The sequence below is a fragment of the Peromyscus eremicus genome, chromosome 4 (genome assembly GCF_949786415.1).
Source record: "Peromyscus eremicus chromosome 4, PerEre_H2_v1, whole genome shotgun sequence".
NCBI lineage: Eukaryota > Metazoa > Chordata > Mammalia > Rodentia > Cricetidae > Peromyscus > Peromyscus eremicus.
In genome coordinates, this window is record NC_081419.1 from 152,269,758 (window position 1) to 152,396,452 (window position 126,695).

General features: G+C 48.8%; 3 protein-coding genes, 1 long non-coding RNA gene and 1 pseudogene across 14 annotated transcripts in view; 3 read left to right on the plus strand and 2 right to left on the minus strand.

Annotated features, from left to right (window-relative positions):
* Positions 1 to 20,849: 20,849 nt before the first annotated feature.
* On the minus strand, positions 20,850 to 79,930 carry Kcnq2 (potassium voltage-gated channel subfamily Q member 2). Of its 10 annotated transcripts, none has more exons than XM_059262128.1 (17): positions 79,635 to 79,930; positions 59,717 to 59,807; positions 58,627 to 58,753; positions 58,122 to 58,297; positions 57,062 to 57,187; positions 54,745 to 54,855; positions 54,068 to 54,163; positions 50,468 to 50,562; positions 46,077 to 46,145; positions 42,107 to 42,136; positions 33,315 to 33,502; positions 32,546 to 32,654; positions 31,952 to 32,083; positions 30,104 to 30,211; positions 27,193 to 27,316; positions 26,383 to 26,703; positions 20,850 to 21,470 (listed from the first exon to the last, which is right to left on the minus strand). In XM_059262128.1, exons 1-17 carry the CDS (start codon positions 79,928 to 79,930, stop codon positions 21,426 to 21,428), a joined length of 2,244 nt encoding a protein of 747 aa, XP_059118111.1. In that variant the 3' UTR covers positions 20,850 to 21,425. The 10 variants fall into 10 exon arrangements, with proteins under 10 accessions (XP_059118111.1, XP_059118110.1, XP_059118112.1 ...); XM_059262127.1 differs by having other exon boundaries at positions 33,315 to 33,538; XM_059262119.1 differs by lacking the exon at positions 20,850 to 21,470 and adding an exon at positions 49,244 to 49,273 and having other exon boundaries at positions 24,513 to 26,703; positions 33,315 to 33,538.
* Positions 29,914 to 39,409, plus strand: LOC131910070 (uncharacterized). Its single transcript, XR_009378977.1, has 3 exons — positions 29,914 to 30,107; positions 33,650 to 33,750; positions 39,072 to 39,409. It is a non-coding gene; the product is annotated as an uncharacterized LOC131910070 (long non-coding RNA).
* A 12,944-nt stretch (positions 79,931 to 92,874) lies between the features above and the next one.
* Eef1a2 (eukaryotic translation elongation factor 1 alpha 2) lies at positions 92,875 to 99,873 on the minus strand. Its single transcript, XM_059259830.1, has 7 exons — positions 99,664 to 99,873; positions 98,085 to 98,264; positions 97,251 to 97,547; positions 95,710 to 95,860; positions 94,531 to 94,787; positions 93,437 to 93,671; positions 92,875 to 93,002 (listed from the first exon to the last, which is right to left on the minus strand). The coding sequence occupies exons 1-7, from the start codon at positions 99,805 to 99,807 to the stop codon at positions 92,875 to 92,877; spliced, it is 1,392 nt and encodes a 463-aa protein (XP_059115813.1). The 5' UTR covers positions 99,808 to 99,873.
* A 23,193-nt stretch (positions 99,874 to 123,066) lies between these two features.
* LOC131910134 (U6 spliceosomal RNA) lies at positions 123,067 to 123,167 on the plus strand (annotated as a pseudogene).
* Positions 123,168 to 126,337: 3,170 nt separating this feature from the next.
* Ppdpf (pancreatic progenitor cell differentiation and proliferation factor) overlaps positions 126,338 to 126,695 on the plus strand; it is a 1,596-nt gene continuing 1,238 nt past the window's right edge. Inside the window, exon 1 of one of the 2 annotated variants that reach the window (XM_059259832.1) lies at positions 126,338 to 126,454. The gene's annotated coding sequence lies outside the window, so the exon portion shown is untranslated. Of the gene's footprint in view, positions 126,455 to 126,491 lie in introns of those variants that run through there. The other variant, XM_059259833.1, reaches the window with a different exon arrangement.

A 126,695-nucleotide genomic window follows, 5' to 3' on the forward strand; every position in this document is an offset into this window, starting at 1 on the left:
AGATAAAGTATCCTTCAAAAACAAAGGCAGGGCTGAGTTTCAACTTACTGTACAGTTTAGAAATCACTCCAACCTCCATAGGGAACCCAAAACACACAGATGATCAACTTTTCTCGACCCCATCACATGTCAGGTCTCAGGGGTCACTCACTTAGAGCTTGCAGTCACACCACTCCCGTTAGGTGTAGGGCCTGAGTGACTCAATACATACTCCTAGGTGCCAAGAACAATATGACCCTAAACTAGCAAACTGCTGATGCCTCAGCATGGGCTAGTCTCACCGTTAAATTGCTTGGGAACAAAGGTTTAGGGTATTCTACACTTTTTACAGCCCACTGGGTGTTTCCAGGGACCTTATGAAGGACCATGACTCTTAGTGTGCCATTGATCAAGCAAGGGGACACCAGCACGTGCTGTGCCCACCTCCATCTCCTGCAGTAGGTGTCTCCTTCCACAGAGAACATTGAAGAAGATATTGCTACAGAAGGAGAACAGGGAAGAGAAGAGGTCCTTGCCCTGAAGAAATGGCAGAGAGTACTTGACCAAAACACAGCTGAGGGCCCTGAGAAGTCAGAGCATTGGGAAAGGCTTAGCCCCAGCACAGCTCCTGCCTAAGATAGGGCTTACTAAACGTGTAACAGTCGCCACCCTGCCACATGACACCGTAAGGGCTAGACCGGAATCAAACTGTAAAAATTCTCTCTAGTACAGCAGGAGGAAAAGGCACAAACTAAGGGGAAGACCTTCAGACCACCTCTAGTGAAAAGCTGCGGCCTGAATAAGGACTGCGAGGGCCAGCCTTAGCACCAGCTTCCACAAGTCAGCCTGCCCCTGGTTTGTTCTCAGACCTCCACATCACCACCTTAAAAGGAAAGCCCCTCATGGCCAAGTGTGAGGATGTCCTCTCAGTGTTCATTGTCCTCCACAAGAGCTAAAATGAGCAGGGAAAACACCTCCAGGAAGCAGAGCAACAATTGAAACCAGAGTGGATGGGGTGTGACAGATGCCAGGACTGCCAGGAAGAGAACTTAAAATAGCTGTAAGTGATCTGTGGAGACAGCAGACAGCCTACAAGATGCTTAGCTATTCCAGCAGAGACAGAGCCTGTAAGGAAGTAAGATCCAGATGGAAATACAACTCGGACAAAACAGTGCCTTCGATGCTCAGGAGACTCACACAGCTGAAGGAAGTCAGAAAAGGCAAAGGCAGACCAAGGGTTGATCTAAACTGGAGCAGAGTCACAAGAGAAAACAAGGACCATCTAGAGCAATAGCGGCCATTTTGCTTTCAAAGTTAACAACAGACTCCAAAACAACAGAGCCAAGAAAAATCCAAGAACACCAGGTAGAATAAATGCCAAAAGAACTATGCATGAGAACATCTACCTCAAAATTCTGAAAACCAAGTCAGCAAGATGCCTTAGTGGAACGTGTGCTTGCTGCCAAGCTTAATGATCTGACTTCAATCCCCAAAACCCACATGCTGGAAAGGGAGAACCAACTCCCACAAGATATCTCCACACTTGTGCTATGACATCCATAAAGCCACATGCACACACACACACACATATGCACTATGTGCACATGCATAAACACATATAAATGTACAATTGTATGTGAATGTACCTACACACATGCATATGAATACACATACCCATGTGTTGTAGGAGAATTGTTCACACTGCCACTCGGCTGTGTCAATAAAGCTACCTTGAATCAAGGATGGAGTCAGCCAGTGGCTGACTAGGATTAGCCATGGAGATTTTGGAGGACTGAGGAAGTTGGATAGAGAGGGACAGGAAGAGAGAAGAAGGGGCTGAGGGAGATTTCCTGGGCTTTTGGATGGGGAAAACATGGAGAGTAGGGTCAGCCAATCATCCCGCCTCTGTTCCTTGGATTTGTCAGGTTTTAAATCCCAATTTCTGACTCCCAAGTTTTTATTAATACTAGAATAATTTAGGTAAGCGCAGTATCTGGTGTACATACAACGTGTAGCCTTAGATCACAGCTAGGCCACAAAGCCACCACAGCTGCTCCGGCCCCTCACCACCAACTGGCTCTGTCATTCAGGCTACCCTTTGCACCAGCACACCATGCCCCCTCAGCTCTGCTGCTGCTGGAGCAGGTGTCTTCAGCCTGGCCACACACTGCCAGCTGTGTGGCATGTGCTCCCTGGGCAGCCACCTGCTGCCACCACCACCACTCACAGCAGGCAGCTTGGTCTTCTCCCAAGTGCATCCTGTGCTTTGACACTCAGGGATGAGGTTTGATCCTCTCCCACACTAGATCGCAGCCACACGGTTCCTCCTACAGCTCCTCTGGTTACCCCACAGGGCGCATGAGCACCATAGTGGCCTCCAGCCCAGATGTGCTATTAGCGCTTGCTGGGGCACCCCTCTGTTCCCACCCCCCTGCTGGGACAGTTGAACATCAACACTGCATCAGCTCTGCCAATACTGTCAGCACCAGCAGATCTGGCGAGATACTTGGGAATTCTTAAATTAGGAAATTAGGTTTTTAAAAAAAGGGAGGGGGGAATCTTTCCCAGGCTGAGAATTAGAAATGTCACAAGGCAGGGAGTTAGACCCTGTTTAGTGCTACTGTGGATGGCTTGCAAATGGAAAAAAAAATGAGGGGATAAACCATTTAGCTGGGATAAACATAATACAAATTTTAATTACTATCAGTTTGGTAATATTTTAATCCTTAAAACATGGTTTGATGACTGTGCCAAATATGAAAATTTGACTGGTAAGATACAAGCCTTAGAAAGACTCACTAATGAAAATGAGAAAAATATCCAGACACAAACAGAGGAATTTAGAGCAGAACCTACCACACCATTGCATGATGAACCTGAAGAGGGGCAGCCCAAGGTTATTAGAAAACCAACTTTAGTTTATCTAGTTGCCATATAAGATCAACTACCAGATGACAGGCATCCTTAAGGCTATGCAGAAGTTGACTGGAACCCTGTAGCAGCTTTAGATTTGAAAAGATTTAAAGGAGCAGTCGTTTCATATGGTATGCATTCACCCATGTGAAGCAGATGTTAAATTCATGGGCAACTCGCCACAGAATTATTCCACAAGACTGGAAAGATTCAGCCACAGCAATATTGGAAGCTGGTCCTCAGTTCAATGAAAAACATGGTGCCAAGAGGAAGCTAGGGTCATAGAACAATGAGGTAGGGCTAGAGGTATGGAAATTTCCCAACATCAGCTTCTCAGTGAACATCAGTATGCTGATTTGCAAAGACAATCTAGATTTGATGGTCACGCCTTGGCACTCTGTCATATAACAGCTTTGAATGCTTGGGACAGGGTTGAAGAATCAGGAAAGAGGACTGAGTTATTTACTAAAATCATACAAGGCCCAAAAGAAGACTTCACTGATTTTTTTTTATAAAGATTGACTTCAACTGTAAATAGAGTGATATCAGATCTAGAAGTTAGACAAATATTAATTGAATCTTTGATTTTTGAAAATGCTAATTCAGAATACAAAAGGGTGATTAGGCCTTTAAAGGCAAGATCGGCACCAATAGATGAATGGATTAGAAATATGGCTGATCTTGAGGCAGGAGGAAGGGCTTGGATTTGCCTCTACTGGATGTGCTTCCCCATGGGAGGCCTTGACTTCTTGTGGAGGGAAGTGGGGGGTGGGTTGGGAGGGGGAGGTTGGGGGGGTGGGAGGAGGGAAGAGGGGGGTCTTTGATAGGTGTCTAAAATGAATGAAAAACTTTTCTTAATAAAAAAATAAAAGAGAAAAAGAAATACGGCTAATATTGGATCTCATGTTATTGATGCTGCTTTGGTAAAAGAAGTAATTTCTAGAAATTTTAGAAAAAATTAAAATGTCAGATGTTTTAATTGTGGTAAACAAGGTCATCTGAAAAGGGATTGTAGGCAAGATGTTCTTAGAAACAATGTTTTTTTCTAGAGATAATCCAAAAGCCCCAGCCTTTTGAAGTATGCAGAAGGTGTGGCAAAGAACGAATTGGACTAATGAATACAGATCAATAAGGGACAGGTAAGGTAACTCTTTGCCATCAGGAAATGCCCTGAGGGGCCTCCCGCAGGCCCTAATATCAAATTGGCTCAATTATTCTCTGTCAGCATCGGAGAAATTCACCCACAGAGCAATTTAAAAAGTTATTATCTGTTGTTAAAAACCACACTGCTCTGGATGTGACTAAAGACAAAACAATTTGTATAGATACAACAAAAAGTTCAGGAGAGACAAGAAAACAACTATTTTGACAAACTGCTATAAATGATCAGATACCAAAGCTAAAAATACATATCAATGGCATTAAAATTGAAGGTTTGGTAGACACAGGGAAAGATGCAACAATAATTTCACCAAAATCTTGGCATCCAGACTGGCCTATTCTGGAGGCAAATACTCAGCTTCTAGGGACTGGAACTTTATCTCAGGGAAAACTAAATGTAAGATGGGTTGAGTGTACAGGGCTAGAGGACAGATAGGAAAATTAAAACCATATGTGGCTAACATAGTAATGAATTTATGGGGGTGTGATTTGTTACAGCAATGGAAATTACATATTATCATTCCTCCAATCTCAGAAACAAACTATAAAATAAAGAACACTTCTGAGAGAAATATTAAAGGTATTATCAAGAAGAGACCATCCAGGTTGCACATAAACAGGGCACAACAGCTGGTGGTCTTTCAAAGGCACCAACAGCCCTTCTTTAAAATGGTTAACTGACAAACCTGTGTGGGTGGAACAATGGCCTTTGACATCAGAAGAATTACAGGCACTAGAACAGCTGGTAGAGGAACAGGTAGATGCTCAACATAGTGAAGAATTGACCAGTCCTTGGAATTCTGTATTTGTCATTAAAAAGAAATCTGGAAAATGGAAAATATCAAAGATTAAAGAGCCATAAATAAGATAATTCAGCCAATGGGCTCCTTACATCCTGGAATTCCCTTGCCTTCTTTATTACCTAAAGGATGGTCTGTTATAGTGATTTAAAAGACTGCTTTTTTACTATACCTTTACAAGAACAGGATAGTGAAAAATTTGCCTTCACAGTGCTTGTAATAATTACTTATAATAATTCTCAGTCTGTTAAAAGGTATCAATGGAAAATTCTTCCACAAAGGATTGACACAACCCCACTTTGTGTCAATACTTTGCACAACAGCCACTGGAGATAATTTGTAAACAGTTTCCTCAATCTATAATTTACCATTATGTGGATGATATCTTACTAGCTGATTCAGACTTGGATATATTAGAGAAAATGTTCAAAGAGGTAAAGAAAATTTTGCCTTGCTGGGGACTTCAAGTTGTTCCTGAAAAAGTACAAAGAGGAGATACTATTAATTATCTAGGATATAAGATATGTTTACAAAAAATTCAACCACGGAAAGTACAAATCAGGAGAGATAAATTACAAACTCTTAATGATTTTCAAAAACTTCCAGGAGACATTAACTGGCTACAGCTTAAGTAGCCAAGAACTAAGTAATTTATTTCAAACTTTACAAGGTGATAAGGGCTTAAATAGTCCAAGAAAATTAACAGTAGAGGCTGAGAGAGAATTGACTTTGGTAGAAAAAAATTACAGGATGCACATGTGGATCACTTAAATACAGAGCTTGATTGTATCCTGGTCATACCACCTTCTATGCATTCTCTTACAGGAATTCTTATGCAGAGAAAATATAATGTATTAGAATGGATATTTTTACTACACAAACAGAGTAAAAAATTTAAAGACCTATGTAGAAAAAGTTTCTGAATTGATTCTGAAAGGAAAATTGAGACTTCATAAATTAACAGAAATAGACCCAGCAGAAATTGTGGTACCTTCTACTAATGCTAAAATTGCCTCTCTATGTGCAGAAAATGAACATTGACAAAGAGCTTGCAGTAATTTTTTGGGAGAGATTAGCAACAAATATCCCCAAAATAAGAGACTTCATTGTATAAAGAGAACTAATTGGGTTCTCCCTCACATTCTATGGGGAACACCAATTTCTTCAGCCCCTACATTACATACTGATGCAAATAAATCAGGAAAAACAGTTTATAAGTCAGGAAAAATAAGTAAAGTGGCTCAAAGCCCTTATGATTCAGTTCAAAAATCAGAATTAATTATATATTATTCTCATAGTATTATTAGATTTTCCAGAACCTCTTAATATAGTTACTGACTCTCAATATGCAGAAAGAGGTTTTTTACATATTGAAACTGAACTTATTCCAAATTATTCAGAATTAACTTTGTTATTTATTTAATTATAAGAAATAATCAGGAGGGGTTGGGGATTTAGCTCAGTGGTAGAGCGCTTGCCTAGCAAGCGCAAGGCCCTGTGTTCGATCCTCAGCTCCAAAAAAAAAAAAAAAAAAAACCCACAGAAATAATCACAAAGAAATAATCAGGAATATAAATCATCCCATACACATACACACACACACACACAGACACACACACACACACATACACACACACATATCAGATCCCATACAGGCCTACCAGGTCCTCTAGCACAAGGTAATGATAAAATTGATCAGCTATTGGTAAGAAATGTGCTAGAAGCCTAAGAATTTTATAAGAAACACTATGTTAATAGCAAAGGTTTAAAGAAAGATTTCTTTATCACTTGGCAACAAGCCAAGGAAATTATAAGGAAATGTCCTACTTGTTCTTTGTATAACCAAACTCCACTACCTGCAGGAAGTAACCCAAAGGGTACTCAAAGAAATAAATTTGGCAAATAGATGTGTTTCATTTTGCAGGATTTGAAAAATTAAAGTATGTGCACAATACCATAAACATTTATTCGGGATTTCAATGGGCAACTGCTTTGAGTTCTGAAAAGGCTGATTCTGTAATTGCACATCTATTAGAAGTCATGGCCATTATGGGAATACCTGTACAACTTAAGACTGACAGTGCTCCAGCATTTGCCTCTAGTAAAATAAAACATTTTTTGCATATTACAATATAAAACATATTACAGGTATACCACACAATCCTACAAGACAAGCAGTTATAGAAAGACCTAATTGCACTTTAAAAGATATACTTAATAAACAGAAAGGGGTAATAAAGGCCCCCAGAGATAGATCGCACAATGCTTTATTAACTTTAAATTTTTTAAATGCTAATGAGAAAAGAATGACAGCTGTGGAGAAACATTAGATAGTAGAAAAAAAAACTGCTGAATTAAATCATCCTGTATACTTCAAAGATGTTTTGACCTCAGAATGGAAACCAGGACATATGTTACATTGGGGAAGAGGTTTTGCTTTTGTTTCCACAGGAGAAGAAAAGCTATGGCTACCATCAAGATTAATAAAGATTGGATTCAAATAGGAGAGAACTCTTGATTAGGAGAGGCAATAGTTCATCAACCACATAGCCATTCCATCTAAATTAACTATAAGACTAATAAATGTCTTTCATTTGTTCAGACATAATCTGCCAAAACAGGAAAACTCCCCCAAATTAGGGTTGGGGCAGGGTTTTGTTTTTATCTTTCCAGTAGAATAAAAGCATCCAACTAAAGAATCTGAAGACTACTGGACAAATAAAACATCTGAAGAAGAAGGACAAATCATCCAGAAAAAAAAAATGTCCCAAGAAAAAGAGTAAATTGGCTTAATGGTATAACACATTTCCAGGAGGAAAAAAATTCATAAATCTTCACAAATGTTTGTTTCTACTGTTCTCTACAGACATACAAGGCAATTGGTCTTTTTGTAGTCAAACTCAACTAAAATTAAAAGCTGACTTTGGAGTTGAAGTGTAACTCTGTTGCATGAATCCTAACTGGTCTTAATAAAAACCCAGAGCCAGATATCAGGCTGAAAATTGAAAGATCAGAGAAGCAGAGCAAGCCACCTCTTAATGCACCAACTCCTCAGCCTGCAGGAGCCTGAAAGATCTGAGTTCCTGTCTCCTCCTGCCTTATATTCCTTTCTCTGCCCAGCCATATCACTTCCCGTCTCAACCTTCCTAGTGCTGGGATTAAAGGTGTGTGCTCCCAAGTGCTGGAGTTAAAGGTGTGTGCCACCACTGTCTGGCTGTTTCTCTTTTAGACTGGGTTAATCTTGTGTAGCCCAGCATGGCCTTGAACTCACCTGGATCCAGATTGATCTCTGCCTCCTGAGTGCTAGGATTAAAGGCATAAGCCACCAGTGCCTGACCTCTGTGGCTAACTCTCTGTGGCTAGCTCTATCCTCTGATCTTCAGGCAAGCTTTTATTTCTTAGATTATAAGCAATATATCACCACATGACTCTCTCCTCTAAACTTTCTCTAAAGTGTGCTCATTAGAGGAAAATCCTAAGTCTCTCTCATGTCAAAAAAGCCACCTGGGATGGAACAGAAGAAAACCAAAATTAAGGGACTATTCTATTGCTACTAATCTCATAATCTTTTGGTTTTATTCTGACTCTTTAAAATTTTTCTTAAGGTATAAATTTTATATATATAGTGTGTATGTGTGTGTATTTAAACTTTCTGTTGGGATATTAATGGTCATATAGAGTACTAATTCTAGTAATAGGCTTCATCTAGCTTTCTGTACATGATTTATGGCTTGAGTCTGAAGCAGGTAACTTGGAATTAAGCTCGTGTACCTCAGATGTATTTAATATATTATGGTTCTATAACCTCTCTGAGATCTACTGCATATGACATTTAAAATGTTTAAGTTTTCAGCAGTGAACCATGACCATTCCTAACAGTGACCTTTGAAGTCTCCAAAAGAATAATGGGGTCCCTCAATGATAAATCCACCTGGATTGTGATAATGCCACTAAGCTGACAAACACCACCCAAAGATCAGCTTTGGACTATGAACTGCTCAGGACAACTTCAAAGTGGTTAGCTAAGATGGTCCAACCTCGTAGACTACTCTAGTCAGGACTTCAGGTAAGCCTTGCACTTCCCCATCACACTGAGACTGGACAACATCTGGGTCTCCCAGAACTTGATCTTCACCTCAGTTTTTACAGGGTAAAGATGCCATCACCCCCTGACAGAAGAAAGTAATTTTAAGAATGCTGCACCTACATCCCAAGAGGTGGGGTGGGTGGTTTTGGTCATTCAATGGATGTTTGTCATTGTTTAGCGGGGTTGGTTACAAGTTTTTAATTGGTCATGGTCAGGGAGAAAATTAGGATAAGAGAATAAGATTCAGACATCTTGTTCTGAAAAGACAAAGGGGATATAGGAATGATATAATAAAAGGGTAGATTATTGAATCTACTTTCAAACTAAAATAGCAACTACTAGTCTCAAATATTTTACATTGGCTAGGATTTTTATATATTGATAAAAATTTAAGGTTATTTTTGTTATACTGTATATATGTTTCTACTCTTGTTTGAGGTATTTTTGTATATTGATACAAATTTAAGGTTATTTTTGTTATGCTGCATATATGTTTCTACTCTTATTTAAGATACTTTTGTATATTGATACAAATTTAAGGTATTTTTTGTTATACTGTATATGTTTCTATTTCTTGTTTAAGGTATTGTACCTACACAGCTCATTTAAAAATGTAATATAAAGTTCCAGTCCTTGAAAGCTATTTAGAATAATAAAGAAATACAGGTTAGTAGTTATCTATAGCAATCAAACTTATAGTCATGTTAGGTATGTTTTCAAGGTCAAACAGAGACATACTTTAAATAGATAGATGGTCTTCAAACACTTCAGAGATCTACAGAATTATAGCATTTAAAATGTTTTAATAAATATAAGGCTTTTCATGACAGTGAGACACATTTGCTCCTGGCAGTACCAATCTACTTCAAAAGAGGACAATGGACATCAAAGAACCTGCAAATGGAGTTTGCTTTCATTTGTGGCAAAATTAGCCACCGAGCAAAGAGACTGCCTGTGCCTTGACTGCTGACAGATGCTGTCCAAATTGGACAAGCAGGACACAAAAGAAGACAACTGTCAAACTTTGCCAAGACAAGGTAGGACAGTCCTTTAAAAATCCTGTTTTACAAAAAAGTCTGTCAGATATTTTAGGCCTGCAGGCCAAAGATGGATGCCCGAATGTTGCAAAGGAACCTTGAGGTGATTGTCCAGGCAGCCAGATGTCTCTGTCATTTCTTAGTTTTGGAAGTTGCTTGCTCTGCATTTCCTGTTAAATTAGGTAATATCATATCCTTCTTGGGTTTCTGATGGGGTTGAAAATTAGATAGTTATAGTTACAGTTTTCCATAATTTTGATAGAAAGTAAATCAGGTACAAAACTTTGGACTCACCAAGATAGAATAGATAATGGAGTATTTTCTTTGAATTTGTCAACTACTAATGGACTAGACATTGTGAATGTATTTCTTACTTGATAATTATTCTTATTGTATATACTTTTATTATGTTAGAGTTAAAATCCTTCCTTTTTTCTTAGACAAAAGGGGGAAATGTTGCAGGAGAATTGTGAACACTGCCACTGCTGTGCTAATAAAGACACTTTGAATCAAGGATGGAGTCAGTGATTGGCTGACTGGGATTAGCCATAAAGATGTTGGAGGACTAAGGAAGTCAGATAGAGAGGGACAGGAAGAGAAGAAGGGGCTGAGGGAGATTTCCTGGGCTTTTGGATGGGGAAAATGTGGAGAGTAGGGTCAGCCAATTGTCCTTCTGCTATTCCTTGGATTTATCAGATTTTTATCGCAATTTCTGACTCCTGACTTTTTATTAATACTAGAACAGTTTAGGTAAACACAATACACATATGAACTACATAAACTTAAAACCATACACACACACATACCTTACATATGTTCACACACACACATAGATAGATAGATACATATACACATGTAGACAATACACATACAGACAGCAAAGAATCAAAAGTATGAAAAACACTCAGCTTGGAGCAAGAGCTCAGTGGAGTGATGCCTTAGCTGAGAAACCATGCTGTCTGCCCAGAATTCAATAGCAGCAAATGACCCTTTATTAAGGAGAAAGTCTTTCTCAGGCACACAAAACCAAAGAATTCATCACCTCAGATCTTCTCCCCTAGACACACTGGGGAACTTCTTCAGGCAGAGGGACTATAGCAACAAGACCTTGGGTGCACACACCAGAAGTGATGGGAACCAGAGTGACTCTGAAATAAAATTTATTTTTTCTCCTTTCTACTTGAGTTTTTTTTTAAAAAAAAAAAAAACAAAAAACTATGGCCATGGCAGGCGTCTTGCTAGCTAGCTCTTATATCTTTTTTTCTTTTTATTAAGAGATTTTCTATTTGTTTTACATATCAACCATGGATTCCCCTGTCCTCTCTCCTCCCACCCCCAGCCTTTCCCCCCAACCCACCCCCCATTCCCACCTCTTCCAAGGCAAGGTCTCCCCTAGGGAGTCAGCAGAGCCTGGTACATTCAGTTAAGGCAGGTTCAATCCCCTCCTCCCTAAAAGATACTCCATTACCCAAAGCAAAAACAGAAGTAACATATTTCATGTTTGTAAGCTATAAATTAAAACTATGTAAAAGACCCACAGGAGATAGAGGAGGAACTGGCCTGTCACAAAGAACTTCACCTACTAACTGACAAGCCTGGGAAGAGGGAACCTCAGTTAAGGAATTGGCTATAGAGGACTGGCTGTGGGCATGTCTGTGAGAGTATTTTCTTAATTGCTAATTGATGTAAGAGGCTGTTGTTGTTTTTCTTTTACTCTAGCCAAAATATTGTTGGTTGTTTTTGCTCTTCTGGGCTCTTTGCTCTTTGGTTTTTTAGGGGTCCTGCTACCCAGCTGCTGTGGGATAATGCTCTTGTACACTGTAAAGATTTGTCACTCGAATTGGTTTAATAAAATGCTGGTTGGTCAGAAGCCAGGCAAGAAGTGTAGGTAGGGCGACCAGACTGGGAGAATTCTGGGAAGAGGAAGGGTGGAGTCAGGAGTCGCCAGCCAGATACAGAGGAAGCAAGATGAGAATGTCGGATTGAGAAAAGTTACCAAACCACATGGCTAAACATAGATAAGAATTATGGGTTAATTTAAGTGTAAAAGCTAGTTAGTAATAAGCCTAAGCTACTGGCTGAGCATCTATAAGTAATATTAAGCCTCTGAGACAATTATTTGGGAAGTGCCTGCTGAGTATTTGGGAACAGGCAGGCAAGGGAAACTTCCATCTACACCCAGCTCCCAAATAAATCACACACTGAGGCTTATTCTCAATTATAAATGCCCGGCCTTATCTTGGCTTGTTTCTTGCCAGCTTTCCTTAACTTTAACTTATCCCATCTACCTTTTGCCTCTGGACTTTTTCCATCTTGCTCTTTACTTTTGTAAATCTTGCTCTTACTCCGTGGCTTGCTGTCTAGCTGGGTGGCTGGCCCCTAGCATCCTCCTCCTCCTCTCGATACTTCTTTTTCTTCCAAATTTCTCTTTCTATTTATCCTCTCAGCCTGCCAGCCCTGCCTACTCTTTCTCCTGCCTTGTTGTTGGCTGTTCAGTTCTTTATTAGGCCATCAGGTGTTTTAGACAGGCACAGTAACACAGTTTCACAGAGTTAAACAAATGCAACATAAATAAAAATAACACACCTTAAAATAATATTCTACAACATTCCCCCTTTTGTCTAAACAAAAAGAAAGGTTTTTAACTTTAACATAGTAAAACTACACACAACAAAAACAATTATCAAATAGGAATTACTTCTACAAAGGAGGCTCCAGCCCACTGTGGGTTGTACCATTTCTAGGTGGGCTGTATAAGATATGTAGCTGAAAAAAGAACACTGAACATATTACTATTCCAGACTTCAAGATATATTATAGAGCTAAAACTAAAATAAGCTCTGTGCAGCTAGGGAAGCAATCAAGTGAAAAAGACTGGGAGAGTCTGTGCCAGCTGCGCATCTGACAGACCCAGTCAAGAAAGTCCATTACAGGTGTGCTCAGCCGCTTGGGTTTTAGTTCATTGCAGATGTCATCAAGTTGACAACCAAGATTAGCCATCATAGTATGTAACAAAAATAATCAAGAAAAAGAGGCTATCAGCTTGAGTGTGGGGGTCGGAGGGTGAGCCTGGGAGGAGCTGGAGGGAGAAAAAAGGAAAAATTATGTAATTCTATTTCAATTAAAATATTTTTAAAATTTGTAGTTGAAACAAATATAAGTTATCACTTTCAAAAAGAAAAGGAAATGTAGCTGAACATGAGCCAGGAAGTGAGCCAGGAAGCAGCATTCCTCCATGGTCTCTGCTTCAGTTCCTGCCTCCAGGTTCCTACCTTGACTTCCCTCGATGATGGACTTGTAACCTGTACACCAAATAAACCCTTCACTCCCTAAGTTGTTTTCAGTCAGTGTTTCCTCACAACAACAGAAAGCAAACTAGAACATGAGGTTACTTTCTATCAGACAGAAAGTGAGAAGAGGGGAAAGAAATCAAGCCATATACAATGAAAGCCTACAGAGATGGTAGATCTTACTTCATCAGTGTCCATTGTCACAAAGAAGGAGAAAGCAGTCACTGAAATGCTGCAGAGAACCCAAACAAGCAACCTGATGCAGCTCCACTCAGAGAGACCCCAACTCATGCCTCCCAATTGCACTCCTAGCTTTCAGCAAGGTAAACTGGATCCTGGGCCATGAAACAGAACCTATAGTAAGTTGAAAGGAACAGAACTCACACAACTGTGGTTCCGGAATATGAAGATGAAGAAATTAAACTAGATTAAATAGGAGCCCCAAGAAATCCCCAGAAGTAAAGCGTAAAGAACATGAGAAAATACTTAGAACTGAAATGAAAATGAGACAAACACATCAGATGTTCAGGAGCCACGTAATGTGCTGAAAGGGAACGGTACAGATAGTATCAAAGGCCTGCATGTAACAGAATAGTTCCAATATGCAAATTGAGCTCTCACCTAAAGAAATTGAAAAGAGAAAATTAAACCCCAAAAGAAGAGGTAGAAAGGAAATAGTAAAGATTAGAATAGAAACTAATAAAATTGACAATAGAAAACAACTGTCAATCAAATTAAACTGTGATGGGGGCAGGTCTGGATCCAGGACCCACAGTGGCTCAGATAATGCCCCAACAGAGAGAGTGGGCTGGTAGGTACGGAATGTACCCTAGTGCCAGGCAAGGAAAGACTGGAGACATTCCTTCCAGGGAGCTGATGGGGGAGGGAAATGAGTGGGGAAGGAGGTGTGCTCGGAGACCTTAACACCACAGCGGGAGCTATGGGCAGGAAAGGGAGCTATGTCCTCTGTCCAGATGAGGGCAGAGGTCAGGATAGGGGCAAAGTTGTCCATGCCCACCAGGCTCCCTTGGCGGACAGCAGTGGGCAGGTGTGAGGTGTCCATCCTGCACGAACCACAGAGGACTGTCTGCCAGCAGCAGCAAAGAAGTTAGCAGGAATCCATTCCAACACAAATGTAAGACCCACGTGTGAGAGAAAAATAGCAGCTCTGAATGTCAAGCACAGCCCCAGATGCAGCTGTCTGGCTCTGTGCAGGATTGGGAGCACAGTCTGCAGCTCCCTGTGAGAGCCAAGCTCCTGTGGGCTGAGAGACTCCAGGGTGTGTGAGCAGAGATGTGGGTCACTTTACATCTGGCAGAGCCCAGCCAGGAAAGAGCTGTCTACTGGGGCCCTTAGCTCTAGCTGTAGCTGATGCTTAACACCCAACACATGGCTATACCTAGAGTGGATGACAAAGTCCAGTAAGACAGAGTAACATCTGATCTAAGGCTGCTCAACCAACCCCTGACTTCATTGTTAAGCCAGAGAGTGGATTCACAAGGAAAAGGTGTATTGAGTCAAACCCTCTAGATGCAGCCCAGTGGCCTTACAAGGACTCTCAAGCCCCTACCTGAATTTGGTGCCCTGGGGCCCTAGGGTCAAACCTGATAGGGGTCCTGTGGGCTACTTAAAAGTAAACAGTGTATGAGGATGAGAACAATGACACCTGAGGGTAGTGGACAGGCCAGGGCAAACTGAGGCCCAGTGACAAGAGTCCTGAAGCCACAGATTGGCCAGACATTGAACAGAGAATACCAGGCAGCACCTGACGCCAGGGGTGAGCACTGCAAGCAGTCATACAGTAGATGCTTTATAGACGCTCCTGGCCACAGTGTTGGCCTGGGCGGCACTTCTGTCTGCTACCAGCTTGCAGGCTTGGCAGGCTCTGCCCAAGGTTCTCACTTCCAACTTTGTATGTTGTGCTGGGAACTGAATCTAGGACTTTTCTTCCTTTTTAAATTAAAAAAAAAAAAAAAAACTTTGCACTGGATGATAGTGGTGCATACATTTCATCCCAGCACCTAGGAGGCAGAAACAGGCAGATCTCTGAGTTCGAGGCCAGCCTGGTCTACAGAACAAGTTCCAGGACAGAGAGGGCTATGCAGAGAAACCCTGTCTCAAAAAACAAAATAACAACACTCTTCCATTTCACCTTGTAACAGAGCAGATGCAACTGTAACTGGGAAGAGAGTATTGAGGACTCAGAGGTATCCAGAATCTACCTAGCAACAAGGCCCCAACCCTGGATGCCAGGACCTGAGCCCAGTTAGAGGGACAGGATCACAGAAAGAGGCCATTTGAGAGGAGGGAGGCCACAAGAGAAGGAGTGTTACATGAGAAAGGCTACCTGTGTGGCACAGTGCCTGAGGGGCAAGAAGTGTGGTGGCTTGGAGGAAGCAGCATGATCTGAGGTAAATTTAGAGGAAAGAGGACCTTGTGAAAGAGGATAGAAAGGAGGGATAGGTTTGGCCCTAAGGAGAAGACGCGAACCCAGTCAGGAACAGGGGCAACCAGGTGACATAGAAATGACATAGAATTTGGTGTAGAAGGTCAGCATCAGCCTGTACAAAACAAATGGGGGTTACAGTGGTGGCTGTGGGGTTTCCAAGCCAGCAGCTGGAGAAGTACACCAGGTGTCCTGTTGACCTTGATGTACCCAGGATTCCTTGCTGCGGGAGCCCATTCAGCACCTCCTCACGTAGCCTGCTGCTCTCTGAAATCTCCTACCTTCCTTGCACAGGGTAGGGGATACACATACCTGAGATGGCTGCTCGAGGCAGTAGGGGCTTCCCTTCAAGGACCCCAGGATCACAGGAACAAACAAGGAGGGGGTTCCTGGGTTTTCTGTTCCCAACAGTTGTTGTCCCTGGACAACATTATTGTTCCGATTCCCTGGCCTCAGTTTCCCGGTCCCTGCGTGAACAGGTCCATGCTTTGGGCCCGATCATTATCGCTCTGGTGTTCTAGGAGGCAGCAGAATCAGGGGTGAGTGTGCGGCCAGCAGCTCTGGTTGAGGTTCAAGCTGATAAGGGAGATATGAACAGGATCATGTGTCTCCAGGCACTTAGGGAGCACCAAGAGATGACTCACAAAACCTCTTAGGCCTCAAGGGACAGAAGCCCTACCCCATCACCCTACTCCCTGTACTCCCCAGTAGCCAGTGCCCTGACTTACTAGGATCTGCATACTAAGCCAGGAACAGCTTTCTTTCCAAAGGTTGGGACACAAGGGAGTCAAGCCAGCTGGCTCTAAGGAGGTTAGGCTACTTTAAGGTCAGGTCCTGTGGAGGTCAAGTCCTGTGGAGTGGGGATCCATGGAGGACAGACCCAGCTGGGTCTTGCGGAGTTTGGGCTCTGTGGAGGACATCAGTACTGGTACGATACCCAGGGTGGAGCATAACAGGCACGGGTGGAGGCCCTCTGGGACAGGCTGAAAGTGTGGGCATCCAAGGTATGCCTGACTCCAGACAATGAGAGAGAACAGAGGGCAGACCCCATGTGATCCCCATCGGGCCTGCCCACCTGTCCCCTCACCTCCAGTTTGGATCTATGAAAGGGGCTGGAGCCAGATCTGAGGGTGACAAGAGAATGTCACTTCCTACAGTGAGACTGCTGTGCCTATGTTGAGAGACCCCCAAGCAAGACCACCACAGAGCTGATACCAGATGACAAACATGCAGGGTTTATGATAACAAGCCACCCCAGGCTTGGTCTGTGTCCAACTCTCCAACACAGCAGGTGGAGGAGGACAGTCCTGAGCTCTCAGAGTGAGGGGTTTTTAAAGGGAAGAAAATGTAAGCAGGGTGGTACAAGCCTTGGTGTCATATGATTGGGTGAGGGTGTGTAACCTTTGAATTTACTGGTTGGGGGTTACAGTTATCCTTTTTGGGCAGGCCTGGACAAGTCCCAGGCTCTGTCCTTGAGCTGCCATGGAGGCTGGCTGGCCTAGCACGTACTAACTGTGGGGGCCAAGTCAGTGCCCCAGGTTCTGTCCTTGACTCATGCACATAGCTCTAAGTTGGTGAGGGGTCCCAGACAGTAAACAACTGGCTGACCCTTGAGCAGGCAGAGTACATGCAGAAAGGGAGGTACTGCAAGGACTATGTCTTTTGCTCATGGCTCTCCCAGAAACTGCTTGCTCAAGTCTCAGGAAACTGAAATTGAGGCCTGATCTCTGAGAGAAGATTGAGCAGCCTGTTATGGCATCTGCTTGGTCCTTTCAAGACCCCCATGGTAGGTGTGGCAACAGCCCCTACCCTGTAGATTTGCCTCCTAAGTCACAGGACAGACTGAGCCTTGGTGCTCTGGGTAGAGTCAGGATGGGGCCTGAGATTGTGTATTGACCAGCTTTGCACAGAGGCCCTTTCTGGGCACTGGACTTTCATTGTCTCAGGTTCACATTGACTTCAAGGGTCTAGGCTCAAGTCCCACAATCCAGGATCTACTATGCTTCTAGACCTTCTGGAGTCTACCACAATTCCATAGCTGGCAACTCCCATGCCCTCCGCTGGCCCTTGGGCCCCTAGTAACTGGTGTGACTAACCAAGCCTTGTCAGCCTGGCTGAGAAAGGCAGTAGTTAGCAGATATGCCTGGCCTGACTTCCTGAGGGGCAGGTTTCAGGAGTCTGGATTTGTCTGTCCAGAGCTCTTCAAGATCATACGTGACTGGTGGCAGGAGTCTTCTCCTGGTGAGCATTGCCACCTGGTGGCCTTTCTGGGCATGGCCTCCACTCCAACATCCTAAGCTATCTGGGACATCTGTCCCTGAGAAGCACTAGCAGCTGGCCTGGCCCATCATAGGCCTAGGGAGTCATTCCCCAGCTGCCTCTAGACAGGTAACCCCCAGTGTCCCTCAAGCCATCCTGGCTGGCAGTTATCCACATGTATCATGTCCCTTCTGGTCTGCAAACACACCCTATTTGGCCCCTTCGAGTGTGCCTCCTCATGAGGGATCCCTCTCTCTCAGGTGATGGCAAGTACTTAGTGGTCTTGGTGGAATTTGAGGTCACAGTGTATTTTGCACAGATATGTTCTTTGTGTACAGAGGTTCACAAACACCCTGTAGGATGTTACTTCAGACCTGTGGGATGCTGATGTTACCAGGGAGAGGCCATCTGAGACAACTGGATGAGGTCCTTCTGCTAAAGGGATAAACTTGATCATGAATGAAAGAAAGGAGAGGGAAGGAGGCATCAGGAGAAAGACTGTCAGGGAAATAGCCTTGGTGCATACATGAGTTGAGAAACACAAAATGCCCTAGGAGATGGTGCGAGGATGCAGTGGCTTCCCAAGGCCAGAGTCTTGGGGCCTTGGGTTCTTCTGTGCCTACACACTGTCCCTGGATGCCCAAGCTCACTGCTTCCCTAAGAAGAGCATCCCTGGGTGTCCACTGCCCATGGGATCCCTCATAATATGTAGCCCCAGGCTCAGTCTAGGGACCTGCTTCTTATTCTTTCCCACCACCAGGCCACTAAACCATAGGTCTTTAGCTATCTAAGGGACCAATAAGACACCACAGTGTGACTGCCTGGTGACGGTGAGAATTGGGGACACCCCCAGAATGTCCACAGCATGGCCATCCTTGAAGGAACTTTTCAGAATGCATCTGCACTTCCATGCTGACCAGAGACTCTTACGCTCCTATACCCCGGTTTCCCTTTCTATGAGATGGAGTGATAGATGATACTGCTACCCTACAAAGATAGGCATACCACAGAATTCTGGGCAGGGCACCATGACCAGAACAGGTTGCAGAGTGCCTGGGGCATGTATGGCTCTAACCTGAGGAAACCATCCTCTATGCTCTACTCTGTCTATGGTCACTGGCTGATTGGCCAATGTCTAACTCAAGGCCATGTGGCTCTGATGTATGGATCAGGTGCACCCAAAGAGGACACACATCTAGTGACCCCCCAGTCATCTTTACCCATTCTCTTAATAATTAACCAGGGTTTTGGTACCTAGGAGAAAGATTCCATTTCCCAATATTCTGACTGCAATGAAGATGTAATGGCCTTATTACAGCAGTCATATTAGGACAGGTGGTACCCTAAAGGAGGAAGTCATGCAAAATGGAGCAACAAGACAGCAGACCCCCATACATTGGGGTGGTCTCTCTGTGAACAAGTGCCATTTGTTATTTGGCCCTCTCCTAATCATCACAGACAACTCTTACCTCCAATTCTAATCCCACAGAGACCTCTAAGCTCAGAGAAATGAGGCAGGCTCCACTGAGAGGAAGGTGATCATGGCCAGAAAGAGGAGCACAGGACACTGGCCATGCCCAGAAAGGTGGAAGCTATCATGTGTCAGGCCACTCAACTGCCCTCAAACTCAGACTGGTCATAACAGCCCAGAAACAGGCTTCACTGGCATCCACAATGTCATGCACACATGACCCCATCAACTCTCTGGATACCATGTTGCAAAGCAGAAGCAGGATGTCTTGTACAGCTGTTCCAAGAGCTCTGGGCATCTGTCTAGGGCCAGCTAGGGCCTTGAGGAATTCCCAAGCCAAGTCCAGCTGCTCCTCGTGTTCAGCTGCCCCTAGAGGCCTAGAGAGGGGCTGTGGGGTGACAATTCCAGAGGTCAGAACAGCAAAGCCCCAAACTTATAGGTCAGAACCCACTACAGCCAGGCTCCACCAACATTCAGGCAGTGGAGAGACAGACGGGATGAGTGTCCACCTATCCTTCACCTCACCCTGCTAGGGTTCAGGGTAGCCAGAGGATAGGCAACCAAGTGTCTATACAGAAGCCAGAGGAGGGGTGAGGTGTAAAAGAAGAGCAGGTGGGCACACAAGGACAGTAAAGTAGCCAGGATGACACCAGAGCCCAGACTATGTGCCAACAACAAATCAAGCTTGGCCAGATAAATCCCTCCTGGCCCAGGTGGTCACAGAATCAGGACATGACATGTGGATGCAAGTGTCAGTATGAAAACCAGCTCGCTGTTGAAGGGCAGGAGATGGGATGGCCCAAACCAGAGGCACCTGTTGTTCCAGGATCCTGCTGTCCTGACAATTGAGCACTACCCTGAGGGTGAGAACTTGTGCTGACTCAGACTGGTTCCCAAGTGGGCAGGGCATGTCTGATGTTTCATGGCTTCATGTTTGTGGCTATTTGAAGGTGCCCCTGTAACTGTTCTAGTAGAATGATGAAAGACTAAAGACTGGGCAGGGCCACACTTTGACCAAAACTGTTTGGTTACATATATACCTCAGGCCTCCTCTTTAAACTTAATCCTAATGGCAAGACCCTGAAGATGGATTTTGTATGTGGGGATGGGGTGGTGTGAGTTGTCTTCTTTACCTTCCCTATGTGGCCTCATTGAATAAGTCTTTTTCTGCTTCTATTCCTTCATGACTGACTGGCCTATTGAGGATGAGTGGCCAAGCCTAGGTTGTTAAGACTGAAAGGACCCAGCCTCTGACCCTAACAACTCAGGTAACAGCCCCAGGAAATACAGAGCCTGGAACTTGAGAGCTCCCAAGTTGAAGTGCTGAGTGGCCTTGCCTCCCCAGCTAGACCCCCAGCCCTTATACCAGCTGCCAGGAGACACATGCAAATGAAGAGGCCAGGCGGTCCAAGTTGAATCACTGTGTTTTACTAAGTGCACAGGTCCACTGGGCATCTGAACTTAGCCCTGTGGCAGCAAAACTTTCCAGAACCATCTGCATGCATCCCTGCTGCGGGATTATGCCCGAAGCTCCCTGCGAGCACACATTGGCCCGCTCACACAGCACAAGTGCCATTCTGTTCATGTTGAGCAAGTTAGCATCTCAGCTCGTCAGTTAGAAAACTAGAGTTCATTCCCTGGGCGTCTATCCCTAGAAGACAGCGTTGTGTGCAGGTGGTGGCACTCTGGCCAAAAGGAGAAGGCCATTCGCTGTGGCCCAATGGCACGTACAAAATGGTCGGGGTGCACATCAGTATGAAGGCATTATGAAATATTCTTTGGAGCATGAACAAAAGTGCAAAGACAGCCAAAGGCAACAGCGCAGATGGGAAGCTGCAGCCGCAGCTGCGGCCAGGGGACAAGACTGCAATGGGCAGGGGTGGGCTGGAAGCGCAGGGTGCGCTGCACTGTGTATGGAACCGTCCCAGGCAGATGGACAATGTCAAGGGGGTCACAGCTTTGAGCCCCTCCACGTGGGACTCCTAGTGGCAGCCCATCATGCCAGCACTCCTCTCCAGTAGCAGGACCTGGAGGTGGAGTCCAGTGTGTCTGTATCAGGCAGAGGCAGGAGTGACCTTGGTGAATTTCCCTCAACACACATTAAGGCAACAACTTTGTAATAGCCAGTCCCAGTTGGATGTGCGGTGTTAGCGATGTGCACTCCTGCCTGAGTCCCAGAACAGCCTGGGGACTATCCCTTCTCTGACAGGGAGTTAGACACCGGGAGAACTTCAGGGTGGGTCATGGGCCAGACCCAGTATCTTCTGTCAGCCAGGACACCAAGGTGAGCATCTATGACAGAGCTCTGAACAAACTTAAAACCCAGGCACTGCTAGGCATTTGGTGGGTCTCCTTCCTAGGGTGTAACCCCTTCTCTCTTCCCTCTGGTGCCCCCCAAGATCTGCTGCTAGAACCACCTCGTAGACAAGCAAAATTCATCAACTGTGGCCCCAATTCATTCACAGGGCCACTGGGCCCCCTAAGCCCTAAGGCCTAAGGCATGTGTTGGGCACATGCTGAAGACTCCTCAGAAAGAAGAGGCACCTGGATCTCTAGAAACCCCCATTTCCATCACAATACCTCCTCTGGGAAGCTCTTGCCTCCTTAGCTCAGCTGGGGCACAGTAAGAGCCTAGGACAGCCAGGTGGACATGCCTGCAGACTCTTCTTGGACCTCTGCATCTTATGCCCTAGGAGGTCTCAGGGGAGTGGAAGGCCAGTCTCTCTGCATCATGGTAGCAGATGACTACATCATTCCAGCCATGTGAGCCTGGACTTCAGGGGTATTCTGTATAGAGTCTCCACTCTAACCCCAGCCCACCCTGCTGGGGTCAAGTTGCCCCAGACATCTGAGTCCCTCTACTGTGGGCCCCACTGTTCAAGTTTTTCATGTTTATTTCAAGAGGTTGTGACTTCAGACCAAGATCCACATGTCCTGTTGGTGTCGGGGTGTGAGCCATGGGCAATTATTAGCCTGTACTCTGTGCACTACTTACACCCAGAAAACTGAAAGACACAAGGTGAGCCTGGATATGTCTCTCCTTGTCTCGGGACTGGGGCTGACTACAGCTGAGAGTCCCCTCCAAAGAGGCCCATTTAGTGTCTAGTGCGGATTTCAAGTGAGGCCCATAAAGGTGAAAGCATACCAGCTAGCTTAGAGGACACTTGGTCTCCCAGACCACACGGAGGACAGCAGATGGGCCCTCACCCCAGGTATTCTGGCCCTGGCAGAAAAGAGTGCACTTCCTGGAGGCCATAATTGAAAAGATCAGAAAGGAAGATGTTAAGCCAGAAAACACTGATCACAGCCTGGCATGATGAAGCAGGCATGTATACAGGAGGGCACTGGGAACTGGCCAATACCAAGACTGACCCAATGCAAAGACTGATCTGGATCTCAGCAGGCACTAGAACTGCCCTCACCCTGACCTAGCCACAGCCTCTCTTGGCACCTACAACTACCAGCTAGTCCAAGGGGAGGGCAGTGTGGGAATTCAATGGGTTCCAGGTGGACCCTCTACCACTGTGGCCCGGAAGCTCTAGATACCGAGAACTCCCACCCCAGTCAGTGCTCAACATTTTAGAACATTCATCATTAATTCTTGTGGCACCCTCCCAAGGTAGCTCCCATCAGGAAGAGCCAAAGAGAAAAAGATTCAAGTGTGTTTGAGGGGGTGAAGCCTACGTGTGTGTGTGTGTGTGTGTGTGTGTGTGTGTGTGTGTGTGTGTACATTATACATCCAGGTTACTCGTGTGTGCACATGTACATATGTGTGAGTATGCAGGTATAAAAGCGGGTCCTGTTGTATGTGCATATGTGGAATTAACATATAGCCTATAAGTTCACGTGTTCATATGTATGTGTACATGTGTGGTCTATTATGTGTGATCTGGCAAACTGTGTGTGAGCTTTTATGTGTATGTGTGTAACAAGGAATACATGTTTGAAAGTACACCTGTTGTATGTACACTTGTGTCTCTGTGTGTATACTTGTGTGTGCATATGAAAGCATGGTCTGTAAGCTTTTGTGTGCACATATATGAATGTATATACATGCCCAGTGTATGGGCATGTGGTGGTAGGCATGTGAGAGAATGTGTTGGGACAAATGTTTTCTGGGGAAAATTTTGCCATGGAGAAGCTGCTGGCCTCCAGCCACGCTTGGTCACATGTGAATACCCAAGAAAGTGCCTCCATCCTGTCCTGTTTCCCTGAGGGTGGGGATGCCAAGGCAGTGGACATTTGTGTTGCTCAGGCCTGGGTCTGGGTCCCCAAAAAGGGGCTTGGTCATCTCTCACATCAGGGTTTCCATGTCACCCCTTGAGATGAACTTCTTCCTTGAGTAGCGGACACTGAAGTCTTGACCACTGCTCCTCATCTGCAGAGCAGACCATGGCCCCCTGTTTCCCTCTTGCTGGACCCTAATAAGGACTTCTGATAAATTCTGTGTGGCTAGGGTTTCTGGGGAGGGCGTGCCTGTTCACCTTCATCCTACAAAACCCTAGGTCAGGCTCTTGTATCTATGGCAGCTTTGGGGACAGGATGTGGGGGTCACATATATGAGGCAGGACATACTGTGTGGAGCATGTAGGACAGACACAAACCTCCTTCCACATTCCCTGGAGCTGAGACAGCTCTGGTCTACCCAGGTCTAGGGGAGGAGTACTCCAGCAGCTGGTCTGTCCAGGGCAGATGTGCTTGTCCCTCTGCCCTGGAGTCTACCTGTGTGTCAGGTGGAGGGTCTGAACCCGGGCTCAACTCTCCAAGAGAAGGCTAGTGAAGGGGTAGCTGCTCTTCCTGCCTACGCTGCCTGCCATGCCCACATAGGAAGAGACATCTCTCCTTCCAAGGAGTTGACTACAGCACTACCCTAGAGAACCAGTGTGCACACACTGTGACATAGTTTCTCAACCAGGAGCCTAGCAGAGGCATCCTGAGGTGCAGTCCTAGCAGCCCTGACATGGAGGACATGGAGGCCACAGCAGACAGCAGACCCAGCTCCCCTGACAGAGACGGGGATAGGGTGCCTCCTGCTGGGCATAGGCCCCCAAGCTGCTTCTACCCCTGCCAGAAAACATTTTTTTTAAGGGTGGGAGAAGTAGGTAGAGCTCTGCCCAGGCTCAAGCTCTACTTGCCCTCAGTGACCAGGAAAACTGTTGCCTCAGAGAGACTGGGGCCCCCACCCCAAAATGCTATCATTCAATGCCAGACACCTCTGGGCCAGATGTTGCAGGACCACAGCTGAGGACTCCACCTTGTCTCCCTCTAAAGCTGGCTGCCATATGGTCCAAGATGCCCACTCACAAGATGGACAGAGTCCTGATAACCGGAGTAGAGGACAAGGTGTTCCCAATTCCCCAAACACTCAGAGGCCACAGCCAAGGAACCTATAGTGGATGAATGACTGTGGACGGCCAGCTTCCATGGGAAGGATCCTTGACCAGGTGCAGAGGCCATGATCTCCTGTAGAAAGAGCTGGCAGTTTGACAATGTCATGTCATTCAGCCCTGCCTGGATCTGTAGAGCCAAGTGGGCAGCAAGCAAGCTGGTGCCCTGGCTAAGGACAGTGCTGGTCTGTTTACCAGGTGGTTCTCTTGAAGTACTGGCCACAGCCTGGAGACCAGCACCACACCAAGAAAAGGTGAGGCCATGAGGTCTCAACCCAGACCTCCTGGGCTACAGTGCCAGGGATGAGGCAGCCAGAACCTCCCAAAGAATCCCTTTCAGGAAAAGGCTGTGAGCTGGGTCCTCCCCTAAGAGGTGGAAGCCAGGAGTGGGGGCATCCAAGGGTCAGTTCTAAGCTCCAGGTTGGTCCCTAAGGACTCACCCCTTCCTCAACTCCAGGAAAAGGGTCCTGATCTAAGGGTGGCTCCCATGGAAGGGTCCACAGAACCTGGAAGAGGGAGGAAGATGCTGGCCGGCAGCTCTCTAGCTAGGTGTCCAGGGATAAGAGGCATTTCCCAGCCACACACAAACAGTGGGCCTGGTAGTGCGTTACTGGGGCAGTCAGGAACTGAGGGATAAGCAGTCAGGTGTGAGAGTGGGCCATATCCAGCAACCTACTATACCTCCTGAGTTTCCAGCCTAAGCTAGGAGACACCTGGGCTTCAGGACTGGCCATCAGCAGTAGACAGGCCTGCTTCACCACTACCTCCCATGTACTTGATCCTAGCCACACCCCCACTCACAGGCACCACCATCACTCGGCTGCTCCTCACTCACAGGGCAATATCTGTCCTCCAAGAAGACTGGGCAGGGCTAGCTTTGCTGCCATAGGTAGCTCCCAGGGCCTCCAGGGCCCAGCCTCAGCCTCTCTCTCCTGGTTGGAAAAGAACTTCTATAAAATGTTACCACGTATGCCAAGGAGCCCTGCCTCACCTCCACTCCACATGAACCCTGAGAGCTAGATCCCATGAGCATCCTCACAACCCACACTACTCTGTGTCATTCTGTCACTTTAGGAAAGGCCCTGGAACTCCAGCTCCAAACCAGGAACCAGAGTGGGTGTGGCCTGGGGCCCAGCAGCCCAGCCCAGTCTCACTTCCTGGGCCCTGCCCAACCCACATCTCCAAAGGGGCCCTCACCAGTGGCAGAGCGTGGGGGAGGCCCACATGGTGTGCAGAGGTCTGAGTCTGTGTCAGACTCCCCCTCTGCGATGTAGGGCCTGACCTTGGCACATGGCGCCACAGCTGCATAACAGCTGCCGAGGGCGTCCAGGTTCTCCTTGGACTGGGAGATACTGAAGCCACTGAAAGAGCGCTCCAGCTCCTCGTGGTCCACAGATGGGATGGAGATGGATGTGTCGCTATCCCGCAGGGCACCCTCAGGGGGCCTGCAGGCTGGGGCGCCTTCCAGCCTCAGGAACTCGGTACTGGCCCGGTTGCCCCCACCGTAGGCAGACAGCGACCGCTCATGTGCGGGGGGTGGTGGGATGCGTACCAGTGAGCCATGGTCTCCTACAGGGGAGGTGCCATGGCGCTGGTGGCTCTGCTGCCATGAGGTGGATGGAGGACACTGGGCAGGGGGCATGGCTGGGGGTGCAGCGTAGTTCCTCTGGCCTGTAGAGCTGGTGGAGCGGACGATCTTAATGATACAGCCATGCTTGTCTGCATGCTCACGGCTGTCCTCTGGGCTGTGGTAGGGTGGTGCCGGCTCAGGCTCCTTGGCCCCAAAATAGGCCTCTGTCTCTGCTGGTGGGATGCCCATTCGCTGCGTGTAGATGCTCACCAGGAAGTCTAGCTTCTTTTCCATGGACAAGACCTGCAAGAGTGGAAGCTGCTGGGCTGGGCTTTTGAGGAGAGGACCCAGGAAGAACGCAGGTGAGAAGGGGCAGAGGAAGGAAGCTGCCCTTCTTCTACCCCAGACTCGAACAGCTCAACCTCTGAGCTTAGTGTGTGCCTGAGCTCAGGCCAGCTCACAGAAGGACTCATGTGGTGGCCCCTAAGGATCCATTTCCAGGAAGGCGAGGAAAGGAGAAGGGGGAAGAAGTAGGTAACTTCTGGCAAGTTCCCCAGTGGTTACCCCTGCCAAAGGACCCTCAAATGAAAATCATGCCTGACAGCTACCCTTCTAGACAGTTCCAAGATACAGATACTGACTATGAGAATGGAAAGTGCCAGATCAGAGGATCTTCACAGGGGATCAGGGGCATCTCACAGAGCTGTGCCCCCTCCTGCTGCATCAGCAGCCACAGGCTAACAAGAGGAGACTGAGAGACAGCAGAGCCATTCCTTCCCAAGCTTCTCCCACCTGTTTCTCCACCTTCCCAAGCCGTCCCATCATGCTGGGGTCTTCCGGCAGCTCCGTCTCTGCTGGGCCTTTGGTGCGGTCCTTGTCCGTTATTGTTGGGCCCCGCCCCACAATCTGGTCCACTCTAGCGGGAATAGAGACCCAGCCCCCAAGTATGAGTTTGGGAGGGTGTGACCAGGCCCCTGCCCCTTCTTCCTGGGCTAACCCACAGCCCCCCAGATCCGAGCTCTGAGCCCTATCCAGAGCTGACCGGGGGGCAGCAGGTGCCAGGCAGATGGACACCGGTGCCTCATGATCTCAGGCTGCCTCCTGACACCTTGGGTCCTGTTTCCTATCTGTTCCATCCCCATGGGATCTGGCACATTAACAAGGAGTAAAGGGAAATGTCTCCCCAGGGTCCCCCTAGTATGGCTCCATCTCCATTGGTCTTGCTTCACAGCTCTTCCCAGGCCTGGGATTCACTGGTCTCACAGCAAACTGAGGCCCAGGGGGTCAGAGGTGGTTGGTGGGCATTCAGCCAAGGGACCAGAGTAGGAGAGGTTGTGCCTTTGCCCAAGTAGCCACCCCCTGCCAGCTTTACTCCCACATTAATGTGCCATGGAGTTCCTTGGACCCCGATGGGTATGACAGGGACAATGTTAAATGTCTGCAGCAAGGACAACAGAAGCAGTGAGTGTCAGCTCCATGCATCAGGACAAGGGAGGAGGTAACAAGGGCCACATAGGACCTGCCAAAGCACAACCAGGGGAGAGATGAGCACTGCCAACCAGGGACTTGTGAGGTGTGGGGGGGATATATGCATACAAGTGTGCTGATGCATGCATGCAAGTGTGATGCATGTGTACTCACATGTGGGGGGTGTATACTCATACCCATGTGAATGAACGTGTGCACTTGTAAGTGTTGGGCGAGATGAGAAATTCAACTGAGCTGATCAGTAATGATACCATAAATCCAACAAGAAGGGAAGAGATTCCTTTGCCCTCAGAGGATGGGGGTTCCTATCTGCCCATTGTGGCACCAGCAGATCCATGGCATGTTTTGGGGGCATGTAGGGCTGTGGCAGGGCTGGTGGGTGTCACAGAGTGAGCATGGGCTGGGAGCTGCAGGTCACTTAAAAATGAAGAGTGTGTGTAGAGCCTATAAGCCCACTGCACCCAGAGTATGGCTGAGCAAGACTTCTCAAGCTGAGCTGTGCAGCCCCATACACAAAGCACACTCCAGCAGGTACATGTCTGTCAGCAGGTTCTCCCTACATGTCAGCAGTTCTTTCTACAAACTGGGATGCCCTGCCTGCTTTTGTGGCAACTCCAGAGGAAAGTTCAGGCTTGCATCAGCCAGGGGCAGCCTCTGCATGCTCCACTGGACTCATGCTGGGCTCATGCAAAGGAGGGTAGGGGGATGGCAGGAGGGACCTTCTGGCTCCAAGCAGATGTCAGTGACAATGGCAAGGGAACAGGTTCCCTGATGTTCCACTGTCCACATGGTCCAGGCACAGATGCACAGCCCCTTCACCCCCGCCACATGACGAGCCATCTGCCTGGTGCATCTCAGGGGTGGGCTTCAAGTTGCTGCAAGGTGGCCAGACAAGGGCCCTCTGGGGACCTTGTGCTACCTCCTGCCCCAGGGTTCAGGCTCGGGCATCAGACTCCAGGTGCTTCTCACCTCTTGGGTGACGAGTGCCAACTGTGCTGTGAGACCTTTTGTGTGTGTATCTGTATATCACCCTGCTGCAACACAGAGGAAGGCTGAGGGGCTCTGAGGCCTGCAGGGCCTTCCCAGCCTACGGCCTGGATGACTAGTGGCCACGACTGGCAGAAAGACCCAGAAGACTAAATGGGCTTCAGTCTCATGGCAGATAGTGTCATGGGCCACTCTGGACGTCAACTGACCAAGAGTTGCTCACTACGTGCTCCCCTAGGGTCCCTCTCTCATGGACTGATATGTGCATCACATTGACCTTTGTCCTCATGAGCAGCAACCCTGATGCTACACCTGCCAGTTCCAATTTCCCAAACTCTCTGAGCTGCCCAGAGCTCTTCTGTCCCCAGCTGACAGATAGGGCAGTGTCTTCCTACCCTCCCTGAGCCTGCTCCTGAGAGCTTTACTTCTCCTGAACAATCAGGCTCACCAGAGGGAGACAGGGAATTATCTGAGTGGTCCCAGGGTACCCAGGTCTTGAAGCCTCTGTTAACCACACCAGAGCTGGCTTTTGCCATCTGACTGTTCCTTGGACTACATCTGCCATCTGTCAATCAGCTGAGGGGCAGGAAAAGGTGGGCTGCCATCTTTCTTATCAATGACATCAATGATGGTGGTGGCAACTTGAAATAATACCAGAACTGACAGAGCCAGCTTGGTGCTGGGTGTACTATGGGGGATTTTCTCATTTATTTCTGCCCCCTGCAATGCTGGGAATTGAACCTAGGGCCTTACACATACCAGACAAGTGTTCTACCACCAAGCTACATCCTCAGCCTTCACTTACTCTTCAGAACAATTTAGGAGGCAGGTTCATCTCACACCTAAGGAAGCAGCCCAGGAAAGCACCTCCATCTGCTTTAAACTACACAGAGCCAAGGTCAGGACCATGTGCATGGTGGTTACCCCAGTAACGGGCAGGTGTGAAGGGCCTGAACTGGTCAAGGTCACAATATCATTGGCCATTGAGGTCCTCTGCTTTACCAGCCTCAGCAGATGTCATAGAGAAGTCCATGGAAAGTCAATCCAGGTGCTACCAAACAGCCCTGGCAAGGAGCAGCCTTTTCCCTAACGTGCCCTTTAGGAAGAGAGAGAACCTGAATGTCCCCTGCCTTGTGGAAAGAAAAGTGCAAGGTGCTGCTATCATGCGGCCCAGAGCAAAGAGGCTGGCCATTCACAGACAGGTTGGGAGGAGGCAGTGCATCCTAACCTAGGTGAGTACTGGGGTGACTCTCTCGAAGGGGCCGTGGGTCCTTTGGTAGGGTACTTCTTGTGCCGGGGAGTTGAAGGGGGTGGGGGGCCCACAATCATATCTATCCTGGCAGCGTAAACAAGAAGAGAGACACCAGCAAAACACATCATAAACAACCCAAGGTGACTTGCTGGACATGCACAGAAACATGGAACAACTTGACAATAGTGATTCTTCTGGAAAACATGCTCAAAACAGAATAGTGGACCCACACTCTGGCCCTCACATCTGTCAGGCTTTTCCCATGTCCCAAGCACTGTCCAGCCTGCCCACTGAACCTCAGGTGGAGCACAGGATGGATTGGTGCTGGGAACTAAGTCCCAGAAAGGGACTCTGCAGAAGCAGAGCAACAGGACTGTCTGCATCAGAGGCCAGAAGTACATGACTCCTCATTGGCAGTCTGTTTCCCAGACAGAAAGAGAAGGAAAAGGGAAGTTTGGAGCGGAAGAGGATACGGAGCAAACAGTTGTGGAGATGGGCATGGCACTAGGCTAGAGGCTGTGAATTTTCACTCACCCACATGCAGCACATGTACAGCTTCTACCTGGGGAAGCCAGTCAGAGGCCTCAGCCTGAGCTGGGGGACACCTGCCTGGCCTCCACGTAGGAGAGTAGCTCATGGCCTAGAAGCCTTACTCCTCTGACATCTGCCATTGATGTAACTTTCTTTGACCATAAGGAGTCCCCAGGCTGTCTTTATTGTCCCAACTCTGTCTCAAAAACTCATGCTCCACTTCCAGGACTGGAAAGCAGGCTGTGCTTCCCCTACTTAGGAGATAGGCTCCTCACAGGTATCACACACACACACACACACACACACACACACACACACACACACACACACATGGGTGAATGATGTATGTGGCTAAGGGTGTGTGCCTAGGAACATGGGGAGTGGGACATGCTGGAACAGTTATAGACATGGTCTGTGCATATACCTGTGTACTCATGCACATGGAGAATGTACACTTCTGTGTGTTGTGCATCTGAGGATGTGTTCCTGTGAATATGTTGGGGGTAGGTTGAAACAACCACGGATATGTATGTGTACACCAGCACATGTTGATTGCATGTGTATGTGTGGGAGGACTCAGGCCTTACTCATGTGTACACAGTGCATGTGTATATAACTTCTAGAGCAAGCAAGCCTATTCTCACATGAAGATAAGCCAGGGGTTGTTTCTGATGTACTTCCTACTCAGAAAGTAGGACCCCACCATGAGGAAGCAGATGGCTGTATCTTGGAGGAACAGCTCCAGGGTCCCCAGCCACTGCCTGACAGGGCTCACAGAAGCCCTGTGTTTCCATCTCATTACAGAAACACTCCCATCTCAGCACATATGTGCATACCACACACATGCATACATATACGCCAACACACATATGCACATACACAGCACAGCATATGGTGCTCATGCATTCATCCACACATCATATGCACGTTTGCACACATATATGCACACATGCATGCACTTGTGCATGCACATGAGTATATCCAGATGCTCACACATATACACATTCACACACATGTGCACACATATGTACACGTGAACACACATACACACACTTGTCACCACAGTGCAAGTGAGTGGGAGAGAAAAGGAAGGGGCAGAAAAAAAAAAAAAAAACAGACAGTGTGAAAACAGCAGACAGCAACGAGAAGCCACACGGTGGGAAGAGACCTCCAATGGTGGCACGGCCCTGTTCTGCACACCTGTCACCCAGCCCTTGGTGCCCCTTGTGCCACGCCTGGTTTTGTCCCGGAGGGCCCTGTTCATGCCCAGACTGGACAGGCAGGGACTCTTGCCTGGACTGCAGGCTCTTGATGCGGGACAACATGTCCAGGTGTCCGGCTGAGTACTGTTCAATGACATCCATCACGTCGTACGGGCGCAGACTCTCTTTGAATTTTCGCTTAGACACCAAGAACCGCATAACACTGCAGAGATGGACAGATCATGAATTCTGGACAGACGCTACACTGCCAGGGGCCAGTTCCCATATCCACCTGTCACCCTCAAACAGCTCCCTGGGAAGTAGTGTCCATTCTCTCCCGGGCCACCCACTCACCCTTCCCCACCAAGGGTCACTCAGTGCTCAGCCTCAGGTCCCACCCTCCTTGGAACCACTCATATGGGGTAGCTGTTGGCTGTCTGAGAAACCTTCCAGCCCTTGGCCTCCATTTCATCCATACAGTAAGGGGCTGGGCTCTCAGGTCCAGACAGCGCCACCAGGGCTCCCCGGCCCTCTGGGAACAAGCTAACAGGTACAGGAGCTAGAATGGGTCCTCCTCAGGACTCCCAGTGACTTCCCAGTAGTTATGGCCTTTGGTGACTCGGCAAGACCCCCGTGAGGTCACTGAACAGGGCCTTCTCATGCAGACTGGATGAAGGTCCCTCACCACACAGCTCTGATGCTGACTTTGAGGCCAGGGGTGAGATCTTCAGTCACAAACTCGCAGTTACAGCTCTTGTTGTCCTCCACGATGTCCTCCCCAGGGAGGCTTGCTTCTGGGTGGAAGGGAGCACAGACCGTGAGCAGACCATCACACCAGGGTTCAGTCCCCACACCGATCATCAGGGGTCACTCAGGCTTCCCCAGGATACCCCTTCGATGCCTTTGCTGCACTGGAGTATACACCCCCGCCTCTCTGCAGCTCTCCGTTCTCGGTCCCTCACCCAAAAGCTATTACCTGAACACCATGAGGGTTTAAAAGGGCATCCCTGACAACAGATGAATGGATGACCACACTGTGGTCACGGTTCAGCCAAGAAATGAAGAAAGTTTGACCACACAGATGATCCTTGGAGACACCATGCTCAGTGTGAAATGGCCACCATGGACCATATAAGGCTCAATACCATGCATGTGGCATGCACGGACTGGAGGCAGAGAGAAGCAGGCATGGAGCCCAGTGCTGGAGAGGGCCGGGGTGACATCTAGAGGGCTTAGGGCTTCTCCATTATCTGCAGAGGTGGCACTGCAAGTAATGGAATTACAAGATGCCGATGAACAATGTGTGCTAAAGTGGTTCGTCTTACATGATGTCACTTAAAAGAATAAGAATGGGGGCTTCCTGCTCCAAGAGACTTCCATTTGTGCACTATAGTCAAGTGCTAATGTCCTTCCCCCAGGAGCCACCAGCCTTGGGGAAGGTGGTGCTGACCCACCTTCTGAGTTCTGCCGGGATGCAGCACCCTTGATTCGGAAAGCCTGGCGTGCACGGCTGCGATCACCAAAGCTCCAGCTCTTGGGCACCTTGCTTGGGCTGTCGTCGAGACTCTGATCAGCACTGGGGGACCGCCGGACCGTCTGGGCCTGGGGAGACCCCTTCCCCTTGGCAGCCACGCCTCGGGGGCTGGAGAAGACACGATCTTTCAAACTGACCTTCTGACTGTTCCCAGGATAACCGACCGGCAGACAGAACAGGCAGACAGACAGACACACACACAGAAAAACAGCAAGAGAAATCACTCTGGAAATAACAAGTCATGTCTCTTTGCAGCTGATGCCCCCACCCACCAAGCTAGGAGGGAGATGCAAGTCCAAAGAATGGCCAACCACGCTGGGAACAGGGAGCAGTGGTTGGCGAAGCACAGGGTAGAGGTGAGGAGCCGCACAGGTGTGGCCAGACCTGGGGAGGCAACGGCGGGGCTCCTAAATCATTCATCTATTACCACAAGGTGCCAGAGCTCTCTCCACACTGTCCTGTCAGCTTCCCCAAATGACTTCTAGACATACCCCCAGACACTTGAGACTAAATCTCTTCCCTGGAGCTTTTTCTGTACTAGCCCAACCAACAGCTTTCCCTCTTGCCCATTCCAACTGCCCCTGGAGTGTCCTCACTATCACTTCCAGGATCATCCGAGATCAGGGTTACAGCTGATATATCTAGATCCACCTTAGCTCCAGCCTTTTCTATGATTCCCAGAAGCTGCCTGGCCTCTATGTGGGGCTGATGCCCAACACTGTCTGGTCTCTGGGCTTCAGACCTCTCCCCTAGGATGTTTCTAGGAGGACATTGGGGATGAGGTTTACTCTGAGACTAGGCTTCTATTCTCATAGGACTGGCTGTCCCAAGCCTTGGCCGGCCCTAGGTGGTGGCTGTAGAAATAGAGAGATGATGGCCAGCCCCTGCCCAAAGCTCTCTCACACTGGGCTGCTGTTTCTAGACTCTAGAAGGTCCTGGGATCTCCCTCACCCTATGTCTCTTCATAATCCCAGAGTTCAGCAGCTCACTGTGATATAGACATGAAGAGACAGAGGGTCTGTGACTAGGTTGCTCCAGACAGAGGTGGCCTCCACCCATTACTCTGGGGGAATCATGCTTCAGTCCAGACCAGTTATTTTTTCTGCTGACGACTCTACCATAACTCCACAGGCAGAAGGCAGCAAGTCTCTTGTGAAGTGGGACTCACTTGTTCAGCCACATAGGAGCCACAAGACTTCCTGGAGTAGCTTCAGACAGGGCCCACGACAATACCTAGCAGTACTAAGGATAACTCCAAGGAAGTTTCAATGCTCAGTATTGTTTATCAATGCCTCAGAACCCAACTTCACACCCAGCCACAGTGCCCCACCATGGGCCACCAGCCAGAGAGACATGTTCAGCAGACAATGCAGAGCTGACTATCACAGAGATGGCCACAGTGCTAAGTCCCTCCACCTTGGACTGTGGATGGGGCTAGTGGCTCTCCCCACCCCACTGGGACAGCAGGATACTTGAGAGACCATCCTTGTCTGCTCAAACTCTCTAAAGAAGGAGAAGGATGACAAGGAAGCCAGGGGCACAAAACCCACACAGGGAAACTGAGGCAGTTTCAAAGTGTCCTGTGTCCTGGGAACATCAGGAGCTAGTGGCCTCTGCTAGCTTTGGAAAACGGCCCTGAGTCTAGACTTCTGTGCTTCACTGAAACACTGGTGGCCACACGCAGGCAGGTAGTGGCCAGGGACACCCAGAATCTACAGGACCTTCTGAGCCCTTTCCTTCCTTTCTTTCTTTCTTCCTTCCTTTCTTTCTTCCTTCCTTCCTTCCTTTCTTTCTTTCTTTCTTTCTTTCTTTCTTTCTTTCTTTCTTTCTTTCTTTCTTTCCTTTCTTTCTTTTTTTTTTCTTCGAGACAGTAACTTTGGCGTCTTTCCTGGAACTCACTCTGTAGACCAGGCTGGCCTCGAACTCACAGAATCCGCTTGCCTCTGCCTCCCGAGAGCTGGGATTAAAGGCGTGTGCCACCACTGCCCAGCTCTGATCCCTTTCTAAACAGATAATTCTAGTTGGGTCTAGGGAAAACTGGATATTCAGAGGTCTGTGGCTTCCAAAATGCTCTTCTCTCCTCCTGTGGGCACCTCTATCACAGGAACTATTAAAGACCCAAGACAATGTGTCTCTCATGGTCCACTCAGGGTAGATAGGATAGGAGCTAGGCTGAGGGAGCTCACACTTCCCAGTATCACTCAAGGGCTCTTCCTCTGCTCCCCACCCCCAACTCCAGCTCACACACTGAAGGAAGGGAAATGAGTCACCACTAAACAGCCTGGCATTGATCAATCAAGGTGCAGAGCTACCTTCCTGCTGGGGTCCCAGGAGCCACTCAATGTTGCAACAATTTATAATCAGTGTGCATTTAACTCTGGCTGTCAGGCAGACTGAGCTGCTATAGCTGGTGATGTCGAGTCAGGTTCTCACTGCCTCCCCACCCCCAACCTCTGTTACATCAAGAGGGACTGAAACAGGTCCCTCCCAGGAGGACCTGTTACCCAAAGTCAGCCACTTTTCCTTCCTAGTAGTGATTTCTTCCACAGCTACCAAGAGAAGTTATCAACCACACAAACGCAGGCCTGGTAGACTTTAGCCCTACACAGGGCTGCAGCCCACAGAAGAGGTGCAGCTGCCAGGGAAGAGATCCCCCCCCCCCCCGACCCTTAGTCTTGGTTCTTCAGTCTCCAACTCTTCACACTGTCCCTTCCTTAGAAGGAGGCCCTGACAGAGAAAGGGACAAAGTGGATTGCCGTTGCCAGGACATTCAGTCCCTACACAGCCTTCCACATCTCTAGGGCCTGGATAGAGGCATGGAGTCTAAGGGACTCCCTCTTGCCTCCCAAGCCACCAAGCCAAGATCAAAGCAAACATCGGGTAGGAAAACTCTCCAGAGCGTGTGACGAGCATGACATCAGCCAGGAGTCAGCTCAGGAAGACCCTGGGGAAGCAAGCAAACCCCAGCCTCTCTCTTCCTGTCACCCTCTGCAGAGTGAAATTCAAAAGGAAACCAGCCTTTAGATGGCCCTCGCCCTAGTCAGTGCATGGGGACTCAGACTCAGCAATGCAGGGAGCTAGCATCCATAGAGAACTGCCCAGCCTGTGCCTGGACCGAGGATGCCCAAGGGACAGTCCACAAGAACACGTAGAGCAAGGTAGACTTCAGCCAGGCTCTTGCAGGCCCGTCCTTCCCAGTCCTTCTGGTCTTCGAGAAGCCTGACCTTAGCCTCTGCCCTGAAGGTCCAACGTGTGGCCAGAAGCACCTGGATACAAATGCCATGGGCAAGCAAGGCAGCTTCAGCCAGGACCTGAGCAGGCTGCCTCCCAGGGCAGTCCAGACATCCATCTCCCTGTCTGCAGCTGCAACGTTCTCCCCACAAGCACCCACCTCCAGTGCACAGAGCCAGCAGAGAGGCCCGTGGGGTGGGGAAGTGGCCTTCAAGTCCCTCTCCCAGTGGAGAAGGACACGGAGCATGCACAGGTGCAAATGCACAGCATGCTGCTTGGCACAGCTGGCCACATGCACATGATGGGGCCCCCCCATGCGGGGGCCACCACAGCTGCCTGCATATGGCTGGGTTGCACCAGCCAGGAAAGGGACAGGCATAGGAGAGCAACCAGGAGGCAGGGGCCCCAGAGCAAGCAGGACAGATGCCTTCACACATGGACAACAGACAGGGGAATGGGACAGAAGAGGTGTAGTCAAGGTGCAAAGGGTTAGGAGGCTTTTCACCATCCCGTTTCCCATCTTCCCTAAACCAGGCCTGCAAGTCAGAAGGGGGAGACATGGCCTCTGGCTTTTAGGGGCCCTGAAGAGCCCAGAACACAGCAAGCTGCCTCCCTCAGTGAGGTGCCGGCTAAGGGTCGGTCCTTAATGCCTAGTAGAGGTACCAGAGTGGCCGGCCCCAGAGGAAATGTTCCCTGAAGGACATCCGACTGTTTCTACAGCAGTAACCCTGGCCAGCCAGCCCCCTGCTCTGACAGGAGGGGGCTCCATCTAGAGTCAGAGGCCAGGCACCCAGCTCTGCCCTGTGCTTAGGCATCGGGGACTCAGAGCTGGGTGGGCACTGTGCCGGCTCATCCTGAACCTCTAGTAAGCAGGGAGGGCAGGAGCGTGCAGCGTGGTCAGTCCGTGCGAGCATTGCGTGGTACCTAGAGTGTCCCGGGCAGCATCCACACAGGCACCCTCGGCACGGTCTGCCTTTACTGGAAATGAGGAGAGCATAGTTAGTCCCGGGGGCGGCGACAGGACCCGAACAGAGAGCAGGTAACTGAGGCACTGTGACCACCCAGGGAGTTCAGGCTCACAGTCCCCAGCCGCAGCGTTTGCGTCTGAGCAGGGACAGAGAGAAAGGAGTGCGCGCGAAAGTCTTCCGCGGCCTGGGAAAGAAAACAGTTCTCTATTTTTGGAGAAAAAGAATCCCCGTGGTTTTCCTCCAAAAATACCCTTTCCTTCCAAGCCAGAGTGTGGGTTCATGTTTTAAGAGATGTATTATTTTTTGCTATATGCATGCCAACAAAAATAATAATAATACATGAACCAAGATGTGGATGGAGATAGTCTGGGATGTGACCGCTGCAAAGCATGCGCCTTTTAGGGAGGGAAAAATATGCAATTTAGCTTTACAAACCAATTGGCAAGCGGCAAGGTTTTGCCACACCAGTCTATGACCCTGTTGGCAGTGGGCTTTGATTTATCCAGGAGGCGGTGGCTGCCCCCAAATAGAAGGAAGCTCAAGAGAAGAGGCTTGGGGACACACTCATATTTAGAAGGACTGAACAAGTACATTCATCTGGCATTCCATGAGTCCACTTTATTGTCATGACTTGGGCCAACAGAGCTCCAACGGGGTACCTGAGGTACCTCAGCAAAATCCTAGCAAACATTGGCCCTTTCCAAGATTCCCCCCCAAACTCCTGAGATTTGTTTTGCATTAGAACATGCAAAAATTTTAAGTAAAAGAAGAAGGAGAAAGAAAAAGAAAGAAAGAATAAATTAGCGTCTAAGGCCAGCCTGGTCTACAGAGTGAGTTCCAGGACAGCCAGGGCTATGCAGAGAAACCCTGTCCTAAAAAACCAAAAAGAAAAACAGAAAATTACAAAAAACACTTTTTTTCTCCAGGCCTTCCCTCTTCCTGTGTAGTTATAACAGCACTTTACAAACTTTGCACCCAAGGAAACCAACATATAGGACCATCTCAAATAAAAAACAAACAAGTCCCAGGAAAAAAGTGTCCAGTGGGCCATTTTCCATTACATATTTATTCAGACCACTTCTATTCTCTGTTATATGTCACTGACACATGAGCCTCTCTACTTAGGAATAAAGGACATACTTTGCTAACCGGTGTAAACAAATATTAGAATTGGAACTAGATTCTGGAGAGCAGGCTAGTTCCCAAACTGTTTGCCCAAGCATCCACATATGTTTGGTACTCTAAGTAGACAAGTAGCATTCCTGGGGATGCAGGACAAAGGCTGGACACATGCTACCGACTTACTACAGGGTACTTCTGTCAGCAGCATTCCCTATGACTTGACCCAAAGTTAAACAGCCTGTTAAGCAAGTGAGCACCTAGCCCCTTGGCCTCTGGTCCCTATGTCCATCCTGAGAACAAAAGACAGAGGTAGCCCATTCCCAGAACCTTTGACAAATGTCCCTTTTGTTCCCCAGCTCTATGGCTTCCAGGACCTGAGGCCCAGTTCTGCAATAGAGACTACGTCTGATAGTTGTACTGTCCAGTGGGATAGCCACTGACCACACCTGGCCACTGAGACTCAGGAATGAACACCAACTGTGTCCATTTTAATGAATGCCGCTTGCAGCTTGCCATTCCTGTCTAAGAAAACATGGCTTGAGAGCCTGACAAGATCTGAAGAAGAGGAAGCTGCTGTCCACAGCCTTCTCTGATTGGTGGGTACCAAGGACTCCAATTTGGGCTGGTGTGACACTGCCCATTCCCTCTGACTCCATTTTTTTATACCCCATCAGCAAAGTGAAGCTCTACCCTATCTGTGAACGGTTGGCTGATCTCAATTCCAGGCAGATACCAACTGGCCAGCCCACGAGGAACCCAAGCCCAGTGGGGAACAGATATGCCCACAGACACTGGCTAGACAGGGCAGATGGGCACCAAGACACACAGACACCTCCATCTGTGAAGAAGAGTGGACCTATATGGACAAGAAAGGCAAAGCTTGGGTTAGGGGATCCTCTAGGCACAGGATAGGAGACAGTGAGGAAGAGGACAGGCCCACAAAGGACAGTCACAGCAACTGCAGTCACAAGAAACACTGGTACAGCACAGGCCTGAGCTCCCACCTGCCCTGGATCCCCCAACCCAGATACCCACAGTGATTCCAGGCTAGTCATGTAGGTCTCCTCAGGAACAAACCACCCTATGCACCTGTGTCCTGAGCCACAAGACACTGACCAGGAAAGTATCTTTGGGCCACTGAGGGAGAGGTCCAGAGTTCACACCACCCATTTGCCCCGACAGATAATGCTAGCTGGTACTGCCAGGCAAAAATGCAAAGCTGTGTCTAGAGCTAGACAAAGCATGGCCACTGACTCCTGCTAGACTGGCTGAGTCGAAGGACAGCAAGACTCTGGGGGAACTAGGCTTGCCCCCACACACTTAGCATTTCAGACAAGAGCCCAGGGACAGGCTCATCCCACTATTTTCACTTTAGCAATTTCCTGAACACTTCCTATGTCCTTGATGCTAAAGAGGGGGTATAGCTGCTCCTGGCAGAGGCCAGATATACCACCCACCCTCCAAGACCTGGCGAGCAGGTATACAACCCAATGAAAGAGTTGGGGTCTTCACTGACAGAAATTGTTCCTCACTCCCTCAACATTCAGCTCTCCAGGTGCCCCAACCTCCTTGAGGAGCCCAGTGTCCGTGCAAAGGTCCTGCACACCCTTCCCAGGGATGGCAAATGTGCTGCCCCAACTGAGCATTTTGGGAGCAGGGCGTCCTGGGAGGAGGACTGGGTTGGTGGGCGCTGGCCCTCAGGGAAGGGTGTGGAGGTACAGGCAGGCAGGGGCCACTGACACGCAGGGAAGACAGAGGAGTGGCGGGGTGGAGAGCAGGGGAGCCACGGAACATACCGGAGAGCCAGGGGCTCCCATGGGTCCTCACCTTGAATCCTGCTTTCAGAGTCAGCACCTCATCCCAAAAGACAGAGCAGACGAGAAAGGGGCCCAAGAAGGGCAGTGACAGTGATTAAAAGCACTTGGGGGCAGCAAGATTTTCCAGATGGGGGCAGGAGAGGAAGAGAGAGAGAGAGAGAGGCTGAGACGAGAATCGCGCAGGGGGTGCTAAAGCTACCGCAGCAAAGCGAGAAACTGCCGGAGGCCAAAAGCCTCCGGGGCAGCTTGCCCAAGTCAGGGTGCAAGTATCAGGCAGTCGGGGTAGTGTGGAGACGAGACAAAAAAGCTCCAGACCCCTCACCACCAGTCTCAGTCCACTTGGGGCACAGCTGAGGGTTAGGCCAATCTCAGCCTGGTGTCCACGACCAGAGGGACTCCCAGCTCCAGGGTCATTGGAAAGAGTGCCGACGAGGGACAGACCAGTAACCCTGATGGGCAGTGAGGCTGCCAACACTCCTGTTTCACCCACACCAAGGCCAGGTAAAGCCACCTCTATTACCTCGACTGGTCAACAACCAAGACTACACTAGACTGCCCATCTCTCTCCAGCCAGTTTTCTTAGTGGCCAGGGTTCCCATCATTGGTTGTCCCTTTAGCTGATTTGGGAGTCTTTGTAATTCAGGGCACCACCTATAAATTCTCCTTTTGTGGTATGGGAGAGGAGGACAGTGTCCTTCTCCAATGGATAGAGGATAGGGTAAGCCTAATTCCACCCTCCTCTGCACAAGAGCAGGTTTATATATATATTCTGGGTCACCCCACTATCAGGGGGGCACAAGGAGGCAGGCCTAAAGTCTGGGGGCCATATTCACACTGCACCTTGTGGACAGGTCACTTGGCCTGTCCACACTCAGTCTAAAGGCCTTGGAGACCCAGGCAGATGCACACTGAACTCAAAATCTATGTGATGGTCTTTTCTTTTCTTACAAGTGACAGGACAGCACGGTCTGTTTCCACCTTTCTCTACCAAGTGGAACTGACACTGGAGCCCCATCTAACCAGCCTGAGCAAATGGAACCTTGGAGGCCAGCAGAGACCAGGAGAAGGAGCACTGAGGTGGGAATCTCCGTGGAGGTATGAGAGGAGACAGGGCACCTCAACATCCTCAGGAGGACTGTGCCTCTCTCCCACCCCAGGGGCTACCAGGATAGCAAAGTCCTCTTCCCCTCTGCCAGCATCTGGTCCTGTACTCCACGCCCCCCACACTAGAGTGGTGGGGGAGACCCCTGCTTGAGGTTCCCAGCTGGGCCTGCAAATTCCAGAAACATATCTGCAGGGTACACGGGAATCTCAGCCTCAGAGTCCCCTATGGGCAGTGTTGGTCAGGGATGATCCCAAGAAGCCCCACCCATTTGCTGCCCAAATCCCTGTGAGAAGGCTGTAACTAAACAGTGACCCTGGATGTGTGTCAGGACACACTATCACACACTACACACAGAAGCACACACAGGGCCCCATGGTAGCCCTGCCCCATGACACATGGTGTACACAGAGGGAGCAAAGCAAGATAGGCGCAGCACACACCAGGGCAGCTGGAGGCAGGAGGGACTGACCTTGGTGATGGCTCTGGTTGTGGCTCCTTCCTTCAAACAGAGGAACAGAGAGTTAGTAGATACCCCCTCCAGCAGCCCCATGGCACATCCAATGGCCCAGGAATGGGGACCTCCCTTGGCACCCTCTAGGATCCCTCTGGTATACTCAGGTCCTTGGCCTCAGACCTGACACCTGTCCACATGCCCACAGGTTGGGCTGTATGTAATAGAACCTGATGCAAAGAGCCATCCTCCTAGTGTACCTGTTCTCTTGATGAGGCATTATAAGGCCCAGGGGAAGGAAGGGACTCCCAAGGGAACTGTGATCCTCTAACCCAGAGGGCTCTTTTATTTGGTATTAATGGATACTCATTTCAACAGAATCATACCAGCATAATAAAATGTTTCAAAAAGAAATGTGGCTGAAGAAAGCTCTTGACTTAATGGAATTTCCCTCCTTCTGTGCATTTTTCAGTGGTAGCAGGAATCAGGCAAGGACTTTGCCACAGTTCATGATCCATGTTTGTTTCAAGGCCATTAGTCATCCCCAGGCCCTGATCTACTTGCATGGCTATTTTGGCCATTATCTGTTTTATTGGGATTGGTTCTTTCCAGTGGCAATAACTAGATGGTGGCTGGATCTTATTTAGTTGAGAAGGGAAGATGAGGAGTGACCCCGGTACCCTCAGGAGGGCAGTGCCAGGCCAGTCTTTTGTATGACAAGGACTTGCCACTACATTTCCAAATACTGTGCATAATATCAACTGTACCACTATGATGTTGGCAGAGAAGCTACAGCAGAGAAAAGCAGGATTCAGCCAGGTTCCTGAAGCTTCTGAGGATAAGTCCAAGCCATTTCAGTTCCCTCCATGGCCCTCATGGAGGAGTCACACACCTGCAAGGGTCTAGTTTAGGTAATCCTGTGATCCTTCCCAGTAGCACCACTAGGAACTCGGACAGCCTGAACAGCTGAAGGCATGTGCACACTACTACCCGCTCTATCAACCCCAACTGCATCCAGGGGCAGTGGAACATTTGAGATTTCCTTTCTTGGCTTTGGAGGCTACAAACACAAAGTCAAGGTGTGGGTAGCCACTCCTCCAGTGGACCAGAGACATGGCTGCCTCTTTGGGGGTTCCAGCATCCTGGGCTAGCAGCTCATCTCAAGTTTCTTCTTCCATCTTCCCTTTGTATACATTCTGGCATCCTGTGTCTCCTCTCCTGACCTTCATGCAGACAGTCACATAGGTGCTGAAGCTTTTAACTTACAACCTGAGCAAGGAAGGGCCTCTTTTCAAATTAAGGTCATATTCACAAACACGTTTTGAGAATCAGTGCTCATGCACCCATATTCGTGTGTGTGTGAGGTCTAGAATACACCATCCATCCCTAAGTTCCTTAGGTCTCAACCCTCAGCACCATCAGTTCTTTGTAAGAAAAAAAGTCACTCAATTGTCCGTTAACCCTCATTAATGAGGTTCTTAAGGCTCTGACGAGGTTGTCCTGGGGGAAGCCCTCTGTACACAGGCCCGAGTCTCAAAAGCAAATCATTTGTTTAGTGGCTGTGATGGCAGGACAACATAGGTGACAGTTCCTCTCAAAATGGAAAGGCTGATAAAGGGGTCCCTGCTACCAAAGTTTGAAACCCAAATGTCAAATTCTACTTAGATTCAAGAGTTATTAAAAACCCTGGTTCCATAATCTCTACTGCTGCTGCTCTGAGGGCAGTACATGTGGCCATGAGTGACTCTCCTGGCATCCCTCCTGCTTCTAACAATCTACAATGTTGCCTTTATTTCACTTGTCTCTGTCTTTTTCAGTCCATGCTAGCAGTGTCTCTGCTGCCCAGAACTTTATGGTACCCTGAGGAGCCTCAAGAGTGAATATTACTAGTCGGGGTGTCCTTTGTGTAATCCTGATGTGGCCCAAGATGGATGGCACTAGTCAGAAGTGTCTAAGTATGGGACATTAAAGTGACCCATGGCAGAATTCACTGGACAGGAGAGTCCACTATAGAACCTTGAAGAGGCTCAGGAGGAATGACATTAGTCAGGAGAGTTCTCTGTGTGACCAAGAGGTAGTCCAAGAATGGATTCCATTAGACATGAGCATCTTATTGAGGGCCTGAGGTAGCTGAGGAGAAGATGTCATACCATAGAAGAGTCCTTTTCACAGCTTTCTTGGACAAGTACCTTCATTCCTGACTTCCACCAAGATGACTGATTGGACCTGAGTCTCACACCTACTTTCTGCCTCATCTGCAGCCTATACTCTGTAGCTGACCAGCCTCTCCCTGAACTGCTTCTCCTCAGACATAGCCCTTTGCTGTCCAGACAGGTTGAGTTCAAGTTTCTCATAGAGGTTCCTCAACTTCTTTCTTCTGAAATTTGACAATAAACATGAAGGAGAAATCAGGCTGTACTCTGTATAGCTGGCAGGAAACCTCCTCCAATGGCTGAACATCCAAATCTACCTCTTAGGATTCTGCTTCCACCCAACAGGGGGACACGACTCAGGCAAGCCTTTGATACTCTACCACCTTTTCTAGTTTTCAGTAACACGTTCTTTGCTGACTTCCTTCTGAATGGTGCCAGAAGCACTGTCAGTATCAATTCTCATTTAGTTTGGATATGAAGTATCTCCTTGAACATATTGTGTGCTGAAGTCTTGGTCCCCAGATACTGGCATTATTGAGATGTGACTGAGTTAATCCATTCATAAGTTCATAGTGAATTGGCTATTAGCAGGTACAGGGAATGTAGATAGAGACAGACCAGTGGAATTTGCTTGTGAAGGGTGAGTCATATCATGTCCCTGGCTTCTTCCTGTCTCTCTCTTCTTCTTAGCCATCACAAGATGAACAGTTTTCATCATCACGTCCTGCTGCCATGATATTTCTGCCTTCCCACATCCTACAAGCAATGGAACCAACCAACCATAAACTGAAACCTCACTTCTTGGAAGACCTCCCAGAGTGTCTTTAACACCCATACTTCCATTAACCATCCCTTCAAGGTAGTGTGTGTTTATTCTAACATGTACTTCAAACCTCTTCCAGGCCTAGTCATTACCCGATTTGAAACTCAATGTCACACTTTTAGACTCAAAATCTGAGTTGTCTGGAGCTTCAGTAAAAGACATTGTAATCAAGTTGTTGAACCCACAAAAGTTACTCTCTCACAGTCCTAGAGTAGAGACATCAGAAGTCAAGGTGTTGCTGCACTCCTTCCACAGACTCTAGGGGAGGATCCACCTTGCCCCTCCAGGTAGCCTTGGCTTGTGGCTATATCACTACAATCTTTGCCTGTGTCTTCATTTGGCTTCTTCCTGTGAGTTACTCCAAAATTCTTTCTTCTTATATGGACATTATGAATGGATCCAGGGTCCACTCAGAAAATCCAGGTGTAGAATGGTTGCTGAAGGTCACATTAGCAGGATTGGAAGCTCTCACATATGTTTAGGAACAGGGCCTACATCAGCCCACTGCCACCCTCCCGCCCTTCCAAAGGCTCTTCAGAGACAGGAAGTTGCTTGGGTCTCTAGCCTTATTCTCTACTTCTGTAGAGAACAAGCCTTTCTTTGCACCCATCACTGGTCCAAACCAGAGTCACAGATTCTGTAATTAAAGAACCAGTAGGTACTATGAACATGTTACCACCCAACACTGCAGTGCTGGGACACTACTTCCCACCTGGGTCCTAAGCATGAACTGTGAATGGAGCCAGATGATCTTTTGTCAAAGTCCACTCCTAACCCAACTTACCTTGTGTCCATCCCCTCAACCAGCTCTCTTCTAGGGAAAGGATCCTCAATCCAGCCAGAAAAAGAAGAAGCCACCGACACTGTCAAGACTAGTAGCCAAGCATACCCCAGCCCCACGGCTTTTTGTCACTGGCCAAGTTTCTGAACCTTCTTAGAAGACTCAAGCTGCCCACCTAGGCCAGTGTTCCAGCCTTAAGAATAGACCCTTAGGAGGAGACCCTGTGCTGACCTGAAAGTGAGTCCAGATTTGCTCTTGAGGTTCCTTAGCAGCTCCAGCTGGTTCAGAGGCGGGATGAGTCTGGGGCAAGAGAAGAAGAAATGAGTAAGCCTAACTTCCATAAGAGCTGAGGCTCAGCTCTGCACACCCACATCTGCTTCACTCATGGGAGCAAGCAGCAGATACCAGAGCATGGGTGTAGAACACCTGAAGCTCTGGGCTCAGTGCCTCCACCTCTCCCAAGCTCCAGGGCTGTCTTTACTCTCTCTCTCCTCCCATGTTGTTCTTGTGGCCTCAGACACAGGAAATGGTCAGGATCTAGCATGGACAGTAGGCCATGGGGGCCCAGCCCCTCAGCATGGAGTAGATCAAGAGAGCAGAGTCCAGGTAGGATACCTCCTCTCTTGACCTCTCTTCCATTCTACTTCCCTGTCCCTGAAATTTTTCAAGGAGCTGCAAACACAGCACCTCAACATATTCAAAGTCTCAGACCCTCAAGTGATGGAGCTTCTTTGCCTCCAAAGGCAGGAATGGTGCAGGGGGAAGGTCACAGAAAGGGGCTTTTCTGGGCAAAGAGAAGCTCATTCCCAGGTCTACAGGATGATTAGCCACAACTGAGAGGAAAGCTCTGGTCTCAACCAGGCCCTGATGCCCTGGGGACTCTCAGCATGTAGCCTGACTGTTCCTGTTCCTGACCTGGCTGCATACCACTCTCAGCCCCATGCCCGGCCTCTGCCTGCCCATTGCCACAGCCACAGTCTCAGGTAAGGCATGCTCCTGTGTGGAAGGTGAATGAATCCCTTCCCTCACACACGTAAAATCACATCCCAACCCATTTCACCCTGAGAGCCTCAGCTTCCTCCTGGCAAATGCCTGTTCCATGAAATTCCCACCTCATTTTAGGATAAACACAGCGGTCCCTTGGCTCCTGTGACCCCAGGCCCTGACACTCTTGTCTCAATTCTGACCTTACCTGCTCTAGGACAGCCTCACTCTGTAGATCCTCTTGTATCTCTTTCCTTACTGGCCTCCTAGAGTCCCAACTACACACCAGGATCCTCAGGACCTCCAGCCTGTCCTTGTCTTTCACTCTTGACCCCTGAGCTAAAAATCACAGAATTTGGGTTCTTGTGCTTGGGTTCCTGTGGCAGTTAGCCACCTCCTAGCCCATCATTGCCAACCCTCCTCTCTATGTGACCGTGGGTACCTCCTACTGGAAATGTCCTGTGTCTTCCTCATCCCTCTGCCTACCTCACCTGGACTCCTCCAATACTCTCAGCATCTCTCTGCCCCACCCTACCCCATCAGATCTTTCAAATATGCCCAATAGCCTTGCCATTCTCCCACTCAAACATTTCATGGCTCCCCACCACCTCAAATACAGAAGGGCCATTGGGTTTACTGGCAAACTAGTCTTGTTCTTCAATCTTGTTCCTCCACTCAGAGAGACCCACCTTGTACCCCTGACCACTACTGCCTCTGGCTCTCTTCTCTTCCCCTCTCTTTACCCCCATAGGTTGCTCAGGCTCTGGCAAGGATAGCTACATCTGGGCCCTCCTTGCTTGATAGCCACAGCCCCAGAGCCAGACCTAGAGGGTGCTGAAAATGTTGCTAATAAATAGAAGTCCCGTGAGCTTCTCTCCTTACCCCTTTCTGCCTCCCCTCCCCCAGGCCATTCACTGTCCTTGACAAGGCAGCATGAAGCAGAAGCCTAGCAATCAAAGCTAGCAGCTAGTGCCACGAGGGCCTCCCTCTACTCTTTCACCCAGCCCTGGGGCCTGGAGCAGGGTCCTTGGCACAGCCCTCTCCCTTGGACCCCCACAACCACCACCACATAGGCCCAGGTTAGACACATGTAAAACCAGCCCTCCCAGCCACACTGGACGCATGCCCAGGACACACAAAGCAGCCACCAGGGGCAGACACGTGGAAGTGGGGCCGTGCACATAGCTGGTCACCCCTGAGCAGTCACAGAGGATTGGGGAAGGGGCAACCCCAGGAGAGTATCAGCTAATCTGACGATACTGTTGGTCTCATGGGACAACTCCAGCCACATAGGTTGGGGGCTCTGTATGTGTGTGTGTGTGTGGTTGGGGGGGGTGTCCTCTTTCTGGGTGTAGTGCTGACTGGAGAAGATGGACTGAGGGGAGGAGGAACGTGACAGGACAGGACACAGGTCTTCCACCTGCTAGGGAACTGAGAGCCCCAGGAAAGGCTGGACATTAGGATGCTACTTCCACAGCTACCTGCGCCTCTGGGGTCTGGGAAGGAGAAATCCAAGGGCATGCCCAAGAGAACAACCCTTCTATTGTGAAAGTCAGGTGCTCACTCTCCTAGTCCATTCCCTACAAAAGGTAGGAGACAGGTCACAGCTCCAGAGAAATGAACCTATACCTGCTACTGGACTAGGTCAGGAGGGACTTTGTAGGGCTGTGCTGGTATGTGGGTCTTCCTCCAGCACAGGCCCCACCTAAGTGGGGAGGGGGTGGCTCGCCTTGTATGTGTAGGGTAAACCTTTCTAGGCAGCTCAGCTGCCTGCACATGGGCAAAGAATATGTTTCCTGCTTCTCAAATTGGCCCTAAACACAACAAAAAGGAGCCCCCACCCAGAATAAATGAGTCTATTCCCTGGGCCTTCACACTTTCTCCACTGTGGTATATAGACTCCAGAGTTGTGGGGGCACTCAGACTCTGGAAGGGAGACCCTAGGGCAGGTGATCAGAGTAGGATTCTGGTCTGGAGTATGCTCGTGGTCCTAGACATAGATCTCTTAAAAACATGGTAAGTCGCATGACCACCACTCTGCTCATAAGTGGGGCCATCGGGGTGGAGTAGAGGCGGGGTAGGGAATCACAGCGGTTAAGACAAGGCAGGAAGCAGGCCAAGGAACAAGACACACTGAGGACAAGGGACCCAGCAACAGGAAAGCAGCAGCTGAGGAAGCAGGAGTCAGAGAGGCAAGGTGTGCTCACACTGGCCCAGAAGGAGCTACAGGTTAACACAGGGACTCCAGGCAGGGGGCAGGGGGGCGGGCTACAGGGTGACAGGGTCCGATGATGGTAGCATGTGGACTAAAGGGCAGGTACTCCAGGGTGGGATATAGGCTCTAAAGGGCTTGCCCCACCCCGAACTCAGACAGACAAGAGCTACACACATCTTCCATCCCATGCATGTCCTACCTGGAAGCCCCATAGGTTTGAGTTTGTGAGCTTTCAGGGGTTTCACACACACACACAAAGGGGAAAGAACCAAAATTTTTTAAAAGAACGGGATAAGAAAAAGAAAATGAAAAAAAAAGTTGAGGGAAGTGGGGGAAACAACAGAACAAAGAAAATTAGCCCATAGCTCAGTCCTGTCCCAATGCCCTGCAAGGAGCATGGAGCTTGGGGCAGGGCCAGGCAAGGGCTCAGGGCTCCAGAGGACCCTGGGGTGGGTGCTGAAGGAGGAACAGCAAGGCCATCTTTGTCCCGAGCAATGCTCTGCCAGAACTGATGCAGGCAGAGTGCTGTATGGGCTATCTGACCATTGCTGGTTGTCAGATCCCTGAGGATGATCCCCAGCCCAGGAGTCCTAGCAGAGCTCTGTGCCCATGCTACCTAGAGATGACTCAGATAAATAGAAACAGGTGGGATGAGATGCTCTGACACAGGAAATGAAGCTGGTCCAGCCTCTTTTCCCTCAGTTCAGGGTAAGGGACAGCACCCAAGGGGCTCCGACCTCACACCTTCATCTAAGCTCAAGCTTTGTGCACACAATTCCCAAACCAGTGCTGCCTCCCATCTTCTGAGCAGCGACCCACAGGCCAGCTGGCACTGTTCACTAGTGGCCCCTAGAAAGGCACTTCTGATCTCTTCCTGCTGTCTAGATTCTCCTAGGGTATCCTGTGCTGTTTTGCTGAGGATGCCCGGGCCCCCTGGACAACATGGTGACTTTCCTCTAGACTCTCACTGTAGTCTGGGTTATTCCCTACACACACACACACACACACACACACACACACACACACACACACACACACACACACCATAGTTGCCCTGGTCTTTTCTGGAGAACACAGCCACCACTACCCTTCTTCTTGAGCCTTGGACTGCTAGAGGCTTCTGGCATTGCAGCACTAAGGCCATCACTCATCTCATGGGACAGCTTGGAGCAGAGATCACAACACAATGTTCCCAAAAGAGGGGTGGAAAGCAAAGGATAGGTACAAGAGTAAGAAATAAAAGCCACAACACTGTAAAACAAAGAACAAAATCAATACTGAGAAATAAACCACACAGAATCCTTTGTGGAAAAATACATACACTTGAAAAAAAAAAAGAAATAAAAATCAATGGGGTGAAGAACAAATGGAAATCAAAAAGCAAACCACCATGCAGGGTGGTGAGGCGAGGCCTGGCGAGTACCTGTACATGGGGACAGTGACTGTGCGCTCGTAGTACTGCCACGTGGAGTGCAGGTCGGTGCGTGAGAGGTTAGTAGCATAGAATCTCCAAGCAGACTGTAGTGGAAAGAGGTGAGATTGTTGTGTCTGGGCTGAGGCTACCCCTCCCCAGGGACCTCACCAACACAGAACTGCAGCCTCCATGCCTGTCCTCACCCCACAGCCTCAGTTTAACTTGTGGGACAAGCATGACACCTACAGAAGCTGGTGGGGTATGGGAGATGCTCTGGCTCTGGCTCACAGTGAGCCTTGGTGATCTCCTTCCTTTCTGTCTTTCTTGACATCAAGTGGGTGACTTCATTGCCCTCCCCAGTCCAAACAAGACCTAATGCCAATCCCATGAGACCTGGGAAGGGAGGTGAGGCTGGGACGTAACTCCTTCCTACAGGCAATGTGGCCCAGGCGCAGTCTTTCTCCCTCACTCAGGCTTCTTTCCATTCCCTATACATGTTTGTTTGTTTGTTTGTATATGCAATATAATCCACACAACATAAAATCCATTATTTTGACCACTTTAAAGTATACACAGCATCGTGTGACCATGGCCACTATCTATCCACAGCTTCTTACCCTTACAAAGGCATGCCCATACGTAGACTCTTCCATTCCAACCTCCTCCCCGGCTCTGGCAGCAGCAGTATTTTAGTCTCTACAGATATGACTATTTTGGAAATTTCCTATCCATGGAATCTCATGCTTATGAGGTCTGCCTGTTAGTTCCTTGCACGGAGGAAAAGGCCCTCAAAACTGAACTGAACCTCAGTGTGCACTGAGGTTCATCCCTTTCCTGACTTATTAACACTCGGTTGTACAGATATGTCACACACATTTTGATCATCCACCAATGAACACAATTATCTTGTATTTTGGTTGTTATGTACAGAGCATGACGAACACAGAGGGTTTTGGTTGAACACCTGTTTGGGGTTCTAACAAAGGAGTGAACGTGTGGGTAAGGTAACAATTCTCTGTGTCACTTTCTTTTCTGCTTTTTTTCTTTTCTTTTTTTGGTGCTGAGGGTAGAATCCAGGGCCTTGCACATGTGAGACAGGCCCTCTACCAGAAAGCCCAGTTCTGATTACTGTTCTCTGAGTGGTCACTGCACCATACAGCCCCTCAGTGAGTGTGAAGGCCCAATGTCACCAAGTCCTCACCAACACTTACTTTCCATTTTTTACTTTTTAACCATTCCAGTGAGTATGAAGCGGCATCTCATATTTTATCTTCATTTTTCTAATAATATAGCATCTTTTCACAAGCTCATGGCCAATTGTCTCTCTTCTTAGAAAAATGTCTATTTTTCCAAGTCCCTTGCCTCCAAACCCTCTGGGTTGTTTATCTTTTTGTGACTGAGTTTTTGAGGTCCTTTATATATTCTGGATATTAACTTCATTTCCAAACTTTTCTCCCATTCTACGGATTGCCTTTTCACTCTTGAATATCCTTTCAGGCACAAGTTTTTAATTTTGATGTTCTCCAATTTTTCTTTTGTTACTGTGCTTTTGGTGTCATATATAAAAGATAAAAACAATAAATCTTGCTTACTTCTAAAAAGTTTAATAGTTTTAACTCTTTTATTTAAGGCAAGGCCTCACTAGATATCCCAGCCTAGCCTCAAACTCAAGATCTCCTCTCCTCAGCCTCCAGGGTTCTAGGATTACAAGTAAGCACCACAAAGCCTGGCCAAATATCATTTTTAAAAAATCTCCAAACAGGGCATAATGACACATGTCTATTATACAGAACTTAGGAGGCTGAAGCAAGAGGATCACATGCATTTGAGGCTGACCTCTGTTACAAACAAGTAAACAACAACTACAATAACAATAGCAAAACTTCAGTTGTCCCATACCATGTATTGAAAGAGTTCTCATCTGGGCTAACTCATGGGCTAATTCACGCACACACTGTTCTGCTGGTGTAACTGTCCTTATGTGAGACCTACACTGTTTTGATTACTGCAACGTTGTAATAAATTTAAAATCACAAAGTGTGAGTCCCACACTTTGTTCTCCTGCGTCAGTACTCTCCTGGATATTCAGAGACCATTGTAATTCCTCAGACAACTTAGGATTGGCTTTTCTGTTTTTGCAAAATGGTGTGGAGGGCACTGGACTTATGAAAAGTGCACTGAACCTGCATATCAATGTTTGGGAAGAACATTTTAACGAGATTAAGTCTTCTAGTCCATGAACATGAGATGACTTGCTTTGGTCTCCATCAATATTTCAGTAGCATCAACATGGAGTCCAGGCTGGACAGGCTGACTTCTACAGAATGGAGATGCTTTGAGGGCACAGGAGGCCCTGGTACCTCCTCTGAGACTCCCCTCCAAGCATTTTTCTGCTTGGTAGCCAGAATCATACCCAGGTGATAGGCCTCATGAAAAACCAGTCCTTCTACCCTTGCCCAACATCGGGGGTTCTGGGGGCAATGATAACCACAAACATGCAGGAAGGTCAGCTTCGCTCAGAGGAAGGACCTTTTGATCAACTACTCTGTCACAGTGCCTTCACCCTGTGGCCATGCATCATAAACGGGTTGGAGATGTCTTGAAGCTCTAGGAACCATCTTGAAGTCCACAGTGGGGAAAACTGTGCAGGCAAAGCAGAGAGATTGCTTTGTCCTAATAAGGATACTTCATCCACAAGTGTCTTCTGTCACTTGTGAGTGAAGCAGGGACAGCATATGCTGTTGCTCTTTGGTGGCACTTCTGACTTTTAGAAGATTCACAGGCTGCTGTTGAATGGCCTGTGAGAAGAGTGTATGGGGGTGATACTCAATTTATGCTGTCTCCTGTTAAACCTTTTGTCCCCGTGGACATGCAGTCATTTTCTTTTTCAAATGGGCGTTCTGTTCTTTGTTTTTTGCAATTACAAAACAATAGCCATGTGTTTTGTGGTGAACGCTATGTAATACATACACAAAAGGAGGGTGGACCCAAGGTCGAGACTGTGAAGGCCACATCTTTTAAAAAGAAAGACAGATACAGGGCCAGATTCAGCTAGCAGGAATCCTGGCCAGCTCTAGGGTCCAGCAGGAATCTATGTCTTCTTGTTCAGATGGCATCCACATCCTACCTGCCCCTAAATGGCAAGAGCAGCTGGATAAGCTCAGGGAAGGAAGGCACAGTGTCCACAGGTTGAACAGCTAGATTGAAGTAGCACAGATGTGGCTCAAGAACCACTTGCTGCCAGACTGTCAACCTCTCTAAGCTGTGGGTCTCACAGCTGCAGAATGGATGTGATGAGATCCCTACCTCACAGGGCACTGGAGGTGACCATATGTATGGTTACTGGGACAGTATGGCCTAAGCCAAGTGCCCACTGGGGGCAGGACCACCCAGCATCACTACCATGAGTCATTGGGTGTAACCTCAGGTATCTGAACTGTTCTCATGCTCAACACAATCTTGTCTTCCAAACATGGGCCATGACCTGCCTATCCATAGACATGGAAAAGCCTGGTATAGCCACTGTCAATGCCAAGATCTTGATGGGCTCCCTTCTAGGTAAGGTAGAATCAGAACAGGGGTTGGTCCCTAGCAGGGACTAAGGCTCACCTGGATCAGACCTGCCGCAGGGTTCCGCCGCTTCTCAAAGTGCTTTTGCCGATGCTGCTCTTGGACTTTCAGAGCAAAGCCAGATCCCAAAATGCCCTGCAAGTCACTGAGGTCAGACCACATCCCGGGACCATGCCCCTCCTTACCTTGCCTGCAATGCTTGTGTTTCATAGGTGCTACCTTCCTACATTCTTGGAATTCCTGGTACTTCATCACCTAGATACCAGGCTGGGGGAATCTCTGGCTAGCAGAAGGCAGTGCTTACTGATCCCAAAGAGGAGCCCTTCTAAGCTGCTCTGTTCACAAGGCAGCTGCAGCCAGCTGCCCTCTGCCAGCCCCAGTGCAGCAGTAGGTACACCCATCCTATTCTGTATAGGGTGAATGAGGACCCCACTGTTTAGGGTCATTCAGATGGGATAACCATAGAAGTCAACAGAGCTATGTCAAAAGGCCCAATCTGAAGATACTAGGAGTCTGCCTACTAAGGCTACAGGCATCTAAATTAGGGCAGCCTCATTCTGGTCTGGTATGGGGCCTCTCTAGTGACTGTGAACCCTACAGGGACCTACTCCTGTCCAAGATCCTCACAGTTCACAGGTGGCCTGTGGTCAAGTCTTGCAGGGAGCCTCTGAGACACCCCCTAACATCCCTGGGGCAGGAAGGGGTACAGGACTCACTGCAGGAAGAGCGAAGAACGAGACACCAATGAGGGTAAACGTCGCTGCCAACAGTCTCCCATTCCAGGTCTGAGGGTACTTGTCCCCGTAGCCAATGGTTGTCAGGGTGATCTGAGGAGCAGGGGGCTCTGGTCACTTGGGCAGGCTGGCAATGGCCTACCTGAGGCCTATAATCCCAGGCCAGATGTCCCTGCTCAGTCTTGGGAAGCTCACCCAAGTCGTTTGCCTGCATCTTTGGGGGCAGCTGGACACTGATGGGCACTCAGACTTGGGCTGGACAGACAAGAGGGGCACCCTTGTTACAGCACCCATACTAGGGCAAAGCAAGGCCAGGATCAGCATAGGCTGTCCTTTATCCTTCAATCCCACCAAGCCCCAATCTCTCTTCATCCCCAAGGCTCCCCTAGTTAACACTTGGGATTGGTGGACCACACAGTACACACTGGCACCAAGCAAGGACAGCAGCTTCCACCCAGGTGAGTTGCTGACATATCTAGGCCCTGCTCTGTGCTCACAAGTAGGGGGCACCAGTGAACTGGTGTGTACCCACCAAGTCAGGGAACAAGAGCAAGGAAGTGCAAGGATGCCAGGGTCCACAGAGGGTAAGGAGTCAGCAGAGGCCAAGCAGAGTAGGGTTCAGGGATGATGGGGGGGCAGTCTAGGAGAAGACCTGGCCCAGGAGGGGAGGAGGCCCGTGGCAGCAGGTAGGAGGTGGCCAAGAAGACAAATGGGTAGTAGTGAGGGGGCTTCATTTTAGGAACCAGTAGATATTTTAAAATCCAAGGATTACTTTGAAACAATAAAGATAAAATGTTTGCTTCAGTTCTGAAAGAGAAGGAGGCCCGAGGTCCAAGAAAATTCTGAAGAAAATGGGCTGTACCACTCTCAGGTCCCCTGGGCGCCAAGCTGACTCCTTCTGCTCCATGCCTATCACAACTCTGCATTGCCACTTACCTCTCAGTCTTAACTCACTCCACTCCCAACAGCCCTGCCTCTTCCCAAGAGGACACAGGACTCCAGGCCTGTGGCCATCAGTAAGATCATTAATAAACTGCCCTGTGTTTCATCCCAGGGGAAGTTGTACGATCCTCTCCCAGTGACTGCAAGCACAGCACCTGTCCAGATCACCACCTCATGGCTTTTCAGGTGACATCAGCCTGTGCCCTGAGCCTTCAAGGAGTCCAGAGCATTGAGGGCGGAGGGACTAGAAGAAACTGATTTCTATCTCAGGTGGGTCTCAGGACTAAGGTGGTCTTCAGAAAACAGGGGCCTAGGAAGCCTGTCATCCATACCCGCTCCAAGCAGAAGTTCAATGGTGTCTAAGAGGCCCTTCTGAAAAGGGGCAATGACAGAGGACTTCTGGGGTATCCTAGGCAGTCAAGCATGGGGAGCCTTGGGCACAAAGGCCAGATAAGGCTCTAGCATTTGGGCAGCAGCAAGTCTCGGAGGACTCAGGGCCACTGTCAACAGGCTGCTGACCAACTAAAAAAAAGCCCCAGAGAATCAGGGCCTGTGGTTTCCATTTGCAGTGTGTGTGCGTGAGTGTGTGTGTGTGTGTGTGTGTGTGTGTGTGTATGTCTGTGTGTGTGTATGTCTGTGTGTGTGTGCACACAAGTGTGTGTGTGTGTATATATGTGTGTGTGTGTGCACGCGAGAGTGTGCGCGAGTGTGTGTGTGTATGTCTGTGTGTGTGTGTGTGTGTGTGTGTGTGTGTGTGTGTGTGTGGTCATGCCACTTTTACATGGATGCTGGAGAGCCAAACTGAAATTCCCACGCCTCTGAACGTCTTCCCTTTGTCCTCTCCCTTGTCCCTCACAGTGAAAGGCAGGACTGACTGGAGGTTGGAGGCCAGAAGCAAGTGGCCTGGGATGGTGGTGATTGGCCTTGGGAATGGAAGGCTATGACAACAATGCTGCCCCCAACCTCCCACTGCTTCAAAGTTGTGAGGGTCATTCATACTCTTGAGCTAGGGAGCCCCAGGATGGACCTATCCTGGTCACTACTCTCAGAACCCTAATATTCCTCCACCCCCAATCTTTCTCCTCCACAGTCCAGTGCCAAGTGGGGGTTGCAGGCAGGTGATGGGGAGAAAGGAACCCATTCTGTCCCCTACCACGTCTACCAACACAATAACCACATCAACCTCAGCTGTCATCTCCATATGCTGTCATGTCTATAGCCAGCCACCAGGTGGCCACCGAGAGACATGCCCACCCAGGTCAGCCTCAGGGCTGTTAGGGTTCTCCTACAGGTCTATCCTCAGGACAGCAGTACCAACAGGATGTGGAGGAGGAAATGATCAACGACCAGGACTTACCAGGCCCCACCAGAGTGCATCTGCATAGGTGTCAAAGTGGTCATTCTCACCCTTCTCTGCCAAGTACACCAGAAATGAGGCCAGGATGAGGCAGAGGAAGCCGATGTACCAGGCAGTCACCAGCTCCTGTGAAGGCAAGAGACCATATCATTGTCCCACTCAGGCCAGCCTGGACAGTGTCAAACATGGGAGCCCTGCCCTGAACTGTGAATCTCAAGGGCTTTGAAGGATGGGATCCCCTTGTGATGCTAACAAGGTACAACTAGAGTAGATACTGGTCAGGGTTGGCAGCAGGGCTTGTCCTGAGCATTCAAGCATGACTGCTGGCTGTACAGCACAGTTCTTTCAACTGACTATTTCAGACCTGGGAGCAGAGCATCCAACAGCTCAGTAAACGTTCTGCCCATGGCTGAGGAGCACATACCCAAGCCAGGAACTCTGGTTTCAGCACTGTTTGGATACTGTGGAGATATCCCCAATAGGGGGTGCAGGTCTCAGTATATACTCAGTTCCCAACGTTGAAGGTGCAATGGAGGGAAGGAGAGAGACCAGGCCTCAGGGAGCTCAATTTCCCCAGGACCCAGTGCCTGCCCCACACCACCATGGCCAACAAAAGAAAAGGAGCCCAGGCAGGATAGAGAGTGTTTGACTCAGTGAGCCCATCATGTGCCCAGAGACCCCATAGTACAACCTGGCAGAAATCAGGTCTTGGGCACTAAGGACTCCTTCAACATAGATGGTGTACCCACAGCCACCCCATGAGTACCCTGGTCAGCAGCCACCACAAGCCACAGTTTAAACAACCCCTAGGCAGGTGATTCAGGCAGAGTATCGATCCAGGCCCTCAGAACCAGGAAAGGAAATGCCCAGCTACAGGGGCTGCCAGCTACAGGGAGGACTGCTCAGACTGGGAACAGAAAACAGCTTCTGGGGACAGGTGAGGAAGAAAGGGGGAGATTCATTCACATCTTGTCTGGTCCCTGGCTAACATGCAGCTTAGAGCATCCAGGGACTGTGGAGCCAGGATAACCAGCATGCCCAGGGCTAGGCCAGGGCTCACCTTGCTGTGAGCATACACCACCGATCCCAGGAGCTTCCAGGTGCCGCCCCTCCGGTCCATACGGATCATCCGTAGGATTTGCAGGAACCGCAGGCTCCGAAGTGCAGATGTGGCAAAGACATTTCCCTGGGATCCAGCAGCCAGCACAGCAATGGAGGCAATCAGCACCATGATGTCTGTAGGAGACAGGCACAGCTCACGGGGTCTCCTCCCCTGGGCCCCCAAAGGAGGAATCAATGGCCCCATAGACATGCAAGGTCATGTAGGGCCCTGGGAAGGGTGGTTTCCAGTGCCCACCCTCCCTATCTGTGGTGTCCAGAGCAGACTGCCCAGCACTTTGTCCCTCCCAACATCTAGGCTCTATCAGCCATGGGTACCAACTCCAAGTCAGTGGTAAGAAGTAACTTCCAAAAGGCCCTACCCTCTCACTCAGCCCACTGTGGCCAAGACATAAGCAACTCCTGCCCCAGGCCCAACTCTGGTGGCCGTGTTGACCAGGCCTCACCAATCACACAGAACGGCTTCCTGGCAAACTTGAGCCTGCCCCTCCAGCCTCGATACCGGCAGCAGCAGCCTGCAGCCCAGATCCTCACAAAGTACTCAACGCCAAACACCACGATGGTCACGATTTCCTGGGAGGTGGGAGGAACACAGATGAGGATACCACCGGGCCTTAGGAGGGCTGCCTGTATACTACATGGGCACTCTCAGGACAGAGATGGATAAAGCCCATGGCTCAAAGGCTAGAAATTAGAGCTGCAGGCTTAGCCCACAGGGCCCCAGCTCATGTCAGCCAGCACTGAATCCCTTCTAGATACAGATCTCCCAGGGACTCACTGCTATCAGCAAGTCCCGGCCCATAGACCACCAGAGGAACTACCCTTCTTGCCTCCCTTCTGAGCTAGATCGGACCTGTTTGAGCTGGAACAGGAGGCTCTGGTGTTAGTCTGCTGGGTGGGCACACTAACACCAGAACTGCGAGAGTTCCCAGCCACAGCAAAGGTTGAGCAGGTTCCTCTAGAATTGAGGCAGCTCCGGGGCAGTGGGGCAAAGTGGGTGGAAGAGCATTCTAGTGGGATCATTCTCCTTGAAGGGCCACCTCCGTTACCAAGGGCAACAGAGAAATTACAGTACTGTTTCCATGACGCCCACCCCCTGCCCCATTACAGGGTTTATGTGAGTGAGCATCATGGCCTCCCACCCCTTCACCCACATCTTTTGTGGAGCACCACACACTTCCAGTGGAGGCACCTGTGTACTTAGATTCCAAAGAGCAGGGTGGAAAGGAGAGGTGGTAAGAGCTGCTTGATGTAACGTCACTTCTACTAGGGACTGGGAGTCTGGGAAGGGGCTTGAGGGCTACATAACAATGCCAGGAGCAACAGTGGCTGTGCATGCAAGAAAGCATTGTACTCTGGAGGAGACCCTGGATACAGAAGGCCTGACTTATTCAAACAATCAGGGTTAGGGACAGAACTGAAGGGGTCCAGGGGTTGAGAGGTAGACTACTGCAGAGGTCTCACCACAGGATTAACCAGGGCTCTTTCCCAACCTCCCGGCCTTTCCCCCATGCCCTGCCCACGTGTGGTGCTTACCAAGATGTAGAGGGCCCCCTCCGAGCTCTTCTCGTACTCCTTGATGGTGGAAAATACGGAAAGCACAAGGCAGGAGAAGACCAAGAGAAACCTGCAGGAGGTGAGAGGCATGCAGTCAGTGGGCTAGTGGTCATCAATGCAGTCTGTGACTACCAGCTGGCACACACTGGAGGGCCCTTGGAGAGCAGCAGGGAGAACACAGTCCACACCCCATTTCCTACTACCCAAGACTCCATAATCACACTGATTGCTGACCAGGCCCCTCCCTACCCTTGTGTATCTGGTTTGGGTCCTGACAGCCTCAACTAATGCAAAAGCAATAAAGAGAACCAACTTCACACTGCCTGCCCCACAGAAGGCAGACATTCATAGTTTTTCACGGAATGCAACACTTCCTCCCTAGGTTCAGAGGAAGAAAATGTCTCTTCCAACTAGGTCTGGGGCTGAACAAGAACTTCAGATCATCTTTCTAACCTTCCCTAACTACCATAGTTTCTCCACTTCTCCTTAAGTTGCAGTGACTCCTACTCGCCAGCCTATGCTTTCTGCTGTAATTATTCCTCTCTCCTTTACTACCTGACCCCTTCTGACCTACCAAAATTCTCCTGAAAGATCTCTGCCTCTTTCACGGCTATGTGCATCCTCTGACAAGCTGTATACCTTCTCCCTTACCCTACCCCAGAGGACAAGTGCCATAGTCTTGTCACAGGAACCCAGCTTGTGGCCTTTGACAAGGGCACACCAAATGACCTAAACACATAATAGACAGCATAGCAAGAACACTGCCTGCTGAGGACCACCACACCCACATCTCATCCTGGGAGACTAGAATGGCTGCAGTTAAATCACAAGAGGCAGACTCCAGGGCCAGTGAGATGGCTCAAAAGGCAAAGACGCTTGCTGCCAAGCCTTGGGACCTGAGTTTCATCCCCTAGACCTACACGGTAGAAGGAGGAAACTAACTCCCACAAATTGTCTTCTGATCTCCACATGTGCACCATGGGGGTGGGGGGTGGGAGGTGGGGAGGAGAGAGGGAGAGAGAAAGAGAGAACTATAATAAAAAAATTTAAACAGAAAATGCGAACTCCAACACAAATGAGCCTCACAGGTGTGCATGGGATGTGTGCATGTCAGGAGCCCGCTTCTTAGGCAGCTCAAGTAATATTAACATTTTTCTGCAGATGACAATCTGTCGCACAAAACAGGCACATCGAACATGTAGTCATTGGGTCCTGTGCATGGAACACGCTTGGCCACAAGGCACTAAGAAAAACTTCACATCTATCTGAACCACAAGAGCTCTTGCTCAAAAAGTTTCTTGTGCCTGTTTCCACCTGCTACCTTCAAAAGCCAGGCATCCATCCACATGCCCAGCACACAATGATAATAATGATGATGACTATAGCAACAGAGCTACCGTGCTCCTGTTGGGCCTTAGAGTCCTCCTTTCGCCATGGCCTCCACCTTTGGATAGCTGATGAGTCCAAGGGGCCAGGTTCCTTCCACATAAATCTCCCTCTCGGCCTAATGTGTGGGGTTGGCCACTGTCCCCACATGTTCGTTCACTACTTCCCTCTTGCCATTCTTGGATATCCTCTACTGCAGGTCCACGGTGCTGTCCATGAGAACGTGCCCCCTTGGGTAGTCACCTCCAGCCCAGACAGGTTGGGAGCATAGCCCAAAGGCCCTTGCAAACAGATCTCCAGGAAAACCAGAAATGTTAAGCACACAGAATTGTCCTCTCAAAGGAATGGACTTAAAATCTGTACTTCCATCCAGAAAGCTAGGAATTAAAGGTGATTAACAGCCTGGTGATCTGCATTATCTGTTGGGCCAGGCCATATCAAGCTCCCACAACCAGGACCAGAGATGTCTAAAAGCCCAAATGACCTCTATGCTATCTGTATGACTGAGACCAAGTCAGATCCTTCCTTAGGCCCTTAAGCTAATACAGGTAGTCTATCTCTAGAGTACATCTTCTTGGAAGAAATGACATGTACCCTGAGTTGAGTTTCAATGTAATTATTCTTCCTTGTGCACCAGGGATTATATTACACCTGGAAACTTTCCCCCCAAATTCTATTGTGTTTTAATATGTTGACAATATGGGGCTGGAGAGATGGCTCAGAGGTTAAGAGCACTGGCTGCTCTTCCAGAGGTCCTGAGTCAGCAACCACATGATAGCTCACAACCGCCTGTAATGAGATCTGGTGCCCTCTTCTGGCATGTAGGCAGAACAGTGTATACATAAATAAATAAATAAATAAATAAATAAATAAATAAATAAATAAATAAGTTTTTTTTTAAAAAAATATATGCTGACAATAAACGCCCCTGGCATCAGGCTCTCTAGATTCTAGAGTCTAGAAGGTTTGATCCAGGTTGACAAAGCCACTCTGAACCAGGTTTCACTCTCACCTCTTCACAGTTCACTTCCCTACCTGCCATGACCACCTGCAGGGTAGTCCTCACAGACATACCCCTTGTCACATGCCTTCTTGGGGATCACTGCAAGCGCAAACATAATCACTTGTCATTGTGGGGAGCATGTACCTGCCATCTCTCCTGTACAGCACGGATATACTCTACCTCCTAACTGTCCTTTCTAGTCCAGGGCTCAGGGGTGTTCATGGGTAAAGGCCTGGCCAGCCGATGCCAGAAGTATCAGCCCAGGATTTTTACCCAGACCACCAGGACAGAGGTGTCCCTTTCCATCTGGAAAATGGCTTTAGCCTAGGAAATCAGTCTGTAAGTTAAGTCCCAGAGAAAACCAGCAACAGGCAGATGAGCACTCACATCCAGCTCTGCCAGAACCCCTGGAGCTGCCGGTGAAGACCATTTCTAAAGATGCTGCATTTGGTTTCTGCTCCTGCAGATTAAAGACCTCCGACTTTTCTAGGCTGTAAGTGGCTGAGGGTCAGGGTAGATCTTGCTCCAAGCTCACCACTCACCATAATGGTACTGTGGTCAGTTTCTACCTGGCCCCGGCCCCTCCCCTTCAGACAAACCACAATGAATGAGACATAAGCCAGAAAACAAGAAGCTAGGGGTCCTGTTTGGTTGGCAGAGTGCTTGCCTAACATACACAAGTCCCTGGGTTCAGTACCCAGCAGAGCATAAGCCAGGCATGGTGATGCATACCTATTATTCCAGCACCCTGGAGGTAGAGGCAGGAAAATCATGAACCCTCAAATCTGGGCTCCACATCCTGAGAGGAAACAGCACACAGTCCACAGTCCAAAGGCCTGCTATCTGGGTGAAAAGCCTAGGACCATCAGCCTGGCAGTCTCAGACCCTCAAGGTCCAGGTCCCACATTCCCAAAGCATAACTGGCCCATCAGGAAAGTGTCAACAACTCAAGCAGTTCATTGATGGAGCTTGGCACATATCAGTGATCAATACATGCCCATCTTGCACTATCAGGGGTTGCCCACCTGGCCACATGGGCCCAGTGACCTGCTGTAGGCCTTACTTATAGATGTTTACTATCTCATCCCCCATTCAGCAAGCTCCTGCAACACACAGGGCCCTGAGGTCAATCCTATCTCCTCCCTCCATGATTCCAAGTACCTAAACACTGTAGAGGGTCACCTGTGCTATGGTTGCTGACTAAAGTGTCCACCACGTCTGGAAACACAGCAACACCAAGACATATGCTTGGCCAATGGGGCATACTGGCACAGTCACACTGATATATACAACTGACTTTCATGGGCAAGGAAAGAACAAGGGGACTCAGCCAGGTGCTTGGGAACCCCAGCTGACTTAGTGGTCAAAGGGAAATGCCCTGATAATGCTCTAGGGCTGCCATGGGAAGAGATTTTTGGCCAGGTGCTACCAGTAAATGTCTCCATCACCCAACACTGACCTCACCAACACCCACCCAGGACCTGGTTGCCCTACTCTCAAAATGCCAACGAGCAGGTACCAGGTAGACCCATGCAGGCCAGTGAATATACCATGTCAGGGCCTGTGCAATAGGCCAGCAGTAGTATATCCAGCCCAAGAGGATGGTGAGGGTTGGGGTGGTACTCTCAGAAAGACATGGGGAACTGGCCAAGGAAGATTCACAAAGTACAGAGTCCAAAAATTGAAAGGGAACTCCAAGAGACCAAGAGGAGACCAGCTGGCATGAGAGACAGTGTACCTTATCACTCCAATCACCAGTTAGAAGTCAAGACATGGTTTCTCCCCAACAAGAGCTGAGGATGCTGCAGGGGCCCACACTGTATGTTCCAGCTCGAATCAGGCCACAGCAACAGATAGCCAGCAGCATTCAGGGAGCATCTGTCCCAGGATTCTCAGCCTCAGCCTTAACTAAAGCTCCAACAACGCTGCCCTAAAGAGATGCACAGTCCCTGACAATCTTCCTGGACATAGGCCCCAGGTTTGTTGCTCCTGAGAACACCTAACATCGGAGCCCCAAGCTTCTGAGCTCCTGAACAGAGGCACAGTAGCAGTGACAGGCTGCTGGCACAGTCAGAACAACACAAAGCCATGGTCACATTTCAAAACTGCAATTAATTTCCTTTGCTCATTAGCCAATTTATTCAATTAACTAAGCCCTGAAAATAAATAAATAAAAGAAAGTACAGACATCTCGTATGCCTTCTAGCACTGATTCTGACTGCCTGGGGCGTCGTCTACTCCCAACTTGGTCAGCAGGGAAGGAGTGGAAAGGAGAATGGGGATCCCTATGCCCTGATAAGGACCCCGAGGCTTGAGTGGTGATGAAAACACATGAGAAACACCAAAGGTGCCTGTAGCAGAAAGTACACCGGGAGCAGCTGAGCCTACAAGGCAAGGTAGGTGCCTAGAGGAGGCTTCCCCAAAGAAGGGCCCCTGGGGCCAGGCCCTGCTGAGTAAGGAGGAGCTGGCTTGGCTAGGAGGGAAGTAGGGAGAGTGTTTTGACAGAGAAAGATTTGGTAGAGAAGGTAGACATGTGCTGGACCTGGGCAAAACGGAATTCAGGGTCAGGAACAGACCTACAGGGGCTCAGCTCAAAAATAGAGTATCCACACTTAGTCCAGAAAATCCAGCTCTTCACGCTACAACATATTGCTTTATGTTAAAAAACACTGAAGCTACCCTGTCTTCCTATTACCTATCTCACTTAACCCTTCCTATACCAGTATTCCCTTCCCCCCACTTCATACCATCTGCATTCTGGCCTCTCCTGAAACCTCCCTGTGGCCTCTTAGTGGTTTCTTGGTGTCATGCACAAGACCTGCCCAAGATCAAACCAGCCAAAATTCCATGAGGGGTTCATGAAGTCCCACCTCTAGCTGAAGAGCTATTGGCAAATTCTGGATGCTGGATGAAAGAGTCCATTTTCTTCAAGTATCCTGCCCCCAAGAAGCTACCTATTCGCCAGTCCATGGCCTGACATTCATTTACATATTCACAACACTAAGTGGACTCAGTGGGTTTTTTTAAAAAAGAGCACATGAAGTTGGGAGAGAAAAATGGGTGATGGGTGGATAAGGGAATAATTGGAGAGGAGGGGGTGAGAGTAGATTTAAAAACACATTGTATGCATGTATGAAATTCTCGAACAATAAAAAGTGAAGAATAAATGTATCCAGGTTTTTTCCATAAACAAATAAACAAACACTGAAGCTGAGCCAATGAGATAGCTCAGCAGGAAAAGGAGTCTGCCACCAAACTCGATGACCTGAGTTCAAATCAACTTGGCACATATGTGCAAGCCTGCACACACATACACACACACACACACACACACACACACACACACACACACACACGAATAAATAAGTAAATAAAAACAACTGAGGCCAAAGTGCCAATTGATCAAGCCTTCTCAGGATGTTCTAGAGACCCTACAAGCAGGGGCATTTATGAGGGTGGCCATGATGACCTGGATATACAAAGCCAGTGACTAATCTTGGGGGAACATCAACCTAGTTCCCCAGAACATCTCATGCAGCCAACGGGCTGTATATCATCCACTGTACAGAGGAAAGCCACTCTGGAGCCCTGCTACCCCAGCAGCTTCCAGAAAGTGCCCACCATTGCTCCTCCGCTTCACGGTTTGTTTTTTAAGTTTTCAGAACAGACAGAGCAGATGGCCCCCTCCAGGAAGGCTGGTGCAGGGGAGGCTGCGAGGGACATGCAGGAAGAGTAGCGCCCACGCTGCTCTTGGAAGCTCAGAGACAGGAAGGAGCTCAGGCTGTGTGGCCAGGCTCCTCCCCAGGCAGGAAGCCTCCAAGGAGAGGGGGCCCAGCCTAGCCATGCCTCCAGGGCCCAAGACAACTGCCTAGACACTTGTAACCTCATCCATCTGTAAGCACCTTGGTGACTGGTGACTGTCCTGTCCAGCACATACCAGGCCCAACACACCCCATACTCATGTCCACTTTAGAGTTGAGGGGGGGTGGCACTGGGGCTCAGGAAGGCTGACAGGGCTCTGCCACTTCCTACCTTCTATCCTTAGGAGGGGTAATGGATGCTCCCCTAGTCTCTAGCCTCCATGATGTGGGCACTTCACAGGATCTCAGCCTCGAGCCTCAGCATGGGGGAGAAATGACAAGAGGAGAGCAATGGAGGTCTCTCTCAGACCTACACAAAGCTAGCCTCCTCCAGGCTAAGCCATCATGTGCCAATGATCATTCAACCACAGGCAGAAACTGTGTCCTGGGAATGTCCACCCCCTCCCTTCTCTCCTGTCCTGCTATGCTGTGTTCTGTTTCTTGACACTCATGGGAACTGCAATAGGGAGCCAAGCATCAAAACCCTGGGAATATTCAGCAAGCATGAGCACCAGTGTTCAGAGGGGCCTGGAACCATCCACTGGGACTGGCCATCAAAGGAATTGCCCCTGTAACAAAACATTCAGACTTGGAATTCAGCATTGTTTTCAACAAGATGGAACTGGGGGTACATAGGAGAAGCAGTTTGGGGGGCTCCAGGCCATGAGATACCCTCTGAGGTTTGGCCACATCTCTCCACAGCACCCACAAACCAAGGTTAGGAGCCTTGGATGAGAAGAGGCTCATCACAGTCTACAGTCCAGCCATTGCTAAGCCTGGAGGTTCAGAAAGGACAAGAGGACTGGGTCAGGAAGAGGGCTGTTTTTTCTACAGCCCAGAATCACAACACAGGGGGTTTCAGGGCTAATTATGATAATAGATTCAACTTCAGGAGGCTTCCCTGACAGCAGTTGCCAAGGAGACCAGCATCAAGTGCAGCTGGTCCCCAGCCCCAGATTCCAAGAACCAGAAAGGAGCAAGGCAGGGACCTCAGACATTCCTTGGCAACCCACCCTAGCATGGGGAAAGTCACCTAGAAATGGAGCTTGCATGGAACTGTTCTGTATCTAGAGACACATCCAGGCCCAAAGCACAAAAAAAAAAAAAAAAAAAAAAAAAAAAAAAAAAAAAAAAAAAAAAAACCCACAACCCACAGGGAATCTTAGAGCCAAACTGTCTTTATCAGGAGCAAAAGGGACTTCATGGGAGGGACTTCTCAACCCTGGACAGAGGATGATCACTTGAACCAGGACACAAAGAAGAGACAGGCAGGGGGCAAAGGGGAGGGGACGCAAAGATGTGGAGCCAAAGGGCCCTTAGTCAGGCCCAGAAGCTCCTCACTGTGGTCAGTGACAGCTGATGCCAGCATATGTTGAGATGTCGAGGGCATAGGTTTGGATGTGTACGCATCCCATGTGTGGATCCCTGCATACCAGGAAGGCTGCCACCCCAGGGAAACACTCCTCTCTTCCTCTTTACTCCTCCTGCCCCCTCAGTCTAACAGGGAATCTTCCTCTTCTGTAAAAACAAAACAAAGGTGCTGCCATCCCCTTCCAATACTGCCTCACACACTGGCTATCTCACTGCCAGACCCTGGGAACATACTCCAGCCTGGCTCCTGACCTAAAGGCTGACTCAAGGAGGCCATAGTCCACTATGTTATTGCACGTTTAGTAACTAAAAAAAAAAAAAAAAAAAACAAACAAAAACAAAAAACTAACATCTGGATAGTAAAGGAAGACAAGCTATCACAGACCCCCAGCCCTGCTCACAATTCTTGGACTATTGAGAGCTGGTTCCGTGGGCTTAACTTGCCTACTTATGCCAGGTGTGTGTGATGACCCTAAAGGCAGGCAACTTCTCTTGCCCCCACTTACAAATGGTAAAAAAGAGGCTCAAGGCCACTTGCATGGCCCACATGGGATCCACCTGGAGCAGGCAAAGTTACCCTGTATGGGAACCCTGTCCATAGAAGGGGATTGTATGTACACACAGGATCCCCAACAGAAATCTGCCCCACCAGGATAATCCCCATTCCCATAATGTTGGACTTTTCCAACTTTGGGGCTGGAGTACTGTAAGGCCCGAAGAGGGCAGCTACAGTGAGGCCAAACACATCCCCTCCGGTGCAGATCACACAGGACTCCCCAAGGACCTCCTGCCGCCTCGTCCATTAGGCGCAGCTAGTGCTGTAACCTGGAATCTAATTTCTCCCCCTAATAAACTGCTCTGCTGCCAGGACCTACTGCTTCCTCCAGTGTCAGAAGTGAAGCAGAGCTAGATGCTGATGGCTGCTTCTAGTAAGAAATCACACACAGTTGGACAGGACAGAGGCCACACTCCATCCAAGGACCTCTCTGCTGGAATGAGTCCCTCATGCTGCCCTACCCTTGGGTAATATTGGCCTGTCTGTCACACCAAAGCCCATCTACCCAACCCAGAACCACCCACCAGAGCATAAGGTCCTAGAGGGGGTGAGAGGAAGTGGCCCAGGAGAGACAGACAAGGCCCAGTATACACCAGATGCTCAGAAAATGCCTTAGACCCTGACAGACCATAGCTCAGGAAGCCCCAGATTGTCAGAGTCAACTGCTGACTCAGCATTTAAGGCCTCCACAAATAGCCTCATCTAGCCCCCATCTTGTCCCTCATCTCCAAACGTCAAGGTCGGGAGGTGTTCTTAAGGGACCCCTCACCTTCACTGACCAGTGGACACAGGATAATCAACAATAGTTATTTCAAGAATGGGGGGTGCCACAGAGGTCTGGAGCTTCCCACTCTCCCTAACGCACACCCACACATTGCTCTCTAGTTATTCACTCCATCAGAAGCCCAAGACTCACAAGGACTCCAGCCTCAATAGCTGCTATAGACACCATGGGGCCTCCCCAGAAAGGCCAGGTATCTGCTACAGGCACAGATGCCCAAGCTAAGGACCACGGAGGGCTCAGCTTGGCAGGAACCTGCCAGCTCAGCACAGGGCGAGTGCTTCCCAGGCACCAGCTCATGACCTGGCACCTCTTACGTGAGATCCCCGGAGACTAAAGCTCCATGAGGTTAATCTACTCCCATTAATCATCATGGGTGCTAGCCAGAGCTCGGTATACATCAGGTAGGGCTGTCCCAGGCCTACACACTGCATCCCTGCCTGTTGAATCATCCAAGAAGGCCGCCCTACTGAAGGCTCACGGCACCCAACCTAGCATCCTTTACTACTTCCCAGGAGCTTATCTCTGCCCTTCCCTCCAGTATGCCCCGCTCCAGCCAACTGTGCATCTCTCTGAGACCACAAGAAACCTGTCCCATCTCAATCCCAGGAGCAGCCAGAGAGTTGTGGTGGAAGTGGCTGACAATGTGCATCAGCCCTGCTCACAGCTTTATGCTGGCCCCAGGGCCCTAAGAACCTGGCCATACCTGGTTCTCCCAACCGCTTTCCTTATTCCTTTCCTGCCTTCTCAGCCTTGCCATATGACAGTCCCATTCCTCGGGGCCTTTGCACACCTTCTTTTGATACCCAGAGTTTCCTTCTATTCACACGACCCAGGGCCACCTTTTCTTCAGACTCTCCTTCCAGGCAAGTTCACTTTCACTGAGGACACAGCCTCATCTGTTCTGCCCTCTCCAATGTCCAGGAGGCCAAGCCCACCTGTACACAGGCCATATGTCCTGACTAGTGGGATCCTGCCCTGACCATACTGGACCCAGCTCCAGAACACTTGTCCAGTTCCAGCATCACTTGGGGGTTCTCTGTGCAGTTCACAAGCACGGCTGAGAGAGCCAGGACAGAAGGAAGTCAGTAAGGTGAGCCTTGTATAGGTCTGAGAACAGATGAGGTAGGGTCTGTACCAAGAGCCTGGCCACCCCAAGCCTGGCATAGACCAAAAACAGCTGACCACCGACAAAGCTGTGTCCCCTCATGAAAGTAACATTTCTCCCCAACTGCTGGGATGAAAGATCACCATGGAACCTCAACCGCTCCTGAATGTGAATCTCCATTTTCATTCATGGCTCAGGTGTTCAGAGTACTCCAACAATGCCTCTCCTGACAGAGTACCTCATAGACTTCCCCATCCACAATCCAAAGTTTGATGGACAGCCATGCCCCTGCCTCCTGCCCAAGCTGTGCTCCAGGGCTGGCCCCACAGCTCACAGCATTGATTCCTGATCATTACTGATTACTTTCTCCCACAAATGGGCACAGCTCCAGTGATGGAGATCTCACTCCTTAAACAGACTCTTGTCCTGATATTAGGCTCTCCTGGGCCACCCCTGGGCCTCCCTTGCTCCTCACCAGCCTTCCTAATGATCCAAAAGAGCAAAGCAAGGGACAGACCACAATCAGAAGCACAGCCTGCAGAAATGACCCAGCTGAACAGGACATACCTGTGGACAAAGGCATGTGTAGACATACAGGACACTGACTCAGACACCATCCTAACCTGGGTGCCCCCAAGTGAACTAGATGGAGTGACCACAGTCCACAGGAGAAGACACACCACAGAACAGCTAATCCGTGAGGAAATCCCAGTGTGGTGTGGACACAGGATAGAAACCAGACCTCCAAGTTTCATTTTGTTCTACAAACTCATAGAAAAGCAGAGACTGGAAATCTCTACAAAGCTCTTGTTTTCCAGCATTTTCCCAGTTTCCCACATTGGGCATATAACAAAAAAAAAAAAAATAATATCCATAACCAAGTGCTTCTGTGAGAGACGAAGCAAACTGGTCATACCAGAGCCTCCAGAGCTGTCCACCCACGCAGTTCCTTCTGCATGCCAGAATTCAGCACTTGGCTAATTCAACAAGGTGTCACGGAGCGCCATTATGAAGAAGTTTTTCTCATGCTGACCCCAGAAGAAGCAAACCTCCCTGTGTCTTTGTCTCATAGTCCTTAGCACCCTCTAGAAATCACTCCCCAAGCTCTCGCCCCTTCCAAGGCTAATCACTGTGAGCTAAGCCTCATTTTGTGGAAAGGTGGGTGTAGCAATCATACCATGGAGCTTTTCACCCGCAAGAAAATACTACTGTGCACTTGAATCCAGGACCATGGTCAGCACCCAGAGCCATTCCCCTCCCTCACCCCACCCTCTACTTTTCCTGTCCCTTCCCAATTCCAGGAATACAGAAACTCCTACCTCCTCCCCAGTGTAGCAGGCCTTCCTCTGTGCTGGCCACCCGAGGAGAGGGGGTGACAAGAAAGGTTCCAGAACCTTGCCTTGCTCCACATGCTGTCTCCCACCAGAGGCTTTCTACAAATTTAATGGACAGCAAGCACCAAATCTGTATGTCTAGCCTGAGGAGAAATACTGTTTTGGATGAGAACATTTTCACAGTAGTCAAAAGCTTCTTGCAATATCTCCTACAGCCCAAATGTGTGTGTTAAGACATCAGGGAGCCTCACAGCAGCCATGTTAGCAGAGGCAAAAGCTCAGATCTGTCCTTCATTTCCATCAACAAGGAACCCTTCACATATGTCAGGATGTGCTCAGGCAGTGGGCCTGGAGTGGGGCTTGGGCACCTCCCCCGCACTCAGCACAGGTAAATGCCAGGGCTGGCAAGGTAAAGGTGGCAAACACAAGGCCATTATAGATTCCATAGTGGTCTACCGTGTACTGTGGGAATACGTATAAACAATATCTCTACAAGAGAGAAGCTGGAAGACACAGCTGACCAGAGAGAAGGCCAGTCTGGAGAATCACTGCACTGCAAATCAATTCATCTATCCCCAGGTTTTTCCACTGGCACGTCTTCTATGTATGTGGTTCATGTGAATTTTGCCCATTCTGGAAGGAAGGGCTAAGAAGGGTAAGTAATGCCCCCTCAACTGGCCTTAATAACCACACACACACACACACACACACACACACACACACACACACACACACACACCAATGCTCAAGGAACATCAAGGAAGAGAAAACAAAAGAATGTGAGAGCTGGAAGATTGAGAGGAATGCTACGAAATGTCCTTTGGACATGACCTAGCTGCTGCATGCATGAACTCACAGTAGTTGTGCTTATCTACACAAGACCTGCACAAAATCAAGCCAGTTAACAACTCCAACATAGAGGGAGGAGGAGAGTCACCCAAGGTCCTACCTATAGCTATTGGCAGCTGATGGCTGCTGTGGGATGGAGAGTCACCTTTCTTTGGAAGGTAGCAACTGGTGTTGCCCATGCCCTGGTAGATAAGCCCACATTCACATGTTAAAGGCCATACTAAATGGATTCGGTGGGTTATAAAAAGTAAAAGAGCCAAGTGTGATGGTGTATACCTTTAATTCTAGCACTGGGGAGGTACAGGCAGGAAGATCTCTGCGAGTTTGAGGCCAGCCTGGTCTACATATCAAGTTCCAGGCAAGCCAGGGTTACATGGTAAGGCCTTTTCTCAAAATAAAGTAAAATAAATATAAAATTAAAAACAAGATAAAAAATAGAACATGAAGTAGAGACATTAGTTGGGGAGAGGAGCAGGGGGAATGGAATGGATGTGGTCAGGATACATTGCATATGTGTATGAAATTTTCAAAAAGAGAGCATCCAAATAGCCTCCCACCCAACCCTGGTGCTCCAGAGGCCCTTAATGTGCTTCCTCCAGGCACCACACAGCTCCACTGCATCTAGCACACGCTCACTGCACTATCCATTGACACAGCCTCTTCTTAACATGGTTTCCAAATTTTTTCATTTCTCTCTTTCTTCCCCAAACTGAGACTCCTGCAGAAGCTGCCCTTGACTCATCCTCACCAACCAGTGTCTTTCCAAGTCAAAGCAGAAAAGTAGCACCAGCCTTGTAAAGTCTCCAGTACAGGGCAAGGCTGGTGGCTCTTGGATGGAAGGGGCCAGAGGTGAGGCAGAACCTGGAGCCAGAATGGCCCCTCTACTTTGGGGAAGGAAAGATCTCCAGGAATGCCACCTTGGAAGTGGCTGACACCCATGAGATCATCAAGGAATCTCTGCAGACAGTTTCCAAGCAACTCTCATTTAGAACATTCTAGAATAACTTCTCTGCTGGGCATTCACAAAATTATTCCCAATATCAAAAAAGAAATTGAAGACCTAATTCTGTTCCAGCTGGATAGCCAGCAGAGCCCAAAGACAACCAGGAGGGTGTCTGGAACGTATCTTGTATCCTTTTTCCATGCAGAGAAGCCACTGTCCCAGAGTCCTTACTTCCTCTGCAAAGGCTCTGATGACCCCAGCAGCCACTCCCTTCAGCCAGCTGAGAGACAGGGATGGGCAGGGGAAATGCTAAGAGCTTCCCCTTGAGTGGGTCTCTCTACCCAGACCAAAGACCGCCTGCTCATCAGGAGTGCATGGAGGCAGCTGCTATATAGTTCAAGAGCCCACATCCTTCTCAGCATGTCCCTCTGGAATATCGCTTAGCCTCACCCACTAAGTCCCTCACCTTGGGTGGTGCCAGAAATGATAAAGAGAATGAAAATGAGGCTAGGGAGATGGCTCAGTTGGTAAAGTCCTTGACACACAAGCATGAGAACCTGAGTTTGATCCCCAGTACTTGAGAAAAAAGAAAAAAAAAAAAAAAGCAGGCATGGTGGTACATGCTTGTTATCCCAGCACTGAGGAGGCACAGACAGCCTAACCTAATCAGTGAAACCCAAGTCCTAGTGAGACCTTGTCTCAAGAAGCAAGGTGGATAGCTCCTGAGCAACATCTAAGGTCGACCTTTTGCCTCTAGACACATAGACAAGAGAGAATGCACACACACATAAGAAGAGAATGCAGAGTGCCAGGGTTCTTGTCCCCAGTACAAGGCGGCAGTCCTGAACAGAATGGTGCATCTCCACACCAGACGGTTGTTTTCAAGACCTAGCCCTTGAGCATGGACATGGAGTACAGCACCTACGCACACCTCATAGGACACACCTGGGATTCTGAGAACTACAAACAAGTCATCAAGAAAGCAGAAAGCAGAATTCACTTGGAACAGTGAAGGCCTGGCTGTACAGGGCTGGGCAGGCACATGGCAACCATGAGTCACTGCCAACCTGATCTTTGGGGACAGTCACAGGTCGACTCGACACCCTGTATTTGCTTTCTGATCAGCTAAACTGCTTCTGTTGTTGTTAAGCAAGTGGACAGCTGCTGCTTGGTTTCCTCCTCCAAACCACGGCTCGGTGTCTGGTATGTCACTGTGAGTGAAGCGTTGTTTGAAGAAGCTCCTGGAACTGTCAGCAAATTGTTGTCTGGAAGCAAAGCCCAGTTCCAGCCATGAAAAGCAAAGGCCCATGCTTGGCAGGCATCCACACACAGAGGACAGAACTCACTGTAAAGGGGGCCCAGCCAAGCCAACTCATCCACATCTGGGTAGAAACCAGATGTCTACAGGGCTTATAGGGCAGTTCCTCTGCAGTCTGGGGGCTTACTGGTAGAATCTGCACACTGTGTTTTTCAAGACAAAATCATTCCTCTCCTCAATGCCCAACCTTGAGGGTCCTGTAACATACTCAGCGCCACAGAGGAACACATCCTTAAACTTTCAAACACACAAACACTATTCTAGGATAATAGTTGGTATTCCTGGAGCTGGCCCATTGGATAAGCATCTGGCAAGCTTCTGACACTCAGAACTCATGCCTAAGCCTTCTAAACCTGTGTCTCCTGTTAAACAGTGGCCCAAATAAGCTTGCCAAGATCAAGGTACAGACTGTATCCTGAGGCTTTGTCTAAGGATTGGCTGATGAATGGGAGGCTGAGAGTCACTGCCTACAGCTGGGCCAGCCATGGTCCCCAACCTTCCATACTCACTAGATAAGGTCTCACTCTGCCAAACCTTAGGCAGCAAAAGCCAGTGAACATCAGTACCTACAAATCTTTGTGTCTAGTGACCCAAATCCATACCCAACCAAGAACATCACTCATGTATTATGGACAAGGAAACTGAAGTCCAGAATCTGGAACAAGTCAGTGGAAGAGGGGCCATCCAGAACCCTCAGTCCCTACCCTGTCATCCTTCACCCCTGAGAGGTGACAAGAGTCCCCTGCCAACCCCACCTCCAGCAGCGTTCGCACAAAGGTGCATACTTGGTGGATGGAGGACACGGTGGCACGGCAAGGTGGTCTGCTTCCCTCAGCACTATAAGCGACATCAGAGCTTACTCTCCTTCCAAAATGGGGCCCACTAATGTAACTTCAGCCTTTAAAGGATATGACCAGGATCAGGGCCAGGGCCAACCCTTCCATCTAACTGCAAGGATGCACAGATGGCACAGAGCACATGCCACATTCCTTCTCCATCCTTTCACATGTCAATTCAGCCCTCATATGCTCGAATCCAGCTGTTAGTACACTCCACAAAATTCTCCAAAGAGCCCTTGGTCCTAGAGACTTGCCCACTTCCCTAGATTCAACCCTACAGTAAGTAGTGGACTCACTGTTCTCACTTTGAGGTACTGAGGAACACACCAGCCCTGTTTTCTCAATAACAGGGGGTCAGAACACCACACCCAGGGTGCAATGACATAGATCAAAAGGATCTACAAAAGCCTGTGTATTTTGCTCATTGGAAGACACTAAATACCCCACATTCACCACTGGGTTCCATCTGTACTCAGACACTGTCCCTGGCTCCTTGAAAGCACTCCAGACTCAAGTACTTTCAGAATCAGACATAGGCCTCCTACCTACAAGGCCAGCACCCGGGAGCATTCCCAGCACCTAGCAGTCTCCATGTCAAATTTCTTCAGGCTGGTGGCATGCTGAGGGTCCTTCTGAGTCTCCATATAGATGACTTTACATATCTGACTCATGCTGATGTCCACAAAAATGAGGTTTCTCTGCTCTCATCTGAAACGCTACCCAGACAGCTCTCTGCCTACTTGCTAATTCATTGTTTCTTTACAGATGCAAGGGTGTTTAAAGATTTACTCTACACATAACCAGGGCGGAGGGACTGCAATTGTTCTATCTTTTCAGTGTCATTTAAGTTATTGCTGAGGGTTAGAAACTGTGAGCAGGCCTGGGAAGAAACATAGGTTTCCCTGGAAACCACAACTCTCTGAGGTATTCCCATCTTTTGGGAAATTTCCATAAGATTTTCTGAATCTCAATCAATGAAGCTGCAAGAAGACCTGCTACTTGAGAAAAGCTGAGCACATGCTACCATTCAGTGATCAGGGTTCTTCTCCAAATGCCACATACCATACAGTCAGAGACCAGACCTTGGGACTCCAAGTGAACACCTCTCCTGTCTGCCTCAGGTGAGGACCAGGCCTATATCTACTCCTCAAATGACCTGCCAACTCCAACTTCCAGGGCTCTTATCAGCCTTGGAGCTAAAAGTAGTTAAGTGGGATGAGAAAAAGCTACAAGACAGCCTAGATACCATTCTACTGGAGAAGGAGGCCTATCTGGGCCCAAAGCACCCAAAGACCCTTGAACAAGGCCCTGATCCTGGATGCTGCTCTTTATGAAATGGGAGGTGACACCTGGTTGGACAGCCTCTGGCAATGACTCTGTGACTCCTAGGGCCCTAACAAAGCTACCTACACACTGTGGACAGAGGGGCCTTGGTGATCAGCCCTAAGATGAGCCACGGGCAAGCCCAGAACCCACAGTCCAAACCCTTATGACTTGGTTTTCCACTTAGCTGTTTCAAATGCCATGTTTTTCTAGCTGGCCACTGGCCTGGATGTTGGAAAGGCCAAGTTGTCTACACTGTCAGCTCTCAGTTCTAAGGCAGGCCACCTCTCTGCTGACACAGGGAAACCTTCTCAGTCTCAGTTTCCCCATCATGCCCCTCTGTCCATCAGGCAATAAGGCTAGCCTGTGGTAGGGGCATCATGACCCAGCAACCTTTCCCTATGTCCCTGAGTTACTTGGAGCTCCCGCTCAGCTCTCTTGAGCACAACAGATGGACGTGATTCCTCTAAGGCCCCCATAATACTCCCATCTCTGCCTAGATTTGTCTTTGCTGTGGCTCACCCTTGAGAAGAGTTGGGCAATCCACAGTGTCTCTAGCCTGGGTGACCCCCCACCCCACCTGGCTGAGTACAGAGCTGTTTCTGAAAATATCTCTCACAAGCAGTACATAGTGGTATCACTTCATAAAAGGCATACTGCAGAGCCCTGTGGACATTGGGTCTGACCAGGGTCCAAACCAAGGGTGGTCACCTCCCTCCTGACTCTGGACAGTGGCTGACCTTCAGAGATCCAGCATGACTGGTCAAGAGGCTGGTACAACTGGACCTCTCACAGATCAGGCTTTGATGGCCAATGGCAGAAGGAAAGTGGCCCAGGAAAACCCAGCACTGCTTAGATGAGGGACTCACTTCTATGTGTCTTGACTCTATCCCCCCACTAGATCTCAGGAGGGGCTGCATCTTCTTTGCTAACTAATGATCAAATCAAATACTGATTAACACACAGCATGCCTAGTCCATGAGGGGTCAACTGTCAACACAAGGGCTGACCACATGCTCAGGAATCTCAAGCCATTGGACTACCTAAATCAGACAGGGGTCAGTGTGGAGGATTCCATGTCTTGAAACTGGGGGGATGGATCATGAGCAACAAAGGCAGTCAGATCACCGTTCACAATGGGATTAATAGGCAGCCTAGAAAACATCAGTTGGTCTTTACAAAGTCCAGAGAGCCAGGAGTAGCTGTTATCACCTTACTGATGAAAAGATAAAGCTGTCAGGGGTTCTGAGACTAGACACATGTGCCTGGCCCCAAGTTAGCAACCAGAGACTCTCTGTTCTTCAATGCTCTCCCTCCTGCCCCGAACCCCAAGACACCTCCCTACAAGCCCCAGCCACAAAATAAAGGAGCCAAGGGACCTGCAGCAAGCTGAAGCAGGATGCCTTCATGCTAAAGGTCTGAACCCTAAAATCTGGCACACTTTAGGGACAGGGCTTGCTCCATGATGAACCAGGGCTGACTTGGGGATATGTAGGTGGGAAGAGGACACAGAGCCCATAAAGCAAGGGCCTCCCACACTGGACTCTGAGCTCTAGATGCTGCTGCTTTTAGGAAACAGGATGCAGGCAGCAGAAACAGAGAAGCTGACAAGTCAGACCCAGGGACAGGACAGGGTCCCACAGAGGCTACAGACTCAAAAAAGAATCCTAGATAATGCTGCCAGTCTGGATACCCACTCCCAGCCCTGTGGACAAAGGACTGCATCCTATTTGTGTCCCAGGAGTCACCTCGGACCAGGATCTGGCTATCTACAGCCGACCACAGTAGAAACCCTTGGGCTCCAAAATAGGTATGGAGAAGGTGGCTGCAGCAGCAGGACTGTTAGGGGCACGTGAACTCTTCCTTGGAGTAAAGAGAAACACAGGACTCTGGGCAGGGGAAAATCAAATCTACCTCTCTGGAGGGGATGGGGGCTGACACCACCGGCTGCTCCCCTTGGCAAGCCTATCTGGAAAAACCTCCACCTTGGGGAATCTCAGAACTGTCCACAGGAGCCCCCCCCACACACACACACACACCAGTTCTGGCTACCCCCAGGACATCATTCTGCAGGCGGCCCAGAATTTCCCCCTATGGACCTTCCCTTGTCCCCAAACCTATTCAAATCACATACAGAACACTCCCAGACACACAATGGCCCACTCACAGGACACATACCCTGCCAAGGCCAGGACCGGTGGGCACCTTGATAGAGACTTTTCCTGAACATGGGTCTCACTCCCATCCCCAAATGCTTCTCATACAAAATGGCCGAGTCTCAGTGCTCCTCCTCTGTCCCTGGTTCCACTGGAATGGGAGAGCCAGCGTGTCCTTGTACTGGGAGGTTATGCATATTAACACACACACACACACACACACACACACACACACACACACACACACAAGAACACAGGGTTGCCCCTTGCCAGCTCTGCCTCATGAGGAGTCTCAGGCTTGGGGACAAGGGCCAGCCCCTTCCAGGCCCAAAGCTGGCAGTGCTGGGGGACAACAGCGGTACCTACTGCTGGTCTCCACTTAGGGATCTAGAGCCCAGAATGTGTAGAGGGGCCATCAGCAGGTGCAAATGGTCTTCTGGGAGTGTAGAGAACAAGGAAAGCGGAAAGCGGGCCTTCAGGGATGGGTGCAGGTAGCTGCCCTCAGCCCAGGACTGAGGTGATGTGATGTTAGGTCCCCTCCCCATTTCTGCAACCCGGAAGCTCAGATGGGTAGCAAGAGGTTAGGAGGATGGATGAGAAGAGGCCAGCCCTCTTCACCACCCTTACTTGGTCGTCGGGGAGACCCATGGGTGCAAAAGAGCGGATGAGTTCAAACCTAGAGCCTAGCCGCCCTCCCTCCTTGCCGGCCCTTTGTTCCGCGCTGCGGGCCGTGGGGAGGGGCCTCTCCGGCTGAGGGGGGCTGGGGCACCAGCACATCCCGTCCTGCGGGGGAAGGGCTGGTACAATCCAGCCAGGAGGCCGTAAACGCCCCCCCCCCAAAAGAACAGTGACTCCAGAATGATCTCCAAAGTCACTCTCCAATCTCTGTCCTTCGCTTTAACCAGAGACTGCAGTGCCTTGACCCAAACCCCACGCCCACAACGCGACCCTGGCGCGCGCGCGGACACGCACACCAGGGCCCCTCAGTCTACCGCAGCTGCGCCCGCAATCAACCCCGGCCGGGCTAGGGTCTTGCAGGCCCACCGCGCACCGCATCACTGGCCACTTACACGTAGGCGTGGTAAATGAACGCCCAGCCGCGGGGCCGCTCCAGCACGTTGTAGAGGAAATTCTGCAGCTTGCGGTAGAAGGCGTTGCGCTTCGGGGGCTTCCCCGCTCCCGCGCCGCCCGCGCGCGGCTTGCTCAAAACGCTGCCTCGCTTGGGGGCCTCGGAGCCCGCGATGAGCAACGCGCCGTCGCGAGTGGAGTCTGGCGCGCCGGGGTCCAGCCCCACGAAGCCCACCTTGAGCTTCTTCTCCCCGCTAGTGCCGGGGTACACGCCACCGTTGCGCGACTTCTGCACCATGGTGCCTGCTGCGCCCAGTCGGGCGCGGGCTCAGCGGGGGCGGCGCGCGGGGGGTGGCGCGGGCCCCAGCCCAGGCCTCCGGTCCGGCAGCCGCATGGCCGAGGCGGCTGCGGCTCCGCGTTCCTACCTGGCCCGGCCGCGCGGGGACGCAGCAGCCACCCGGCTCCGCGCGCGCCTCGGTGCCTGGCCCGCTTCCGCGAGGGCTCCGCCCGCCGCCCCGCCCCTCATGGCTTAACCCCTACGACGCCATTGCAGAGGCAGGCAAGGTCCAGGCAACCCGTCACCAGGCAACCCTTCCCACTCTCCTAGCCTGGTGATCCTTAACAGGGAGTCCAACCATGCTGTCACCTCTGAGAAGGGCAAAGCTACGCAAGCAAGCCCTGTGAGTCAGCTCCAGCAGTCTGAGGAATCCCAAAGTGGGGCCAGAGTCGACCTAGGGCCGAGAAGTGGATACTTTTCAGAGAGGAGGATACTGGCCATTGTCAAGTTCTGAGTTAAAGATCAGCCCACCGAGATCTTCTCTTAGCATCAAGTGGACCAGGCATCGGGCTCCATCTCTTCAATGGGTGTGCAGGGAAGTCTGTAGGTGCTCTCCAAGAGATAGCCTGAGCAATGCCTAGAGCAGAATCCTTGCCCACTTCAGGCTTACTGAGCCAACTGGGCTCGGTTAAGGCAGGAAGCACCAGCCCAACCCATTCAGTCAGAGGAGGTCTTGAGTATTCAGGGGAGAAGAGTACTGCCCACTCCCTGTGCAGACGGGCTTTATCATGACCTCTGGGTCATCCTCTCCATTCAAGTCTCTGTAAATGAACTACTAAGTCGGGCTGGAGAGATAGCTCAGTAGTTAAGAGCACTGGCTGCTCTTCCAGAGGACCTGGTTTTGGTTCCCAGCACCCACATGGCTGTTAACAATTGTCTGTAACTCCATTTCCAGGGGACTCAATACGCTCTTCTGGCCTCCTTGGGCTCTGCAAACATGTAGTACACATACATACATACGGGCAAAACTTACATACACATAACATAAAAATAAACATCTTAATACTTTTTAAAATAACTAGGCAAGTGACTACAGCTCATAGATGTCAACTGGGAAGGGCCCGGGCCCGGCCCATCTCATCCCTCCTCTTGGAACAGGAGTTTTTCCAATTAGAAGTCAGAAACCTGAGGGACAAAGATCCTGGTTCCCAAGAAGGGAAATGTGTTCCAAGGGGAGGCACTGAGAGGAGGGCAAGGTTCAAGGTTGTCTGGACTTCTGGAACATCAACAGAGACAAACTTGTTCATCTTCTCTTGCAGGGAAAAAAAAATGGGAACATATCCTTGAGGTTGTTAGAAGCCATCAGTTAGCCCTACTAATTCCCTGATGCTGCAGAGTAAGAACACACACACACACACACACACACACACACACACACACACACACAAACACAATGGGAAAGCTCATAGGGGAGTCAGCTTGGTGCAGATACCATTATATCTCTGTTCTCTCCTCTACCAATGTTGTTTGTACCAACAGCTTTGCCACATTTTAGAAGATTCTAGAAAGTGACTCCTTCATCGTGGCTTATAACTCCCTGCTTTCTCTGCTTAGGATGCCTTCCCAGCAAGCTGGCTCATTAATCATTTATTTTTTTAATATCATGCCTTGCATACCTGTGGACCATGCACTGTCAGCAGCTTGGTTACCAGCATGCCACTGGCCTCCCCAGGACCCAAGAAAGTGGGTCATGAGCACCCAGTCAGACAAACAACAGGAATTTCATTTGATTTAAAAGTAGATGGGAAAAGCTTACAGGCTCAGGCCATCTTTGCCAAGACTGCATCGACAGGATTCTAGAGTGCGGGGGGGTGGGTGGATGGAAAAATTCAGATGCACATGATACCCAGCTCCAGCTGAGGAGAGCTCTGGTCCAGGGTGTAGGCACCAGCAATGTCATCCTTCAGCCAGGCGCTGTCCCTTCAGCACCTCCTTCACAACCTGCCTGCTCAGCCTGTTCTCTCCTGCTCCTCAGGACAGCAAGGCTAAGGGGCGTGGCTTTCCCCTGCTCTGCTATCAGTGAGCTACATGAAGCAGGCAGAGACGTTGGACCATCAAAACACGGCATCACATTGGCTCTTGCTATATCAAAGAGCAGTTTGAAATTCTTGCCAATCCCCATTGTCCTTGAAGTTCCCCTTCACACTCCTTCCTGTACAAAACAAACGGCTGGGGACAGGGGTTGGTGGTAAAGTGCTTGCTTAGCATGCACAAAGTCCTGGGTTCCATCCCCAGAACCTTTTTAAAATTAATGTATTTAGCCAGGCATAGTGACTCACACTTGTAATTCCAGCACCTGGGAGCTAAGACAGGAGGAACATCAAGAGTTTAAGGCCAGAAAGACTGTCTCAAGAAACAAGCAATAGCCGGGTGGTGGTGGCGCACGCCTTTAATCCCAGCACTCGGGAGGCAGAGCCAGGCAGATCTCTGTGAGTTTGAGGCCAGCCTGGACTACCAAGTGAGTCCCAGGAAAGGCGCAAAGCTACACAGAGAAACCCTGTCTCGAAAAACCAAAAAAAAAAAAAAAAAAAAAAGAAACAAGCAATAAATGGAGCTGGATATATATATATATATATATATATATATATATATATATATATATATAATCTTAAGCGAGCAAGAAAGAAAGGAAGGAAGGAAGGAAGAAAAAGAAACAAGGAATAAAATCCAAGAGGCCATGGCCACGTATTTTCTGTCTGGGTCTTCCTGAGCTTGCATCTTTGTCCCGCTGTCCCAGAGCCTGGCACGGGTGAGAGTCTATAAGGCATGGGTATTGTGGCTACTCATGATGGAAGCCCACCAGCCTATCACCTCTCTGGAGAGCTACACACAGCAATACAGGTCATAGGAATCCCAGTGCTTTCTGGATGGAAACCCCTCCAGCTGAGGTTGGGATTCTGGTCTCACAGATGCCAAGCACAGGGAATGTGAGTGGAAAGAATATTCAGCTTCCATAGTCTGTGCTGGCCAGACTGTCAGAAGCCTCCAGCAAAGCCACAGAGAATATGTGCAGACAGTTGCCACCATCTGAAACCCCTGCTAGGAAGCCCAGCTTCATACTTTCAGCACACCTGACTGTTACGTAATAGCATTCACACCCAGGAGTTTAGTCACCCTCCTTCTAAGGGTCAGTGATCACAGTTAACAGTACATGAGGATGCTCCCCACTGCAGCCTTCCAACAGAGACCTACTTCCAAGCAAGATCTCGGGAAGAGAGAGCAGCTGCTGAGGAAGGACCAGAAGGGAAAATGCTGCCAGCCGGGAAACAGACTCAATTTGGGGAAATGAGAAGAGACAGGTTCTCAGTCACTCTGGCTGGGCAGAGCTGTGGTTGTTTTAATCCTATAATTTGGACAACAGGAAGTGCCTACCCAGGCAGAAAGGCCCCCCTCAAAGGAATTTTCCACTATTAAGGAGAAGTACTGTTGGCTAGATCATGGAGAGCAATGGAGTGAGGAAAAGAAAAGATACGAAAGTGTTGTGCTTTTGTTTTTGTTGTTGTTGTTGTTTTTTTTTAATCTGACAGGAACACTTACTGGGTGAAGTCAATAGGAATTTAATTTATAGTTGTTGCATTTTTTAAAGGACCAGAGCTCTCAACAAGCTGCCCTAGCCCCTGGCAAACCAGCTAATTACATGAGGAACTGAACTTGTACTTCCCAGCCACTGATAATAATTTCACTGCAGCTGTCCCCACTGTGGTGACAGATAGAGATGGCCAGGGAATGGTGGCAGCCCTAGAAGTGTCCAACAAGGCCCCAAGACAAGCTTTCTAGGCTTCTGGAAAGCTCCGACTGCCCTCTTCTATGGCAGCCTTAAGTCTTTGTATCCCTCCTTCTTCATTTCTGGACCATAGTTTTCTAAGTACCACCTACACACCCCTTATCACACCCCAGACAAGCAAAGAAGCTGTGGCAATTTTTCTCTGTTCCATTGAAGATAAAAGGTGAGAAATACAGAGGCCCCTGGACCCAGTGATGGCCTGATACAGGCTCCACTGTGGAGCAGTCCATGATACACTGCCAGAGCACATTTGTGCTGAGTATTTTCCAACTCATGGCCACTCATCTGTGAGACCAGCCCTGCCACTCCCTCTCAGAACCTTCCAACCTCTGTCCTCAGACACTAGCCAAGCACAGCACCCCTGTACTGTCACACAATTGCGGGCCCTGTACTCTCAGCCTAGAATGCTGTTTCCTGTCCTGGTATTGGATGGATAGTGTGTCAGAAAAGCCTTGAAGTCAGATACCCCCATCCCACTGCCTTCTCTCCCAACCCTAGTTCCTTGTCAGTCTGAAACCATCACTCATTTGCCTACCACATGCTCATCTTCCCTGTGCAGTAAGCTTGGCTAGGTGCCTTATGGCCCCTCACAGTCCACAGCCCAATCCACAGGAGGGACTTGTCCACTTTCATTAGTGAATGGTCACTTTGGCCTAGGGCTGATGTCACTTTGAGCCTCCAGCCACATGAGCCCTGGAGGGCAGCCCAGGAATTGCATGGCTTGGAGCCCTTGGAGTGTACCCTGGGAGGGTGTGGGTGGCTGGAACTCTGTTCTCCAGAGATGCTCCTGCTGGCAGAGTGGTCAGCACCTGCCCACGCACGAGTTATCTGCTGCTGGCTCCTGCCTACAGCCAGCCCAGGCTTGCTAGGGTGCCTTGCTTGACCAGTAGGCTTGAATAGTGCTTTCCAGCCTGGGGAAGGGCCCATAGGCCTTTGAGGTTTCTTCTGCAACTGACTCTTACCCTTAGACAAAGTTAGCAAATGCCCCACCAGCAGATGACTTGGGAATACTCAACAGGAGCTTCAGCCTTTTCCTGTGACCCCTGTGGCTATATCCCAGCATCTATGAAACTCACCTTCCTCTTTTGTCAAAGCCGAAGTGGTGTTAAGGGCAGGGCCATGCCTGTTACAGAGTGTGGCCCCCAGGGGCCCCTGTAGCTCTTGTAAGTTGGATGACCTTGAGCGGTCTAAGGCCTAGACTCAATTTGTTTGAGCAAATCCTGGACTAGACTCAATTTGCTTGTGTCTCCCAAATTCACTTGTTGGGGTCCTACCCCAAAGTGATGGTGTATGTTCAGGGCATCTGGGGAAGAGCAAATGGTGAGGATGGAGCCCCATGCTCCAGTCCAAGGCTAGGGAGAAAGCAGAGGCCTAAGCACCTTCTCTGCTCTCTCCCACATGAGGCCACAGAGAAGGTTGCAGGCCCAGAGGCAGATCCTCCCCATACACCTCAGTCCTGGACTTGTGCCTCCAAAACTGGGAAATAGACTTCTCTGTTTAAGTCCAGGCTTTGGGTTCTTCTGCCACAGCTGCTAACAAAGGCCCCAATCTTCCTCTGGCAGAAGGAGAATCACAGCCTCCTCCTAGAACAGGACAAATGGCAACACAGCCTGACCTTCCTAGCTGTGTCCAGCTGCTTAATAACAGGAGAGTGGCCACAGTGACCCAAGTACCCACCTCTTCCATGGCTCCAGCACAGACCTTCCCATGGCTACAGTGGAAGAGGGAATGCTATATAACCCAAGGCTGGCTCTAAGGAGCAAGACAGTAAAATGTGCACTACAGAGAGGCTACCTGTCCCCAAAACTAGTGTAACACACTTAATATGGTGCCACAGTGTAAACACACTACCCCCACAAGACAATTATCCAGCCCAAATGTCGTTGGTGCTAAAGTTAAGAAATTTGGGTTGGGCTGGAGAGATGGCTCAGAGGTTAAGAGCACTGACTGCTCTTCCCGAGGTCCTGAGTTCAATTCCCAGCAACCACATGGTGGCTCACAACCATTTGTAAAGAGATCTGGCGCCCTCTTCTGTATACATAATAAATAAATAAATCTTTAAAAAAAAAAAAAAAAGAAAGAAATTTGGGTTAACCATATCCTTCCTTTTTCTGTTGTTTTGGTTTTTTTCTTTATTTTTGAGATTGTAATATAATTACATCATTTCCCTCTCCTTTTCCTCCCTCCAAAGCCTCTCTTATAGCCCTTCTTGCTCTCTTTCAAATGGAAGCTTCCATGGTTCTAGAGAGCACCATGGCAGCTTCCAAAGGAAGGAAGCAACCAACAGTTAGTCCTACCTAGCTATGACGCTATGAAACACAACAATGACCGACATGGTGCAGTAACCCGAAGGGTGCAGCTGTGATAATGCCATGCATGCCTTGGCGGTAACCAACAGCTCTCTTATTGGACTTACAGCCCATTCAACAAGAAGGGAATCATGCTTGGTGTTGGAAACCTAGCCAGTTACCCAGGGCTAGTGAAGTCATGGGTCTTGGAGGAGAACCTACAGCAATCATTTTACTCAAGCACCATAATCCCTAGCTACATTCTAAATATTTGTCCTTATCCCCAAGGATAAGTGCAGTTCTCACACTTCATCAAGGAAACATCTCTTTGTAACAGATGGACACCATTATGGAAAACCACAACCAACCAAAATGAAGAGTTCAAACCCCAGTCCCAGAGGAGAGTTCTAGAAAACATTCCTGCACCTAAGGGTCAGGCAACATGGTGGAAAAGGGGTTGGAAAGATTGTAGGAACCAGAGGATCGTGGGGTTTTCCATGAGACTGTATCTCCTAGAAATGTCAGAAACACATCCTTTCTTTAAATGCATTGTTTGTGGTATGTAGCCATTTGTGACCTAGCACGAAACAGCCAAAACAAACAGATCTTCTCTCAGTGCCCCTCTCAACATTGCTCTGAGTACACCAAAGCCAAGAGATGATAACGTTCTTGAGAAAGGAGGGCAGAGTGGAGGCACATGAAAGAAGCCTACCCATGCCTAGGAAGGGCTTTAGGACATCCAGAGTATTGGCATGAGCCCAGCGTCCAGCTTCAGTGAAGCAACTTTGGTGTTTCTGTTCTCAGATGGTAGAATGATGCTCCTTTGAGAGTGCTGCAGGACAGGGGGGTTACTGCCTGTGTCTCAGCTGTAAGCTTAACTTCCAGGAGTGGGGAGGTATCTGAGTCTGTGCCTTTGTTTCTTTATCTATAATGAGAATAAGACAATCACACTGCAGGATTCGATGACAGTGGAATGAGATTTGTGGAGCATTGAAACGATGCCTCACAGTGTTATATAAGTGTTAAGGTAAAAATAAATGAGCCAGCTCTAGCGGGCTAGGCGCATCTCTGCCAGGCACAACTCTGCCAGGCTCATCTCTGCCAGGCTCTGCCTTCCTCAGCAATCAAGACAAAAACTGAGGCCATCAGGGATGCACCAGGGAAGCAGTGAGAGGGTACCAAAGACAGCCAAAGGGCCAGTTGGAAGCAGCCTCAACCTCCTAGGAGGTGGGACTACAAGGAAGAGCCCTTCATGCCTATGACCCACGCCACACCCTGCACAGGCCTGGGCTGGAAGATTCCCTCCCACTCAGGATGTTGACACCTAGAGCAAGGCAGGGTGGCAGCCTTTTTTGGCATCTTCAGGGAGATAACCAGAGAATGTGAACTTCTCCCTGCTCCACAAATCCCTCCCCAGACTCATTATACAAGCTCTGCCTATATCTGCATCTCCAGCTCCAGCCACACCCCAAGATCCTTCTGCACCCCCAGCCTCTGCCATACCTCCAGCTCCTACTATAGTCCCCAGCTGTGCTGTATCCTCCTCCTGCTACACCCCCAGTTTCTACTACAGCCCCCAACTCCTTATGCATCCTAGTTCTTGCTCCACCCTCAGATCCTGCCATTTGCCCCAGGTTACACTGAACCTGTGTTGTAGCATCTTCCAAAGAACAAAGTGAGCCAGTGCCAGGAAGAGTAGGGAGCAGCCTGTGGCCAGATAGTGGCCCACCCCTACACTGTAGCCAGGACAAAGGCCTCATCACCTGCCCTCTTTCCAGTTGCTTGGAGACAAAGAAGGAATAACTAGGGCCTCACATTCTCTCACACTATCCCAGTTTCTGTGTCTCCTGTCACTCAGACCCTCCATCCAAATTCTGACTCTGATTTGGTGGGACTAAGTTGACCAACACACCAGCAGGAGCCATGACCAATGCCACACCTGAGCAGCTCTCAGCCTCATGCAGCCTCAATGGCCTTGTTGCTGCCCATGGCCCTCTTCTTCTGCCAACCAACCCCAAACGAAACATCAGACACAGCAAAGGAAGCCAGAACTGAGCCCGCACCTCAAGCTCCCCAGATCTCATTTAGGGTCCTCATTCACCATCTCTAGGGCATAGATTCCCCTCACACCAATAAACAGAGTCTAGAAGTGGACACCAGTCCTGTGCATGTTCCAGTACAGTCCTCATGATTAACACTAGCTCCATGCATAACAGAAAGAGCTTCCCCAGGGCTGTTTTGGTCCATCCACCCAAAAGGCCCCTCCTGGACAGTCAGCCCCAACCCAGCAGCAAGCCAGCAGCAGAGGTAGAGCTAAAACACAGGCATGAAACCAGTCTCTGTGTGTATGCACACACACATATATACAAGGCATATACTGGTAAGCAAGCACGTTCACACAAGCATATACATGTGCATATATAAGATACCTCTAACATCTCTGAGACATTCCTTCAGGTTCTCTGCTACACAGCCCCACATATGTGCAGTTCCACACCCAGGCTACACCCACACAGTCCCAGGCCCACATAAGCACACATTGGCAAACACTAATCCTCACACCCACAATCCCATTCAGAAGCTCCTATGGGTACCCACAGCTATCCTCAAAGAAGGTCATTACTATAACACAGAATGTGGAAAGCTCCAGGCTTCCAAAGCTGCCGCAAGGCTCAGTCCTTAAAGTGGGGCTCAGAAGCCACCATTATATGACATATTGTCACCCTCAGGATCCCAGGGAAGGAAATAAAGTTCCCTCTACAAACGTTACAGGAGGGTGCAGCACCCCTGGGGAGGCCAGGCAAGAGACAAATCATATTTGGCCAGCTCAACAACCCTGACGTCCCACTGTTGATGCCTCATGAATCTTTCAAAGGCCTTCAAAGTATGTATGGAGGCTGCTGGTCAGCATTGGTGGAGCCTGCTGTAAATTATTCACTAACCCAGCATAGGGTGGCACTCCCTGGCCCTCTCCCCACCCCATACACTGCCTTCAGAAATGTGCCTCAGGACTGTGTCCCCTACCCTGGAGGCTGCCATCATGGACACCTTCCTAGGCCTGGGATCCCCTTCAGCCAAACAACAACCCCAACCTTGATACTGTCACCCCTGGCAGGCCTCTGGGCATTCTCAGCTATGGTGATACATCATCATCCCACAACCTTCCTGTCTAGCTGCCTACTACGTACCCCAAGCCAATGTCCAGGGGCCAGCCTTCAGTCTCCCTGTGTGTGCTGCCTTTCCTCAGCTCCCACTTGCCCTGAGTTCTCTCTGCTCTAAGTTCCCCTCCATCTCAGCTCTGGCTCAGGCAACAGCAAAGGCATGTACAATGGTCACTGTGTGCTCATACTTCAAACCAGTGCTGAGCATCCCTCAGGCAAGCAGATGCATCTCTTACCCCTTTATCTTTCAGCTCTGATATGTGGTCAGTGTCTACTGACCTCTGATGTCCCTCCTGGCCTAAGTGTGGGTAGCTCCTGCAACTCCCCAGAAACCCAGTAGGAAGTGGAGAATCAGTCCTTGCCTTCTGAAGAGATATAGGTAGGATGGGCGTAAGGAGCCCTAACTCAGAGGACAAAGGGAATGTCCTGGTGGTCTCAGAGGTGACTCTATGTGTTGACCCCACTGACTACAGACACCTGGAACTCAGTACAGATTTCTGTCTTCTCCCGTCTACCATGGAGTTCTGCCCTGAACTGGAGTAGAGACTACAGTAAGGCCCAGAACCCTTTGAAAGGACCAAGCAGATGCCATAACAGGCTGCTCAGTCTTCTCTCAGAGATCAGGCCTCAATTTCAGTTTCCTGAGACTTGAGCAAGCAGTTTCTGGGAGGGCCATGAACAAAAGACATAGTCCTTGCAGTAGCTCCCTTTCTGCACATACTCTGACTGCTCAAAGTTCAGCCAGATGTTTACTCTCTGGGGCCCCTTACCAACTTAGAGTTATGTGCAGTACGTGCTTGGCCAGCCAGCCCCCATGGTGGCTCAAGGACAAAGCCTGGGACTTGTGCTGGACTGCCCCCAAAGTAATAAATTGTAACCACCAACCAGTAAATTCAAAGGTTACATACCCTCACCCAATTAAAAGAGAACAGAGATAAAAATAAACCAATCCGAGCTGCACCCGTGCAAAACTCCCCCAAAACCCCTGAAGGGCTTGTGGATTTTGCCTTTAAAAAGCTAGCCACACAAAGAAAAAGCAAGTTCCTCCTGGCCTCACGGTTACTACGAGTGAATGCTTTGGATTGAGCTTCCCTGCCCGTGGCTTGTAAACAGAAATAAACCTTGCTTTTGCATTCTGTACCTAAGGTCTGTGATGGTGGTTATCTTTGGGGTCCCAATCTGGGCATAACACCTTCAGGCCTCAGACCCAGGAATTTGTGCCTGCCTTCATCATCACTACACCCTTGAAGAGGGGCCCAAGGCTTAAAGATCTTCCCCAGAGGTTCCACCTTCTGGGCCACCAGAGTCAGCAGATACTCATTTACCAATGACTCCAGTGGAAACCAGGAGTGCAACCCAGGGAATCCTTGGAATGTGTGTGCCTAGTGAAGGACAGTGTAGCCCAATACATGCCACTGTGACCAGCTAGCTGGGCAGAACTGGGACAACCTGTAGTGTTTGGGTAGCCAGGGTTCCCAGAGGACACCAAAGTTTGCTACAGCAACCAGGGACAGGAGGATGAGGTAGGGTCTGCCTAGAGGGCTTCCTTTAATTCTAGCCAGGGGCTGTTTCTTACATTTGTCCTGTCTCAGGCTAATGAATTTTCTTAATTTGACCCCAATTCTAAGAGAACTATGTGTTAAAACAGCTTCCTTTAAAAAAAAAAAAAAAAAAAACAACTTTCTGTGCTAACACACTCTACCTGATCCCCCCCTGCCAATAATGGTGACCCAGATGTCCAGGAGATACCTAGTGTCCTTGGATAGAGCCATCAGACAAAATACAGGACACCCAAATCAGAATTCCAGATAAACAATGCACTCCTTTTTACTATAAATGTCTCAAATCTTTTATATTAAAAAGTATCTGCCAGGTGGTAGTATCGCACACCTTTAATCCCAGCACTTGGGAGGCAGAGGCAGGTGGATCTCTGTGAGTTTGAGACCAGACTGGTCTACAGAGTGAATTCCAGGACAGCCAGAGCCATTACACAGAGAAACCTTGTCTCAAAAAAAGAAAAAGTATCTGATATCCATCTGAGGTTCAGATTCACCTGGATGTCTGTATCCAACAGCCTTCCCTCAGAGGCCTGGCATTCATTAGTTCAAACCCACCCTGTGTGGGTCTGCAGGCATTCAGCAGCCCTGAGGAACCACTTTCCCAAACACATCATTTCCCAGCCATGCAGGTCTTCTCCCTTCCTATCCTGCCTTCATGGATGCTGAGGTGAGAACTCAGACTGTGTGCCCATTTCGCTGGATGTCAGAATTGCCCATCACAGCTGCATTATCTCTGTCTTCATCTAGCATAGAGGCTGAATGTATTGAAGGTATCAGGAACCTGACACCTGAAACCTGGAACAGCAAATATGTGTCAGGAAGGATTTTGAAGATGCAATTGAGACGGTGGAAGCTTATCTGGGTTCTCCAGATATACTCTGAGCACAGCCACAGGTATCCTTATAGGAGAGAGATGCAGACTGCAGTGGTTGGGTCATTAGCCCAAACATGCCAATGAAGCCAAGAGAGGAGAGCACTACAACATTTCACCTCTGCCCAGTGGTGCTGATTGCACCATTATCTGGCTGCAAACTCACACTATGTGTGGCCATTTGTTACAGTAGCCCTAGGAGATTGACACAATGGGACCTTGTGGGAATACTAAGGACCAGAACCCTTGCCTGAGGCTCCAGAGAGCTTTACTTTGGCCCTGTGGAGGGAATCTGCTCACCCTACCCAACCTCTACCTGCAATAACAAGAACAGACCTTGAGAGGTGGGGAGTGGAGAGGACAGCTTCCTGGGACAGCAGTGAGTGGAGCATAGTCCTACCATCTGCCTTGCCTGGCCATCAAAGTCATGGCATGCTCTAGGACAAATGGACCAATCCCAGCCCACCTGACATAAGCCATTGGCCTCCTGGCTTCTGGAGCAGGCTGCAGTTTAAGGAGTGAAGATCTGGGCTAAGGGGCAGCACGAACGTGGGACTGGCTCAGCAGGCAGGAGTGTGAGCAAGATGGGTTTCTGTCAGAACCTTTCCCCGGAAACCTAGGGAAAGAAGTGTGTGCCCACACTCATGGGGAGGAACTCTCAGGTCTCACAGCTCCTTAGGGGGCCCTTCAGGACACCCAGCCACAGTTTTGGCTCTATGATTGGTCTTGCACATCCCACCAAGGCACACAAAATGGGTCATTTCCATCCTCACCTAGCTGGGGGTTTCCAGCACCCACGCAGTGGGCCCCACCGCCCACCCACGAAGCTTAGGAGGGCAGTTGGCTAGGTCACCTGGCAGTGTGTCACCTGAAATGTGCCAGATTGAACACCTTGGGTAACGGGACTTTGATAAACAGGGCCCCAGCAGTAGGCACACACGGCTCTGGGGTCGCTCAGTTTATTGGGAAAACCGGCACTGAGCGTGCGTGGTGAGCGCTGGTGCGGAAGCCTGGGGCGGGGGCGCTTTTCCTCTTGAAGAATTTCCACTGGACCTTGATGGCGAGCATCCAGTCGCTGACGTAGAGCCTCTTACAAGCGGAGGTGCAGACATGCGCCTGGCAGGGAGCCGGGGGGGAGGGGCCGCGCCTGGGGCGGGTGAGGGGGCGGGGCCAGTGCCGGGGGCGGGGCTGGGAGCGCGGCGCAGCGCCGTCAGGCAGGGCCACGCCGCGGGCGCCCGCGCTTCACTTGCCCGCTTTCTGCGCCTTCTGTGCGGACTTGGTGACCTTGCCGGCACCGCCGCTCTTCTTCTCCACGTTCTTGATGACACCCACGGCCACAGTCTGCCGCATGTCGCGCACAGCGAAGCGGCCTGTCGGGAGAGATGGGTAAACTGTGGGGGCGCCCAGGATGCAATGCGCAGATGCATTGGGCATCCGCAGAACATCTTAACACCGCTTAAGGGGTGTAAGGGGGGAAATCACGCGACTTGCTGTTGGTGCCAGGGAAATCCCTTAGGGGTTCTTCCTCATAAAAGAAGCACTATCCCAGATCTGTCTGTCAAGCAGGGAGGGGCAGTGGTGTGCGTGCGTGCGTGTTGTGTGTGTGTGTGTGTGTCTGTCTGTCTGTCTGTCTGTCTATGTGTGTGTCTGTGTCTGTGTGTGTAATGAGACCTCCTACTAAACGCTGCACTTTGCTCAGTAGTTTGCCACACTAAAGGAACCCCGACCCTGCCCACCAGCAATGTATTGACCCCAGCTTGGATCAACCACCATCTTGGGTTACACCTTGGATCACCCAGCTCACCGAGGGGTGGGTACTGTGAGAAGCTCTCCACACACATGGGTTTTCCGGGGACCATCTCAACAATGGCAGCATCACCAGACTTCAGGGACTTGGGATTGTCCTCCAGTTTCTTGCCAGAACGCCGGTCAATCTTCTCCTTCAGCTCAGCAAACTTGCAGGCAATGTGGGCTGTGTGACAGTCGATGACTGGCGAGTAGCCAGCGCTGATTTGCCCAGGGTGGTTCAGGATGATGACCTGAGAGCAGAGTTGAAGACAGCCATGAGTCGGGTCTCCTGAGACAGGGCCAGTGTTAGAAGGGGTGGTTTAGTCACAGGGTCACCTCCCGATCCCTACGATTTTGTGCAAGGAACGCTCAGGCCACAGGGACCCCACTTCTGGGCTCATACCCCAACATCTTGATAAGCATGTGCAAACCATGAGTCAATCAACAGATAGCTGCACTGTTTGAAAAGGACCAGGACAGCACAGATTAACTCTGACCAGAACCAAGGAAGCCAGGACAAAATTGAACCATAATTATAGTACTTCTATTACATTTCAATAAAACTGTTCTAAAATTGAGAGTGTGCAATGAGAATGTAGAGAGGAAGTCAGCAAAATCACTCTAGGACCAAGGTGCTTGCTGCCAGGTCTTGAAGACCTGAGTTCAATCCCTGCAAGCCACATGGTAGAGTAGAGAACTGATTCCAAGTTGCGCTCAGACCTCCACACATGTATTGTGGCATGTACACACACACACACACACACACACACACACACACACACACACACACACACACTAAAATAAGTAGATTGTTTTGTTTTGTTTTTTAGTTAAGAAAATAAAGTGCTATAGTGATACCCCAGGCAGCAAGTTAATAAAAGCATTTTTAAAGGGCAAATACCCCAGAGTAGGACTGCCTTGAGGCTCTGCTTACCTGCTGTAACTCTGAGCACCCATTTAGCCTTTGAACACTGAGTGGCATGAGGGTGAAATGGAAGGCTTTCCCCTTCAGTGCCAGGGGAAGGGCCAGAAGCCACTGTCTGATGCCTCAGCCCACCTCTCCTCCTGTTCTGAGAAGGAATGTCCACATACACTAGTACAGCCACCAACCTGGGAGGTGAACTGGGCAGCCTCCTGAGGTGGATCAGATTTGCTGTCCCCACAGACATTGCCCCGGCGAATATCCTTGACGGACACATTTTTCACATTGAAGCCGACATTATCACCAGGGAGGGCCTCGCTGAGTGCCTCATGGTGCATTTCCACAGACTTCACCTCTGTGGTGATGTTTACTGGCGCAAAGGTCACCACCATACCAGGCCGAAGGATACCAGTCTCCACTCGGCCCACAGGCACAGTCCCAATGCCTAGGCCAAGAGAGGGTACTGTGAGAGGGCAGGCCAGAGAAGGGCAGGGCAAAGCAAAAAGCAGAGAGCCTGGAAGCAGACAGAGCTCAGGACTTGCTTCTCTCTAAAGGAGGTCAAGGAAAATAGACTTCATGGAGGGAGAAAGGAGACAGGGGGTCCCCAGACAAGCAGAGAGTGAGGTGATAGCAGGAGAGTCTCCCCTAAAGAGACTAAGTCAGAGTTCCCAGGATTGAAGGATAAGGGACAGGGCAGTGAAAGGAAGATGGGGGGGGGGAGCACCACAAGCATTCCTCCTGTCTCTGAGGATCTCAGCCAGGCAAGGGCCAACTCACTGGGATTGCTCTTGCTCACACAGGACTCCCAGGTCCTGCAGTAGCACTGTGGTTCTACCTCTGAAGAAGCATCTAGCCCCAGCATTTCTGACAGGCCTGCCCACACTGACAGTGAAGAGCAAGTGGCTGGGAAAGAGAGCACAGCCCTCCACCATCTCCTGGAAGCTTGGAGGTGGTGGCATTATGGGGTGCAGCAGTTGTCCTCTGTTTGGAGTAAGCATCAGCATGATATTCTCGTTCTTCCCCCTTTGCTTGTCTCATATTTGGCTTTGGTGCCTATTGACTAATGACTTGCATTTCTCACTCCTGGACTAGGACTGCTCCCATGAGACAGGCACACCTCACCTGCAGGTGAGGTGTCGGTTCAGTACGCCCATCTAATGTCTCCTGGCTGAGCGCTTGGGGAAGTGGGGAGTGGGAAAGGAATCCTACTGAATGCTGAGTGAATTGATAGATGGGTGGAGGTGGGTGGGAGGGGTGACTGAGAGAGGTAGAGACAACCAGCCTAAGGGTTCCTTGTTGATGTCCTGGTCAAGGCTGGAGACAGAGCCTGCAGGAACAATGAGCTGCAGTACTGAGACCTCACTCACCACCAATCTTGTACACATCCTGCAGTGGAAGGCGAAGGGGCTTGTCAGTGGGGCGGGTTGGGGGCAGGATTGTGTCCAGGGCTTCTAGCAGGGACACGCCACTTGCATTTCCTTCCTTGCGCTCTACTTTCCAGCCCTTGAACCATGGCATCTGGGAAGGAGAAAAAAGGTACCAATTATAGGGCAACCCATCTGACCACACCCTCAGCCTCAGATCTCCAAGATTCTGGGGGTGGCACCTGCCTAAGGGGTAGCCTGGGGAGGGAGATTCATTGTCCAAGCTGAGTATCTTGCTCTTCATCCCCTTCTCACCTTCCCACCCTCACAGGGACCCTGAACAAACACAATTTAGAAAAGAGGGAAGGAGCAATAAACAGAAACACCTCCCCAGACTGTGCTGTCATGTCCCCAACACTTACAAATGAGGCCCCTCAACCTGGCCTGATGCCCTAATCCCTCAGGGACCTGGTCAATCACAGCCCTAGACAGGGTAAGAACCAGGGGAGCAGGTGCTCAAGTCTGGCCAATGGCCATGTCAAGGATAAAGTCCAGCCTCTGCCCCAGCCCCAGAGGCTCTGCTGTCTCCAAGATCAGGGTCTACCACCACCACAAGAGCCTCTCTGGAGGATGACTTTAAGCCCTCCTGACACAGAACTCCTCATGGTCTACCTGTCACAGACAAAAAGTAAATTCACCCAAGGGGCTGTGTATCCCCCTGCCTTTGTCTTTAGGTCAAAGTCTTAGGCACCTCAGGTCAGCAGAGCCCCAGAGCACAATAGAGCAGTAGGGAGCCGAGGGGGCAGGGGAGGACCTGCTGATCAAAGGTCTCCAGGGGATTCTAAGGTCCTGATAATCATACATCAGCAAGAGCAAGATGGAGTATCCCCTGCCTGCCTGACTCTGTCCCCATACCACTGGGCACTGGTCCCCCAGCTGTCTCCAGAGAGCCTATCCTCATACCGTTTCACTCATTGTGGGCAGCTGCGAAGCTGACTAAAGCTGAGTGCCCACCTTTCTAGGACAGGGGTCTCCTCTGGATAGACCAAGATCTAGGTCCCAAGCTCTCTCTGAAAAATGTCCTTCTCTTCACCCCCAACTCAGAGGCCCAGAGCTGCAGAAGCTTCAAGCTTCCCAGATGACCAGCCAAGAGACATTCCTCTACTCTCCAGGCCAGCCCAGGGACATGCTTCAGACCTCAGGGGAGGCAACTGAGGAGGGCCTTAGTTGGTTATACACAGTATCCAAAGCCAGGACAGTGGCTTGGGAGAAATAAAAAACTGATCTTCCCCCATAGTGAGATCCAGGGCCCAACAGGCAGTAGCCAGAGAAGAAGCCTCATCTTCCTCTGGAGGCTGAGCTAGAGGAGCCCAAGTGTAGATCCTTTACTAGGAGGTATCCCCAGAAGGCTGATACTTATCACTACAGTGCTCACAGAAATTCAGCTAGACCAAAGGAAGCTTGGCCCACCCTGACTTAGAGTCCTGGAGCCCTGGGCTCTTGGGAAGGTCAGCACTGCCCTTACCATACCTATCTTCACTCACATTGGGTGAAGGCTCCAGCATGTTGTCGCCATGCCAGCCTGAGATGGGCACGAAGGGCACTGTGGCTGGGTTGTAGCCAATCTTCTTGATGTAGGCGCTGACCTCCTTGACAATCTCATCATAGCGCTTCTCACTGTAGGCTGGTTCTGTAGAGTCCATCTTGTTGACACCCACAATGAGCTGCTTCACGCCCAGAGTGTAGGCCAGGAGTGCGTGTTCCCGGGTTTGCCCATTCTTGGAGATGCCTGCCTCAAACTCGCCCACACCTGCTGCCACGATCAGCACCGCACAGTCCGCCTATCCAACAGGTCAGACACAGTAAGCCCCTGGCCCAGCCTTTTACGTAGCCCTACCACCCACCAAATGGGGCCTGGGCAGTTATCCTGGGCAGAGACTCAGGATCTCTGCCTCAAAGGTAGCAGGGGACTCCTCCACCAGGCTGAGTCAAGGAGGCCCAGAACTGGTCATCAGCTCCACCACCAACAGGCTATGTGCCCTTGGGTGAGTCATTTGGCCTTTGGTTCTAGTCTGTGATTGTTTGGTCTGACTGATTTTCTACCCACGTCTCATTGTTCCTAGTGTGGCCTCTTCTACGAGAATTTGTCTGTAAAGGACATGTCCACAATTTCCCCCTCTGTCTGTCTGCTGGCCCTAAGAGTGGTGGGGTAACCCTCCAGGCACCCCATCTAGCTGAGATATCAGCCCTGACTCAGTTCTTGAGGGACTCTGTGTCAAGCAGTTTGGAGGTGACCTGGGTGGGGCTCTGTCCTGGCAGGAAGTACAAGAGACAGACACTGCAGGAGAGCTCTTGGGCCAGGTGCCCTGCCCGCACACCTGGGATGTGCCGGTGATCATGTTCTTGATGAAGTCCCGGTGGCCTGGGGCATCAATGATGGTAATGTAGTACTTGGTGGTCTCAAACTTCCAGAGGGAGATGTCAATGGTGATGCCGCGCTCCCGCTCTGCCTTCAGCTTGTCCAGCACCCAGGCATATTTAAAGGAGCCCTTTCCCATCTGAAAGGGTAGGGGCACAACTCAGGATAGGACACAGGACTCAGGGGTCACATCCACATGCCGGGCCTGCCCTGGGCCATGGAAACAGCCATGGGAAACAACCCTAAACAACCATTTAGGGCTGGGCTAAAGCACCTTAAACCAGGGACCTCTGAACCATTTCTCTGGTGCTGACACCCAAACCCTGCTCTGCCACAAAATGAAGCCACCTAGATCAGCCAGCCCCATTCCCCTCCTAATGGTTGTGGACACACAAGTCCCCCAGCAGGGGGCATGAGCGTCTGGAAGTTGCCAGACCTCATTAAACTCCTGTCTCTGGCAAAGGGTTCCTCACTACCTGAGGCTAAGATTTCACATCCTAGTCAGTTATAGGTCAATTATCTCATTGGACTTGGTACTATTAAATTAAAAACTGAGTTATTATTTCAAAAAAAAAGGAAAACTTTAAAAATAAATAAATTGGTCAAGGTTTTGAGAAGTCTTGCCTTCCAGCTCTTTCTGTAGCTGATGCATACTTCCAAATAGCTGAGGCATCACATTCCCCCTTTCCACCAAAACAGGAGAACACCCCCACTAAGAGCAGGCTGGCTGCTTTCTGCCAACTTGTGCCAGAGTGAGACTCCTGGTGAGACTCCTACAGCCTGGACCACAACTGTGGCCATTGCTCAGCTGAACACAACTCCCTACCAGAATCTCACAGGACAGCCTTCTGCACTCCAGGGATGCTGCCCAGCCTGAAGCAGCTGTCCAGACAGAACCAGACAAAACCCAGCTAGGACCTGACCCAGGTGACCTTCAGTCCCTCAGCTCCTCCTACCACCTCCCCTCAGAACACTCCCTAAAGGGTAAAAGCTTCAGGCCCATACACACAGAGTTGTGGCTCAAAACCCATATACACGCTGGAGCAGGAGTTCAGCACAGAGAGCTGCTGTCCTCAGGCCTGGCCTTATCTGAGAGCCAGCTCTTCTGAGGGCAGAGGTCTCAGCCAGGAACAGACTGCCAAGACCACCCCCCACCCCTCCACCCCCACTTCCAGGCACCATCCTGAACTAGCAACCTTCCCCAGCGTATCTGGAGAAAGTGGAGCTGGCAAGACTGCCCATCAATCAGCTATTAATAGCATCCTTGAGCCCTGGCTGTTGCAAGACAAGTGAGGGCAGCACCACATCCAGCACAGCTTCAGCCCTGGGGAGCAAAAGGATAAGACTTGAGGGCACTCTGGCCCACTGAGGCTGAGAGCCCTCTGGTGGACCCAGGCAGGACACAAATTCTCCCTTCCTCAGTATGAAGCAAATCTCAGAGGGAGGCTGCCCTCTTCACCTCCATCCCCAGACACCCACATCCTATGCACTGAGGGAAGAAAACCGAGAAATGCAAGCACCAGGCCCACGGTGCTCACCTCTGCCGCCTCCTTCTCAAACTTCTCAATGGTCCGCTTGTCGATGCCCCCGCATTTGTAGATGAGATGGCCTGTCGTGGTGGACTTGCCTGAGTCCACATGGCCAATGACCACAATGTTGATGTGTGTCTTCTCCTTGCCCATTCTGGCTGGTTGAGGGAGGGGCTGGCACTGTGGGGGCTCTGGCTCGGGGTTGAGGGTATGCTGGGCAGGAACTCTGTGGGGCCAGTGACAAGGGAGACAGGTGATTAGGAGGCCCAGCAGAGACACCCACACCACTCTTGCATTGTTTCAGAGCTTGCCCCCACCCAGTCACCTGAGGTTGGATGAGGAAGAATGATTGCCCCCTGGTCCTAGCCCAGTCCAGCCAGGTTGCACTCATAAGCCACCTGTTCCTCTACCTTAGCCCAAATGGTTCGTTGGAGTGTAAATGTTTGGAGAGTTGATTTGGAGGAAAGTTCCTTAAGGAAGGGTTAATCCTGTCGGGACATCACAGAGCAGCAGGCGGAGAGATCCTCTGGAGCAGTCAGGAGCCCTGTGATGAGTCACTGTGCCCAGCTCTCCAGTGCCTTGTCCTCCCTGTCCTCCATGCCGCCACCCCCCCACACACACACACACAGCCCAGGAAGGGACACTGCCCTACCCCCATCTGCTGCCACCATGAAGAAAGGCCAGCACTCCTCAGCCCCTCCTCAAGCGAGGGCGCCATCTTCCTCTCTCTGCCCACAGGCTGGCAGGGGAGACAGCTGGATGGTGCCCAGGCAAGGGCCCAGAATAGCTCAGGCCCTCCCCATACTCAAGCAGGGGGACAGCCATCAGGGCTGAGAGGTGAGTGTCCTGTTCTAGCCAGAGGAATAAAAATCTCACCCTGACCCAGCCTCAGAAAGTGCCCTCAGAGATGCCCTCACCCTCGCTCTTACCATCTGGTCCAGGCCTTGAATCTCAGTATCTGCCCATGGCAGAGGTCAACGGAGAAGCTGGGGCCCGCGGGGGGCGGGGGGGGGGCATCCTAGGGTGGAAGCCACGTAGGGCGGGGTAGGGGTCCTCAGGTTTCATCACCTCCCCTGCCCTTCTCTGACAAATCACTGAAACCCCCAGAGCCCTGAACCACGCCAGCACCTGCACCGACCAGCCTGTCCAGCCCCGTAGCGCCTGGGAGAGCCCCAAGGTCACGGTGACAGCGTGATCGCAGGTTTCAGGAGAAGGCCCCCTGCCTCTGTCACCAAGTAAACAATCACTTAGGGGACACACCGCCCGACTGCCACGGGACCCACCATGCCCAGTGTGCGACCGAGAGACCCCAACCCAGGGGTGTAGCTCAGCTAGGTGCCGCGTGTCCCCCTCTTCCTCGGGTTGGGTTCCCAGGGAGGCGAACCCTTGGTGGAAACCTAAGCTAGGGTCGCAGACAGGGATGTGCGTCCTTACCCAGAGCCGAAGTCTCAGTCAGAGGGACTGGCGACGGCAGCGACGGCGGTTTTATCTCTCCAGGAGGGGGTCCACCTATTGACGGTGCCGGCGCAATGCACTGCGCCCCTGCAGTACGGCAATGCGGTACCGGCGGGGGGAGGCGGGCTCCGGGAGGCTGGCGGATGGGGTGCGAGCGATGCACGGACGCAGGGACCGCGCACCTATGGGCGCGGGCCGGCGTAACAAGGATCCGAGAGGACGCAGCTGCAAAGATGCACCGGAGCAAGCGAGAGAATCAGCCAGCTAGAGCGCAGACCAGAAGAGAAAAACAGGCAAAAGGGCGGGGAGCGCGCAGAGGTGGGGGCAGGGAACAGAGCCAGGAAGGGAGGGGCAGGGATGGAGAGAAGGGAAAGAAGCAGCAGAGAGAAGAGCTGGGATAGCAGAGACAGTGGTTGCTGGAGAACAGAAAAAAAAGGCACATCCAACGTAAAGATGTCCCCAGAAAGGTGGAACACAAGACAGGGAGCCAGTGGGAATGGCCGGGGGTGGGGGGAGGGGGGACGGGGGGGGGCGGGGGTGGGGAGGGGGAGGCCCAGGTCCAGGTGAAGGTCCCTGCAAGTCCTGATGTGGGCATCCAGTGCTGTCCCTGTTCATGGCTGAGTCTCAGTGAACATGAAGTTTCATTTCCAGAGACTTTCCATGTTCTGATCCCCCGGAGCAGTGCCCCTACGCTTGTTCACAGGAGTCCAACATGGCAGGCACATGAAGCTATCAGCAAGTCCAGCCCCGACCCAGCCTTCTTCTGAAGCCCTGGAAAGAGGCTTTTTCTACCTGTTCCCTTAGATGTGGGGAATACATAGAGCCCATTAGAGCTCAGGTACACTCCTGATTGTATTCCTAGTCAGACCGTCTTAGCTAAGACCATCAAGCACATCCAAACAGAGTTGAGACACTCCCACCCCCACTAGCCCAGGGTTGAACACCAGCCTCCTTCAGGACTCATGGGTAGGCAGTAGGGAGCCCTTGAGGATTCTAAGAAGATGAGGATAACCAAAATAGGCCTTATGGGAGTTGTGACCGCTGTGCGTCACCAGAGGCTTCTTCAGAGACCCCTATCTTGTCATCTCATGCAGACATTCCTATTTTCCAGTGCTGCCACCAGTCTTTGTCACTGCAGGGTATGGCAGGAAGCAAAGGTTCCTTGGGTGTTTGTGCTGAATGACAGCAAGCCTATGCCTGTCCCTTCCACATAGAAGGCCCACATCAGGGCCCAGCACCTTCTACTGAGGCAGTGCCCAGAAGGAGCCCCTGGAGTGGGTGCCCAGTAGGACAGGCAGCTAGCAAGTATGAAGAAGGAGTAAAGGTGAAGCCTGAGGGTCTGTCTGGCAGAGGGCTGCCAGAGACTTAGGCAGGCCTCTCAGATGACCTGGCACTTCTGAAGACTGCTGATACTGTCAACTGGGAGCCAGGAATTAAAAATAAATGCCTGGCAAGACATTAGCATTTACCCCACCCGCTTGCCCAACTCATCTCTCCACTGAATGCCTTCCTTCTGATATGGAGATCAGGCCTGGTTTGGGATTCAGGAGGCTGGGTGGACTCAATAGAAGGGTCCAGAGTTCAGGATGTCCTTCAGCTTTGGAGTTTCATCAGACACCCTTCCCTACATAGTCTTCCTCTGTGTACATCTGACCCAAGGCCAGAAGCTTGCCCACCTAGAGAACTGACCACTGATGGCAAGAGGTCATATCCTGCCTGAAACACCTATACATTGACCTAGGGGAGGCAGGCCAAAAGTACCCCCCTGTCATTAGGACATACTTTGCCTACCAGTACAAATTCCTGAAGCCTCTGTTGGCATGGAAGACCCTGGGAATGTGCGGAAAAACAAACCTTCAAGAGGTAACAGTGCTGAGCAATAACACACTAACCCCACTGAGCAGCCTTGAGGCCAGCAGTCCTAAGAGGCTCCTAACCCAGCAGCATTAAGCAATTGCCAGACACTCAATAGCTCCTGCAACTGAGAAGCTATTGTTTCCATCTGCATGTATCCCCCAAGTTCAGTGTTAGGACTGAATCACAAGGCGATAGTGCTGGGATGGGGCTTTCTAGGGGGCATTTAGGTCCTGAGAGCTCTGGCCTTATCCATGGATTAAATGCTACCATAAAAATTGCCTATGGAGGAGTCTCCTGCCTTCCACTTTCCACTGTAGGGCCTGGTGAGCATCTTGCCATAATTTTGGGCTTTTTTCTAGCCTCTTCAACTGCAGAGTTAGTAGTACTTAAACAACTAAGAAGTTAGCAATGCTAAATAAAAGAAGGTCCTATAAGTAGGCCTGGGGACCCCAAAACCTATGAGGAAACTGGGCAAAGAAAAGCTAAGTCCATTGCCTGAGATCACACAACAAGTAGGTGACTTAAAACATTAGAACCATGGACAGTATGACTTCCAGATTGAAGCCTGGGTCTCACCTGTGGCCTGCTTCTCAGTTACTGATCACAGTGACCCTGAGAAGCTGCCAGAGGTGGGGCAGGGCAAGCAAGGAGAGGCTACAGGAAAATGGGATTCTTCCTAGGGGAAGTTGGAGGATAGGACACCGGCTCTGTCCCTCCTCAGCTCCTCCAGAAGCCCTCAGATGCCATCTTCAAGCTGTTTGGGGAGACAGCATCCCCCTCTTTGGCTGGTGGGGGTTTCACAAATGTTGGGAATGAAGATCCAGCTAAAATTAACCGTTATCAAGCTGCCAGCCCTGCAAATAACCCTGCCTCCCATTGGCTGCTGGTGATGTCACTGTCAGGTTAATAATAGCTGCAGTGCCCAGCTAACCACCTGTGTGGGTGCCTTCTGTGAGCCATGGCCAGGCCAGCCTCCTAGAGTCAATGTCCAACAGATGTGTGTCACTTGGCCCAAGGTGGCTTATACAGGGTCTTGGGGACAGGGTGAGGGTCTGGGGACATCTTCTAGTCAGAGAGTTTCCAGGGAGCTCCACCTGGTTTGGGCTGCCAGATGCCTTCTGGTCCCAAAGCACAGTCCTTGGGCATGGAGCCCTTCACTACTCATTTACCTGAGCCTGAGTCCTGGGCAGCCACTGAAACAAGGCCCTCCCTTGAGATCAGCTACCAGGCAGGTACCAGGAGACTGAGTGAGCTCCTGAGGCAGCAAATAAACTGTCTACATGATGAGGAGAGTCCTGGGCTCTGGGGCCAATCTTTGACAAACATTCAGTACCTTCCTGAGTTAGAGCGGTTGGGCAGGTGGCAGGTGAACTGCAGACCTGGAAAACAACTGGATTTCAGGCTAGCCAGGACCCCAAATACACTATCCTCCAAGGCATGGGGCCTGTAAGGTCTGAGACATCCTGAGCTGTCAGGGAGCCCAGAGCCACAGGGAGCTGTTGCCATGGTGAGCAGCAGCTCAGCAGGCAGGAGGCTCCTCCTTCCTCCTCCAGGGAGCCCAGCCCTACATCATCCAAACAGCAGAGAGCTGTTCATCCTCTGGAAACCAGTAAGAGTATGACAGACACTGTGGAACACAAGTCACATTCCACCGATGCCACACAGCAGACCCATTTTTCGGGTAAGGGCAGGGTGCTACATCCAGTAACATCCAGAAACAGAAGGGAAGACCAGAAGCGTCTTCAGGCCACAGAGCGCACAGTCATTTCATTAAGAGGAAAGTACATCAGCCAAGTCACTCACCACAGCCAAGTCCAGCAATAGGATGGAGGGGGTCCTGGGTATGTGGTTAGGTCTTCTCAGGACTCACTGGAAGCAAAGCTCACTTCAGTGGCCCTATCTTTAGTTGAGGAAAGGGCACCACAGCACCTGTGTATTTGAAACATGTTCTTTTTGTTTGTTTGTTTGTTTTGTTGAGACAGAGTTTCTCTGTGTAGCTTTGCGCCTTTCCTGGAACTCACTGACCTCGAACTCAGAGATCCGCCTGCCTCTGCCTCCCAAGTGCTGGGATTAAAGGCGTGTGCCACCACCGCCCGGCTCTTGACACATGTTCTTTAGGGCCTGACTGCCCAGGGAACAGTGCTCACAAGTGCCTGTAGGAACTCTCACCCCTTGAAAAAAATTGCTTTACAGTAGGCAGGAACCCTGCAGGGAACAGCCAACCTTAGAAGTAAACATGGTCTACATGATCCAGGAGAATTCCTGGGAGGCCATCATCCATGCCACAAAGAGTCATACCTGAGGGCAAAGGGACGCAGAGGAGGTACAACATGGAGAGGGTACAGTCCTTAAAAAAAAAAAAAAAAGATTTATTTTATTTTAAATTACTTATCTGAGATCTGAGTGTGTGTCTATACATGTAAGTGCAACTCAGACATTGAATCCCCTGGAACTGGAGTTACAGACAGTTGTAAGCTACCCAATGTTGGTGTTGGAAATAGTCCTCCTGAAGAGCAGCACATGTTCCTAACTACTGAGCTATCTCTCTAGTCCCATGTAGATCCTTTTAAAAGAAGGTGAACAAACTCGGATTTGCACAGGAAAGACCATATTTTTTTAGTGTCCAGAGAGTAAACACACCCTTGGAATCAACATCCAGATCGCTCTCTTGTGCCTCTCCTGATAATGGCCACCTCTCAGTGGCCACCCCTATGAGGACCCCTGACACAGATTTGTTAGAGCTGTTTTAAACAGTACAAACTGGAGCCTCCAGTCTTCATCCTCTATCTGACTCCCCTCCCTGCTCATCAGCTTCCTGTCAACATAACAGACACCTGATATGAGCTGCTAATAAAGCGAAAGTATCATCTGCCTTCAGCTTTGGGGTTCCATGGCAAAATGGCCCCATGCCAAGGCAGCACACTGTGGCAGAGAACAAAATTACTCACCTCCTATCCAGGAAGCAAAAAGAGAGAGAGGCTAGGTCTCCCAATCCTCCTCAAGGGCACATTCCACTATCCTAAAGACCTTCTCCTAGGCCTCTGCTCTAAAGAAACCACTATCTCCCAACAGTCCCACCTTAGGGTCCAAGCCTACAAACACATGGGCCTTTGAAAGTATTTAACATCCACACTACAGTGTACATCACCCTGGCTGTGAGATTCAGCCACACTGTGCCAGATGCTATAATTTGTTTTTGTGGCTGAATATTATTCCAAACAGCTTTAACGTGCTACAAGCAAACCTGCCATAAACAGGTGTGTACACATCATGTGTTATAGTTCTGAAACAGAGGGTCAAAGACTTTGGTGTACTGCCTCTTGACTCTAAATTCAACCCCTGTGATGGTGCGCAGGATATATATCAATATCATCATTGGACCCAAACAGAATCTGTTCTCCAGGCAACAGGGACCAGTCAGGAGCAGCTGGAAGCCCTTGGTGACTCGGTGACTGACTGACTTCCCTCACTGTGGATGGCAGTGCTCTCATTCTTCATGTATCTGGTGTCCCTTCACTGTATACAGAACTTTGGGAAGTGGCTCTGAGTTCTATGATCTCCTCTGAAGATGGCTGGCCTTTGTTCAATTGATGTTCAGTTACCAGACTTATGCAGACTGCTTTCCAAGATGTTAAGCCACCCATGTGACTCCTCCTGAGTTCCATTCAGCCTTCCGCCTCCATCTCCCCTGCAAGGCTTCCAATGGGCTTATATTGAACCTGGGCTGGATGTATCTAGGGCAAGCTTACTATAAATTGAAGTCCTTCCTCAAGTAAATAAATAAATGAGGAGGCCCACACATGCTGGCTGGATCCATTGCTGCTCAGTGCTGCTTATTTTCTAGAATTTTCCCTCTATTCAGCCATGTGGTGGCCTCAGCCTGGGTGAAATCCAATGATGCACACCCTTGAATATTTCTCTGTCTTGGTTCACAGGACCCTGAGACTGAGCTGCTGGGATATGAGAGCAATGGTTACCTCCAGGCTCTATCTTGTAGCCTACATGGCAGATGCTCCTGCTGGGTGGGAGGAAACCAGGAGGGCGTCTGCATTACTAAGGGGCTTCCAGGCTGCCAGCCAACAAGAAGAGTTAAGTTTCCCTAGTGACCAGAGACACTGAACATCTTTTCTCGTAATGATTGGCTTTTGTAGATCTCTGGAGAAAGGTCTAGTCAAGTCCTTGACCCAGTTTAATTTGAGCTATTTATCTTTTTGTGTCAAGTTTTGAGAGTTCTTTATAGATTGTGAGCACAAGTTCTTTACAGATGCGTGATTTGAAAGTTTTTTCTTCTAGTCTATAGGTTGTTTTTCAATCTCTTAACAGTATTGTTCACCGTGTTTTTCCAGCATGGTGGAGGACACCTGCAGCCCCAACAGCTCCAAGACTGACTATATGAGACTTCCTTGACCCAGTCTCTTAAAAAGTAACATTAATAATATAAACTAAGTTTTTAACTTCGAAGTAACCCAGTGTGTACATCTGGAACGGCATGCTGTTTTTACATTGGGTGGTCCCAGTCACAGTCATACTTGCCTGTTACCCATTTGTATATCTGACTTTTAGCAATTTTTTTCTGGAGCTGAGGACAGAACCCAGGGCTCTACCACTGAGCTAAATCCCCAACCCTCTAGCAATGTTTTTATTTATTCTTTGAGAAATTTTTTTTTGGCTTTTTGAGACAATCTCACTCTAGGCTACTAGAGTAGTACTGGGACTCACTATGTAGACCAGGCTAGCCTGGAATTCACAGAGATCTGCCTGCCTCTGCCTCTCAAGTGCTGGAATTAAAGGTGTATGACACTATGCCTGGCTTATTCTTTGAAAACTTTATACAATATATTTTGATCATATTTACCCCTCTGCCTCAACTCCTTCTAGATTCTTCCCCTCTTCTCTATCCACCCAACTTAATGAACGCTTATGTTCTCTCTCTCTCTCTCTCTCTCTCTCTCTCTCTCTCTCTCTCTCTCTCTCTCTCTCTCTCTCTCAAACAACAACAACAAAACCTGAGTCTAGTTTGTATTGGCCAACTACTCCCAGGCTCTGGAGTGTCTGGAGTGTGGTCTATAGTCAAGGTATCACTTCATTGAAAAAACTGACTTTCATTCTCCTAGCAACAACCAAATGTTAACAGTGCTTACCAAGGGTGGACTTCATGCCAACCTCTCATCCCCCATACTTGGATTTTGCCTGGCTTGAATTTACACAGGTCTGTAACCTGGAAACTATGACAGTCTTTGAAGGCTGTCACAGTCTTTGTGAGTTCATATGTGCAACTGTCCGATTGTGTTTTGAAAACATTGTTTCCTTGAAGTCATCCACCACCTCTTGCTCTTACAATCTTTCTGCCCCTACCTCCGCATGGATCCCTGAGCCTTGTCGGGAGAGGTGTGACACAACATCCCCTTTAAGGTTGAGCATTCTAAAATCTCTGATTCTCTGTATGATGGCCAGTAGTGGGTCTCTGTGATAATTGCCATCTACTGCAAGAAGAAGCTTCTCTAATGAGGGTTGAGCAAGGCACCGATATATGGGCATGTCATATGTCACTGGGAGTCATCTTATTGCTGTGTTCATTTAGCAGAATAATAGTAGTGTGTTTCACCCTAGGGTCCATGTCCTATCCAGCCTTAGTTGTGTGGTTGATTTGTTTGTTTGTTGAGATAGGGTCTCACTGTGTGGTCCTGGCTGGCCTTGAACTCACAGAAATCTGCCTATCTCTGCCTCCTATTAAAGGAGTATGCTACCATGCCTGGTCTGTAGTTGATTTTTGTATGAGGTGTAAATCAAAGTTTTTTGGATTTTTTAGTTTGGGGGGTTTGTTTGTTTGCTTGCTTTGTTTTTGTTTTTGTTTTCCTTTGGATGGCCACTCCTCCCAGCACCATTTGCTGAAAAGATGACACTTACCTAGTCAGATAGCACACCCCTATGATCCTGTAACTCAGACTACGGGCAAGAGGATAGCAAGTCTGAGGCTAGTCTGAATTGCATCATAAACCCTATCTCAAAAAAGAGGGGGGAAAAGATTATATTTTCTCCATTGAATTGCTCCTGTGGTTTCTTAGAGCACACTTAAAGACATTTATCAGGATTTTCTAAACTCTCCGTCTGGTTTCATTGACTGATAGATTTTTGTTCTCACCAACACCTTCACTATCTTGCTAATAAGGTAGTATCTGGAAGAACACTGTGTAAAAGAACGGACCCTTACGAACACCATATATAAACATCATAGAGGAGTCAATGAGATGACTCAGCAGGTACAACACTTGGAACTTGACAATACAAGTCTGATGGCCTGGGTTCGATCTTTGGAACCCTCCCTAAGGTAGAACCAACTCCACGTATGCACCATGTTCATGGCAGCAGTATTCCTAACAGCCAGAAGACAAATGACTTGAATATCCATCAACAGATTGAGCTGTATTTATATACAGTTAAATATATATAGCCATTAAAAGAAATGAATTTCTGATACTCGCTACAATGTGGATGAATCTTGGAAACATTTTGCTGAGACACAAAAGTCACACTGTGTCTGAAATTTCCAGACAGAGCAGTTTGGAGGCTGGGGTGTTAAAACCCTCTGTCTGGGGCCCTTTTTCTCTTCCCAGATATGACAGTGGACAGGTTTGGAGAGACTTCTCTTGTTCAGGCAATCCTGAACAAGTGCTCAGAGCTAGAATCCAGAGGCCTATAGACACAACCCACGTAGAAACCAGAGACTTACAGTCCTAGGCTCTCAGTTTGGAGGTTTATGGCTCTGGGCTTTACTCACCATTAGCCTGGTGTTTGGTAGCTTTGGAACCCTCTGCTTCCAGAAGCTAAATGGCTGCAGCAGGTAGCAATAAAGTGGCACTAGGTGGCATCTTCTAGTGTGACAGCTGTCATACAGGCCTTGAGTATTGGACTCGTAGCTCCACAGCAAGCATTCCACCCCTAGCCTAGGGTGTCAGTATAGGGTCGAGCTTTTGGTCTAGGGTATCTGAGACCCTGGGCCCTGAAGACTTTCTGGAATGCCTGCAGCCACCCAGGCATGCCATTTCTCTCCTTTCTGTCCTGTTCATCCTCAGTTCCTACCCTCTCTTAACTACCTTTTACTTTCAGCGTCTTTCACAGTCTCTACCACCTCGTCCTCATTGTTTCTACCCTAATCGTTCCCTTGAACTCTTCAGCTAACACTCATCACAGTAAATGCTGTCACCAGCCCTTGGCTACAGCCACCTCGGCCACTGACGCTGCCTTTGCACTGTTTCCAGCTCAGCTCTCTCCATCAATGGTGATCAAAAGTCGGTCAGAAAAATCACCAGAGAGAAGCATTTGATTGGGCCCTGTGTTGTAACACCAGGGGGCAGCAAAAGAGGGCATCTCCCTGCCAGCCTACAAAATGAGCAGACAATCTGCACCTAGAGCCTCCTAAGGGGTCTGGCCAGGGTGTTTGCATCAATCACAACATTCCTTCATGCAAATCAAAGACTGGGTCTGTATCACTTCCAAGATTATGCTGGGACACCAGGAGAAGTGTCCAAAAGTCTAGCATCCTCCTCCTCACAGTATCTTAATCTTTTTCCACTTTTGACCCTTTTCTTTTTTGTCTTTTGAGACAGGGTTTCTCTATGTAGCCCTGGCTGTCTTGGAACTCATTATATAGACCAGGCTGGCCTTGAACTCACAGAGATCCACCTGGCTCTGCCTCCCAAGTGCTGGGATTAAAGGCATGTGACACCAGTGCCCGGCTTGTGATCCCTTTTCGTCTGAGAAATTTTACATATCCCTTGGGATATAAGTATATGAAATAAGTATATAAATCAAATGTTCATTGATAATAAATAATAAAAAAATTACAAGTTTATATAACTTTACCATTTATTATATAATGTATAATTTTACCATTTATTAAGGAAAAAGCAAATTTTACTACTTATGAGATAAGTGTGCTTGTTTGTTTTTACATAAAGAATTAAATCTCTGCCAAATATTTGATACTGCAGGAAACAGCATCTTCAACATTTTTCAGAACTGATCAACATTTTGATTTTATAATCTGCAGTGCTTTGCTTAGCATGGCGCTCCACATAAATGCATGGCACAAATGATAAGTGTGTATAGAGCTATTTCAGAGATTGTTGGTAAAGATACTTTTGACCATGAAGCAGGACCTGACTTTGATTCCCACATGGCAGAAAGAGAGAGTTGGCTGCCAAAGTTGTTTTCTGTCTTCTGATTGTGACACAAGTGTGTACACATACAAAAATAAATTAATAAATTAATGTAATAAAAACATATATATAAGCTAGTTTATTTCTCTTAAAGAACTTTTTTATATTTATATAGTGTGCATATGTGCAAATGTGTGTGCTTATGAGTGTCATGGACTGCTTGTGGAGGTCAGAGGACAACTTTCAGGAGTTGGTCCTCTCCCACCATGTGTTATCTGAGGATGGGACTCAGCTTGTCATGTGTGGCACCAAGCACCTATATCCACTGAGCATCTCTCTGCCTTCTAAAAAATTGTTTAAATATTTATTTATTTATTTATTTATTTATTTATTTTGGTTTTTCGAGACAGGGTTTCTCTGTGTAGCTTTGCGCCTTTCCTGGGACTCACTTGGTAGTCCAGGCTGGCCTCAAACTCACAGAGATCCACCTGGCTCTGCCTCCCGAGTGCTGGGATTAAAGGCGTGCGCCACCACCGCCCGGCTAAATATTTATTTTTATTTCTGTATGTGTGTGTATGAACCTGTGCCAGATGTTTGTGCTTGTGATAGTTCCCTACTGAAGGACTACACTTCCCAGCTTCCCTTGCAGACTACTGGCTGCATCCCATCTTCTTCTGTAGGAATTTTGGTCATCCAAACACATGACAAAGATACCCCTTCACCATGAGTAAACATAGTGCTGTCTAAGGTCAGACCAAGTCTCTCTTTCTTCCCACCTTCCATCTTTTTACAATTGTCTTTTAATAATCTAAGACAATGGTGTTGAAACTTGAGATGGGAAATTTAAGCCTACTAGTATAGCTGAAGTTTTCCTGGTCCTGCCTGGCCCACAGTCAGGACAAATCTCTCTCACCTGCCAGTCCCTCAGCCAAGTAAACACACTGTAGCATAAATCTTAAAAGTTCTTATTAATAAAATCGAACCTGAGGCCAGTTATTGGGGTAAACACTGGAAGATCAGAGAGACGGAACAGGCCACAGCCACCTCACCTTGCCTCACCAGATCCTCAGCTGATCCTGTTTCCTCACACTGGAAGCCTCTGAGTCCTCATCCAGAAAGAATCTCAGCTGAACTGCTGCTAGAAGCCTGAAAGCTTAGCCAGCCAAATGCTTCTAGTTTCTGGTCCTCATGCCTTATATATCTTTCTGCTTTCTGCCTCACTCCCTGGGATTAAAGGCATGAGTCACCATGCTTGGCTGTATCCTTGAACACATGGATTCCTGCCTCTGGAATGCTAGGATTAAAGGCATGTGCTACCACTGCCTATCCTCTATGTTTAATATTGTGGCTGTTCTGTCTCTGACCCCAGATAAGTTTATTAGGGTGCACAATATTTCGGGGAACACAATACCACCTCAACACACAGAGATTTATATTACTTATATTACTTATAAACTGTATGGCTGTGGCAGGCTTCTTGCTATCTAGTTTTTATATCTTAAATTAACCCATATATATATATATAGAGAGAGAGGACACTCTAAGCAACTGAAGATTGATCCCTGTTTTTGCCTTTGTCCCTCATCTGCTCAAAAAATCTGTAAAATTGAAACCAGCAACTCTCCTTCACATTTCAATGAAAATCTGGCCTCAATATACATTAGATGACTGGTCACTGCAGGCCCAAGTTCAGAACTTTCAATTTTTAATATCTAAACCAATTTAAATAATACCATAAGATGGAATGGTGGCATGGTCTGGAAACTCCCAGCTCACTTAAATCTTTCTTAAGGCTCTGGCTTACAACCACACCCAGAGCAAGACTGCCCATCATTTCTGCTGGGCCTGCAAACTTCTATCTATTCCTAACTGAGCTAGCACAGAACTCTTGCTAAGCCCTTTGGGGCCCCACCACATGGGCAATACTACTTACTAAGACACTTGCTCCTCTCTGTAGATGGAAGTTTCTGTCCCCTCCCCAGCCTCTCCCAAGGAACCACTCAGAGGCTTAATAGTAATTATAAATGCTCAGTCAATAGCTCAGGTGTGTTACTAGCTAACTCTTACATTTAAATTAACCCATATGAACCCACTACCCTAAGATTAAGAGTCTCATGCTCTACCAACTGAGTTAGCTGAACATTTACAATTAGTATCAATTTACAATTAGCCTCTGTGTAGTTATTTGGGAGTGGCTGCTGGAACAGGAAAATTCTGCCTACATCTCTCTCTCTATTGGAACCCTCACTTTTCCAAAAGCCTCTCCCAGTGCACCTCTCCAGCTGTTTTCTCCCCTACCTGCTGCTGCGTAATAATTCTTCTGTACACTGTGAATGTATATTACCCTCATTTGCTATGGGATGTATGTTATAAATATATGTTGCTATGATTAATTGATAAATAAAATGCTGATTGGCCTGTAGCTAGGCAGGAAGTATATGATAGGTGGGACAAACAGAAAAGGGAGGCTGGGAGGTGGAAGTCTGGGGGAGATGCCAGCCTGCTGTTCAGGGAGCAGCATGTAAAGGCAGCAGGTAAAGCCATGGAACACATGGCGACATATAGATTAATGAAAATGGTCTGAATATAAGTGTAAGAGCTAGACAATGGTAGGCCTGAGCTAATGGCTGAGCAGTTTAATTAACAGAAGTTTCTGAGTGATTATTTTATGAGCGGTTGTGGGGTCCATGGGGCTGGACAGGCCTGGAGAAAACTCCAGCAACACTCATTGGTTAATAAAGAACAGACTGGCTGGTAACCAGGCAGGAAGTATAGGCAGGACAGCCAAACTGAGAATGCTGGGAGGAAGAAGAGAAGAGTCAGTGGAGTCTCCAGGAGACACAGAGGGGGCAAGACATGCTGGAGGACAGGTAAAGCCATGAGCCACGTGGAAATACACAGATTAATAAAAATGGGTTAATTTAAGTTGTAAGAGCTAGTTAGTAATAAGCCTGAGCTATCAGTTGAGCATTTACAATTAATATTAAGTTTCTGAGTGATTATTTGGGAGTGGCTGCAGCACAGGAAAACTCCCTACAACTTGCTCTAACTACTTCTCTCTACCCTTCTACTGGGTGAGTGTCACTATGGAGTTCCCTGCTTTGTCTACTTTTACTACGAAAGCCGCAATGGTGTGCAAGGAAGCTTCCTCACCTTACCAGGCCCCTATCATGTAAAAAGGAATGCCTCTCCTCTGTGATTTTGGACATTTCTATCTGACAAGTCTCTCAGTCTTCTTGGGGACATCCAAGATTGAAATTCTTGTTACTACGTTATCCCCTCTGTTCCTTCATGGCTTCTCTCAGCTTTTCTGCATGCTCCTGGTTCTGCAACCCTTTCCTTGCCCCATTCTCTGAGAGCTACCTGCTCTATCTCTCCTTGTGCCCTCCTGGACCTGTACATTGTGAGTTTCCTTCCCTCCCCCTAGAAGCTGCCTGATAAGTCCCACAGCTTCCTTGAGTCTTTCTGGGCCTCAACTCCCTCCTGGAAGTCCTGCACTTTCTCTAAGCCCTTGTGACTTCTGACATATTGTCACTCTCCCTCAAGTGGAGTTCTTACTTGTTCCTCCTTGTCCCTTAAGGCTACACTGTTCTCTGTCTCTTAGCTGCCTAATCCTCTCTATGGCAGAGTTCTTTTAGTGACCCTTCCTCCTTTTCCCCTTGGACTCAATTCCTTTCTCAGACTCAGAGATTTTCTTAAAGCTCACTGTCTTACTGAAAACAGCCTGGCTTCAGTAGAGCCCGATTTCCAAAGATGGCGCACTTGAGTTCCAAATTCTCACAGACTATAACAACTCCTACCACTTCACAAGCAAATGATCCCAAAGCCTCTTATTGTAAGGTTTACAACTTTCCACTCTTAAATCTTTTATCTCTGTGATTTCTCTGTGCTCTGAACTCAAGAAATCATTTAAAATTATTGTGTAAACAGTCTTTACCTCAGAATTTGTAAAATCGTTGGGTGTGGTTAAAGAATCGATAAAATCTGTAACAAAATTTAGCTTAAAACTTTTAACAAACCAGGTGGTGGTGGTGCACACCTTTAGTCTCGGCACTCAGAAGGCAGAAGCAGGCAAATCTCTGTGAGTTCAAGGACTTCCTGGTCTACAAAGTGAGTTCTAGGACAGCCAGTGCTGTTACAGAGAAACCCTGTCTCAAAAAAAAAAAAAAATTATAACAAAAGGCTTATAGTTAAAGCCTATACATAGGAATTTTAATTTGTTACAATATCCTATATATGTGATTCAACTCTGGTTTAGAATATATTGTATATGGCTGGGTGGTAGTGGCACACGTCTTTTATCCCAGCACTCAGGAGGTAGTTCAAGGTCAGCCTGGTCTACAAAGCAACTTCCAGCACAGCCAGGACTGTTATACAGAGAAACTCTGTCTTGAAAAACAAAATAAAACAGAACAAAACAAAAAAGATAGATAGATAGATAGATAGATAGATAGATAGATAGATAGATAGATAGATAGATAGATGATAGATAGATACTGTACATGTATATATAAAATGTATTCAACTCTTGTTAAAAAATAGATCTACTAGGAAAACATGTTTTAAACAGCAACCATGTGACTTACCTCCATCTTGGCTGATGACCTCATCAAGACAGAAGTAACTATGTTACTAGCAGCCATCTTTACTAAGGTTAAAGAGCTTATGCCTCAGTGAGTTCACCATCTTAAGATGACCACATGGCATAAAGCAACAATTATAACACTTCTCAATCCTACTGAGCCCTTAGTTGTCATTGTATCTCTCTTTAGAATAAGAAAGCAACAACAAGTCTCTAAAATAATTTGGGTTGGTATGGATTTTTGTATGATGACAAAAATTTAAGGTTGTAAAGTCTACTCAGATTAACAAAATCTGATTTAAGATGTATGTCTAACTACTTGTGTCTTTACTAACTATTTAACACCAAGCTTTTGGAAAATTTAGATAAGTTAACAACATGTTTTGATAAATAACATATAATCTGATAAGTAAAATTTATAAATTCCTAAGGTCTACTCAGGTTCAGAGTCTAGCTTCTTTGTCTTTGCTCATTTTATTAAGCTTTATCTATTTGGATAAACTAAGTCATACAAAAAACCCTGTGATAGTCTGTAATGGTGCATTACAATTAAAAGGTTTTTTTTATACTAAAAGAGCTTCAATTCAATATTCAATAAAATATTTTTTAAGGCTAAACCTAACAGGGATAAAATGTAAAGTCCTACTCTTATAAAACCTACTAACTTATTATAAACTGTTAAAGATAATTAAGACATGCAAGTTAATAGTCAGTCACCTTATAAATGATCAAATTCTTTAATGTGTTCAGAACTATACTTGTAGTCATGCTAAGTACTAATGTAACTAATTATAGGAATAAGATTTATTTAGCCTTCTATATATGTTCTCAAAGTTAAGCCTAAAATAAGTAACTAAAAACAAGCAAAGTTTGTTTAGTTTAGATATACTTAATAGATAATGGTCCTCAAAACTTTTCAGAGATCTGATGAATATGATATTTAAGGCTTTTAATGGAAGGGAGGAGTAAGAAAAGACAGAAAAAGCTTCCTGTGATAGAGAGAAGTGCCAGCTCCTGGTAGCAGCCCTAAGATCTCCTCCAAAGAAGATGATGAGACACAGAAGAACTCCACCTGGAGCTTGCTTTAAATGTGGCTAAGGTGGCCACTGGGTGAAAAACTGCCCTTCACCTTGCCCACCCCCAGGACCCTGTCCAAACTGTGGACAAGCAAGACACTGGGGAGTTGATCGCCCTATTCTGTCTAGACAAGGTAGGCCAGTCCCCCAAGTCCCTCCTCCACAGGAAAAGTCTGACAGATCTTCTGGACCTGGGACCTCTGCCCCCAACAAAATCAAGATTACCATGGAGGAACCTAGGGTGGCTGTCTAGGTAGCCAGTAAGTGTCATTTTTAACAGATTCAAGAGCTGCTTGGTCTATGCTTCCTGCTTCCTCTGGAGAAATTTCTCCTTCTCAGGTCTCTGATGGTGCTGACTACTAGGCTAATGACAGCTTTGTCAGTTTAACAGCAGCAAGCTCACCAGCTCCTCCCTCAAGGCTGCTTCTCAGTTCTCTTCGTATTTAAAAATCAGGTCTCAAGCCTCACTTCCCCAGAGCTACTAGATCTCTGTCAGTTCTGAAGGTCTAAGAAAGTGTTTTAAGGTATATTTAAAAAAATGAAAAATGCTTCAGATTTTCCCCCCCTCTATGCTATTGTTATATTAAGACTTCAGAAGTTCAGAATTTTAATAATCAATAAAGTTCTGATAAGCTATTAATCTAGCTCTGGTAAAGTACTGTTAATATTATCACAGTTACAAGTTCAAAATTTCAAATTTCCTTTGATTGCCTTCTAAGTATAGATTTAAAAATTGCTTCTCATTATATCTCTTGTTAATCCCACCAGTCGAGAATAAGACCACTACCACCATTTAAAGCCAAATTTGAAGCAAGCTTTAATTAAAAACTGGCCAGGTAGATGAGCTCTGGCCAGGTCCATCTCTGAGTTTCCAGAAAATGGCCCTGAGTCATGGTTTTCAGGGGCTTAAAAGGCGAAACCCACAATTCACATTTCCCCTCAGGTCCAATCAGGGGCAAGTGTGCATCCTGATGTATTTCCTGCCCATGACCCTCCATCCTGCATGTGATCAAGCATATCCAGGGCAGAGGGTTCAAACAAGCTTGTTTAGGGGAGTGAAAATAATTGACTGTTATCTCGCATAAACAACAGCCTCCAGCATTTCAGGAACTATCTGTTCTCGGTCAAGGGGCTTACAGATCAGAGGCATTTTTGTTTCAAGGATCTCTTAGGCATAGTAATTAAAACTTAAAATGTAACTTTGATTCTCACACTCTATCCAATCTATATATCCAAACCTCTGGAAAGAGTGTTCATGCTTTTAACCCAAAATCATTTTCGGGTTCCCAAGCTTTCACTATGACTCAAAGGCATGAGTCTACTGCCTTTCCTGCAACGTGGATTTCAGTACAGATTACAAACAGTGGGAATGCTAACATGTCTAAAACTTTATCTCTTTTTGTTTAAAAAAATTCTTTTTTGTGAGGGCAGGTTTTTGAGATATGGTTTCTCTATGTAGCCCTGGCTGTCCTAAAACTTGGGCCCAGAACTACCCTCTCTGACAAAGGCCCTCCTTAGCAGAAAGCAGCTATAACACTCAATGTGAATATGCATGATCCTACCTCAGGTTAGACCAAACCTCTCTGCCTTCCATTTCTCTAGAGCTGTCTTTTAATAACCTAACAGTTTAGAGGCCAGAGAGGATTTGGATCTCCTGGGTCAGGAGTTATAGGCAGTTGTGGGCTGCCCAACATGGTTGCTGGGAACCAAACTCTGGTCCTCGAAAAGAACATAAATCAGTTCTGCTGAATCACCTCTCCAGCCCAAGAATTGTGTTATTTATTTGTTTGCTGAGATTGTAAGGTAGTTTTATGAGCATGCTGCTTAGATTTAGGAACTAGTGGAGCTTTAGTAGTTAACCTGAAGGGCACACACATTCTGACCCCGCGTAAACACAGTTTGTTGTTTTGACATCTTCTTTGAGATGTCTCTAGAATAGGCATTATTTCTGCAATTTTGAGTTTACCAGTTGTGTTGAAACTGCTTGAAGGATTCCAGGGTGAGGGGCTTCTTTCCCTTCCTGTGTTCTCATAGAGTCTTTCCCGTCTCTATCCTGTCCCAACTATCCCTAACAGTTGTTTTTAAAGTCAAGCATTCTAAAGCAATAAAATCCATAAATTGATATGTACATGCTAAGAAATGACAGTAAGAAAATTATAAGCCTTCCATTGTTTGCATCCCCAGAACTTAATAAAAGCTGGGCAGGCATGGCAGTCACTTAGCCCAGCACTCAAGAGTCAGAAACAAAAGATCCCTGAAGCAAGCTGGTTAAATAGAATAGCCAGAATTGACCAGCTCAGCTCCAGATGCACATGCAGACACAGACATATACATAAAAACTACTTGAAAATAAAATAATTGGTTTTAACATATGTAAAATTTGACCTCAGTATTTAACATTGGAGCAGCACAGTTCTCTATATTCTACTTTAGTGATTTTAATTTGTCTTTCCAACTTGACTTGAGCATCTGCTTGTTTCTGTCTTTAAAACACCTGACTGATTTTTCATTGGGAGTGCATGGAACCTGTAAATCAGCTTGGAAAGGTTGGCATCACACACTTGTGATCTCTATGTTGGGGTTGCAGTGACAGGTAGATCCCTGGTGCTGGCTGACCAGCTAGCCTAGCCTAATCAGCGAAACCCAATCTCAGTGAGACACTGTCTCTAGATAGGGCTCTCTCTCTCTCTCTCTCTCTCTCTCTCTCTCTCTCTCTCTCTCTCTCTCTCTCTCTGTGTGTGTGTGTGTGTGTGTGTGTGTGTGTGTGTGTGTGTGTGTTAGTCAGAATGTCTCTGTGTAACAGCCCTGGCTGTCCTGGAACTCACTCTGTGGACCAGGCTAGTCTTGAACTCATAGAGATCTACCTGCCTCTGCCTCCCAAGTGCTGAGATTAAAAGTACGCACCACCACTGCCTGGCCAACTTTTCTCTTTGAAAACAGTGGACAAGTTCTGAAGAATGACATCTGAGGTTGATCTCTGACCTACACACACACATACTTTTTTTTCTGCTTCTAACTAGATGTTGCTGGTATCTCTAAGCACATTAATTTTTTTTTAAGATTTATTTATTTATTATGTATACAATATTCTGCCTACATGTATGCTTGCAGGCCAGAAGAGGGCATCAGATCTCATTACGGATGGTTGTGAGCCACCATGTGGTTGCTGGGAATTGAACTCAGGACCTCTGGAAGAACAGCCAGTGCTCTTAACCACTGAGCCATCTCTCCAGCCCCTACACATTGATCTTTGTGTGTTGATTTTGTGTCTTGCAATCTTGCTGCCCTCACATATTCGTCCAAATATCTTCTTCCTAGATTCCTTGAGCCCCTCTACGAAAACAATCACTTTTGTAGACTTCTTGTGGGTATGGAGTAATTGTGGTGAGAGGGAAGAGTCCCATCCTGCAACCAGGCCAATGCAAGTCTGGCTGTCAAAACTTTATCCACACTCCTTACTAGACTGAAGATGTTCCTTTCTGGTTCTACTTTGTGAAGAGTATTTGTCATGAATTGACATTGGATTTCATCCAACCCTGACTCTCCATTATTTTATAAGTGTTCATAGTTGCTTGCTGATGCATTTTTTGACAATCATTGCTTTACAGTCTTTGTGAGATAATTGCAACATCTGTGTAGTCTCAGAGCCAGTGTTGGCTGCTTGTCACTTCCTGTGTGAACTGGAATTTTCCTGGTTCCTTTCTGCTGAGTTAGCAGGATAAAATCCAAAGATTTTATCCTGTAGTTCAGCATTTTTGATGAATAAACATCTTTGGTTGAAATCCAGAGCACTAGACTATATGTGGTGGCACATGCCTATAATCCTAACACTCAGAGGTAGAGGTAGAAAGAACAGGAGTTCAAGGTCATCCTTGGCTTTAGAACAAATTAGAGGCTAGCCTGGGCTACATGAGTTCCTGTCTCAAAAGAAGAAAAAAAGGAAAGAAAGAATCTAGAACACTGAAGTGGATGCTTGGGACAGTCTTTCTCAGGTTAACCACTGTATTTAGGGGACATAGTTTGTAGATTTCCCAGCCTTTATTACTAAAAATATTTTTTGCAAGTGTATGTGTTGGTGGTGTGTGTGTGTATGTCACATACACCACACACTGTGGTGGCTTGAAAGAAAATGGTCCCCAAAGGGAAGGGCACTATTAGGAGGTGTGGCTTTATTGCAGTGGGTGTAGCCTGGTTGGAGGAAGTGTGTCACTGTGGAAGTGGGCTTTAAGGTCTCATATATGCTCAAGCCACACCCAGTGTTTCGGACCACTTCCTGTTGCCTGTGAGTCAAGAAGTAAGAACTCTCAGCTCCTTCTCTAGCACCATGTCTGCCTGCATGCTGCCTTGCTTCCCTCCGTGACAATAATGGACTAAACCACTGAACTGTAAGGAAGCCACCACAATTCAATGTTTTCCTTTATAAGAGTTGCTGTAGTCATGATGTCACTTCACAGCAATAGAAACTCTAAGACACACACACACACACACACACACACACGAATACAAGTTAGCATTGTGTGGGTTCAGGTTGTGTGTGTGTGTGTGTGTGTGTGTGTGTGTGTGTGTATGTACACGTTAGCAATGGATGTGCCTACAAGTCCAGAGGTTGATGTAGATTTCTTCCTTGCTCATTCCCACCTTATGTTTTGAAGCAGATTTTTTCACTTAAAACCAGAGCTTGCCCATTCAAGGTAGTATAGCTAGCCAGCTTGTTCTAAGGATACTGTTTCCACATCCTGTGATTACAGGTAGGCTCACACACTCACCTGCATTATGTGGGTCCTAGAGATCCAAACTCTGGTCCTCAGGCTTATGTTGCAAGTACTTTATTCACTGAGCCATCTCCTCAGTCCCTGAAATTCTTTAATATCACTCTGTAATGTTTATTTTTATTTTATAAACTTTTTTGTTGAAAAACTTGCAAATAAATTAAAGCATCACACACCAAAATTAATCAGATTCAACTCAGTGAATTTCTATACAGTTAGAAGGTGCATTTGGCTGGGCGGTGGTGGCACACGCCTTTAATCCCAGCACTCAGTAGGCAGAGGCAGGTAGTTCAAGGCAAGCCTGGTCTATAGATCAAGTTCCAGGATATCCAGAGACACGCAGTGAAACCCTATCTAGAAAAATTAAAAATAATAAGAAAATAAAATACATTCACAAAAGAAGTTGTGGAGCTTCACATTAAATTTTATGATTTGAGTATTGGATCTATTTTATGCATTTATCTACATGGCCCAAGTGGACAATGACTAAGGTTTCACGAAGGGTGGAAAGGAAAGGCTCTAAGTTTGCACTCTAATATCTGCTTGCCACCTGCCACTCATGAGCCTTGTCTCTTCCTCACAAACAGTTGATGGTGGTGGCTTGTAAAAGGCATTTGAGTTCACAGGGTCGGCCACTGTTCGGTAATGGGGTGGCACCTGTATAAGTTTCAGGAGTGGCAGGTGGCAGGTAGGCATTATAATGCAGACTCTGAGCACCAGCCTTTCCTTTCTACTCAGTGTGAGATCTTGATCATCATCCACTTGGGCCATCTGATATGTTCCCATCAGTGTCATCTATACAAAGACAGCATCCAAGCAGCAATCTGGACCCAACCAGTCTCTGTGCAGCAAGCCAATGGTAGACTCACTTACACATAGTTTTCTGCCCTTGTTTCCTGTAGCTAGAGACCAAAATTCATAACCTTTCCATTTCCTATATCCTGACCCAGTGCCCAAACATTGCAGATGCTGAAGCCTTCAAAATCTACCAAGCAGAGAAAAGCTGGTATTCTCTGACCTCATCCTTTTTACTTGGATGGCATTCACTCTGCCTGTGATAATTCATAGGAGAAGCTGAGTCGCAAGTTGGCTGCTGGCCAGATCAAGCAGCCAGTGAAAGGCCACACACTTCAGGGTTCCTAACCTTAGCTTTCCAACATGAGCCATGATCCAGGGACAGGTCAGCAGCTGGAGTTTGACAGTGATGTAGCCAGCCTCACTAGGCACCTCAGAGGAGATAAGAAAGGGCTAAGTGTCTACTCTGAAGTCATAGCAAGCTGTCTGCACAGAGGCTTGGGACTAGCTGAGGACCAAGTCCTATAGTTCCTTTTCCCACACTGACTAGCATGTGTAGAGGTCAGAAGACAATTTCATAGAGTCAGTTCTCTCCATCCACCTTTATATGGCTTCCAAAAACCTAACTCAGGTTGCTAAGTTTGCAAGACAAGTAGCTTTACCTGCTGAACCATCTCACCAGATTGTAGTTTTCCATTTTAAAGAAAGAATATCCCATTTTCCCTTTGGCAGCACATATACTGAAATTGGCATGATATAGAGACTAACATGGCCCCTACACAAGGATACCATGCAAATTCATGAAGCATTCCATATTTACAAGAAAAAAGTAAAGAATATCATAAAGCTGACACAGTAGCACATGCCTGGGACCTCTGCACTTGGGAGGCTGAAGCAGGAGGATCACTTAAGCCCAAAGGTCTGAAGCCAGCCTGGATAGCAGAATGAGACCTCATCTTGGATAGGAAAGAAGGGAGGTAGGGAAGGAAGGGGAAATGGAGGGAAAGAGTGATGGAATGAAAGGGACAGATACACACACAGAGACAGACAGATGAAAGAGACTCACTTCAGACTCTACTACAGATGCTGATAGGTGAGGCTGAGAATGAGGTGGGATGATTAGGCAGGCCCAGAGTGCAGCCAAGGGTAGCCTGGGAGATACAGAAGGCCTTATTGCCCAGCGGAGGATAATCAGCAGATGTCCCCACTGAAGGCCCCCGCCAGCCACATCCATCCAAGTGAGCAGCTAGCTTGGCCCAATGTGGGGAATGCTCATGGTCCCTTTTCTTTCCTTTCCCAGGTGCTGACCCACAATCTACACCTTGGACCACAAACTCTGTTCCCAAGAGGACCCTATAGGAGGAGCTCCTTCCTAGTAGAAAGTGGGCATAGCATGTCTACAGTTTTAACCTGTCGAACCCCAGGAGAAGACTGCACCTCCAAACTGCCCAGCCCTGAGACATCCAGAAAGGCCCCAGGTGGGACACGACCTTAGTCCTACTGGGCAGATTCAGAGAAGCTGTACATCCCCAGGACAGAGCAACACAGGCTGTGAGGCTCAGTAAGTGACCACAAGCTACACACATCCCTGTTTTCTGTGGGAAGTAGTCAAGGCAGAACAGGAGGTGGGACCTGGCTCCAACCCCCTTAATGGACCAATGTACTACAGTCTCTGCTAGTCTCAGGACTTTTGCATATGCTCTGCAGGTGCTGAGACTGGTCTTACTCAACTTCCACTTCCTGAGGTGCCAAGGGCAGCAGCTGCTTCTTTAGTGAATGCACCTCTGCATTCTGACCTCCCACTGTGTACAGCACACATCAGGACCTATTTGATGAGTAGATAGATCAGCCCTGTTCTCCCCCGACTGTCCTCTACCTCCACTCCACTCTGGGACAGCTCTATGTATGTTGCCTGGACTCCTAAAGGTGGCACATTCACATCTGACCCATCTGTGTCCCTGCTGAGTAACCACCATGCTCTGAATCAGGGCAGATAAATGGACAGTGTGAGTCCCAATTCCTGACCTTATCTCAGGTCTGGGCAAGGTGTAGGACGCCTTCTTCCAAAGTTCTTTGCAGTTGGGTCCTGACAGTCCCTTCCCTCAGCCTGGTCTCTCTGGCCTTGGCCTGAACCACACAGGTGTTGCATGGCTTTTCCTGGGGAACGTGAACAAACATCTGTTCACCCCAGATAGGACATCAATGACAGACCAAAGAGAAAATCCCAAGTCTAGCTCATGAACCAGTGAGTTTATTAGAATTACTGGCAAAAGCATGGGTGTGATGGTTAATCTCACTGTTAAGTTGGTGGAATTTCCAGTCACCGTGGAAACAAACCTTGGAGCATGTCTGTGAGGGAGTTTCTAGATTGGAACTGAGGGGAGAAGACCTCTCCTAAATGTGGACAGTACTATTCCATGGGCTGTGTTCTTGAATAAACAGAAAAAAGGCAGGGAGTAAGCATTTCTCTTTCTGTTTCCAACTGCAGACATAAAGTGACCGCCTGCATTCCTGCTGCCATGGTATCCCATGACTTCACACTTCAAGTCCCTTCTGTCACGTAGTTTGTCATAACAACAAGAAAATAAACTATTAAAATGGATGAAGGGTGACTTACAAAAGTGTAGGTGACTCAGGCAGCTGCATCGCCAAAGGCTCACATCAGCCTGGGCGGCAAGTCATGAAAGCTGCATGACTGGGTTCCCTGCTTGTAGGTAACTCTGCTGAAGCATCCCCTGTCTCCAGCAAGTGTTTTCTCTTTATGTAACCTGGAGGGAGTTGGTAAATGTCTTGTGAGTTCCTGTAAAAGTGCTCTTGTATTCTCTGTTTTTTTAAAATTTATTGTTTATTTGTTTATTATGGATACAGTGTGCTGTCTGCATGCCAGAAGAGGGCTCTTAACCTCTGGGCCATCTCTCCAGCCCTTGGTTTTGATTTTTCAAGACAGAGTTTCTTTGTGTAGCCCTGGCTGTCCTGGAACTAGCTCTGTAGACTAGGTTGGCTTGGAACTCACAGAGGTCCACCTGCCTCTGCCCCCTGAGTGCTGGGATTAAAGGCGTGCACCACAACCACCACCCTACCCCCAGAAACTCTCTTGTTTTCTTGAGAGATTCCTTACTTCCTTTCCAGAGGAAAGCTTCATTAGAAGAAACAGCTAATAACCATTGGAGATGCCCACACACTTGGTCAGGGCAGTCCAGGGTAAGTCACAGAGCCTGAAGCTGTGAAGCAAGCCTGGTATGGGCAGAAGTCTCATCTTCCTGGTGTCACCTGGACTGGCCAATCCGCCTTATCAGTGGCCTTATCCACTTTTGCTGCTGTCATGTCAACTGCCCCACCTCTCTTTCACTATCCCTTACCCCTCTCCCTTATTGCCTCTAAACCAGCACCCCTACTGGGTCGCTTCTTGTCTGGTTTCCCATGCCTGGCTCAATGTTTGCAGAGTAGGTCTCAACAAATCCAAGCAAAGGGTCTCAGCCAAAGCCTCCTTGAGACCTCGGGGACCCGAGAGCACTCCTTGGGTCCTACTAGACTAGGCACCCCCATGAAAGCAAGTCTAGCATGTTTGGTTATAGGAGAAGCATGCTGCCAAAGCTGGCTCATGGTCCTCCCAGTCCCCGTGGGGGTCTGGCAGAAAACTGCCTGAGAAAGGAGGGGAGGCCAGGGTATGCTGGCCAGCCCCAGAGCTCCAAGCACTCGATTCCCCCAAACACAGGTCTGACCAATAGTGCAATAGTGCAGGACTCTGCCTGATGCTGGCTACTAGAGACTGCCTCTGTTCGCCTCTCTCCCCGCCCCCAGGCAATCTTAGCTTCCATCACTCTTCTCCGGGCAACAGAACACAGGCTGGGACTAATGAATAATAAGAACCACGACTTGAAAGGGACACGGGTTAGTCCCTGTAGGGCCGCTTGGGGGCTCCAGACACTATCCAGTGCGCCCGAATACAGAGATTGCGATGCAGGGACGCGTGCGGGGGGGGGGGGAGGGGGGGCAGTTGCCCTTTGTGCTTATGTGAGTTAGACAGACCCACTCAGCCAAGAGTCAGAGTGAGGCACTTGGAAAACAAAGCCTGCCGGGACCGGCGCAAGCAGCGAACAACAGCAAGTAAGGGGAAAAGAACACTAGAAAGGCTAGCTAGGCTACGTGAGGCCACGTCCGAAGGGGTGGCACAGGTCCCGCAGGAGATTCTTTAACCACTTTTATCTGGGGCCAGGTGCTCCCAGTCCGAACAAAGAGGAAAAAGCAGCAGAGCTGGACTTTGCCTAGAGGTGGATCGCTGATGTTTGGTCAAGGCGGTTTGGGCCAAGGTGGAACCTGCATTGCAGAACGTGGGGCGGACCTTCGC

Coding starts and splice junctions, on each gene's coding strand:
- Eef1a2 (XM_059259830.1), bottom strand. CDS start 99,807: ATGGGCAAGGAGAAGACACACATCAACATTGTGGTCATTGGCCATGTG. Junction 95,861..97,250: donor TGCTGGAGCCTTCACCCAAT/GTGAGTGAAGAT, acceptor TCTCCTTCCCAG/ATGCCATGGTTCAAGGGCTG. Junction 93,003..93,436: donor CTCACAGTACCCACCCCTCG/GTGAGCTGGGTG, acceptor CTCTCCCGACAG/GCCGCTTCGCTGTGCGCGAC.
- Kcnq2 (XM_059262119.1), bottom strand. CDS start 79,930: ATGGTGCAGAAGTCGCGCAACGGTGGCGTGTACCCCGGCACTAGCGGG. Junction 58,298..58,626: donor GAAGCCGTTCTGTGTGATTG/GTGAGGCCTGGT, acceptor TGTCTCCTACAG/ACATCATGGTGCTGATTGCC. Junction 54,856..57,061: donor ATGCACTCTGGTGGGGCCTG/GTAAGTCCTGGT, acceptor CCTGCTCCTCAG/ATCACCCTGACAACCATTGG.